At 30.6% G+C, this 120,184-nt stretch overlaps 9 protein-coding genes across 21 annotated transcripts in view; 7 read left to right on the plus strand and 2 right to left on the minus strand.

Moving 5' to 3' along the window:
- The window catches only part of LOC127261076 (F-box protein At3g07870-like), a 5,947-nt gene extending 631 nt beyond the window's left edge, over positions 1-5,316 (plus strand). Inside the window, exons 2-5 of one of the 4 annotated variants that reach the window (XR_007840842.1) lie at positions 1-15; positions 1,653-3,054; positions 3,435-3,553; positions 4,973-5,316. The exon at positions 1-15 is cut by the window's left edge and continues 75 nt beyond it. Coding sequence is in view for 3 of the 4 variants with exons in the window: in XM_051289240.1 (XP_051145197.1) it covers positions 1,673-3,054; positions 3,150-3,195 (1,428 nt within the window). In the remaining variant the exon portion in view is untranslated. Of the gene's footprint in view, positions 16-1,652; positions 3,344-3,434; positions 3,646-4,972 lie in introns of those variants that run through there. The other 3 variants (XM_051289242.1, XM_051289240.1, XM_051289241.1) reach the window with 3 other exon arrangements.
- Positions 5,317-9,553: 4,237 nt separating this feature from the next.
- LOC127260953 (protein STICHEL-like) lies at positions 9,554-14,174 on the plus strand. The gene is made up of 6 exons (XM_051289032.1): positions 9,554-10,323; positions 10,495-12,556; positions 12,633-13,098; positions 13,175-13,715; positions 13,788-13,881; positions 13,975-14,174. Exons 2-6 carry the CDS (start codon positions 10,646-10,648, stop codon positions 14,005-14,007), a joined length of 3,045 nt encoding a protein of 1,014 aa, XP_051144989.1. The 5' UTR covers positions 9,554-10,323; positions 10,495-10,645; the 3' UTR covers positions 14,008-14,174.
- A 6,279-nt stretch (positions 14,175-20,453) lies between these two features.
- Positions 20,454-24,165, minus strand: LOC127261136 (PHD finger protein Alfin1-like). The gene is made up of 5 exons (XM_051289347.1): positions 23,756-24,165; positions 23,452-23,484; positions 21,907-22,135; positions 21,119-21,236; positions 20,454-21,021 (listed from the first exon to the last, which is right to left on the minus strand). Exons 1-5 carry the CDS (start codon positions 23,850-23,852, stop codon positions 20,746-20,748), a joined length of 753 nt encoding a protein of 250 aa, XP_051145304.1. The 5' UTR covers positions 23,853-24,165; the 3' UTR covers positions 20,454-20,745.
- Positions 24,166-30,303: 6,138 nt separating this feature from the next.
- On the plus strand, positions 30,304-34,541 carry LOC127261265 (26S proteasome regulatory subunit 6A homolog). Its single transcript, XM_051289534.1, has 10 exons — positions 30,304-30,525; positions 30,717-30,833; positions 31,502-31,609; positions 31,944-32,135; positions 32,240-32,431; positions 32,639-32,757; positions 32,910-32,997; positions 33,657-33,776; positions 33,961-34,101; positions 34,304-34,541. The coding sequence occupies exons 1-10, from the start codon at positions 30,412-30,414 to the stop codon at positions 34,379-34,381; spliced, it is 1,269 nt and encodes a 422-aa protein (XP_051145491.1). The 5' UTR covers positions 30,304-30,411; the 3' UTR covers positions 34,382-34,541.
- A 19,516-nt stretch (positions 34,542-54,057) lies between these two features.
- On the plus strand, positions 54,058-58,394 carry LOC127261275 (glutamate receptor 3.2-like). The gene is made up of 6 exons (XM_051289550.1): positions 54,058-54,698; positions 55,247-56,586; positions 56,807-57,084; positions 57,212-57,243; positions 57,329-57,723; positions 57,807-58,394. The coding sequence occupies exons 1-6, from the start codon at positions 54,440-54,442 to the stop codon at positions 58,233-58,235; spliced, it is 2,733 nt and encodes a 910-aa protein (XP_051145507.1). The 5' UTR covers positions 54,058-54,439; the 3' UTR covers positions 58,236-58,394.
- Positions 58,395-69,006: 10,612 nt separating this feature from the next.
- LOC127261185 (zinc-finger homeodomain protein 5-like) lies at positions 69,007-70,260 on the plus strand. 4 transcript variants are annotated; one of them, XM_051289421.1, is made up of 2 exons: positions 69,007-69,120; positions 69,284-70,260. In XM_051289421.1, exon 2 carries the CDS (start codon positions 69,388-69,390, stop codon positions 70,165-70,167), a length of 780 nt encoding a protein of 259 aa, XP_051145378.1. In that variant the 5' UTR covers positions 69,007-69,120; positions 69,284-69,387; the 3' UTR covers positions 70,168-70,260. The 4 variants fall into 4 exon arrangements, with proteins under 4 accessions (XP_051145378.1, XP_051145377.1, XP_051145376.1 ...); XM_051289420.1 differs by having other exon boundaries at positions 69,288-70,260; XM_051289419.1 differs by having other exon boundaries at positions 69,297-70,260.
- Positions 70,261-78,029: 7,769 nt separating this feature from the next.
- LOC127261402 (protein root UVB sensitive 6-like) lies at positions 78,030-91,214 on the minus strand. Of its 3 annotated transcripts, XR_007840909.1 has the most exons (14): positions 90,485-91,214; positions 89,743-89,841; positions 89,514-89,627; positions 87,720-87,826; positions 87,513-87,618; positions 87,309-87,428; positions 86,325-86,426; positions 86,167-86,239; positions 79,660-79,743; positions 79,490-79,554; positions 79,220-79,321; positions 78,959-79,138; positions 78,375-78,665; positions 78,030-78,228 (listed from the first exon to the last, which is right to left on the minus strand). XR_007840909.1 is itself a non-coding variant. In XM_051289745.1 (13 exons), exons 1-13 carry the CDS (start codon positions 90,866-90,868, stop codon positions 78,600-78,602), a joined length of 1,602 nt encoding a protein of 533 aa, XP_051145702.1. In that variant the 5' UTR covers positions 90,869-91,214; the 3' UTR covers positions 78,031-78,599. The 3 variants fall into 3 exon arrangements, 2 of the variants coding, with proteins under 2 accessions (XP_051145702.1, XP_051145703.1); XM_051289745.1 differs by having other exon boundaries at positions 78,031-78,665; XM_051289746.1 differs by having other exon boundaries at positions 78,033-78,665; positions 87,513-87,623; positions 87,755-87,826; positions 90,485-91,212.
- Positions 91,215-94,970: 3,756 nt separating this feature from the next.
- On the plus strand, positions 94,971-101,633 carry LOC127260931 (uncharacterized). Of its 4 annotated transcripts, XM_051288996.1 has the most exons (9): positions 95,110-95,184; positions 96,446-96,514; positions 96,839-96,890; positions 97,172-97,297; positions 98,659-98,741; positions 98,863-98,938; positions 99,382-99,567; positions 99,870-99,998; positions 101,291-101,633. In XM_051288996.1, the coding sequence occupies exons 3-9, from the start codon at positions 96,852-96,854 to the stop codon at positions 101,453-101,455; spliced, it is 804 nt and encodes a 267-aa protein (XP_051144953.1). In that variant the 5' UTR covers positions 95,110-95,184; positions 96,446-96,514; positions 96,839-96,851; the 3' UTR covers positions 101,456-101,633. The 4 variants fall into 4 exon arrangements, with proteins under 4 accessions (XP_051144952.1, XP_051144953.1, XP_051144954.1 ...); XM_051288995.1 differs by lacking the exon at positions 96,839-96,890 and having other exon boundaries at positions 94,971-95,184; XM_051288997.1 differs by lacking the exons at positions 95,110-95,184; positions 96,446-96,514 and adding an exon at positions 97,015-97,050.
- A 13,557-nt stretch (positions 101,634-115,190) lies between these two features.
- LOC127261078 (auxin response factor 1-like) lies at positions 115,191-119,102 on the plus strand. Of its 2 annotated transcripts, none has more exons than XM_051289250.1 (13): positions 115,191-115,328; positions 116,116-116,186; positions 116,516-116,631; positions 116,821-116,916; positions 117,021-117,077; positions 117,182-117,334; positions 117,415-117,499; positions 117,598-117,688; positions 117,781-117,942; positions 118,032-118,151; positions 118,233-118,305; positions 118,408-118,552; positions 118,640-119,102. In XM_051289250.1, exons 2-13 carry the CDS (start codon positions 116,138-116,140, stop codon positions 119,029-119,031), a joined length of 1,539 nt encoding a protein of 512 aa, XP_051145207.1. In that variant the 5' UTR covers positions 115,191-115,328; positions 116,116-116,137; the 3' UTR covers positions 119,032-119,102. The 2 variants fall into 2 exon arrangements, with proteins under 2 accessions (XP_051145207.1, XP_051145208.1); XM_051289251.1 differs by having other exon boundaries at positions 115,191-115,326; positions 116,113-116,186.
- Positions 119,103-120,184: the final 1,082 nt, after the last annotated feature.

Consider the following 120,184-nt stretch of genomic DNA (forward strand, 5'->3'; position numbering starts at 1 on the left):
ACAGCAGAACCTTCGGTAATGTGGATATGCAGAACTTTGCTTTCTTAAGGATACAAATGAGATTTTAGTTTACCTTGATTGCTGTTCTGTTTTATCAAATATTGTTTTAGCTTGGACATTGAGCACTATAAAAATGTTTATTTGGGATTTGAGCTTCTAATTTTCGGATCATTATTTATTTTTCAAAGATGATTTTTTTTTGTTTGATTATTTAAAGATTACCTACAAAATGGCAGCTTACTTTTGTTTCTTTGTTTAATAACCTTAGGGAATCCTGTTTGCCTTATGTGATTCAAACCTGTTTAATACACCTGATATGGGAGTTGAGATAACCTTTTTTATCAGTGTTTTGGACATTGATGTTTTCTGCAGTGCCTTCATTCTGTTTTGTTAGTCCTTACATCTTCTGTTATTCTGCTGAGCAGGCTGACATATCATTTAGTGCGCGGATGTTTAACCAAGTTATTACGAATATTTTGATAAAGAAAAGAAAAATGAAAATGCCAACTTCATTTTCTGGAAACCAGAATTGCAGGGGTCACTATTATTTTTAGTCAGGTTCTGTGTACCATGAGGGTTTAGAGGATAAATTATTTTATTTACTCTTAATGAATATTTTGCTATGACTAATTGAAGCCATGGATTAAAAGAAGGTTTGATACAATTATGCTAAATTGTGTCATATATAACCCAACCCCACCATGTGGAATAAATTAACTGCTCAAATTAATTTGTGATTGTAGTGCCATCTTATTACATAGACATGCCCCTAGTAGTGATGCAAAAGTTCTTGATTTTTGTCTTGTAAAGTTTAAATGTTTTTGTTTTGAACATATACATATTTATAAGATAAGACATTTATTAGTACGAAAACAGCCATTGATATGGGTGGCTCTCACAACAGCTGGCAAAGAGAAAATATAAACTTTTATTCAAAATATCAAACTGTAGACATTAAGAGAAGTCAACAGTACATATATGTGCAGATGTATGTGTCTGTGTTGCAGGGTAATTTATTCAAACTTCAAATCACCAAATTATGCAGGAAAAACACTCTTTATCAATTAAATATTTAAATCTTATTTCTCTTAGTATTGATCTTTGGGTGGATCTGTCATCTTCTCAACAGTTTTCTTATCCTTTTTCTGCTCCTTATGGTTACTGATGTACCCAAGATCTCTATAAAAGCAAGAATGGTAGTAAAATGTGTTTTCAAACTGTGTTCCACTTCTCTTTGCTCAAAAGTTCACCCTGTGGTCAGAGTGCTACCTTCCTTTTTGTGGATCATGAGTTTGAATTCCTTTATTTTCTTATATTTTAAGAACCTTCAGATATCTGCATTTGATTTATGGCAAAAGGAGCCTATGTTCTTCTACAGGCTTCAAATGCAAATGTTAAATTTTTATGTTTCATGGAATCAATACAATTGTGTATATTTTGCTTATTAGTGTTCTTCAGTTATATTCTGACTTCAAGCTGTCTGTAAAAATATATTCATCTGTACTTATTTCAAGGTAAGTGTAACCTTGGGGATCAAACTTTTGCTCAATGCTGAGCTACATAGGTCCTATTTTCGCTATAAACTCAATATGCAGCCAGACTTATATCTCAGTTTGAACAAGTTTGGTTTCATTTCTATTTTCTTATTGCAGATTCTGCAACAATCTATAGAATGGTTCTGCATGGATGCAAAAGGCGAAGAGAACCCATTATAGTTGGTGATGGAAAAGGCGACACCTTGGTGGATAAGCAACGGCAAGGGGAATGCACTATGCTTAGTGATGGAAGAGGGGACACCTTGGTGAGAAGTAGAAAACCTCAGGCTTTGACCAGTAAATCAGAACTCCCTTTACTTGACCTGCCCTATCACATACTGTACGACATTTTTGCAAGGCTTCCGCTACTGAACATACTCCGCTGCAGATGTGTTTGCAAGACACTCCTTGGCCTTCTCAAGGATTCATATTTCTCCACAGTACATCTTACTAGAGCACCCATTGTAACAACAAACCTAATTCTTCAAGAAAATGTTGGGAAATGGGGAGCTCTACACTTCTTTACATTTGATCTTCAGGAATCCGCATTGGCCTCTTGCAGCAGTGATAATCAAAATGGTAATTGCTATTTCAGCCATGGGCTGCCCACATTAAGCAGGACAAATGCAGACTTCAGTTTCCGTACCCAAAGGCTAACTCTTGTTGGTTCCTGCAATGGACTGCTATGTTTGTATTTTGCCTCATCACCAAATCCTTTCTATGGCATCTGCAACCCTCTACTTGGTGAATGTTTAAAGCTTCCTCCGGTAACTGAATCTGCTCCAGCTTACACCTATGCCAACTATTCAGGATTCGGTTACAGTACGAAGATGAAGCAATATAAGGTCATTAGTTTCATGTACCGGACATCCAGTGACCCTCAGTTATCCACAGTCTCGAAACAAATGGTGGCTAATGTGCACACACTTGGCTCAGACTCTTGGAGAAGAATCGAGAATGTTCCATGCCCAGAACGCAGCTCTTTCGACCCTTTCCTAAATGGCGCCCTCCACTGGATCACCAACAGCGGGAAACCCTCTGAGCTTATATCTTCATTTGATTTGGAAAACGAAATGTTTAAGGCCATCCCACCGCCACCTCACTTCAATGTACAGTACATGAAAAAAGTGGTGGGGATTAACATCGGCATCCTGAGAGACTGCATGTGCATGTGCTACATATACAATGGGGTGGAATTCGAGGTTTGGGTGATGAAGGAGTACGGGGTGCAGGATTCATGGACGAAAGAGTTCAGCATCGACTTGAAATTCTACTGCAAGTTGCAAGTAGATGATCTGCGACGGCCCATCAAATTTTTCAGCAATGGGGATCTGTTGTTCATATCGAGTTATGATTCAATAGTGTGTTTCAGTCCTCAAAAGAGAACTTTCAGGGAAATGAGGTCGCTGGGGCCGTGGCTGAAAGAGGTCAGCGCTCACAGTTTGAGCTTCTTATCGCTGAAGGAAGTGGCGGGATCAAAGAAAGACAAGGTGAGGAACCTCAAAGTCGGGAGAAGGAGGTATGTATTCGGTGTATAGTATAAAAAAGCAAATTGATTCGTTAGATTGCAGCACAAATACTTACTAGTTCTAGTATTGTGGTGAAATTTTGCAGAGAGCGTCGATACAATACAATACAAGAAATACATATACATGGATAGATGCTAGTTGTAGGGGTTTTGTGTTGCAAGAACTGTAGTGTACTGTACTGTTTGTTTGTGTAGACTGGTTGGGTAACTTTACTTTGACATTGGCATTTTGCATTGGCATTGACATTGTTTTCAACCATTGATTTCTTCCTTGTGAACATTATTATTGTTTTAGAGTATGTGGATGTGTTTTGTGTTGCAGGTGAGTGCTAGAATACTTAGCTGTACAATTTTCTCTCTCTTTCTCACAGGTGTATGTATTAGCAGAGTTGAGGTTTAATATATATAGAGAGAGAGAGAGAGCAGTTGCAGAACTAATTGTGGTGTGATTCAGCAGAAGCAACAAGGGCAGGCAGCATCAATAACCAATGTAATGTACATAAATACACATATGCTTGCTATATGTTTTTTCATTTTTTTTAGTCGATCATCTTTTCCAATACCATTTTAAGAATAATTTGATCCTCGGCCGGCCGTAGTATTAGTTTGTTAAGATTATATACACTGGCACTTTCAGCCTTTTCTAGGGTAGTAGACATGCCATAATCACTGTAGGATCAACTCAAGTAGTGTCTTCACAATTCTCGCCACAAATGGCAGACTTACATCCTAAAAAATATGGGTTCCTAAGGTAATCGAACCACATAAACTTCCTTAGAGAAGATTCATGGACCGGGTAGTCCTTACATACCCCAAGGATGACCACTGTCCGATCGTTGAATGTAGTCCAACCTTCAACTCATCACTTTTACCACCTAGGGGAGTATATGAAGTCATCCGATCATGTCTTCCTTCACTAGATCCATTGGTGAAAAATCTTCAAGATCAGTCATGGGGGAGCCTAGGGACCAACCACGTCCCCATCCACCAATGGATTTAGAATCCATTGTGACTGCCTTCCGACATGTATCTGGTTATCCGACCAGGCTTTCAGACAAGTTGCTTACCTTCTGGGCTTTTAATTCGAGAAGATTGTCTTGTCGGGATAGACGTGGCAAGTGGCTCTTGTTTTAGTGACCACGCATCTGGTGGGTGTCTAAATCAGTTGGAAATTCAGTTTTTTCTTAGGTGTCTTATAGTCCTTAGCGTGGTGTCCTGTTTTATCGCAGTTAAAATAATTACTCGTAAATTTGGACTACATAGCCTTATCTTTGCTCTTGTCCGTCTAAGTTGCACATGCATGTTTCTTGGAGGGTATCCGGCCAGGTTGGCTTTGACAATATCTTTATCTTTAGTCTTGTATTGCTTTATGTTATCCTCTTTTATTCGGATTCAGACACTCAGATTTTAAAGTTCCACTTGCTTCCGTTCGTACTTGATATTGCTCTAACTTGGGAGCAATTTCTCGATCATCACACTTGTGATAAATTTTTTCGATAACAACATCTACTCGGCGATAACATAGTGGACTATATGTTGAAATTTCTCAACTTATTCAATGACGGACTTGTCATGTATCATTTTATAGTCCATAAATTAGACTACAAAAAATATTTTGAATCCGATATTTTTGAACTTGTATTTTTTCTCAAGGGCATTCTACAATCTTTTGACAATCTTTATTTTATAGTATACATTATACAAAGTATTAAAAAGACTATCTAAAATTGTAATATTTCGCCATGTTTTCTACGTGAGCCTACGTTGCATAGTTCGCATGTGTATGATAATTTGCATTGGGCTTCGGGGTCATTGGATCGTCTAGTAGCACAAACATGGCGAACCCGATCAGGATTAGGTAAAAAATTATTTTCTCTTGCCACCTCTTAAAATTCTTTCCGTTATATAGCTGTGAGACCACTACCTAAGGTATCATTCATGGGCCGAACTCAATACTGGAGGTTTGAGTTGCAAAGACAGCAAGAGGGTGCGGCCATCTAGCACTGAGAATCGGGATGAAGACAACAATAGTAGCAGGACCCGAAGTGTGGACAGGGTTGGGCTAACAGTCGGAAATAAGCCCGACGGGCATGTCGATCTTAGTTGGAGTCACCATTGGACCTCCACTAGCATCCATAACATCAACAACATTATTGTTGGATGACATTATTGCAATATTGTATTATATGCGCGATTATGGTAATTAATATCGCGAGAATAATAAAATAATCATCAAATAAATAATTCGGTCCGACCTAACATGATTTTGAATCGTGCCAGACAAATTTAGGTCCGGGTACACTCAGCTTGAAATTGGACCGGGCCGGGACCGGTCATTTTTTATTTATAAATTTTATAATCCATTGAAATTTTATTTTAACCTCGTACTATTACACAATTATATTTTGTTATATTAGTGTAAATAAATACAATTATGATAAATCTTTTTTTTTTACAATTAAAAATTTAAAAATATTTATCTTATTAATGTTATTGTTTCCCAGCTCAACTAAGTATTATGTACTATTTGACTTGGTAAACAATTTGAACATATTAAAGAATCAATGTAATAGTGCCGAAATAAATTATGCTTCATATCCCTCTCAATTTCATTGTTGTAGTAAACAACATCAACTCCAATTTTAGGGTTTTGTTTGTTTTGAAGTTCTAACCTTTAAATTCCAATTTTAAGTTTTCATTACATATTATTATATATTTAATAATAATTTGTTTTTTCGTATATTTTTAAAAATTGAATCGAGCCAGCACGATCAAGTTTTAATAGGCCCGGGCCCAGCACATTTCAATCGGCCCAATTCAGCCTAAAATTATTTTGGACTAATTTTGAGTTCATATTAACTTTTTTTTTTTTTTTTTTTTTTGGGGAATTTACTTATTTTTTTCCATGCTTTATTTGGTAGTGACTTCGGTTCATAGCATAATATTTTCAAAGATAAAATATTTCATCTCCAAATTAGGTGAAGTTCTCTTATTTTAGAGCTCCAACTAATTAAAATTTATGAGAGATAATCACGTTGTGTCAAATAGGTTGGATAGGAGATGATATGCTGGACTTGTGCCGGAAAACCCACAGAGAGGCCACCGGAAAGCAGAAAGAGCTACGATAATTTTAAAACTTTCGTTTTAGATTATAATAAATATATCCATCGAATATAATTTTATTATGATATTCTTGTAACTTGGACTATACCCCGATTTAACTTTAATATTCACAACTGGGTGACAGATAACAATAGTCAATAATTTACCAAACTCCATATATATATATATATATTTAATCCAAATGAATTTAATTAATTTGATTTGTTGGCTCGTCGCTATTTTCACTTACAGATTAATCGATTTTGAAAATTTTAAATTTAATTGTTAAAAATTTAATTTCATCGGTTCAATAATTAATTAATTATCCAATATTAGTTAACCAATTAACTAATGTTAATTACAATCAGAAAATTGAGAAGGCCACCATTATCAACTTGGGGTTCTGAATTGGATTATGCTCAATATTTTATAACGGCGACCACTACAGTATTGAATATAAAATTCAGACACTGTGCTAAATAGCACACTATGTGCTATAAGACAGTACACGGTATTACCATAAACAAAACACAAAATATTTTAACAGTGGCGGAACCATAAATATTATTTAGAGGAGGCTCAATGTTAAAATAATATAAAAAAATTATAAAGTAAAATAATTAAAATATTTTTTTTAAAATTTGAATATATATATATATATAAAAATGTATAATTTTACAATGAAAATAAAAAACTAAAATCTTTTTCTACAAATTAAAAACAAAAGAGAATTTTACTATAAAAATAAAAACAAGCTACTTTGACTTAAAAAAAAAACAAACAAAGAAGTCAATCAGAACACAAAATTGAATAATCACATACATACACTAAACATAGTTATAATCTTACATTGTATATACCAAATTAAATACTATAACTCAGTCAACCACAATTCTAAACAAATATATATATATAGCAAAAATAAATTAGAGATAAACTAAATATATAAATCTCAAATCCTACTTAAATTAAATTAAAATCTACTTACAAATCCTATTAGCCAAGCAATAAATAAAGCAGAAAATGAACATAAATAATCAACATAAAATTAAATTAATAATATTTATATATACTGATATCATATAACATAATAGTTTATTTAAAATAGAGGCAGTCAAACTCTCAGATAAAGAGAGAGGAGGACTCCAAAGATCGGTAGACCGGCAGCGGCGGCTGGCCGGCGAGCTCTGGATAGGGCAGCGGCAACAGTGGACTGGGCGATTCAAGCTAGAAGACGAGTGAGAGTAAAGACAATTTTGATAGAATTTAATTTAATTTTATCCTTTTTAAACCTAACCCTAAAATTTATATAATAAAATTTAATTTATAAATTTACTAAATTATATAAGTGGACTAGCTCAATACAGTAGAAAAACTATCAATCCAAAGCCTACTTTAGCATCCATATCTTCTATAAGAGCTCAATTTTATCACATTTTTCAATTCTTCGATTCAATCAGCCCCACTGCAACTCTTGTATATGGGAGAACATAGCCCACAGTTGCGATCCGTCGAAGGGGCTGAATAATTAATTTAACAATACATAATATAATCTCACACAGCATATACAATACTTGATTTCAACATATAACATACTCTTATACAACACATGTTATAATTATGAACTAACAACACATGCTTTTATTACAAACATCACATGCTGTATATAATAAAGACGTTTGTTGCTTTTATATTTTACGATTTAGAGAATCAGCATGGTACTTATTTTTAAATTCACCCCACTAAGCTTTCCCCTTTATAATATAGTCATCTTCAATTATTTAACTATACAATTTAAATGGATCTTTCGGGTTTTGCCGTTTTAGGTCGTTAAATTAAAGCTAAAAATTTGATTTTTTTCCCATGATTCCAATAGATTGCATTAGATGAGATTTAAATTTTGGGTCGACGACAACAAAATTGTTTGATGTTTTGAATTGTTTTGTAAATAATAAAATATTAAATATATTATTTTAAATAATTTTTATTTTTTGTCCACAAAAGTGTGCTTTTTTATTATTTTTAATCGTACAACAAAAGTACATTCATATCATATTTAGTACTCCCTCCGTTGTCCAATTGTTTGCTCATTTGATTGGGCACGGATTTTAAGAAAAATATGTAAAAATAGAAATTTTTATTTTTTTTGGTAAAGAAAAATGGTATTTTTTTACTAAAAAAAGAAAATGCGAATAAATTTGGATGACAACCAAAAAAAGAAAAGTAAGAATAGATTTGAATGACGGAGGAGTATAAAAGTTAAATTATTCTTTACATTTTTATAAAATATTTATCATATGTATTGTGATGACGATGGATTCACATGATTTTTACATTCAATCTACTATAATTTAAAAATTATACTCCCTTCGTCCCAGATAAGGTGTCTGCTACACTGTAGATACTGTATTTTAAGAGGAATGTAATTAGTAGATAATTAAGAATGTATTAGTGAAAATAATTATCCTATAATATAAATAATTATAAATTAAGATTAAGATAACTAATTAGTTTAATTAAAATTAAAAAAATTAAAAATTTAAAATGAGATTAAAGTGTGTAATCATTTTCTAAAAAAAGAAAATGATATGGTACGTGGAACGGACAAAGACGGTAACATGAAGATAATATTTGGGACGGAGGAGTATTGTATTACTGATTTTGTAAAAGTTTCTCTTAGATTTATAAAAGTTCAAAAAGCAACATTAAAATATTATTTCTTTTCATCTTCGTACTCAAAAGTTTTTATTATATATATTTTTTTGAATAAATAGAATAAAAATATTTTTATTTGCTTTTGATTTGAGTTGAAATTTTTAATTTAGATAATATTTGATATTTCATTATCCCTTAACAGTTTATCTATTTTTTATTTTAGTTTATTTTATAATAAAATGTTCATTTTTTTTTTAAGTAAACCTAACATTACAAATATCCTTCAAATTTACAATATATTTCACAAATATTAGTACATTTATATTAATATTTATAAAACTCCGTGCAAAAAAAAAAGGACGGAGGAAGTATTATATTCTACTCTCTCCGTCCAATTACAAAGTAAATATTTAATTAAATACCATTTTTTTTTCACGAATATCCTTATTTTACATTATATTATTACCCTTACACTAAAAAATAAGAATAAAAATGTAATTAGGTTACTTTTTAACTACCTACTAAAATTGTATAATACGAAAAAAATTGTGATAATATAAAAAATAATATTTTATATTGTTTAATTAATTTTTTATATATAAATAATATATGCATTATTAATATATATATATATGTATATTTATATTTTTAAAATAATATTTATAAAAAATTATTCCACAGTGTTATACAAATGGGTTCAAATAATTGCACGTTCTCAAATTTGGCCTAATTACCCGCGGCCAAACGGCTCCACATATATCTGCCTGCCATGCCCGTGCGCCAGAGATATGGCCGTAGTCCCCCTACCTACCTACCTACCTACCTACCCAATCTAAGCCTTCACGAGCACATATGGGACAGAACACTGCCCTCAACGACTCCGACTCCGACTCCGACTCCGGCACCTTTGATCACTAGCTGCTGCTGGAAACGGTCCAGAATCCCTGAATTTCGTCGAAAATGCGGGAAGGAAACCAACCGCTCCATCCAACAGCCGTGGCGATGGACGAGCTGCTCCTTGAATTTGGTAGAGATGATCGGCGTTGAAGAGCTGTCAGATTACGGCATGAGAATTTGCTCATGTGCCAATTCCAAAACCCTAATTGACTCTGTCAAGTTTCAATTTAGGGTTTAGGCTTTGATTAAGTAAGTATGAATGAAGGTAAATACAAATTAGACGAGTGGAACCCTCCCTAATAATTGAATCTTGCCCAAAGAGTTGAATTGAAAACCTTTCAGAAGAGTATGGAAGCTCTGACGAAAAAATGAATGAGATATGATCTTCGTCTTCGGGCGGGGCAGGGCGGGGCCTCCTCTCCCCTCTCTCTGTCAATGGGAAAAATTGTGCAGACAAAATTATTTATTGTACATGAAGATCAATCGACGAAAGGTCATGGTCAGGTCCATAGAATTCTCCAAACAATCGATCAGTAGTACTTGTTTCCCATTCAAGGAGAAACAGAGTCGAGACACGTCATTGAGTTAGTCATGGAAGCCTCTGCCGTATGTATCTATGTATATATGTATATAATTCTCTCATTCTACTTTTTCCTCCATTCCCTAGAACCCTAATCCCCTTTTTAGTGCTGCTAGGGATGGACGATCTTCGGCTTCTTAACTGTGCATTCTTAAATTACGCCCGCTCTCATTAACTCCGCCATGTCCTCTCTGCAGACATTGCATTTATTATGCTGAATTTCAGTGTCGCTTTTCACTTTTCGCTTTCCATGCACGAAGAATGCGTGACTGAAGCAGTGCAGGTATGTTCAGTTTCCATTGCTAATTAATTCATCCTGGTAGCGACAGATTGGGCAGGAATTGCAAAATGAAGACGTCGAGGAAGAGAAGTGGTGGCGGCGGGGGGAAGATTGATCCGAGCAGCTTACATTTGAGGAAAGAATCGACGCAGAATCGGAAGGGGGCAGCGAAAGTGGCCACACAGCGGTCTCCGATTTGTTCTGCACGGACGCTCGCCAAGCATCTCCACAACAATGGCGAGATTGATGGTATTGCCATTGCTGCTTTGTCTGTGGGATATCCATTGGAAGTGCAGAGTAATGTTGACGGCTGTAGTTGCTGCACTAATGGTGTTTGTGGAAATGCCACTGCAAAGGAGACAGATAGGAGTGTGTTTTTATGCAATCGGAGGAGCAGAAAATCCGAGAGTGAAGTGAGCAAACTCATTACTGAGGATGATGGTGAAGATAGTAAGGGCCAACCGTCATTTTCGACTCGGGATGATGACAATAGCTTCGAGAGCTACCCATCAGGAGTCTTCACCTGCAAGAATGCAAACTTTGCAGCCTCCATTTGCAGTGTTAACAAGAGCAGATTGAAGAAGAAGACTAACTATACTGGTACGGGCTTTCGATGTCATAATGGAAGACTTGGAAAGCAGAGGCGCCGAAGATCTGCTGTTGATGTCTCGCCTGGTTTTGGTATCGGAAGGGATAGCATGGTGAGTTTAACTGATCTGTCTGATGGTTCAGAGGATTTAAGAAATACAACTACAGCTTTGCGGCCACGGCTTGGGAACAAGGGTCAGCGTCATTCGCCTGTGTTTTCCAAGAGCTCTTGCAATAAATATGGCATGGAGTCATATGATGCAATCACAGGATCATCATTCAATGATGGTGATGATGAAGTGGATGAGGATCAACTTGGTTTGCCTGGGTGTGGGATTCCCTGTTATTGGTCTCGAAGGTCCACGCCAAAGTCTCGAGTATGGTATGGGAGTTGCTATTCTCCATCCCAATCCGTTCATCAAAGACATCAACATCATCATCGACGGTCCAATAAGAGGCGATTGAATTCTAGAATTACATGTCGTAGCGTTGCCAATGTTCCCCTCCTTGGCAGAGGAAGGTCATCGATTATAAGTGCAGAAACTGATGAAGACCCCTTGATAAATTTTGAAGAGCTTGACATGGAAGCGTCGAGCAGGTTGGATGGAATGAGATTGCCATTACAGTCAACGAGACAGGGTGGGTTAGAACTAGAACACAAATATAGCGTCCTGGAGATTGAGAATGTTGGAAGCATAAGTCATAAGTACAGGCCAATGTTTTCAGGAGATTTGGTTGGGCAGCACACAGTCCTAGAATCTCTTTCGAATGCAATTTCAAGAGGAAGGATTGCTCCGATTTATCTTTTCCAAGGCCCCTCCGGAACAGGAAAGACTTCAACAGCGAGGATTTTTGCTGCAGCTTTGAACTGCCTTTCCATCAATACGAATACTAAGCCTTGTGGGGTTTGCAGGGAATGTGTCGAATTTGTGTCGGGCAAGAGCAGACATTTTATAGAAGTCCATGGCTCTGATAGAAATGGAATCAAAGGTATGAAAAATGTCTTGAAAAGTGTCTCCATGGTTCATCAGTTCAAGGTATTTGCTTTGGATGAATGTGACCTGTTGCCTGCAAAGAAATGGCTTGCTGTTCTTCGAATTCTTAAGAAGCCAATGGCGAATGTCGTTATCATTCTTAGAACAACTGATACTGAATATGTGCCGCATGCTGTGCTATCGAGGTGTCAGAAACACATCTTCAACCGAATTACCTCTGGCGACATTGTCACCCGCCTTGCAAAGATTGCTGCTGCCGAGAACTTTGAAGTTGAGGTTAATGCACTTGATTTGATTGCTATGCACGCAGATGGCTCGCTCCGCGAAGCAGAAGCCATGCTGGACCAGTTGAGCTTGCTCGGGAAAAGAATTGACATCTCCATGGTGAATGAGCTCGTGAGTTTACGACAATATATCATCTTACATTCTTCTGCTAAATCAGAACTCCTTATTGTTTATCTTGGCTCCGCAGGTTGGGGTTGTTTCCGATGGAAAGCTATTGAACCTTTTGGCATCTGCCATGTCGCCAAATGCCGCAGAAACAGTGAGAAAGGCAAGGGAACTGATTGATTCAGGAGTTGATCCAATTGTTCTCATGTCCCGAATGGCAGGAATCATCGTAGACATCATTGCTGGTACTTACCCTTCCATTGAACACATTCCAGTCTCCGAAAGAGAATTAGACCAACTAAAGCATGCACTGGTGAGTCTCTCTGAGGCAGAGAAGCATCTCAGAGGTTCGAGTGATTGTTCCACATGGTTCACAGCAACTCTACTCCAGTTAGGATCCTCTGCAGCTTCACCTGAAATAACTGATGCCGCATTCGACAGAAACTTGAATGAAATCTGGCTTCAATGCCTTGAGAAATGCCATTCAAAGACACTGCAACAACTTCTTCGTGTTCATGGAAAGCTCGTCTCAATATCCGAAGCCAAAGGTAAATATAGTTTGAATATGTTGAAATGCAATGTCTAAGTTGATCCTGAACAGCTGCAACTTCTATATGGATGCAGGTAGGTTGTTAGTCCACATTGCGTTTGTCGACAAAAGCATCAAACTCCGAGCAGAAGGTTTTCTCAGCAGCATCACTAATTCATTAGAGGTTGTTTTACAACAGAGTGTAGAAGTCAGGATAGCACTACTTCCAGAACCTACGCATCGGTCACAGAGTGATAAAGATGAATCAATAGTTTCAGTTTCCGATGCTGGCGATCCGGATCCCAACACATGTCACGGGCCAATGCAGGCGAGGATCGATTCTTTTTCCATGGTCCATCAGCACCGAATGGAAACTGCATGGAAGCAGGCGGTGGCAAAGAAACCAGAAACTGATCATATCCTGTGTCGGGACCATGTGCCTCTGCAATCAAGAAATTCCACTGATGTTAGGCCCTCTCAGAACCACTGGGAAGACGAGCTGTGTCACGAACTCAATGCACTGAAACTAAACAATGGAATAGTGTCCCGTATGGCAAGGAGGCTCGACCAAGCCCCCATCCCTCCCTGCTCGTTGCACAGCAGCAGCTTTGCCAGTAATTTCCACGAAGAAAACATGTGAGTAGCCTTATGTGATCATAAACAGAGCAATTCAAGATCATCAATCCTCATCACCAATTTTGTATGCAGCAAAGGATACGAGTCGGGATCAGGTGCGCCATGTTGCAGTGGGATCTTCTGCTGGAACGATTCGAAGCAACACCAAGACCAACAGGGACGAAAGGTAATTCGTGCGACTGCCCAGGACTGAACATATTATGTATATCACTTGCTAGAGTTGGGGTGCTATGTTGTGACAGTGGTGCTTCGAAACCAGGTAAGCCGCAGGAGACGATTCCCGTGGCTTTGACAGATTACAGAACAGGCGATGGTAGCTGATGTAGCGATGATCACAGCCACAGGAAATGTTGCTTGTAAGTGTTTCTGTTGTTCATGTTTTTGGAAGGAATGTGGTTAGAAACACAAGTGTTCTTCAATAGTGTGTTATAATTTGATTGAGAATATTGATTTGAATTATGTGTGATGCTGTATTGTGTTGAAAGTTGAACTTAGATGGGAAAAGCATTAGATTAGCCTAATTTAAACTATAGGTTGACTTTAATTTGTGGAGGTCAATTCGATGAGAAGTTTCTCAAGTGTCTATTCATCAACACCAGAAATAATTTCTCTTTCTTATATATATATATATATTTATCAGAATCCGCAGCCACTATGTGAAAATACGCAACCTGCAAATTAGATTCGACAAAAAAAATCATCATAGGCAAATCATGTATGACGACTGATCTGAGACGGCTATGAACCCCTAACCTCTCCTCTAGGTTTTTTTTACATTTTATTCAATACAAAATGTGTGTGATATATTATTTAATAAATACTAGTATATTTTATATATTAATATTTTGCATTTAATAAAATGGTTTTAAATATAAATTATTATATAAAGTATTTTATAAATTCTTATATATTTATCTTATTATATAATTTTTTAATAATATATAATTTTAATTATAAAAATATAATTAATTTATAATATATATTTAATATTAATAATTTTATAATAAAAATTTTACTAATAAAACAATAAATAAATAAATAATATTACTGTAATTCTATATTATTATACTCATTCCATAGTTTAAATTTACTTTAATTTTTTTAAATTTATTTCATTACTAATTCTATAGCAAAGTTAACAAATTAATATTGAACTATTATATTCAATTCAAATACTTATTTATAACAAAGATCATTATCGTTATTATTTTATCTCTCTTTGTTTTTTTAATTTTTAACTGAATTTTCAAAAATATTCTCAATTACTTTTTTTATTTTTTTTATCATTTTTTAATTTATGTCCTGAATTCAAATGTTCTAAATTTATCGGATAGATAAAGTATTTAATACAATTTATATAGAGGCACTGCTAAATGGGTATTCCTATTAATTTATTTATCTCTACTTATTAAATATAACGGTTACATTTACATAAAATTTACTTTTTATTGAAAATATAAAAATTGTTTTCTCATTAAATGTTACTATTATATTAATGTTGAATGGTGATTTTACACTTTAATAACAATTAACTCTGTAATTTTATTTGTCATATTCTACCAAATACTTTTTTTTTTCATTTTTAACATATCAATATGGATATACAAATGCTATATATGATTTAATTGGTAGTGATTTAGAAGAAAATGATAAATATGAAGATTTTCAAGCAAATGACATCGTGAATAAAGATATTTAAGCGTAAGCTCTCTTGTTGACCTAAATCCCGAACTTGACGTTGAGTCGATTAGTAAATTTATTGATAATTATTTTTTTCAAGATAAATAAATTTTTTTGGAATATTTTTTTTCACACATACAAGTTTTTTTTTCTTATTTTATTTTTTTTTATGTACTACTTTTTAAATTTTATGGTGATTTTATATATGTTCATTTTAATTTATTGTTTATAGTATAGTTATCTATATATTATCTAATGAATTTATAATATCCGAAAATACATTATTTATTAAAAATAAAGAGATTGTTTTTAGATAAATGTTAACATTAATTATTTAATGTTACTAATATTTAGATTATTAGATCTTAGAAAAAGAAGATAGTTAGAAATTCTTTTGGAGGATTGTTAGTGAAAAGATGTAGAAAAAAAAATATGAAAAAGATTAGAGATATTTGAAAATTATTATTGATAGTTAGATATTTTTTTCTTATTTTATTTTTTTCAAATACATATATAAATATTATATTAAGATAAATAAGAACATAAAATAAAAAATATCGTGAAAATTTTCTCAAAAAATAACTAAACATATGTTTTACTTTCAATTGAGATGAAAAAAGTAAAAATTAAATTATAAAATTGAATTTTCAGTAAAAAAAAAAAATCAATATACTCCCTCTTCGTCCCATTGAAAGGTTGTCATTTTCCATTTTCGTCCGTCCCAAAATAAGATTACTATTTCCTAATTTAGTAATTGTACTACTTACCTAAAATAATAAATATCCTTCCACCTTACACTATATTACACAAATATCATTATTTTTATATTACACAATACTAATAGGAGTATTTTCGTCTTTTTCACTACAATCTATTATAATACTAGTATTAAAAAATCTACGTGCAAAAAGTAAACGGCAACCTTGCACCGGGACGGAGGGAGTATAATAGTTTTGAAAAAGATATTAGCCAACAAAAAAAAAAAAAAAAAAAACAAAACAAAAACAAAATCTACAAAAACAAACTAATTCAGAAAATATTAGATTTCATATCTTTTGGAATACTTACGGACAAAACTAATAAGGACAAAATTCGACTACAAAATTAATTTAATGGTACATAGTTTCCTAGCTAGAGAAGGGAATAAAAGCCTTTTTTTTTTTTTTTTTTATTTAGTCCATTCATTTAAACAATTTTGATAATTTTGTTTTTAATATGTATAGAATAATAATTAATTATATATTGATCAATAGTCTTCGTAAATAACATATTTTATTTTTTTAATAGCAATTTTTAATTAATTTTTTTAGTTTTATTAGTTCTAATAAGGCATTTCAGTCAATATTAACGTCACTTACCACAACAATTATTATTATTATTAAGTAGTCTTAATTTTATTTTGATACTGTTTAAAATTAAAATTAATGTATTAACATTGACGCAAATTCAGAAGAAAATCAAATTGAGTAGATTGATAGGTCATGTATAGGAATTGTATAGGATAGTTATGAAAGCATATTTCAAAACTATCAAGAGTATGCGAGAAGATCTGGATTTAACGTTTTAAAGAGATCATTAACAAAGAAAAAATATGCGTATATGACATGCGATAAATCACGAGTATCATTTACACAAAAGATTTCCAAAAGAATAGGATGTTCCGCTCGTCTCAATGCTATAAAGGAAAGAAGATGGATCATGGATTATTTCGAAAATAGTTACAACACACAATCATGATCTTGATCCAAATATGTCGATTTTAATGTTGGCTCATAGAAAAATTGGTGTACACATGAAGAGACAATTGGAGGCTAACGATATTGCGGGTATAAGACCAAGTAAGAACATTTGATTGTATTAAGTTCAAGGTGGTGGTCCTGAAAATATTGGATGTCTTCCAAAATATTGTAAGAATTTTATAGAGAGTACGAGAAGATTGAGATTGGGAGATGGAGATGCAGAAGCTATTCGAAAGCTTTTTGCGAGATTGCAATACCAAGATAGAAACTTTTTTTATATGATAGACATTAATGATGAGGGGAGGTTAAGAAATGTGTTGTGGATTCATCCGAGAAGTCGAGTTGCGTATGGAGACTTCAATGACGTAGTAAGCTTTGATACGACATATCTTGTCAATAAGTATGAAATGTCATTTAGAGCTTTTGTTAGGATTAATCATCATAGTCAATCTATATTGTTAGGGTGTGCTTTGGTGACACACGAAGACTCGACTTCATTCAAATAGCTTTTCAAAAATTGGGTTCAAGCAATGAATGGGGTATGACCTAAAGCCATATTGACTTATCAATGTGAAAGCATTAAAATAGCAATAAGGATGGTGTTGCTGAACACTATACATGATATTGTTTGTGGCATATAATGTCAAAATTGCTTTTGAATTTAAGGGTATTCAGGAGTATAATAAGGCGATAGTGTTACGGTTCCTAATTTTGAAAGAAATTGGACTGACTTTTTAGTCAAATATAGATTGGAAAACAAAGTTTGACTTCAAGATTTATATGCTGAAAAGGAAAAGTGGTTCCAGTTTATTTGAATCAGATGTTCTGGGCTAGTATGATTTCGATAGAAAGAAATTAAGGGATGCATGCATGTTTTGATGATTATATCCATTCAACATTCACACTGATAACTTTTTAAAATTATATATTTCATAGTAACTCAACACAATTATAATTAATTAATTATAATACATATATTGATGAAAATATTCATAGTATATTAAATACAACCCGTAATATATCTAAAAAGTTGTATACTCATTAAAAATCAATTTAATTTTAATTTTATTGAAATTACCGCATGAATATGAAAGGTTAATGTATTTATTTATGTATTTGTTTTAATTTAAATATTTTAACACATTTTTAATATTTCATATATATATAATATTAAACATTTTAACACATTCAATTAAATATTTTATATAATAGCATTTATTCTATCTAAAATATATAAAATATTTTGTTAAATCAAAATTTATCCATAGATTTAAAAAATAATGTCAAGATTAAAAATTAAATAGAATCTTTCAATTTTCCCAACGTTTTATGAAATTATATATAATATATTAAATGCAGCCGTGTATAGGAATTTGTACATATACTAATCTATTAAGAGATATTAAATAGTTGACATTGAAATTGAGCATAATGAAAGGTTTATATTTTTTTAAAAAATCCAAAATTAAAAATTTAAATGTCTATAATTTTATTCTTTTGTTAACAACAATAATCTATCTTATTTTCTAAAATCATGACGGATACTCGAAGCAAACAATCCATCCATCAAAAAGAATGGACAGTGCCTCCCTCTCCAAAAAGTTTAGAAACCATGTATGAGTATTCGAGGATTCAATATTCTAATTTGAAAAAAGATGGTTTAGAGTTACTGAATCGGTTCATTCATATTGTGAAAAGCTGTTTGTGAGCCAAATTCTACTTGAAAAAGAGCCACTTATTGAAATTGGAAATTATGTGGAAGTTCAATAACAATGCGAGTGAAAATCCCACGGGAAGACAATGTGAAAATCCAACATGAAAGCCAAATTTCAAGAGGTTTTGCTTCGGCCTCCACTCTTTATGAGATTGAAATTGGCACCGTAAATCATCCCTATAAAGATCCAACTTTTTCTTGTAAAATGACCAACAAAAATCCTTATTTTTATCCTTCTCAAAGCTTATATCTATTGTTGAGTTATACGGCGATACTCGCGAGTTTTGCCTAATTGTATCCAAACAATATTGATGGATGTTGAAAATGAATTTCGTGTATCAGACTTCTTGGCCAGTTGGAGGCAACTTTTTTGTCCACTTTTTAATTTCGAACTATTTTTTTTTTATCCCAAATATATTAAGGGATCGTGGAGTATCTCCACTCTGAGCTAAAATCGACGACAATGTTTACAAGTTGATCCTCCAAGATTCTCACCTTGCAATAACCTTCCATAATCACTCCAAAAATTAATCCACTGGTTAGTTGGTCCTTTGACGCATACCGGCTAAATTGGAACCGTAACTTTGGATGGAAGAATGTAAAGTCACTCGTGGAAGATGCATTCCAACCCTACATAGTACTGGAAAAATCATACTATAATGAAATATACCAACAAAAAATCAATTCAACTCGAGATAATAGAAAATATTACAATATATATATATATATAATAGTTACCAATAGAGATAATTAATTCTATTGACTATCTTTATATTAATTTTATAACATGATTATGATTACTCATTTTGTAAAGATAATTATTGAGAATAATAACTTAAGGTGAAAACATTACCACTATGAATAATCAATAAGAATAAAGGTTTCTAACAAAATTAAGGGGTTGTTCTCTTGTTATTTCAAATTGAAATCAATGATACTCATTATGTACAGTTTTTAATAAAAAATAAATAATAAAAAAAAAACATTATTTTTTTCTCAAAAACAACATATCAAAATACTTTATAAACAAAAATTCACATACATTAGATACCGTATCATACAATTCATTGAACATGACACATGATAGGTAAAAACCATTAAGTAATTATAATGCTCGAGACTTGACTCCATTTACATAACCAACTTTCAATCATTCTGACACTATTCAATTTTTTAAAGAAAATCACACCAAATATATTTTTATTTATACAAATCATCAAATCAAATACTAACCTTTTTTATTTATTCCAAACTTTCAAAATTACAAAAATCCCCAAAAATTTATGTCTAAACAGAGGTTATTACTGACTAATTTTAAACAAACCTACCAACCACAATACAATACTGCTTCCGTTCATCCTTGCTTAAGTTTGGCCTTCATCACCGCTCTTGCCAACTCCCTTAATGGGCAGGCATTCATTACTTGCACTGGAATTCCATTATTTTATTTAACACACATGTAAATAAAATCAAGGACTATATTATGTGCTATGTACAATTATGCTGAGTTATAAAATTTCTGCACTAATAACAGCCCTTACTATTAACTACGAAAATATATATATATATATATATGTGAAGAAGAAAAGTGATGATGCATGCAAATTAGGAAACATCAGATTGATTTATATAAGAAACAAACCAAACCATTTATATTCATTACCATAATTTAACAGACATATCTGCCTCTCTTTTCTAAAGTAAAATTCAGAAGCTAGTCAGTCAGTTCACAGACACTATAATATAATGACATCATATCATATATAAACTAAACACATGTGAGTTATGGTAAGCTAAGTAGATAGATCCCACCTTAGTTCAAACTTTTTTTTTTGTCTCAGATTTGGAGGGGTCTTACCTGATTTGATTTCTCCTCTTTGATCCTGTTGGATCAGTTTTAAGCTCTGGCCCTCTTGTTACTGCAATTAGGGCATTTGTATTGCTTGATGTGTTCCGCCTTTGCAGGCGTTATCTTCACGCATTTCCCATGGAACCATCTTTCGCATATATCGCAGCAGATCCAGAACTCGTCGCTCGCATAGTTGTCCCCACAAGCTCCACAGAGCGTGCCGCCTTGTTCATCATCTTCTTCTTCCTCGTCTCCACTTTCATCCTCTTCCTTCAGTGCAGATGCCTTAATTCCTTTGGCCTGCGGCTCGCTCGGACGAGAAGGCTAACAGAAGCAAATATACAGATGAAGATATACAGAATTGTAATTGCATCGTGTGACTAAATCATTTTAAGTCATGTAAATAAAATTAGCTGCTAACCACTCTGTTATTAGATTTATTCTTGCTGCTGTTGTTTTGGGTCTTCACTTGCTTAACAGCTCCGGTCACAACTTCAAATATAGTTGGTTGCTCATTGATCATTTGAAAAAGCCTCTTCCTGTTGACATATTGATTCCCGAGAAATTTTAGAATCAAGTACAGTTAAGAGACAATGCACACCAATGGCAAATTTATCCCGCCCAAAATATTATATCCAACAGCTAACAGAACAAGGAAAAAAACATGAAGACATGCCATGTTTCAACCTTAATATCCATATTGTCCAACCACAAAAACAAGTGTACCGTAGAAGCAACAAAATTAAGTGGACCAACATTTTTATCTAAAGTTCAAATAAGTCATTTAGCACCCTACTTCCACTAGTACTTGTGAGACACAAAAAGAATAATGCCATTTATCAACAAGTTCAATAAGGCAACAGACAATTGTATATAAAGGCTATAGAGCGAGGCAGAAATATATAAAGTAATACGAAGACAGCATGTTGAAGATTCACATCCTCTCTCTCAACCAACATAGATATTCTCTGGGCAGACTCAATTGTAAACTTGCATTTTCCAGCACAGAACCCTTAACCCAAATTGTGAAAATAACTGATAATAAAACACAGAAAGTTTCACCAGTGTTCGGAAAATGTGTGTTCCCAACAATAGAAATACATGAAAAATATGAGAAGTGTACCAAGACGTGTGAGAATTTGCTTCTAAGTGATTTTATAAAACCATGACATAAGCCCATCTAATAGTTATAGCTTAGAAAGCATTTACCTCTCACTTTTACCAAATCCAAATCGTGCGCCAAAGTAAAAGGAAACAGAAAGCAGCCATGAATCACTATGAACAGCAACCAGAGACAACCAGTCCTTGTCTTGCATCCCATCTCTTGCGAAGTTAATTCCAAGTGCGGGCTCAGGGAGTTCAGGAGGAACCTCTTCAACAGGTAAGTTCACTTCCCATGTCTCGTTTGGAAGCCCATAAAGACAGAGGTTCTCCTTCTCTGCAATAAATTGGCAAATGCAAACACAACATTAAGCTTATGTAAATTTTCCACAGAATATGAACAGCATATAATTTAAAATACAAAGAGCTAGCATAGACAAATAACTAAGATTCTTTTTCCATTATGATAAGGAGCTTATCATTATTAGGAAAAAATAAAGAGTTGAAATTTGACCGGCGACCGGTGAGAATGTAATGCCTTCACAATTCAGAAGTCATATCTTCATGCCACCAAAATATGCCTGTTTGCACAATAAGCTATCAAACAAGAAAACGACCAAAAAAAATGATGCCAATTTCTTGGATAATCCACAAGCAAACTTAATACAAGAATTTAATACACACTTGGTTAGGACCCAAAAAAAAAATCTATTTTAACAGGCTAAAATACACTATGGAAAACTACCACAGCACCACCATGCAAGAATATTGATTTTATCATACCATACTGCAAGATTTCTCCAATCTAGATCTATATGCAGGTACAGATTGAGCACTACTGATAGCTAATATAAACAGACATGTGACACTGTTAACAAGCTAGGAGTCTTGTTAAATATTAAAAGTGAGAAAAAAAAAAAAAAAAAGAAACAGAAACAGAGAACACATCCATAAATAACTGAGGGTGTGTTTATTTGGGGGTTTGGATTTTGGTTTGGAATTTGAATAGTGAAAATTTTTTAATTGGAATAGTTGCATGATGTGATATAAATAGGTGTTGATGTAATGTTTTGAATGTAAAATTGATTTTTAGTATAACGCAAATAATAAAAACATAGGTGTTTGATTTGATGTTTTGGAGAAAGAATTTGGTGAGTAGTAAAAACCGATGTAAAATCCTCCAAAAGAACACACCCTAGGGTATTTCCACTCTTCAATAAAGAGCATGGATTGAGATATTTACTTTTAAAACAGTACCCAAGACTGTCAACTAAAAACAAGATACAGCAATGTTGTAGACTGCCAAATGATTTTGTTGGCATTAGATAAAGCAGGACAAAAAATAAAAACTATGATTGTGATCATGTGGTTTTCTTTACACACGCAGAATCTAATGGGAAAAAACACAACACACAGAATCAACTGTAATAAATGTGAAAAGCATAATAAAGGCCATAATCTCTCCACTTTATGTACTCCCATCTATGTTCTTCACTCACAATCAATTTCACCCATCAAAAGACACAGCAGATAAAAAAACAAACACAAAAGAAAAATGCCTCAAACAGTGATGAAGTTCAAACACAACCATGGGAATTTCAAAAGAAAAGTGAGAGCAAGCTAAACTTCAAACGGGAAACGGCAAAAACTCACCGGGATCGCATTGCTGGTAAAATTTCTCCACATCTGCAAAACAAAAACAAACAAAAAATGATTAACCCCTGAATCTCGCTAAGCAATCATAGATCTTTAGTCGAACATTAGCAGACAGATTAAATCAAGCAAGCGGAACTCACAAACAATTCACGACTAAATCCGCGCATCTTACATACGTCAGCGATAGATAAAAACCTAAAATACATGCTTAACTTCTCACAGAAACAATAAAAGAAGCACGGATTTCTTCAAAAAACTGGAGCATTGGTTGCAGAAACGAAGAGTAAAAAGGAGCACGTACCGGTGGTTAGAGCTTTGATGAGGCCAGCCCTCCGGCCCTTGAAATCGTTGTAGACCTCTTCTACAGTTCTCGGTACAGGATGCGGAGTCCCCTCCATTCCAATCGTTTCCACACCAATACAACAAAACAAAAACCCTAAAATCACCTTTAAAATCAACACTCCCCCAAGCGAACGAGGATTCGCCGAAGTAGGGCTCTTACCAGAACTAGGGTTTCTATTCCACAATCCCCCCAAATATATGAAATGCTGTGCTAATTTGAAATTAACATATGTAAACAATTAGTTCAAACATGAGAAATTGGTCGCGTGCGCCTCCATTGAAATACCTTCGTACAACATTTGAAGAATCAGAGAGAGGGGGGAGGGGGAGGGGGAGCGAGTCGAGCGACAGCGGGAATGAGAAGTGAGAGAACGACTCTGAGGGTTTTTGTACTAAATTCAACATAGGGTAATTTCAAATCATTTCTGATGTCTTCTTTTAATTTTTTTTTTTAAATAATAATAATAAAAAAAATTCCAAAAATATATTTTTCAAAAATAATTAATATACTTATACTCATATTTTTATATTATTTATATAATTCCTTATATTTCATAAATATATATATATTTTTTTTTAAATAATTTTACTAAATAAATAAATTCTTCAGTTTTTATTTTTATAATTGTCAACTCAAATTCTTTTATTTTCTGACTAAAATTATATTATAAATACAAAAATATCTTTATTTTCTTATAATATTATTATTTAAAATAAATAAATAAATTATTTTTACATATATTATTTATATATTCTTCAATAAAATACTCACATATTTAAATTTGTGTGTCAAAAATAAAATAAAAAAAGATTATTAGTGAACAAATAAAGTATATACTTATGGCTAGAAAATATATGTTTTTCTATTTTTGAGTGTTTAATTATAAAATAATTATTTTATTAAATATATTATTTTTTTATAAATATTTATTTTGTAATTGGACGGAATAAATATTTTTTTTCAAAAAATGTTTGAATTCTTTTATTATACAAATTTTATATAAATAAAAATAATAAATGCTATAAAATATTTTAAATAATATTTTTAAAATAAATATAAATAAATAGTTTATCAATATTTATTGAATGATTATAAAATTTTACAAAATATTTTATATATTTTAATTCTTACCTTCCGGGTGAATATACTTATTTGGTGTTTTATAATAAATTAAAAATTATAGTAGTATTTTATTAGTTAGTTAATGTATGTAAAAAATTTAACTTTAGTATAAAATAATTGTATATGTAATAAATATATTTATAATTTAAATAAAATTAAAAAATATTTGTTATTAGTTTATAATTATTACTAAATAAGAAATAGATAAATTTGAGTGTGACAAATAAAATAATAAAATATAAACTTTAAAATTTGGACGAAAAAAAATAAAATTAAAATATAATAAAATATTATGCAATTTACTCTTTAATATATTATATTTGCTCTGTTATTTTCTTACAATGTCCATTTCGGGTGTGTTTGTTTGAGGGTTTGAATTTTGAGTTGAGATTTGAATAGTAAAAATTTTAAATTTGAATAGTTGTATGATGTGATATAAATAGGTGTTGATGTGATATTTTGAATGTAAAATTGATTTTTAGTATAATATAAAAAATAAAAAATAGGTGTTTGATTTGATATTTTTTGGGGGAAAAAATTAGATGAATAGTAGAAATCTAATTAAATCCCCCAAACAAACACACCCTTCATGTATTCATTTTATAAGTAAAAATATTGAAAGAAATTATACTAATTAATACTCCCTCCGTCCCGAACAAGGTGCAACATTTATTTTTGGGACAGGGTTTTAGGTGGGTAGTATTAAGTAGATAATTTAGAAATTAGATGATGTGATGGATAAAGAAATATATATTTTATTTTTTTATTTGGATGATGTGAGAGAATAAAGTGTGGGGTAGAGATTAAGTATAATTAATTATTTTCTATTTTGAAAATATTGCACGGTGTTTGAGACATACCAACAAGGTGCAACATTTATTTTTGGGACAGGTTTTTAGGTGGGTAGTATTAAATAGATAATTTAGAAATTAGATGATGTGATGGATAAAGAAATATATATTTTATTTTTTTATTTGGATGATGTGAGAGAATAAAGTGTGGGGTAGAGATTAAGTATAATTAATTATTTCCTATTTTGAAAATATTGCACGGTGTTTGAGACATACCAAAAAGGAAATATTGTAGGGTGTTTGAAACGGATGGAGTACAATATTAGCACTTTTTAATTTATTTAAAAAATCCAAATGATAATTGGATAGCTGAGAGAACAGATTTGATTACCAACATATTTGTTGAACACAGAAAATAGTGGGTAGAGTTTTCGAAAATGAGCCTACCAAATTAGGTTAAGATTTATTCAAAAGTTTAGTGGGCTTTCGAAAGTCCAAATATAGCTGCAATGACTTGGACGAGTCAAGCTTAAGGTCGGACGGAATAAGGTCGGGTAATGAAGCCGGACTTGGTCGGGACCTAATAAGGTCAGACACTGAAATCGGACTTGGTCGGGACCTAATAAGATCGGACATTGAAGTCGGACCTGGTCGGGACAAATCCCAAAGGTCAGGCGTAAGAAGGTCGGGCACTGAAGTCGGATCAAGTCCAAATGTCAGGCATAACAAGGTCGGACACAAAATTGAGACGGTATGAGGTCGGGTGCGATAAGGACGGGCGCTGAGGTCGAGTATTATCATGCCAAGTTCGATGGTCGGGCACAGTTAGGTCTGCTATAGAGATAAAGCAATATAAGGTCGGGTGTAACAAGGTCGGGCAGTAAAGTAGCTAATCTGCAAGCCAGGTGAGAAGGCAGTTCCTGATAGTGGATAGTAGCTTCAACTGGCGAGCGGTTTTTTAAGGTCGGACGTGGTAGGACGGTTGACACACGTGTCAATAGAAGAGAAGTTTTGGGGTGGTTAACAGCGGTTATGGTAACCGACCAGACAGCGGTTCGAACCGCATCTTCAAGGGGTTATTTAAGGATTCCGTACTGTTCGAAAAATGCATCTTCAACTGACAAAAATTCAAGAGAATTACTTTTGGGGATCACTACTTTATTTTTCAGTCTTTATTTTTATTTTTTCTATTTTATTTATGTATTCTACAGTATTTAGAGATTTATGATCTCAGGCACTCATTTATCAAATTCGAAGATATTTCTCTATTTTTGAATTTTACTTTTTATTGTTGAAAAATAGCATCAACAATATTATTTTAGCTATTTTTCATAAATATTAGTATAAAAAATAATTCTTTCATTTAAAAAGTTCTTTCGTTTTCGAATCAAATGAGTCTTTTGAAATTTTATACTAAATTAAAAAGTAATACTTATTTTATTAATTAGTAAAAATATATAAAAAAATTTGACATTTTTGTTATTTGAATTTATATACTTCCTCCGTCATTTACCAATCTATCCATTTTTCCACTTTGGTTCGTCTCATAACAAAGTATCTATTTCTTTTTTTAGTAATTGTACTATCTACCTAACATTATAAATATCCTTCCAATTTACACATATTACACAAATGACATTAACTTTTTATCATACAATACTAACGGGTTAATTTAATCATTTTACATTTTATTTCTGCTTTATCCCAATATAATACTAATATTTCTAAAACTCCTTAAAAAAGCAAATAGATATAGATATGAGACGATAAAATATAAAATAAGTGTATGTGTAATTGTACGAGAAAGAATATTTATTTACAAAAGTCAATAATATACCATTACAAACTCTATTACTTTGAAAGAAAAAATTTATTTACAAAAGTCAACAATTCAACCATATTTTTTATTAACTAAGCTAATTCGGTATTAATGGTATCGCTGAATCAAATAAAATTTGAACCGAATGACTGAACAAATAAATACTGATATATATATATGGACAAAAAATTTAATCGAATAACTGAATCGCTGAATCGAATTGAAAATTTTTATTAACTAAGCAAATTCGATTTAAATGCAAATATTGTATATTTGATATTTGTTCGATTTAAATCAATTTCAATTTATATATATATATATATTTTTTTTTTCAGTTCCTGACTAAATACATTTATATTATTATATTTCAAATTATATATTAATAATTATTTCATATTTGGTTCGTTCACTTCAATTTAAAATATTTATGTTGTATGTAAAATTTTGCTACCAAATGATCGGTGTGTATGAAGCCTATCAAAAAAAATAAAAAGGTGGATCGGCAACCAACTCAAAGAAATTGTCGAGCTAGTCTCACTTAGATAAATTATATAATCAAAATTAAAAATAATAGATAAAAACAAAATAAGTAAAGCAAAATCAATAAAATGAAGGCAGAATAAACAATAAGAAAAATAAAATTAAAAAACCAAACAAGTAAAGCTTAATTAAATCCTTTATCAATAAAGGCCATACAATCTTCCTCATAAAGTAACTTGAATGCAAGAAGTTTTTATTTTTTATTTTTTTTTTAAAAAAAGAAGCTAATAATTATGATAACTTGAATGCAAGAATTTTTTATTTTTTACTTTCTTTTTTAAAAAAAGAAGCTAATAATTATGAAGTTTTAGTTTCGGATTTTGATTTTGAATAATAAAATTTTGAATTAAAATAATTTTTTTTATGTAATATAAATATGTGTTAATATGATATTTTGAATGTGTTGATATGATTTTTCAACAATAAAAAAGTAAAAATCCGAAAATAGGAAATTATCTTCGAATTTGATATAATTAGGAATCTCTAAACACTGATAAAATAGGAAAATAAAACTACAGACTGAAAAATAAAGTGGTGATCCCAAAAGTAATTCTTCAAATCTTTAAATATTTTTTCAAGAAAACGTTTCAGAACCGTCGCCTGGTTGGTTACAGCAACCGCCCACTAATTCCTCCTTTATTGACAGTGTCTTTAACCGTCTCGCCAAACGCTTCCACCAGTTCCAGAACTCAACTGGTCCGACCGAGCGCCTCTGGGCCCCTTACTTCTTTAAATGGACGGCTAGTCCCGAACGAATGCTCCAAAACGCCCAGCATGCTTCAAACAGACCGCAGGCCGACCGACTGACCCAAACGCGTAACCCAACGATTGACCAATCCAGAGACTAACTGGTCGCTAGACCGACTCATTGGTCGCCCCATCAAGCGACCACCCTCTGGTCTTTCCAGACGATTTAATGGTCGCCCCAATCAAGCGACTGAACTACTGTTCACTTAATTAGGCGACTAATTAACATACCTTCTTCGCTTGGTCCAAACTCCATGTTGGCCGACTCAACCGATGGCGGACCAACCGACTGCGAACCAACCAACTGCAAACCATCCGATCCGACTGCAGACCATCTGACCACGGACTTTTTGACATGCCTATCCGACCGAGGACCTTTCGACTTGCCTGTCCGACTGCGGATCTTCCGACCTGCTTATTCGACTGCGGACCAACTGATCGGATCAACCGACCGTTGACCAACCGACCTGAGTGCATATTTTCTCCTTTTTCCGTCTAACTTCGTGTCCTAACTTCTTTAAAATCCTGCTACTATTATTATTATTATTATTACAATTATTTTTTGTACATAACAGAATGTAAAATTATATTTTAGTGTAATAAATTAAATAAAAATTGAGGGGGATTGATTTGACGTTTTTTAGAAAAAAAAAAAGAAAATTAAAATAATAAAATTTTACAAGTAAATATAATTATTAATACTTTTAAAAAATATTAATCGATGGTATAGAATAAATCCATGACTATGAAGTCATGAGTTTAAAATTTCAATTTCTCTATAGAATAAACAAATAAAATTGTATATAGAGAAAACACAATGACGAAAGTTAGGAATTCAAACAAATTATAATACTACTATTATTTTATAAAAAATATATACTTGTTAAAATAAATAAAATATGTATTAACAAAAGGTGTGATCATTTGAAATTATATATAATTTTTTAATTTTACTATTTTTTGCTATTTTTTATTTAAAAATATACTTTTTTTCTATTAAAATTATATATATTTTTTAAAATTGATATTTAAATATTAATTATAATATTTAAAATTTAGTACAAATAAAAAAATATTATTAATTAATATTTTATAATATTAATAAAATAATATTTACATAAAAAATTTAAAAATATTTTTAATATTAAATATAATAACATAAAAATTAAAATATTTTTTTTATCTATAAAAAAAGCATTATTTTTTTAACATATATTAAATATAAATATATAGTTATATTATTTTTTTATAATAAAATATAATACTCTTTCCTTCCAATTTAAAAGTCTCATTATAATTACAATATTTTTTTTATAAAGTAAATAAAACCCTAAGATGAAGTATAATTTTATTTAAAAAATTACCATATCCTTTTTATAATATTAAAAAAAAAAAATAGATTTAAATGGCTGAAAAAATAATAAAATTTAACAATTTATAAATACTATTTTATTAAATAAAGAAGAGCTTATTAAAGTTCGATGGTTGATGAAGGTGTCCAAACAGGCCTCGGGGTTCGGTCTTTCGTCCGCAGCTTGGTATCGTCCCTCTCTCTCTCTAGTTGCTATTTCCCTTGCACAGCAAGTTGATCGGATATGGCGACGCCGATGGCTGAGGACGACTTCGAGGACGACCAGATTGCATCCATGTCTACGGAAGACATCGTCAGGGCTTCTCGTCTTCTCGATAATGAGATCAGAATCTTAAAGGTTCGCCTGTTCTTTTAATGCCTTGCATAAATGCTCCCAGGATTCAGAGAAATACACTCAATTTGGAATCAATTTAGGTTTGCCAAAGTTGCCTAGGGTTTTCTACCGTCTCGCCGACGCCGTGTCTGTGTATGTATATATATGTATATAAGCTTTCAATACGTATTAAAGAAATTTCGATAATTTCTCAGGAAGAGTTTCAGAGATTGAATCTTGAGTTGGATTCATTCAAGGAGAAGACCAAGGAGAACAAAGAAAAAATAAAGTTGAACAAGCAGTTGCCGTACTTGGTCGGCAACATTGTTGAGGTATTATAATCGTTTAGGTTTAACATTTTACCCACATGAAAATTATTGACTTTCTGGGTTGTTCGCGCTCTAGGAAACTAGTAAGTTAATTATTGAAGTGTAATTTTGACAGTGAGCAGGATTTCTGTGTTTAAATCTTGTTGCCAGATGCTAGGGTTTATTAGCGAATTTGTTCATTGGGAAGGGCAAAGGGCTTTCTATATACTTTCAAATACTGCTGGGCTTCTCTGTTTATGGTTCAAAATGAGCGAGCGGTAATGAGAATATAAGAGCTAAGAGCTAGATTGTGCGGATACTAAACTGAATTAAATCACTATAGGGCAACAATCGAATAGCAATAATTGATAAGACACTGAAAGAAAAGCACTTAAAATGGTTGGTCATATTTAATGAGATCTGCTACCATAGATAGAGAGCAGGAATTTTCATTTTTTATTGAAAGTGAAAAGGGTAATGTTGTATTTAAATGTAGATGCATATATGTTTTTTTGAATGAATACATGGGAAAATATGATCTATAAACGAATGGTGGGATAAAGGCTTAGATGAGGATGACAATGATCAATAAAGATGTGGTGATTGTTGTTCTATGTTGATAAGATTTCTGTATATACTTTGGTCACAAAAATTGTATTGATGGGATATTTCACGATGAACTATTTTGTCAGATTTTGGAAATGAACCCTGAGGAAGATGCTGAAGAAGATGGTGCAAACATTGATCTCGACTCACAAAGGAAGGGTAAATGTGTGGTGCTCAAAACATCCACACGTCAGGTTTGTTTCCATATTGCTGTGCTGCTCTATCTCACTCTCCACATCTTCACTCGGGCTACTAATGATGCTGGAAATTCTCTAGAAAAAATCTCTAATATTTTTTGCATGCCTGTGGATTACTTTAAGTAGTTATTTTGCATATTGCTAGGAACATTTTTTTAAAAGTTTATTGATCAATTTCATTGTCATGCTTGAACATAGTGGGAAACTGTGTGTTGTGCACTTTGAATGTTTCCTTTGATTAATTTAACCAACCGGATTCTCTTGTGGGATCCGAGAGTTACCTTTCTCCATTCTAGAGAGATTCGTTAAACATAATATCTGTCAATTGCAGACAATTTTCTTGCCTGTAGTAGGCCTGGTTGATCCAGATAAATTGAAGCCTGGTGATCTGGTTGGAGTGAACAAGGACAGCTATCTCATCCTTGATACGTTGCCAGCTGAGTACGACTCCCGTGTCAAAGCTATGGAGGTTGATGAGAAGCCAACTGAAGATTACAATGATATTGGAGGTCTAGAGAAACAGGCAAGTTAATCTGCTTATGCAGACACATATATATGCACATAATTTTTCCATTGTTATTTTGGCATGTGTATATTCTTTTGTAAATTCTTTTTTGACTGCTTTAGATTCAAGAATTGGTGGAGGCAATTGTATTACCTATGACGCACAGAGAAAGATTTCAGAAATTAGGAATTCGTCCTCCAAAGGGTATCCTTCTATACGGTCCTCCAGGGACAGGGAAAACTCTAATGGCCCGTGCTTGTGCTGCTCAGACGAATGCTACTTTTTTGAAGCTAGCAGGTCCACAGCTTGTACAGGTATGACATTCGAGTAGTTTACTTAATTGGCTGGTGATGTGGTAGGATCTTGATTTTCGACATACTATATACATCTATACTTGTTCATAATCTGATATGTTGTACATTGATGCATTTCCATCTACAACAATCATTCTTCCCTTGGAATCTTGTATGGTGTTTGCCCTTTCTATTTTCTGAACTTAATAATCTTTCTGGTCTATTTAGATGTTCATTGGCGATGGAGCAAAGCTTGTTCGCGATGCTTTTCAACTTGCCAAAGAAAAGTCTCCTTGCATAATATTTATAGATGAGATTGATGCTATTGGTACAAAGCGGTTTGATAGGTGGGTAGTTGCTCCATGAATGCAATTCATTTGATTTTCACAAAACCTTTCACAATTATAATTCTTGAGGTTCTTGATGATATGAGTAGTAAGTTACAAAAATGTTCTGATTCCATGTATGTAATGAAATAATTATGTGTCCTGTTATGCAGTGAAGTTAGCGGGGATAGAGAGGTGCAGAGGACTATGTTAGAATTGCTCAATCAACTCGATGGTTTTAGCAGTGATGATCGGATTAAGGTTCTTAGCTGACTCTTCTGTTTGTGGCTTGTTACTTGTTTATTTTTTCATTAATCTTTTGTAACATGAATATTCTTCTATGTCTGCAATCTCTTGTTATGACATTTACTGGTAGAATTCATACCGGTGTGTTTGTTTGGGGGTTTGGATTTTGGTTTGGGATTCGAATTGTAAAAATTTTGAATTTGAATAGTTACATGATGTGATATAAATATGTAATTGATGTGATGTTTTGAATGTAAAATTAATTTTTAGTATAATATAAAAAGTGAAAAATAGGTGTTTTATTTGATGTGTTTTGGGGGAAATTTTTTTATAAACAGTAGAAATTTTGTAAAGTTTTATAAACGAACACACCCGTAATGTTCTTTGTGACCTGTTTGATTTTTGGTGAAAGGACTGTACTTCAGGTGCCTATGCGTAGCAAATTTGTTTTAAAATGCATACTTAGCAATGGTTGTTTGTTTTAAAATGCATACTTAGCAATGGTTGTTTCTTGAGACTTGTTGGTGTGTCCTTTTGGAGTTCTATTTTGTTTTTGGATGTGATGTTTTGTGGAGCGAATCGTGAATTTTCACAGGGAATCACAATGGTTGCATATTAAGAATCTGAAACTAAACTCTACAACTTCTTTCTGATATTCTTTTTCTGATGTCCAGGTGATAGCAGCTACAAATCGAGCTGACATCTTAGATCCTGCCTTAATGCGTTCCGGTCGCCTGGATCGTAAAATTGAATTTCCCCACCCTACCGAGGAAGCCAGGGCCCGGATTTTGCAGGTAAAACAACATTGTAATCTGAGAAATTGCAAGTTGTGTTTCAAATTAGAAGTATAACAATCCGGGTATTTTTCAGATTAACCGTAACTTTTGCATATTTTATTTCTACACACACGCCGCGCGCACACACACACACACATATATATATATATGTATTCTGAGTGATATATTAATGCTATTATAGATCCACTCGAGAAAGATGAACGTTCACCCTGACGTGAACTTTGAGGAGCTGGCTCGCTCAACGGATGACTTCAATGGAGCACAACTTAAAGCTGTTTGTGTGGAAGCCGGCATGTTAGCACTTCGCCGAGATGCCACAGAGGTAGGCCTCTACTCTTTTCTCAGAACCACTATTTTTAACAACATGGAATATGCTTTGCTCACAAATTATTACATTAATGCCGACAAGAATGAATCTATAACCAACAAGTAATACAGTCCATACTCCATAGATGTCTGAAAGTTAGTATAATTTAAATGTAGTCCAACAGCAAAGAATGATGTGGTGTGTTATGTGATTGCAGGTGAACCATGAAGATTTCAACGAAGGCATCATACAAGTTCAAGCCAAGAAGAAAGCCAGCTTAAATTACTACGCATAATCGTACAGGTCTCAGTTTCTCTCTCCCTCCCTCTCTCTCTCTCTCTCTCTCTCTCTCTCTACATTGGCCGGACTGGGTTTGTAATGTATTATGGATTCACAATCTTACATTACCACTATGATTGATTTGGATAATAATAGTATTATTTACTCTACAGAAAGCTCCGTTTATTAATTTTATTTGCAGAATTGAAAAGATGTTTGATTCAAATTAGGATGATATTGATGTTGATTTGACAAAAGTCAGCATAGGGCCAATGCTACAATATGATACTCCCTTTTGTTTCGATTCCTAAAAGTACAGTTTTATTGTGTTGGTCATGTGATTTAAGAAATATTGATATTATATTGATAACTCGGTAAAAAATAAGGATAAATAATTTTTTTTTGTTGTTCTTGTGAGTATATTAGTGTAAAAAACAGTGATAATTGTATAATAATAATAAAAAAGTAGGTATAATTTATGATTATTTATAGAAATTGGATTATTGTTTTGGATCGGACAAAAATGGTAAATAAGACTATTGTATTGGGACGGAGAGAGTAATATTTTTTTTTTTACTATGTTTGTCCGTCTCATTTAAAAATATTTACTTTCTTCGTTTTATGTAATATAGACGCATTACTGTGAATAAAATTTAAATGTGATTAAAATGTAATTATATTTTTGAAAGGAGAAAACGAAGTATTTTTTTTTACAAAAATAATTATACATTAATATTAAAATATTTTAATTTTGACTAAATTATAAATATATCATTAAAAATATAATTACTAAATACACTAATTAATGACCCTTTTGATTTGGGATTACAGTTTTGATTTGGGAGGGAGAGGGTATTATATCATATAGAAATGTGTTTAAATTATTTAGTCTTGTATTGTATAAATATTATTATTGTATTAAAATCAATAATACTATCTTGTTTAGAACAAAGTATTCAATTAATTTTTTGTATATAAATTTTTAAAATATTACTTCTTCTGTCTCGGATATTTTGTCCGCTGACATGAAAATTTAGGAGGGGCATAATTGGTAAATAATTAAAAATATATTAGTAAAAATAATTATAAATTAAAATTAAGATAACTGACTAGTATAATTAAAATTTAAAAAATTATAAATTATTTTTTTTTAAAATAAGATTAAAGTGTATAATTTTTTTAAAAAAAGAAAAGTAACATAAAAAAAATAAAATAAGTGGGATATTAAGAAAAATATAATTTTCTAATTTAATAATTGTACACTTACTAACATAATTAAAAGTCTTACAATTTTCAATATATTACACAAATGTCATTACTTTTATATCACACAATATAATAAGGATATTTTTGTCATTTTCACTATAAACTAATATAATATTAATATTAAAAAATCTACGTGAAAAGAAGTAAATGTTACCGATTTTATGGGACGGAGGCAGTATAATGATACAAATTGAAAAAAATAATGATATTTTTATAATATATTATTAATTATAAAAATGTTTTTAATATTAGATGAATAATATAATATATATTTTTTTTAAAAAATAAATATTTTGTTTCAAAACGAACAAAAATAAAAAAAATTACCAATATACTCCCTCAGTCTCTTAACAATCTATCCATTTTTTCATTTTAGTCTGTTCATAACAAAGTATCCATTTTTTTTTTAAGTAATTGTACCATCTACCTAACATTACAAATACCCTTCTAATTTACACTATATTACACAAATTTCATTACTTTATATCATACAATACTAATAGGGTTAATTTAGTTTTTTTACCTTTATTTTTACTTTATCCCAATATAATACTAATATTTCTAAAACTCCGCAAAAAGCAAATAGATATATATAGATATGAGACGGAGGGAGTATAAAAAAATGGAAAGAACATGTACTGAAATTATATTATATATTGTGATATTGCTAAAGATGTATTAGGCCCCGTTTGGATTTGGATTTAGTTATGTAAAGTGTTTTTGGTTTTTTCTTCTAAAAAGAATATTTATTTATATTTGTATTGACTTCTCTTCAAAAGTAGAAGCAACTTTTAGGCTTTAAAAGTATTTTTTTGAGAAGCACCTGAGGGGATACTTCTGAAAAAAACAGAAGCAGATTTACTATTTAAATTACAACTTTAACCATAATAATAATAATAATAACAATAATAACAAATTAAATAATAAAACAAAAATAATGTATTTATATAAAATTTAAATATAATTGTATTTTAATTATTAATTTATATATTTTATTTTAAGTAAATTTAAAATTTATGATTGAAAATATCAAATTTTAAAAATATAAATTTTAATTATATAGTAGATAATTTAATACTTTTAAATATAATTTATAAAGTTAGAATAATTTGTAGAATAGTATTATTTAAATTTAATTACAGTATATTTTTAATTTTAATTTTTATAAAAAAATACAAATATAGTTTATACAAAAAATCTAATAAATATATTTTTAATTAGTTTAGATAATTAAAAAATTTAAATATAATTTATAAAATTCTAAAATAATTTAATAAACAATATACTATTTAAATTACTATTATATTTAAACAGTTTAAAAACACTTTTAATTTTATTATATTTAAATAATTTTTTTTATAAAAATCTGTTTTTATAATTATTCATCCAAATATAAAATCGAACTACTTTCTACTTGTGCTTCCGTTTTTAACTTCTACTTATTTTTTAAATCAATTCAAACGGTAGTTTTAATCTTTAATCAAATCAGCAATATAAAGGTAAGTTACACGAAGTTGTCTATAATAAAATTGCCTGTGCAAGTCCTGTCCTGTCTCAATTTTCATGTGATGATGCAATGTAACCCACCCCCACCCCCACCCTACCCCACGCTACCCCACCCTACCCACCCATGCCTACCCAACTTAACTCGTATCTTTGAATGGGGACAGGGCAACTTCTTCCCCTCTCTTTTTTCTGGGCAGTTCCTCAATTTAAACATTTAGCCCATTTATAGACAAATTTGTACATTTAGACCCTGTTTGCTTTGTGCATTTCCTTTGTTGTTTTTTCCTCTCCTCAAATTTATTTATTTTTTCGTGTATCCGTTAAATTTACTAAAGTGAAAAGGTTAAAAATTGTCCTATTTAATTTAGCCGCAAAGCTTGAGATATTATGTAATTAGTAAATAATTAAAAAGTGTATCATTAAAAATAATTATTATATAATAAAAATAATTATAGATTAAAAGTAAGATGACTAAATAGTTTAACTAAAAAAAAATTATAAATTATGAATTTAAAAATATGATTAAAATATATAATTATATTTCCAAAATAGAAAAAATACAAATTAGGTAGGACGATCGGAAATAAAAATATGAGACAAATTGAGTGGGACAGATGATAGTATTATCTTTCATTAAATACTTATTTACCGTAAATAATATTAACTTTATTACATTCTCTCTTTATTTTTTTTAATTAGTAATTAAAATTTTTAAAAATACCCTCAATTATCGTTTTATTACTTTTTATTTTTTGATTAAATATTTATTTTTCTTAATTTCGTGTCGTACCCAGATGGATTAAATATCACAGACGGATAAAGTATTAATAGTTGGCATCTTTATTATATATATTTATTTCATTTTATTATAGTTTAGTTTAGTTTAAGTTTTTATTATTCCAAATATCTTGGTGCTATATTCTTTAATTGCAAGTTGCAACACCAGCAAATTTAAATAAATTCACATCGTTTTATTTATTTATTTATTAATTGATTTTTATTTTATTATGGGTATATAAAAATGATCAACTTGATCTTATGCGTACAAACATATTTAATTGGACTTGTTTGTTTTTTTATGCTGATGTAGCAAACTGGAATTTTGTCATTATTTGTAGCAAAATTGGTTTAGCATGAGGCCATGACAGGTTCTTTTGTAAGTTTTGATTGCAAGGGCCATTTTTCAATTATAAAATATATATATATATATATTATTTAATTTGTGGATGAATAATAACAATAGACTGTCATGAAATATAATTATATGTTATTAGTAGGGCCGACGATTTAAGGATTGATTGAGTCAAATCAACATTCAATTTGACTCAATAAGCACATATACTAAAGATAAACAATATATATTTTATATCATATACCATGCTATACAGAAGCATATATTTTAGAATTTATATATAGTATTGTATTGTATATATAGATATGTTATGCTGAAAAGTAATAATATATTGTATTATTATCTATTGCGTGAATATATGCTGAATATTATATTATTATGTAATTATTATTTATTTGTTGTCTATATACGTACTAATAGAGTCGAATCAATATAATGTTAAAGATCAAAAATCAATATTTGTCTCAATCAAATTTACTTTTTTCATTATTAGTCCCATTCAAAAAATATTATTAAAATTAGTCCTATACAATTTTTTTCCTTTTTTTTTTTACTAATTTTGGTCCCACCGTGGTTGTACCGAAAGCTGAGATGACTCTGATTCGGATCGAACACGGTTGTATTACTTAGAACATCTACATTGAAACAATCATCATATCCCTTGAGTCCGCATAACACGTCCGTGTTCATTGACAAAACACATGTGTTTGAATATTTCACATTGCGTGAAGGCGGCCATGAATTCCCCACCGTGGTTGTACCGAAAGCTGAGATGACTCTGATTCGGATCGAACACAGTTGTATTACTTAGAACATGGCTACGTTGAAACAATCATCATATCCCTTGAGTCCGCATAACACGTCTGTGTTCATTGACAAAACACATGTGTTTGAATATTTCACATTGCGTGAAGGCGGCCGTAAATTCCCCAAACTATGGTAAGCATCGCACAATCCGCATAAATTCCACAACCCTTAGTTTGCAACTAAATTTGAAACTAATAAGTAAACTCGGCTATAGGACAACAACAATTCTCATGAATTGGTAATCAAAACCCACAGGATTTGCAAAGAAAAACCATTCTCCCAAATCAGGCGGAAGAAATTCTAAGGAACTGTTACGAATCAAGGAGACCAAAATTACAAAATAAAAACCCTAACCATGAACCACGGAAATTCAATTCAATTCAAATTGATTCCAATTTACTGGACTCACAATAAATCATTTCCTTCCCATCACATCAACATAATCCAAAGTCTTTCTGCCGAAAATATCAGGATGAGTTGATTGCAGAGGCTTATGACTATCATTGCTGCAGGGAGGCTCATGTCTTCCATTCCTTCACTTACCTGCTCGGCATCTCTAAACACACATAATTGAGATTTTTTCTCCTTCCGTCAAGAAAATTAAGGGGTGTCAATCTCACTTTCTCTAACTTTTTCTCGTAGATGAATCTTAGAGAAGACAAGACAACCACCCATTTGCATTGGATTGGGAGAGAGAAGATTATGAGGAATATGTTGTATATGGCGGTTAAAGGAAAGGAAAGAAACATGTAGGCAGAAGTGAACACGCCTACCTGTACAGGATGTAGGATGTAGGATGTTGAACATGGGCGTGTTTTTGTTGAACTATGGCATGTTTCAACGCTCAGACATAAAAGAATGTGATGAATGTTTCAACACGGCCGTGTTCTAAGTAACACAGTCGTGTTTGATCCGAAGCTAAGCCACATCAGCTTTTGTTACGGCCACATCAGCGGGTTCCGTTGAAATTTCAACAGTGGGACCAAAATTGATAATTTATTTTTTAAAAGACCGGATCATAACTTTTTGATAAGTATTCTTATGAGACTAATTTTGATATTTATTTTTAAATGGGACTAATAATAAAAAAAATGAATTTGATTGGGACTAATATTGATTTTTACCCTAATGTTAATTTGACTGTCGCATTACTAGACATGTCAAATTCTAGAAAGCAATAACATACAACAAAAATATAATTAATATTATTTCAATAAAAAATACAAGAGATATTGAGATGCACACATAATAAGTAAAAACAAAAACAATACTAAATTTGTTTTCGATAAAAAAAAATGATACAATACTAAATTTATTTACTCAATTTGGTCGCCAACAGGGCCTGCATCAACAAAACTAACAAAAATGCAATGTACAACACCCTTCACAAATAGCGGGTTACAATATCTAATGTTGTATGATTTGTACTCATCTTTTGGATATTACGATCTTTTCATTCCTCTCTCATTTCTTCAATTTGGTATGCCTTATAAAAAAATCTTTAAAATACCTATTAAACTAGTGGATTTTGAACTTTCTCAGAACTAATGAAATTTTCAATAAATAAATAGTAAGAATATACCTAAGAAAATGCAAACCACTCTTGAATTTTTCTATATCAAACTATGGATTCCTAACTCGAAACAAATCTTCAATACATAAATAATTGTTTTCCTGGAAAGAGAAGACAATAACTCATCAAAGAGATATAAGAGTTTGTATGATAAATTCCTCACATCACATTTAGCATGAAAAGCTCTCATTCAAATCATATTATATGTGTATACGTAAATACTAATGACACACAATAATTAATAAAAAAATCACATGAAAAAGATATTTGAACCAATGTAGAATGTGAAGTATGAATAATAATGCCTCCAATTATTTTCAACAACAAAATATAATTTTTCACTAATTTTTTTATTGCATCGGAGATAGCTATTTTTAACAAATTATATTTATCGATATATATATATATATTTAGGTTTTTGTGGTCCCACATTTTTTTGTATTTAAATAAATGAAGAATAAAAAACATAAGTACTAATGTCTCAAATAATTTTCAGCAAAAAAATATAATCATTCACTAACTTTTTCTTTAATCAGAGTTGATTATCTTTAACAAATTATATGAACCGACACCCTTTTGGTCTCCACAATCTTTTTGTATATATTTTTGCAAAAAAAAGTTTTGCCATTCTTGAATTTGATCTACAACGTATAAAAGAACCATTCGATTTGAATTAACACTAAAACTGAATTAGCGCGTGAAGTGTCCATGTAGCTCAAAATGTTCTAAGTTCTTTATTTGGTAAATTTTGTAAACTTTATTGTTTGTATGATGAACTTGTGAAAGACGTAACAACAACCAAAATTATACCAACAATTTTAATAATTTAATACTCCTTACAGTCAAAAGCGTGTATATTTAAAGGTAATGTGATGGACACAAATGTTTCGTTCTATTATTATTATTATTATTATTATTATTATACAGTCTTACAGTTTTATATAGAAGTGATCAATGATGATGATGAAGAGTAATAATACAGTATTGTATCTTAGATTCTTAGTTTGTTGTTTTTTGTCAGAATTTGTTAGCTTATGAGTCGCTAATTACTCACATATGGAATTGGTTAGTTTGTTAAATTATATATAGTTAGTTATCTACACAAGTATAAAACACAATACAAAAATCATACTCATGACAAATATATATATATATATATAACTTTTGAGAATTCTTGAGACTATGAAGTAACATCTTAGTCCAAATTAGTTCAATTTTAATCTCTGCCAAAGGATTTGCTTAACTATATGATATATGACTTGATTTTAAAAAAGTGCTGGCCACATGTCAAGAATAAAATCTTTATATCCCTTCTCCACTTTCTTATCTTCATTTGTCTTGTTCTCAACTATAACTATTAGTTTTATTCTATGGTACCGTAAACTTAGACATGTCATTCATAAATACCTTAAAAACTTGCCTTTTAATATGTTTTTAGATATACGATCTTGTGATGTACGTCACAAAAAATAACAACACAAAAAACCATTTAACAAAAATGATTATGTGCTTGTTATTAGGTTCGACCGAGGCTTTACTCAAAACGCACCTGAAGAGTAGCGGCTGAGGGCTCCCATGTTATAAAAAAAATGACTATGTGTTGTTTGATTTAGTCTATTTGGACACTTGGAGACCTTAGAAACCAACAGTTCTTAATGGTTGTTATTATTTTTTTACCATTATTGATGATTTTGTAAGAGAAATATGGACTTATTTTGTTTCAAACAAGCAAACCATCCATCAATTTATTGTCAATTTCATAACTTATGTGCAAGCTCAATTTTGTTTCTTTAGTAAGAAAATTCATATTAATAATGGTGACGAATTCTTGAATCATCAATTCTAAGTTTTGTTCCATCAACATTACACTGACTATCACTACTCATGCCCCCATTCATTGTAACAAAATGAAAGAATAGAGATCAAGTATAAACATATCTTGCTATTTATTTGAATTCTGCTATTTCAAAACTCTTAAATTCTCAGGTATGTTAATCTAACTCATCTTCTCAATAGATTTTCTTTACATTTTCTATCTTGATCCATTCATTTCCAACGTCTACATTCTTACTCAATTACACATTCCGTAGAGTGTTTGATCATTTATGTTATTTTACAAATATTAACCCTTGTAAAGAAAAATTTGATCATAGAGCTCACAAATGCATTTTTCCTTGGCTTCCATATTAATAAAAAATGTTACAAACTTTATGATTTAGACCAAAGGAAATGAATGATTTTCCATGATGTGATCTTTTATGTGAATCACTTTTTTTTTTTGAATAAATGTTTCTATACTATATACTTACTTCAACCCCCACATTGACTTAATCATTTTAGTCTATCAAGGACATACCTCATTTACTCAATAACCATACATTACTTATACACTAGTGCAACCAATTTATACAAATACAACTCCAATTCAGACTATTCTTCATATTCCAAAGTTGTGTCCCCTACCTCTTTACCCACCCGATTCATTATCTGATGTTTTTCCATCACCTCAACCTAATCCTAAACTAATTATCAACTCACTTATCCTCCCTAAACACCAAAAAACAAAAAGAGTTGCATGGATGCAAGACTACATTTGTCATGCATCTACACTTTTATCTCAAATACTTATCACCACTTCTTGTGTGTCATAATGTCGCTTTTGTCATTGATTAGGAACTTACAACTTATGTTCGAGTAACTCCATCTGGAAAAATTCCATTGAAAAAGAACTAGTTGTATAGAAAATAATAATAATAATAACACACTTGCCCATCATAAAAACACAAAACTTGTTTATATTGTGTGCTATTTCATTCGCCAAACACTATACTTTGGATTCATTGATCTCGTTTATGTCTCTTCCTCCTAACAACGTTTTTTTCCAAGCCTCTTGCTCTTGCTGTTTTTTGTGTTAGTTCTTGTTACATATTAGATTTTTAGTTTATTATTTTTTCCAGAGTTTGTTACAACTTGTGGGCCACCAAATAGTGGTGTGTATAGTTGGTTAGTTTGTTAAATTCATTATACATATAACTATCGATACAAGTGTAAAATACAATATAAAATCATACATTTTTGATAAGTATACAAAAAAACCCTTTTAGAATTCTCGAAGCTCTACCTATATTTTGCTATTTATTGATTTTTAAAAATATATATATAAAAAAATGTCTTATAAGACATCACACTCAAAATTATAAAATAATTATATATCATACTGTTAAAATATTTTATGAAAACCTAAAAAATTACATTATTTGATTATTAAAATAAAGAGCCTATAAAGTAAATTCGATATACTCAAATCTAAATAACCCAATCTAATGGATATAATCAAATCTAAATCTAAAACTAAATATCTAAAACCTTTCAACATCCCCTAAAATTCAAGTAGGATAGCAAAAACCAACATGAATTTGACAAGAAAATTGAACACAAATTAAAAGATGCAAACGCAAATAACAGTTGCTTGGTCTGTCGTTGTCGTTGTCGCTCCCGATTGAGCTCCTATTCTCGCACATAAAAATTACTCGTCCGACGTCACCTTCTCGGCTCTCAACTAAGCTTCTGTTCTCGAACGTAGACACAAACTCTAATGCAGACGAATAATAGTTGCTTTGTCCATCATTGCACCGTCGCTCCCGACTGAGCTTTTGTTCTCACACATAACAATTGCTCATCTAACGTCGCTTCTGTCGTTCTCAACAAAGCTTTTGTTTTCAAACAGAGACTCAAACTCTAATGTAAACACAAATAACAAATGTTTTGTCCGTTGCTGCTGCCACTTACTCTCGACTAAATTTCTGTTCTCGCACATAACAGTTGCTTGTCCGACGTCACCTCTACTGCTCTCAACAAAGTTTATGTTCTTGAACGCAAACTCAAACTTTAAGGCAAAACACAAACTCCAACGCAAAATTGCAGATAGATCTCAAAATTGGAAACCTCTAGGTGCATTTCAAATTGAATGTACCTAAAAAAACGAAGGTTACTAGGCTATGTATAACTTAGGAGAAAAATAGGCTCCGATATTATGTTAGAATATTTTACGGAAACTTAAAAAAATTTATTTTTTAAATAAGGGCTAATATATAGGCAGCATAAAATAAACTCAATAAACTCAAATTTAAATAATTTAATTTAATGAATACGACCAAATCTAAATATAATTTTAAAAAATCTAAATTTAAATATCTAAAATCTCTCAAAAACATACATTATATATATATATATATTACTGCCGGGAGTTGCGGTAAAATTTGTTTCTTCAAAATTGATGGCCCCAATAATAATGCAATATAAGATTATGTTCTTTTGCAATTTGATTTTGATTTTTGATTTACAAATAAATTGTTTAGGTATAATATTTTGTAAAATAAAATAATCTAGTAAATTGTTTATTATAAAGAATTGTGATGAATACATAGTAAAATATGTATATATATCAGATTCCAAAAGAACAAAAATTAAAATTGTGGATTAATCAATTTTAAGAATTTATTGTAATTAAAAAAAGATAGGATAGATTGCTAAAAATACAGCAAAATAGTAGAAGACAGAAATGGTGGGTGGGATAGGGTGGGGTAGGGTAGGGTAGGGTAGGGTAGGGTCCCATCACTCCATGCATAGGCCACAGCCAAAAGAAACACATATACACAGTAAAGACATTATATGCATGTTTGTTTTTATGTTTTATGAATTGGTTGATCGGCACACACAAGACAATAGACATGTGGAATTAACCTGTACTAACATTTCACTGCCAAAATTGAATATATTAATTATTAATTGATTAATTTAAGGGTGTGTTTGTTCGGCCGATTGGATTGAATTTATACTATTCATCCAATTTTTTTCTCCCAAAAATATTAAATCAAACACCTATTTTTCATTTTTTATATTATATTAAAAATTAATTTTACATTCAAAACATCACATCAACACCTATTTATATCACATCGTACAACTATTCAATTCAAATTCAAAGTATTTATTATTCAAATTCCAATTCAAAATTCAAAACTCCAAACAAACAATAAAACTTGGTCAATTTTGCTTCATCATTCCCCCTCCTTATATTTAAAGTGGGAATAAAGGTCATAAAACATATTCAACAATATATATTATATATATGATATTTGTTTTATTTAATAGATTTGTAGGATTTTTAACTTATTTAGATGTTTGTAGTTATTATAAATTTAAACGAGTTTTTATGTTGAAATAAAGAATTTTAATTTTATATTTTAACATGTTATCAAAGTTAATTTCTCTCTAAATTTATGACTCGTTATATCACGTATTTGTTGATATGATTATTGATGTATATGTCTTCGTCCGCCGTTGCTGTCATTTCAATTTTGACTGACAAAGTTTTGCTTTTTAACTCTAATTTTTTTTAGAGCTTTATTTTCAATTATAATTCTATTGAGACCAAATGAATTTTGTTTTTGGCTCTAACTCCGTTATGAACGAACAAATTCTATTTTCGACTCCAAGTCTAGTAAAGTGGGCGAGTCCTATTTTTTACTGTAGCTCTGTTGTGAGCAAACAAGTCTTTTCCGACTCTAAATTCTTTGTGAACGAATGTTGTTTTCGAGTCTAACTATGTTGAGAGTGAACAATTGATTTGATTGTAATTTGAAATTGATTTGAAATAAAATATTAATTTGATTTTTTTGTTTAAATGCTATTTTGATGTTATATTTTGTGATAGAAAATAATATATTTCCTCCGTCCTATTGAAAGGTTGTCATTTTCTATTTTCGTCTGTCCCAAGACAAGGTTACCATTTCCTAATTTAGTAATTGTACTACTTACCTAACATAATAAATATCCTTCCAACTTACACTATTTTACACAAATGTCATTACTTTTATATTACACAATACTAACAGGGGTATTTTCGTCTTTTTTACTATAACCAATTATAATACTAATATTAAAAAATTTACGTGCAAAAAGTAAATAACAACTTTACACCGGAACGGGGGAAGTATTTTTTATTGAAACCGTTGATTTTGATTTGAATAATATAAATAATAAAATAAATAAATAAATTAGTGTATTATATTATTACGGTGTATAACAAGGGTTAGAGTCTAGACTGTATAATGTACTCCCTCCGTCTCAGATATCATGTCCACGTTGCCGTTTCTGTTCGTCCCACATACCATGTCACTTTTCTTTTTTGGAAAATGATTACACACTTTAATCTCATTTTAAATTTTTAATTTTTTTTAATTTTAATTAAACTAATTAGTTATCTTAATCTTAATTTATAATTATTTATATTATAGAATAATTATTTTTACTAATACATTTTTAATTATCTACTAATTATACCTCTCCTAAAATACCGTGTCTACAGTATAGCAGACACGATATTTGGGACGAATGGAGTAATATAATAATACCCATTTGGGGAGTTTCAAACGTGCTTCATTATATGGACTATTCTAATTATCACTGTTTATTACTTATAAAATTAGGATGTGTTTGGTATATTTGATGCTCAAGTACTACATAAAGATCAAATAATTCCACGTCATCCACCATACCAAACACACCCTTAATATTATTAGTAAATGTTTTAATTATTGTCTTATGTTGTGTCTCATTATTATTACCCATGGTCGTCGTCACAACCACCACCACCAACAATCATAATAATTGTTTCCAAATATTAAATTGAAACAAATGCAAAATAAGAATCATAACACAATAATAATAATAATAATAATAATAAAGGCAATCCAAGATGGTGATACTCTCTCCGTCCCATAAATATAGTTTTAATTGGATTGGACACGGAATTTAAAGAATATTTATATTATATTAATAGTCGGTAAAAAGTATGGATAAAAATTTATTTTGTCCTTGTGAGTATATTAGTGTAAAAAGTAGTGACAATTGTGTAATAAAAATGAAAAAGTATGGATAGTTTTATAGTAACAGGGTTATTTATGGAAATAAGACTATTGTTTTAGGACGGACAAGCATGGTAAACAAGACTATTGTATTGGGACGGAGGGAATATAAGAAAATTGGTAAGCCCTTATGATTATTTTTGGATTTGTTAATTTTGTATTTTTGAATAGATATATTTATTTATGTTATGTTGAAATATTTTAGATATTAAATTTTAAATTTATGGCGTGTTTGACAAACAATTTTTTCAATAGCTTTAGGTGTTTGGTAAATTAGCTTTTTAAATAATTTATTGGCCCCAAAAGCTAATTTCTAAATATTTATATAACCCATCGTTTTGGAAGAGCTTTTTTACTTTAATTTTATTATTCCTTATTTGTCCTTAAAATGTTATTATTTATTTCACATATATATAAATATATTTTCTATTGCACTAATTATTTTTAATATACTATTTATTAAATTATAATTTTATTTTTATAAATTTAAATTAATTAATTTTTATATATACATTAATTTTATTTGTAAACTATATATACTTATTAAAATAAAATAAAATAAAAATAAAAACATAAATATTATTATTTTCTTTTTATATTAAAATTAAATAAAACAGAATAAATTTATTAAAAATTATAAATATAATCAATTAATCAATAATAAATATAATAAATATATACACAAAAATTTTATTATTTTATATTTTACATCATTTTTTAATAAAAAAATATCCATATTTCTTAATAAAATATATAATATTATTTTGCTCACATCTAAAATTAATAAAAAAATATTTTATAACACATTCGTCATTTCAAATAACTAAAAAACAAAAATTTTTAAATTTTTAAAACTAAAAAAAAAAACACAATTAAAAAAATTTAAAAAAATATAAATGTCCTCAATTGTCATTTTATATATAAACAACTAATATTAAACTGTTATTTTACCAAACACTTTAATACAACTAATTAAATCAGCTAGTGAAACCAGCTAATTGAATTACTATACATTAATAGCTAATTGAATCAGCTAACAGCTGATTACCAATCACACTCTTAGTAGATCTATATTTAAATTTGATCTTATTCGTATATATTAAATTATTAGATTTGAGTCTATTTTTATATTGTCTATAGACTATTTATTTTGATAATCAATACAATGTAATTTTTCAATTTCCAGGATGTTGAAATATTTTTAGATATTCAATTTTTTATTGTGGCTGTACCGTGTTATCTTCGATCAATCCTTGCAAACTCAAGTTTGATTTATGTTATACATTTTGAGTTTGAAAGGGATGTATGGATATTTTAGATATTCCATTTTAAATTTAGTAGTTTTAGATTTAGGTTTGATCTTATCCCTATATTAATTATTTACATAATTTTGATATATTATTTTCACATGTTAGATATTAAGAATGATGTTCATAATGTAAAAATAATATTTTGTATGAAATTATTAAATTTTGATAGAGTGAATAAAATTTATATATTTTATATATTATATTAATGGGTTTGTATATTGTATATATATATTTTTTATAATAATATTGTATATTGTTAATGTCTTAAAATGCCTCCAAATTCTTAAAAAAACTGATGTGTCCAAACATTTTAAACTAAAAGTCATAGTTTTAGCTAGCACAATATACTGTGTTAAATGAAATTATGTGTTGTCTATTTATTTATGATACGCTAATCAAGGTCACCATCATACTAATTTACCTCAAATTAGAGTATTGTAATTTTTTTTAAAAAAATAATAGTCTTGTTTATCATTTTTATCTGTCACAGAACAATAGTTTTGTTTTCATAAATAACCATATCACCATAAAACTATCCCTATTTTTTCATTTCAATTACACAATTGCCACTACTTTTTACACTAATACACTCACAAAGACAAAAAAGTCTTTTATCTATACTTTTTACCAACTACCAATATAATATCAATATTTCTTAAATCTCGTGTCCAACCCAATTAAGACTATATTTATGGGACGGAGGGAGTATTATTTTGTGAAAAGAGACTTCTCAATTTCACACTGCAATAAATTTATAAATAGGATGCAAACTCTGGAATTAAAAATCAATAATTTATTCTGTAAATATCGGAATTAATTCTGATTTATTCTACTTTATACGCATTTCTTATACATTATAATTTTGAGTTTTGCTCTTGATTTTGCTGTCGAAATCAAAGAAATCGTATGGATTATCCCTATAAAGTTGATTTCGTTATACCCAACAGTAGAATCGAAATACAACTTTTAAATAGTAAATCTAAACTCGATCCGATACAAATATCCAAGTCATTATTCTTTTTTATCCCACCATTTCCCCAACATAAATACACGTAATTATTCTTCTTTTACAAATTTTCATAATAGTGTGCAAATTCGAGTAATATATGTTATGCAATTATTTCGTCGAGACTACAACAATGGATCGCTATTTAGACAATCATCAAATACTTACATATCAGCCGAAATATATTCTAACAATATATTCACCTAATTTGATTTTAAAAGTTTACATTATGAGATATTCTAATAAAAAACTATAAACTAACAAAATCATCAAACAAATCAAATATAATATAAAGACATCATATGACATCAACAAACACAATGCTTGCCCGTGAGGGATGGCCTGATGGTACGAGGGTTGGATTTGTGACAGTGAAGTTTAAAATTTACCATAGATTAAATTATATATTTTTTTTCAAAAAGATATATGATAAAACAAACAGGACAAATTAAAAGAAACGCGGATATAATAAATGAAACGAATGAAATATTATATAAAATCACTTTTTATATTAAAATTAATATTATCTTTAAAAAATTTGAAAAATAAATAAAAGGAATTAATATACAAAAGTTTAAAAAAATAAAAAAATAAACACAACACAAAAAAATGGTTAGTACAATGTAATGATTGCATTGGAGCAAATTCTTCCCACCAAACTCCATCTTTGTGTAGACAAACGATATTTTAGGTTTTTGGAATTTTGAAAATTCGAAAAAAAATTTTTTTTTTTTAGATTTTCATTTAAAAATATTTTTTATTTTTTTTAAATAAAAAATTATTTTATTTTTGTACTGTTTTTTAATATAAAAAAATTAATAATTATTACTCACTTTTATTAAAATTCGTGCATGATCAAATAAACGTATATTTACATGACTAAGAAGTATTGTTACATACTTGACCTTGTCGGCTTTAGTAACACTCAATTTGATGCTACATGTGTGTATTTTTATTTTTAAAATTTTCCTCGTGATTCAATGCACCAAATGGTCTATCATCTTTTTGTAGTACTATGACTAAATATAGTAGACGCCTTTCATTGAATTATAGCCAAAAGTAAAAGATATATACAACCAATGAATTGGGTAAGTAAATTCAATTTAATTTAATTTTCTCATATATTCGATTTAATTTCATTATTGTATATAATTTGATATCGCGAATAGTAATATTAGAGCCGTCAAAATGGGTTGAGTCCGTCGGGTTGGCCCGCTCCACCTCACTTTTAAGGAGGATTGAGTTGTGATTTTTTAAACCCGTTAAAATACGGGTCTAAATGGGCCAACCCACGTAAGCTGTGAGTTGAGAGTGGGTTAGCCTGCAGACCAACTAAATATAATAATTAATACTTCACTCGTCTCAACTAAATGTATTTTTTTTATCTTTTTTTTTTATTGTCACATTAAAAAATTATAATATAAGTAATCAAATATTAATATAGAGTTATTTTAATTTTAGTTAAATTACAAATATACCATTATAAATACAATTAATTTATAAATAACATACAAAGAGTAAAAAATATCAAAATTATTTTGTACACTTTATTTAATAAATAACATATTATTATTTTTAATATACTGAAAAAAGATATTTTTAGTTAAGACGAATAAAATAAAATTTATATTATCATTAGTTTAAATAAATTAATGAAAATATTGTCTACATGTTGTTTTTCTTCTTTATCTTATTTATTTTGATTTTTCATCATTTCGTCTTCCATTTTATTATTTTATAATTCTTTTTTTCAAATTCATAAAATTAATTATGATTTATTTTAAAAGTATTTCTTATTATTATTTTTTAAAAACATTAACTAATACTAATATTTAGAATTGAGAATTTTTATATTTGTTGTTTATTTTAAAATATTTATTAATTAAATTCTACAATAATACTATTTTTAAATATTAATTAAAAAAATATTTATAATATTAATATTTTCAAATATTTTTAAAAAGCCCTTAGGCTATTCCGCTCGCCACCTGCCGGTGGGTTGGATTAGATTGATGAAATTTTGATCCGCCACGCTGTGAGTTGGCCCGCAAACAACCCGTTTATTTGTGGGTTATGGTGGATTGTGGGCCAATCCGCCTCATTAATCCGTTTTGACAGGTTTAAGTAATATTCCTCTTTAATATTGTATATACCCACAAATTAGGTTTGTTTTGTTTTGATTTTAGATAAAATTTACTGCTATTAAGTATGCATTTTTTTAAAATAAAAATATATTATATTATCTAATAAAAATATTACTCTTTTGTTCATCCAAAATTATATTTATTTTTTATTTTTTTGAATTTTTATAAAACAATATTTTTGTTTTTTTAGCAAAAAATTACATCATTATTTTATATTTTTTACTATAAAAAAAATGATTATTATCCAATTTTATTAAAAAGTCTTGAATGATGTATGGAGTTCATCAAAATATTATTTAAAAATTAAAATTAAAATAGAAAAAACTTAACTCAAATTAAAACTTAACCAACAATTTGTGAAAGAACGACCATTTATAAATTTCCAGTAATTAATGTTGTATAACCCACAAATATTTACGAAATAACTATAATTAAAAACTAAATATTATTTTGATACTCACTTTATTTCTTATTTTTGAGTGGATATATCTTTTTTAGGTTAGACATGCAACATTGTTTAATAATATTAAAAATGATATTTTATATTAAATTATAGACTTTTATAATAAATAAAATATATAAATTGTACTCCCTCTATCCCATGTAATATGGATGTATTACCGTAGACACGGGAATTTACATAAAGTATAACTAAGTAAGTAATTAAGAAGTGTATTAGTAAAAATAATTATTATTTAGTAAAAATAATTATAGATTAAAATTAAAATAAGTAAATAGTTTAATTAAAATTAAGAAAATTATAAAATTTAAAATTTAAAATGCTGCATAATTATATTTCCAAAAATAAAAAGGACAAGTTAAATGGGACGGAAAAAAATAGAAAATAGGGACAAATTATATGCGAATGAGGAGTATATATTTGTTTTTTAATCCTTTCATGCGCATGCTACCTTCTTCTCCAATTTCTATTTTCACACGCTATCCCTTCCTATATAATTTGTATTTAATATTAAAAATATATTTATATTTATATAAATTTTTTTACAAAATTTTTTTTTTATTAATATTATAAGACACTAATTGAAGTATTTTTACAATTTTTTTTTTTAATTTTTACTACATTTTGATATAACAATTAAATTAATAGTCAAAAATCAAAAGTAATCGAAACCATCAGAGTTGGACGGAGAGAGTATTAAATTATTTATTAGAACCAATATATATATATTACTTTCTCAGTACCATTTATCATGTCTATTTTTTCGTTATGTCTGTTCCACTTATTTGGTTATTTTTTTTAATTATTTATAATTATATCACTGATAATAGTAAATTTTGGTGTCAGAGTAAAACGAATATTGGCGACTGAAGAAGTATATAAATGTGAAAGATACGAAAACAAACACATGTCCTTTTAATCTAATAAGTAATATATAAAACGAAGTGAGTGGAGTGTGGAGAATATATGCAAAGCAAAGCTTGAGAAAACAATGAGTAATTAAATCAAATCGAAGTTGCTGGTTACGTTTTCAGAGGATGCAATGCTTTTGATTTGGCAAATTCGATTCCTTCATTACACTGACTGGCTCGCACTGATGATCGACCCTTACCCTTTATTATGGATTGTTCCGTACACGTTCACGCTGTGACCGTGATCACCCACCCACCCAACCTGACCTGACCTTTCGAGTGGAGACTGGAAAATGGAGATGGAGATGGAGATGGCGATGGGATGTACTATGGAGGAGGGTTCTCTTTTTGTTATTCTTTTTGTATTGTATTTTGTGGGTCTCTCTCTCTCTCTCTCTCTCTCTTTTCTGCGTTCTCAAGTATTCTCTCCACTTCAAATATATTAAATTAAATTAAATTCTCAAGTGGGCTCTCCTCTCTCTCCTCTCCTACTCCTATCCACTCTTTCTCTCTTTCTTGTGAAAATTCTCTGAATTTTTTATGTTTACTTTTGTTTTTTTGGTGGGAATATTAATTAAACTCCATGAGAGTGTATTGTTAATTGTTTCTCAGCTTCTTCTTCTTCTGGTGATGGGTGGGGGGGGGGGGGGGGGGGTATTGTAGCATTTCTGTAGCTTAATAATCATTTTGATTGAGCTCTGCTGCTCCAGGAGGAAGAGGATAACCTAAGTTTTACTTTTGTTTCCTCATGCACTGTTTACTTTGAGGCCACATTCTTCGATTGCTCCTCCTCCTTCCAAAAGGTGTTTTCTGTACTGTTTGTTGCTGGTCTTGTTGCTTCTCAAGAATCTTCTTTTTCGCTTTACCCACAGGTCCTTGTCTCAAGATTTCTGAATCTCCCCATCAATCCTCCTCTTTTTTCAATTTCTTGTTTTGGCCCACAGGTTTTTGTGATGAATTGTGTTTCTTGAACCATTGATTTCTTGAAATGAATAGGCTTGAGGGTTTCTTGATCAATTGATTTCTTGCAATGAATCTTCTGTGGGGGTTGTTGTTTTTGGTGCTCTTGCATCTTCTGTTTGTGGGGTTTTGTGAATCAGCCTCAAGGCCAGATGTTGTCAACATTGGGGCAATTTTTGTGTTTGGAACTATTAATGGGAAAGTTGCAAATATTGCATTGAGTGCAGCTGTGGATGATGTTAATTCTGATCCCACTGTCCTTAAAGGGACCAAATTGGCCCTCTACAAACATGATTCTAATTACAATGGCTTTCTTGCCATCATTGGAGGTATTTCTACATCCATTTTTTACAAACAAACCATATATATATATATATATCTATATATGCATATATTTGCTTCTTTGAAATTGTGCTTCTTCATGTGTTTAACTCAGTTCTTAGGCATTGATGTTTTCGCATATATATAGATTGTTAGTATTGATGCATTTTGATATGCCTCAATGTCTGATTGAGTTTGCTAAGTCAATGTTTCGATTCGATTTTGTTAGAAGATATTTAAGGATCATCTCACTTAAAAGGGTAAGCTATTAGGGATCACGTGCAAGGTGTATATACTTGCAAATCTTGCATGTGAATGTCGACGAATGAGTGTAGTAGGACTCAAACAGGGGATTTTCCGACTCTGATACAATGTTAAAGATATTAAATAACCATTTACCTAAAAGTTTAAGCTATTAGGATACGCATCATTTATTAAACATCATCTATTTAATTTATATCGGAGATTTGATCCCACCTAGTAGGTTGAAGATGATAGTTTATACTCATAGTTGTGTCGTTAATACATCTTGTGATGCTGTCTGAAACACAAATAGGACTGCAGTTCATGGCGACTGACACGGTGGCGATCATTGGCCCTCAAGTCCCCGGCATGGCTCACATATTGTCACACCTCGCCAACGAACTCCACATCCCTATGCTGTCGTGTACTGCGTTGGATCCGACCCTGGCTTCGCTTCAATATCCGTACTTCATCCAGACGGCTCCCAACGATCTTTACCAAATGTCGGCCATAGCTGATACAGTGAGCCACTTTGGTTTCAGAGAGGTCATAGTGATCTACCCTGACGACGACCAGAGCCGGGGCAGTATGAGTGCGCTCGGGGACCAATTAGCATCAAAGCGTTGTCGAATCACTTACAAGGCATTGCTACCACCGGAGGCGTTGGCAACAGAGAGTAATATCACAGAACAGTTGGCGAAGATTTCGATGATGGAGTCGCGCGTCATTGTCGTTCATGCCTATGCCGTGATTGGACTCAGAGTTTTCAGATTAGCTCGGAAGCTTAACATGATGAGTAAAGGGTACGTCTGGCTCGCCACGGCTTGGCTGTCGACTGTCCTCGATTCCAGCCCGGAGCTCGTCGATGATCCTAAATCTGTTGGAGGAGTTCTAACTTTCCGGCCTCACACGCCCGAGACAGACAGGAAAAGGGCGTTCTTGGCGCGATGGAAAAGATTAAGCAACGGTTCAATCGGTCTGAATCCGTATGGACTATACGCTTACGATACTGTCTGGACTATTGCTAATGCTCTCGATGTGTTTCTTGATCGCGGCGGGATAATCTCGTTTTCGAATAACTCCGACATTTTCGGCTCCCGGGCCGGAGCGCTCAATCTCGGCGCGTTGAGCACATTCAACGGCGGGAATCAGCTGCTTCAACAGATATTGGATACCAACACGACAGGTTTAACTGGTCCGATCGCGTTCAATTCGGATAAGGCTGTAGTTCGCCCTGCTTTCGAAATTCTGAATGTTGTTGGGAAGGAGTATAGGAAAATCGGGTACTGGTCTAACTATTCAGGGCTTTCGATTGTACCTCCCGAGTTTCTTTACTCCAAGAAACCTAACCGTTCGTCTGCGAGTCAGAAATTGGGGAATGTTGTCTGGCCGGGACAGACGACTGTCAAGCCACGAGGATGGGTTTTCCCGCGTAACGGAAGAGAGCTGAGAATCGGGGTTCCGGACAGGGTAAGCTTCCGCTCGTTCGTTGCGAAGGATAACAACACGAACGAGATTCACGGATACTCGATCGACGTATTCCTCGCTGCCGTAAACTTGCTGCCTTACGCCGTACCCCACAAGTTCATCCTGTTCGGAGACGGCCGGAAGAATCCGCACTACTCGGATCTTGTCAACATGGTCGCCTCGAATGTAAGCGCACACATTTGTTGATATTGTTACGATTATTATTATGAATTTGGAAACAAGTTTGAACGAGTACTGAGTAATGATCAGTGTTGGCTGACTGCCGTTTATAGATAAATAAGTTTATAGATAAATAAATAAATGATGCGTATCCTTATCAACTTAAATTTTTAGGTGAGACGGTTATTTATATAATATAACAATCAGTATGATTTGGTTCATGTAGGTCTTCGACGCAGTCGTCGGCGATATTGCTATAGTAACGAACCGCACGAGGATCGCTGATTTCACGCAGCCGTACATAGAATCAGGGCTCGTTGTGGTGGCGCCGATCCGAAAGGTGAAATACAGCTCATGGTCTTTCATGGCGCCGTTTACGCCCTTAATGTGGGTGACGACCGCCGCATTCTTCCTCGTCATTGGATTTGTGATTTGGATCCTTGAGCACCGCATAAATGATGAATTCCGAGGCCCTCCGAAGAAGCAACTGATAACGATGTTATGGTGAATCATCTCAGCTCTGTTCTTGCTTCATTTCTCATACGAAAATCGTGTAAAGTTACAATTTTTTCGAGCTTTTTGTGTCTTTTGATCGACTCATGCTTCTAAAACCGTTTAAAATTGTTCTCAGGTTTGGCTTCTCGACAATGTTCTTCTCACACAGTAAGTACACGGTGCCAAGATTGTTTCGAGAGCAGCATATTTCATTTCGTTTCATTGATTTGTGTCGATTCGTAATTTTATTCAGGAGAAAATACCGTGAGCACGCTTGGCCGATTGGTTCTAATAATCTGGCTTTTCGTTGTATTAATCGTCACGTCGAGCTACACCGCCAGCTTGACATCGATCCTCACCGTCCAGCAGTTAACTCCGACTATCAGAGGGATCGACTCCTTGATCTCGACTAACGATCGTATCGGTTTCCAAGAAGGCTCTTTCGCCGAAAGCTATTTAAATAATGAACTCAACATTGCGAAATCAAGACTTGTCGCTCTCGGCTCCCCGGAAGAATACGCAGATGCCTTAACCACAGGCAGAGTCACGGCAATCGTCGACGAACGCCCATACGTCGACATCTTCCTCGCCAGCTACTGCAAGTTCCAAACCGTCGGGCAAGAATTCACGAAAAGCGGATGGGGATTCGTGAGTTCAATTTCGTAAATTCGACTCGCAATTCCGTAAATATATTTACGACGTACTTAAATGAAGATTCTTGAAATTTGCAGGCGTTTCCGAGGGACTCGCCGCTAGCGTTGGACATGTCGACGGCGATCCTGAACTTATCGGAAAACGGGGAGCTCGAGAAGATACACGACAAGTGGCTGAAGACGCGGACGTGCGGGCAGGCGAGCTCCGACGACTCGCAACTTCAGCTGAGGACCTTTTCGGGGCTTTTCATCATATGCGGGATTGCGTGCTTACTCGCACTCGTCGTGTATCTCGGGGTGACGGTGCACAAGTTCAGGCGATACTTTCCTCACCTGTCGGAACGCTCTCGGGCGAGCAGCTCGCTGTCGATGCCCATCCAACGGTTCCTATCGTTCGCCGACGAGAAGGAGGAGGAGTTGAAGAATAGGCTGAAAAGAAAAAGGAATTCAAACACAGACAGAAACACAATGTCAAGGAGCAACACATCTAATGGATTCCAAGAATAGATCTGTTATAGTATACGTAGAAAATTGAAAGATTGGTTCAGTTTCAACGTGAGATATGTAGATTTCATGTTGTCTTTAAGTTGTAGCAGGATGGATGATGACGATGATATATATATATATATATATACACGAATTTATATACATAATTTGATTAGTGATTCCTGCATCTGCTGTTTTTGATTGGTAGATTTATGTGTTTTTTTTGTCAAATGTTTTGAAATTTTATTATTTGAACTTTTGGTGTTTTTTTGAAACACTAATTTTCTTTTTAGGCATTTCTGCCCTTAGTATTTCGTGTTTGGGCATAAGTTGAAATCTGAATGATGTGTTTTGGGTTGTTCGTTGTGGTTCATTTGAGGGTCGGCGTGATACTGTAGAGCTTTCAATTATTACCCTAAGCTCTCGACTATGATTTTTTTGGGACCATGAACAAAAATAAACTATAGGCCCTATAAACATATGATTAAAATATATTTTACTATTGACGTCGATTGGACAAAATGTGACCGTCTGGACAATGGTAATTTGAGAAAAGAAGATGAGAGACGTCTGTCCGGAAGTTCAAAAAATGAGAAGGACTGAAGGACGGTGAAAGAGATAAGAAAGAATGTGAGGCGGGTTTGGTTTGAGTCGGTGGAGGCAATGCTACAGGATGTGAAGTAAATAAGTGTAGACGATGATTAAATTTTAAAAAAATATAGTGACGTGGCTAGGAAAAAAGAGATAGAAAAAAATATATGATTAGAGTTTTAAAATTTAATTTTAAAATTAAATAAGATAATTATGAAAAAAAAATATAAAATAAAAGTTAAAATTTAATAATAATAATAATAATAATAATAATAATAATAATAATAATAATAATAGACAATATTTTAAAATATGAGCCTTTATTAATCAGGAACTCATTCTACTCAGCCTTCAAATTAAGCTTAACAAAGGTAAGTCACACTCGGCAAATCATATGTAACATGCATAACCTCAAAGCTTATGGATTTGAATCCGTAACCTCAAGATCACGAGTCGCACCCTGGAGTAAAAAATACCTTACAAGACTTGTTCTCTTAAATAATTGTAAAAAAAAGATACTCCTTCAGTTTGTTTATTGATTTATAATTTTTTCTTTTTCATGGGGCATGCTCAATAAATTAATTGTGTTCTTACAAAATTGTGTTCTTACATGTAAACTAGTTTGTTTACTTGTGGGGTTTTTATCCTAATTTTATTATTTCAATTTTTTATTTTTTTTCTAAAAATATCAAATCAAACACCTACTATTTATTTATTATATTACATAAAAATTTTATTTTACATTTAAAATATCACATCAAATAACTATTTCAATTCAAAATTTTACTATTTAAAACCAAAACTCAAATTCAAAATCTTACGTATAAACACACTTGACCTCTTCTCACACGTGCTTTTTGTTGATAATCTCAAAATAGAATAGAAATGAATGGCTAACTGAACAATCCTGCATCTTCATCTGATAGCTTTGGCTTTGTCCACGATTTGTTTGATTGTAATTTGAAATTGATTTGAAATAAAGTGTTGACTTGAGTTTTTATTTAAATAATACTTCATATGTCATATATATATATATATATGGTGAAATATAAATTTTCGACACGAGAATTTATGTAGGTAGTATTAAACATAATAAATAAAAAATTATATGATGTGACAAAAGAAAAATGTATATTTATTTTTAATTTGAGTTGTGTTATGAGATAAAATATAGTTATGAGAAGGTTACCCGTGCTGATATTGTTTGTAATAAAAACATGTATTATTTCTTCATAATTAGAGTATGTGTTATATTACATGTACTAAAATCAAGCTCAGCATGTGTTGTGTGAAACTATTTCATGTGCTATTAATTAATATGTTGTATTTATATTATATTAATATAAATTGTTAATTTGTGTGTTGTTCATCATAGTGCTAAAATTAAAATTCAGCAATGTAATTGTTACCATGTAGTTAATTATTTCTTATTTTAAAAATATTGTAGACTACGTGGCACAGACCAAAATAGAAAATGTTGCAGAGTATGTGAGAGGGGTGAAATATTTTTTATTTTTTATTATAATATGGGAACCCGCAACCGCTACCATTTGGGTGTGCTCGGGGTAAACCTCCGACCGAACATAATAGCCTGCAAATTAGGTCCAAAAAGACAAGTCATACTAAGCTAATCATGTGTGACAGACAAAACCTGAAAGTGTTGAAATTTGAACTCATGATCTCAAAGTTACAAATATTTTGATATAATATTTTATGAAATAAAAAAAAAAATAATACTATTTTTCTTTAAAAAATATACATGATGAATATTATTGATTTAGATTTATGATAAAAATAATAATAATAATAAATACCGTAAATATTTTGGTGTTGTGCTAGGCAAAGATGCATGGCAACTTTAAGCATCTTCAATCCACTTTGTATAAATACTAAAAATGTCATTTATGCTGAATAAATTATTTCAATTTACTCGTGCAAGTCACATTAGGCGAACTCATGACCTAGGCGAACTCATAACCTCACGGTCAGAAGTGTAACCTATTGTTTACTTCAATATACTCTTGTAAATTTGCGGGCACCCTCTTACAGGAGAGAGGGTGGTACAATTTTTTTAAGCAAGCTGTAGCAACTTTTTTTTTTTTTTTTTTTTTAAGGGAGTGCTACTTTTGTTATTATTATTATTGTTTTATTTTAATTATAAATAAAAATTTTTAAGATCAATTTATAAATTTATTTTTAGGGTGTGTTTGGGTAGTTTTTTTGGTCAAGTTGGCATTATACTTCTATTTTTTAAAAATATTATATTATATTTTATGTGATTCACTCAAAATTTATTTATAAGTTTTATTTTTCTTTTAATAAAAAACATTATTTATATACATTCAAAAAATTTTATTTGTTTGTCAATAAATTTATAGTAAACATAAATAAATATTTATATTATTTATTTATTTGTATTATATAGAATTTTATTCTAAACAAAATAATATTTCTACTGTATATATTTTATTATAATTATTAAAATAATTAAATACATATATTCAATTTTTTTAATCTTAAATATATATTATATCATAAATCAAATACTAATTAAATAAATCATTCATAACCCAACTTTCAACTCAATAATTCAATCTTGGGTGAGTACGTGTGTGCATGTATTGGGTAAAATTCACGTCGAATGTGTGAGTGTATGCATGTGTAGGTAAATATTTTATAATTGTTTTATGATAAATCATATTTTTTATTTTTTATGTTTATATTTTAATAATAGTGATAATAAAGTAAATATTTGTTAATATATTTACATGTTCATTTTAATATTTATAGTTAATATTATACAAAATTATGATAAATTGATATAAGTTATTTAATTATTATATTTAAAATATTATAATACTTATTAATTCATTATATACAATATAATAACTCTAATTATTAATTATTTATTCAAAATAATTAAAAAAATTAATTTACTATGAATATTTAAAGATTTTTATTATATATTTTTTAATAACAAATAATTATAATTATAATTATAATATTTAAAATATTAATATAGTTTATTAATTATTGTTAAACAAATATGTAAAGTAATAGTATTATATTATTAATCAAAATTATAGAGTTTATTGTTTTGAGATCTTAACTTGTGAATACTATTCAAAAGTATTCACTATATACATTTTCAATAAAAATATAATATTTTTCTTAATATCACATTAAAATACTAATAAAAAATAAAAAATTATATCAATCCTTCGGTTCAAATCAATTTCAACCATAACCAATAGTGTTGGAGATTCAAAACTATAGTATTCAATATAAATATCAAAATACAGTACAATATCATATATCGTATCAAATTTTTTATTTTTGATAATGTGGGAACCGCAGCTGCTACCCGAAAATGCGTACGGTCTAAACCATGTGTGGCAGGTGGATCTTGAGGTGTCGGAGTTTGAACCCATGACCTCATGGTCACAAGTTCACTTCCCACATATGCCGGGGCGGAGCCAGGATGCTCGACTTGGGGGCGAAAAACTATGTGCAAAAAACATCCATTTTTGTTTTAACAGAATTTTCAATTTTCATTAAGTTAATTATATATATTAGACAATATTTTTTTAAATTTAAATCTGAAATTTTATTTAAATATAATATTTTTTTCGTCCCAACACAAAGATTGTGTCTTTTGTTCGGACACCAAAATATGTAGTATAAATTAGTTATTAGATAGGAGATTGGGGGGTTTGGGAGGGCAGCGGGCTCCGCCCTGCACATGTGACACCTCGGCCAATAAGCCATACAAAGCCGGGCGTGTTGGGATGTCGTGGATTAGCCCATAGGTCAACACGAGTCCTTCTAGCACGCTTCTGTCCTCACTCGTTGGCATCCTGATAGACTTTCCAGAGGGTCATCCATCCTCAAATTACTTTAGGGCAAGCGCTTAACTCTAAAGCTCTTTCAGTAGGGATCCCAAAAAGAAATATACATATTGTTGACATAACTAGTCTATTCAAATCATTTAACCTCTAATCAACTTTAGATGACCTAATACCGGTTCATCCACACACGAGAGTTGGCCAAACAATGACCCAACTTCGAAGGTATTACACCACACCACCAAGTCACCCCTTACGGGACCCATATCAAACTTTTTGATATGTAAGAAAATATGTTGATACCATAGAGAAAGTTTTGATACACATAGACGAGAAAGTACATATATAAATATAGGTAAGTTATGTTGACACACTTTAACCCATAAAAATGATCTATTATAATAATAAATACGTCTAGTAAGGGGTGATTTGGTGGTACGAGGGTGAACTCGTGATTGTGAGGTCATGGGTTTAAATCCTGACGCCTCTAGATTCACCTGACACACATGGTTTGTGATTTGCCTTGTTACATCTAATTTGCATGATATTATGTTAGGCCGGGAGTTTATCCCAAATGCAATTAACGAGTTACGGTAGCATATTTCCATGTTATCAACAAAATAAAATAATACAATAATAATAATAATAATAATAATAATAATAATAATAACAATAATTTACTATATTGTTATCTCGTCACCACTCACACAAATTATTAGTGTCAAATTTATGTTAGTTCCAAATAATTAAAAGTATAGAATGCTAGAATTTCTAAATACATGTTGAGAATAAGTTAAGTTTGTTGGCATAAATTTATATGAATAAGAGGAAGTATTGTTCTAAAGTGTGTCAAATATTGAATAAGTAATGTATGCCAAGCAATGGAGGTTGATCTCTATTGTTTTTGGGCCAACCTTGTTGTTATATGTATTTATGTTGCTCTAAAAGCTTTAGTTAGACTTATTTTCTTTAACCCTTATTTTTTGTGTCTTTGTTAGTATGTTAGGATAGATTCTGTAGATTCTTTTACATATATTAATTTTACCTTCATTTTCTTTATTGAGAATAATAGATTACTTATGTTCTCCATTCTTTAATTTCTTCGTGCTACCAAAGCTGATATCAAACCTAATGTATGGTATTGCATTTAGATATTTCGTACGTTTAACAACGTATGAAAAAACTTGATATGCATTAGATGGATATCATATTTGCTTAATTTTTGCTAAAGAATTCAATATACCTGAAGTATACAAATTAAATTCCAAAAAACAATATTTTACCAAAGTATTAAAATCTTTGTACGAATTTAAATAGTCTAGGCCTATATTGTATGATGGCTTTAGTGAGTGTTTAGGTAGATAATATTTTACTAATAACTCATTAAAAAAGAAAAACACGAGTTCAAAACTAAAATTATTATAATTATAAATGTATATTGATGATCTCAATTTGATTAAAATTTTATAAATGCTCTAAGTAGATGGGGAGTATTTGAAGGGGAAAAAAAAAATGAGATCAAATATTTTTAAAAGATAAAAACACTATTTTGGTCTATAAATTGAATACATAAGAAATAAAATAAATTATCCAGTAAACTTATTATACTTTGAAGACATTAAACTGATTCTATTTAGATAAATCGCATCCAATATTCATTGAATATATTCAATAGTTGTTCGATCATTTTATTATACCAATGATCTATTTAGATTTAAAGAGCAAAATGAAGAAATAACTGTCTTGAAGTACTTTTCCAGTACAACAGGTGCACCTCATGTATCTACAAAATTGAACAATGCTAAAGATTGTATTTGATATCAATAGATCAACCCCTACTAAATTAAACTAGAATGGAGTTAAATATAATTTGTGCTATCTCCAATTGACTAATTATTTAGGCCCCCATTTTATTCAAATAATTTTTTACATAAACTATTAGATTATGCCGACGTTGGATACACGTTTGACCCATATATAGCTAAAAATCTAAAAAACTTGTGGGTTTGTTTGTGGGTTTTGGGCTAAATTTTACTATTTTTTATATATAAAATAAAAAAAAAAAAATCTTCAAAAATAATCAAATCAAACATTTTTTTTCTATTCAAATCATTACATCAATAACATATCAAACAACTCTTTTAATTCAAAATTTTACTGTTCAAAATTTAAAATCAAAATCAAAACTTCACAAACAAGCACAAGTTTCTTGAAAAATCACTAAATAATCATTAACTTGCTACACAATCAAATTATATCAAATAATTTGTTATTAGTGAAGCTAGCCGAGAATGTGTAGTGACTAGTTAGCTAGGTTAGTGTTTGATAGTAAAAGGCTAGTAACAATTATACATAAAGATAATGTTTCTTGCATTATTCAATTAAAGAGATAGTGTATCAAATAAGATAGAACAAAGTATACTTCACCAATTAATCCGATCAAATTATAATTTTTTGGATTATATAACCAAATTCCTATTGGCTGCAATGTTCAATAAATTGGTGAAATAAATTAAAATATATCAGCTATAAATTCTAAAATAAAATCCAAAACAAGATGAATGAATCAATACAAGAATGAATTACCTTTTTTCTTTAATATGATTTTTTTTTCCTAATAGAATTCTTTTTTTTTTTTCTAGTGAGATTTCCATTAGTTACGTTCTTTGCCTAAAAATATCCAATCAATATTAAACAAGGCCTAATATAGGATACACATATATTTTTATTTTTTTTATGACGTAAAAATTCATAACTTTTACTCTTTGAGTACAGTTTGAGTAAACTCCAGTCGAACCTAATATCTTATAAATTAGGCCTGAGGCTTATTTGGGCCAAACCATGCATGTGTAGCAGACAAGACCCTTTGAATATTTGAACCCGTAAATCCATAACTATGATCATGAGTTTATCCTTACACCACCAGGTCATTCTTTACGTTGCAAAATACTAATATTTTTATCCATACATGTGGTCGGTCTTTCATTCACCTATAGCTGTGTATGTATCATTAATTGAATGTAAGTGAAGAAATCTCTTTTCACTCCCTCCTCTATCAACTCTCATTCTTTGATATCTTTTAGTTATTGTATAGATATGTCTATTGCATTCTTAAACGAGATATTCAAACAATTATATCAATTTAATTCTAGTATTTTTGGATTTTTATTTAATTTTAAAAAGAAATTAAATTTTTAAATTATAATTAAAAAAACTATTGTGTAATTTTTTTAAATATTTTTATCTATAGTGATTTATGTGATGTTGATTTAGAAGACTTTATTACTAATTAAAAGTTTTACAAATTATTTTACCAGATAATTTAAATTAACCCATTGAATATTTTTAATATGTTAGAGCAACTTATTGTTATTGATACGTGCTATATATGATAATATTTTGCTATATTTTGAGCAACTTTTTGTTGCAGAATTTTGTATATATGCTGTTATGGTGTGTTTTTTATTATGTAATAGGTTTCATGAAGTTGACAAGTTTTTGGGCATATTTGGAAGAAAATGAGTATAATACATAAAGGTCTTAGGCGTGATCACGCAACACAATGTGGGAAATATGAAATTTACAAAAAGGCCTATGGGGTAAATTGGCAATATAAAAAGTATTTGAGATTTAATTACAAATGGGATCTTGGGATGGAGAATAAAAGAAACGATTTGCAATTGAAGAGGGGAAGAAAATGAGACTACCAAGTTATACCACAACATCATTTTTTTTAAAGGGAAGAAAGGAGAAAGAAGAGCTCGGAAGATATGAGAACTTGGAGAATGAGTGCAGATGATTTTTTTGGGCGTTCTTCTTCTATCCTCATATTGTTCTTCTTTGTCGATTTCAAAATTGAAGGCACGAAGAACTTCTTTATTTGTTTGTGTTTTCAATTTCTACGAATTCCGAGTAATTTCATTTCTAGCGTAAATGTGAATTGATGTTTGGGATTGAATTTGTGATACTTGGTTTTGTTTAATTGGGTGTTCATCGATATTGGGTATTTCTAATTCTTCTAATTTATAAGTTTAGAAATCTTAAATTGATTATTGCACACATATTGATTTGAGATTTCGTAGCTAAATTGGAGATTGACACCCGTAATTGTGTAATTTTCCAATTGGTGTAGGAACCTAGAGGAATACTCTAGGGAAGAATTAGAATCAATTTTAAACAAATCCGAGTAGGAATTTTGTTAAATTGAACTGGACATTTCTAGCACTTAAAGCCGTCGAGTCAGTAAAATTACGGTCGTACCTAGGATTCTCACTCGATTAGGAAAATAGCTAACGGTCATACCTTAGCTATCGACAAAGTTATGAAAGGTTGGTTGTGAACGCGTGTGGATTAAATATAATCAATTTATCCAACTAGTCAATGAACTTGATTTTTAGTCGATGAACAGAATTTATATCCCGAACAAAAAATGCATACCTATGCTAGAGTTTAATCATCTTTAGTAATCCGCCTTGCATTTTATTTTATTTTATTTTATTTAGTTGAGCCAATTTATTTTCTCCTTATTTAGTGTGATAATCAACCCTCCCCTTATTATATATATGTGTATTAGTATAATTATATTCAACCGAATGTTCAAATTATTTTTGTTCCCTGCGGAGACAACCCTACTCACCGAACTATTGCATTTTGCAAATTTTTTGTGGCATAGGAACTGATACTTTATTTTGCAGTTGTGCGACGCGCGTGCAGTTATTCAAATGTTTCAATTGCGTATCGAATTTTATGAACATTTTATTTAAAGGTAACATCGGCTAAAAGAATTTTTTCTAAATTAACATTATTGAAAATTTATTTGAAGTTAACTATGTCTCAAAAAAGATTGAATGGTTTACATATGCTATCTATTAAAAAAGAAATGTTAGAAACTATTGTAGTTGATAATATTATTAATGATTTTGCATCTAAAAATGTTAGGAAGAATAATTTTATGTAATATATTATGTATTTTTATTTATATTTTGTAAGTATGCGGGAAGTAGCTCTTGTGATAAAGTTTAGTAATAAAAGTGGTGATTAAGCTAAATATGAAATAATTGTATAATACCAATGAATTTGATGAGATGATATCACATATTGAGTTGATGTAAATTTTTTAGAGTTGTGTTGTTTATTGTTTAATTTTCTTTTTAATTAAGTTTGTTCCAAAATCGGTACAAAACTTTTAACCAAATAAATATTTGTTAAGGCTCTTGTTTTAGGTTTTTCCCCGGGCCCACGACATGTTAGGAACGAGCCTGATTTAAACTAGTGCTCCACATAAGTATATATGGTGTTTTATAAGAGTATGTGTGGTGGTATATAAAAGTGCTCTATAGATTATATATTGTGCTCTTATACAAATATACTTGGTGCTATCTGAACTTTAAATTTGTGCTATTGTAATCACTGAACGGTGTTTTCTAAAAGTTTAAACGGTGCTATATGAGAAAATTGATACAATACCGATTTTTCTAAATCAGCACTGTAACAGCCGTCATTATTATTACATGAAGTTGTCGGTTTATATTTTACATGTGTGTGTTGTGTTAACATATCGTTTGTGCTGAAATCAGTCGTAGTATTTATTGCATGTTATTGTAATATTGTATTCTCAGCCAACATCTTATATTGTTGATTTATACTTCATATATTATCGGCCTATATTTCATGTATTGTCTCAATTAGCATCCTAATATTAGTTTCATTTAATTTTGAGTTCTAATATAATTCGATGTGTTAAGCTGCTTATGGATTGAACGTTGTTCCATGCATGTGTGTAATTCAAAAACAAAAACTTATATATATATATGTATATATTTGTATGTATGTGTAAATGTTGCTGTTGTTGTCGTTGCTTTGTCTTTTTATTGATATTTAATTTTGGATCTGACACACACTCTAACGTTCCTCTCCAGCCTGCAGCTATCACTAACACTACACTACACTACACTACACTACAGTATAAGCCAAGCAAAGTAATTAATTCCATTCAATTTCTATATATATATATATATATATATTTCCATTTAATTCTACACCCCACTTTTTTTTTCAAATTTCAATTATTATTATTTATCATTATTTTTTCCTTTTTTTCTTGTTTGTTTCGCATGCAACTATTACATACATACATGGGGTTCTTTTAAATGATGATTATAATTGATTTCTGGATTATTCCTTCCTATTTCTTTGTATAAGCCAAGACACTTTTCTTGCATTGGTCCCCTCACTTCACTCTAGTTTAGTCCCTTCATTTAATCTACCAAATTTAATTCTCTCTCTCTCTCTCTCTCTCTCTCTCTCTATATATATATATATATATATACCTCTCTTATTGTATTCAAAATGGCTAGTTTAATTTCTCATATATTAATTTGAGGCAGGAATAGGATATACCTCAATGCAGTAGCAGATTGGCATAGCTAAAATTCAATAAAGTGGAGCTTTGCATATATGGCATCATCAAGGTAATATATATATATATATATATATTTTCGAGTATGCATATTCTCTTTTTATTTATTTAGTTCATTTCCTAGAATGGTATGTACAAAGGTTTGCATATTAGGGTATATATGATAGATATTTATGTGTATATATATTGTCACTCACAATTTTAATTAAAAATAGATAGATACTACAGGTATTTCAATTAGGGTTTTTCACAGGTAAACTGATCGATCGATCGCTACAAAAACAAATTAAATTTGAAAAGGATCCGATCTGGAGAGAGAATGGAAGGGCTAACCAGTGATCATCCAGCAGCATCAGCCATGGAAATGAATATGATCATGTTCAATCAGCAGCAGCAGCAGCAGGATCCAATAAATATGTCCTCCAAAAATGATCATCATCAGCAACACAAAATCAAGAAAGCATTAATGGTGGAGGCTGAGTCTCAGGCAATAATTAGGTACAAAGAATGCCTGAAGAACCATGCTGCAGCCATGGGAGTGACCGCCACAGATGGCTGCGGCGAGTTCATGCCGAGCGGCCGAGACGACACCCCAGAAGCCCTCATCTGCTCCGCCTGCGCCTGTCACCGCAACTTTCACCGGCAGCAAGAAGAGATACTAACACAGCAACAGCAGCAGCAGACCGCTTTTTGTCCAAGAATTGTTGTTGATCAGATCAGAATTAATAATGGTGTAGGGAACAAGAAGGGATTATTAATGTCGCCGGATGATCGTCGCAACAAGAGGTTTCGAACGAAGTTCAGCAAGGAGCAGAAGGAGAGGATGGTGGGATTTGCAGAGAGGATTGGGTGGAGAATGCAGAAGCAAGATGAGGGTTTGGTGCAGCAATTCTGTCAGGAGATTGGGGTCAGAATTAGGGTTTTCAAGGTCTGGATGCACAACAACAAGAAAATTAATCTTCATAATAATAATAATACTCATAATCATGTTAATGGCAATGGCAATGGGAAGACAGTAGTCGTCAACCACGACTGTCGACTTGATCATCGCTTCAATTCATGCCATGGAAGTGATGACGATGATTTGATGATTAATTAGGGATATTAATTAATTATTCCATGCTTGAGCTACCTAGCTAAGCTAAGTTCAGTTCTGTATGTCCTTTTAATTTGGGATTATCTTATATATATATACATATACGTGTGTTTTGGAATTGTTCATTGATATATTATTAGTATTATTATTATTTTGTACGTGGTCGTGTGGAAATTAATCATCTTCTAGTAATACTCGCTCCTTCATTTTCTATTTCCGTCTATTCACTTATTTTGTCGCTTTAAAAATAATAATAATAATAATAATAAATTATACACTTTAATTTTATTTTAAAATTTTTAATTTAATTATCTTAATTTTAATTTTAATTTTTAATTATTTTTATTATATCATAATTATTTTCACTAATAAATTTTTAATTATTTACTAATTCTACTCTTCTTAAATTCTCTTGTCTACAATAAAATGAACACCATAACCGAGACGGAGAGAGTAATATTTTCATATAAAAGTAGAATAGATAAAAATATATATATATATATAAATATACATTCGAACAAACTCCACACGCTCAACCTTTTACTATTTATAAAATTTATCATTTAAAAAAAAAAAAAAAAAAAAAAAAAAAAAACCCTTGCCCAAATGATAATAAATTCAATATAGTCCATTCATTCAATGACAATATCTTCCTATATTTAATGCTTTAGTCTTTAATTTATAGATTATTTATTTTAAAAAATTAATGATTGTTTTGTTGTGATTTAATCTCTTTATATTTTATTTCAATTTCTTTTATTATGCATCTCTCGATTTTTTTATATATATAAAAAAATCACAAAATATTCAACTAAAATATTATTTAAATCAAAATGTAAATTATTATTGAATGTGATTTTATTTTACATTTTAAAAAAAAATAGGTATTGTAAGTGACATTTTTTTAAAAGAAAATGATGAGATTGACTATTAGAAAAAAGGAAAAGGCCTCAAAAGAAAACAAATTAAACCCTTGCTATTGAAAGTTCTTCTTTTTGTTTGATTTTGATTTAAAATCAATTTTTTATTTTAAAATTTATGCCATTAAATAATATTTCCTCCGTCCACAAACTAATATCCTATTTTCCTATTACTTTTAATCTTTATTATACAATTAAGGACAAATTTGTCAATTCATAACAAAAAGATAATCACCTAAAAAATCGTGCAAATATACTTTAGGATAATAGAAAATAGACGGAGGGTTTAGTATATTTTTATCATAAGTTATGCGAAGTTAATATGTGTTAGGAATAAAAACCAAACAACTTCACTTAGTTTTATTTATTAATTGTAATCATTTGTTGATAAGTTATGGAGTATAATTTCATTGGTTGACCATGCAATTTCAATGAGAAGTTATTCATTTGGTTGTGGTTTAAAATTTATTTAAAATTAAATGTTGATTTGAGTTTTGTTTAAAATGTATTTTGATGTGATATTTATGAAAAAATATATATATATATTTTTTATTATAAACCTTATCGATTATATAACATTAATTTCAGTATGAAATCACAAAAAATGGAATTCAAATATATTATACTATTTTTGTTGAGAAATATTATACTACCTCCCTCCGTCCCTTAACAATCTATCCATTTTTCGGTATGTTTCGTAACATAGTATTCATTTTCTTTTTTTAGTAATTGTATTTTCTACTAACCTTAAAAATACTCTTATAACTTACAATATATTACATAAATATCATTACATTTATATCACACAATACATTTTAATCTTTTTGTACTTTATTCATACTACATCCAATATAATAATAATATTTTTAAAACTTTGTGAAAAAACAGACGGATAGATATATAAGGGATAGAGGGGAGTATTTGTTTTGTTAGAATAAAAAATTAAAAAAAATTAAAAAAAAAATCTTCTTTTTATTTTGTTGGCTAATGTTGTAATATTGGTAAGTAGCATTATAATTTTATTTTATATTCAGTATATTAGTGAAACAAAGGTTTTGTTCTTTTGAACCATATATAATTTCAATTTATTTTTTTTACTATTGTTATGTAATTTGGTTTTTTCTTAAAAAAAAATAATACTCCCTTTGTAAGTAAAATTATGTTCATTTGACAAGAGACGAGTTTTTAAAAAAGTAGATAAAAATATAAATTTTTTTCTTTTAGGGTAAAAAAAATAAATAGTATTTGCTATTAAAAACTGAAATAAGAATAAATTTAAGTGACAAGAGTAAATAATAATTTGATTGTGAAATTTTATAAAATAAAATACTATTTTTATATAAAATTATGATGATTATATAGTAAAAAAGCAAAATCTAAGTTTAAAATAACAAATACCTTATATATGGTTTTTAATTATTAGGATTATCATAATTGGTCTAATTGTTTGAATTCAGTCCTTTATTAATTTTAACAAACTCAAAATTTCAACATTTAACTATTTCCCGCAATTATTGCCACTTTGTTTATTAGATTTTATTTTTTTATTATCTTTAATTACTAACTAAATTTTTAAAAATATCTCCAATTATTTTTTTATTTTATTTTTTCATTTTTTTAGTAAAATATTCATTTTTTTAATCTTAATGAGCTATTTTTACCGGACCGATGAAGTATTTTTATAAGATAAAATAATATATTTTTATATATATATATATAAAATATGATATTGCATAGTAATTTGTTTTAAAATAAAATAAAAATAAAGAGAATCAACATAGACTAGTTAAACTAATTTCTAACATTTTTCAAATAAGTGACCAAAAAAAAACATATACACTACTAAAATTGTAAATTTTCAAACTCATGCTCATACATATACATATATGTGTATATATATATATATATTAAATTAAGATGAAATGTCATTTTCATAATAAAGTTTTTAAGTGCTTTTGTATCTACCAAAAAAAAAGTATTAGAAGGTTATGGAAAGAAGAATGCTCTCACTCTAATAAATATTTTTGAATTGCATTTGTGGTCCCAAAAATGGGTCTTTTTTTTTTTTTCCAATTAAATTAAACTCATTTTTTTTCAATATTAATTTGAAGCAACCTTTTAGTATAAAGTTCACACTATGTGTGAGAATTTCTTAACTTAGACGATTGCCAATTGTTGGAATTAATTATAAATTTACAACACCAATTCCTTGGGATGTTAGGTATTTGAATTTAAATTAAATAATACTAAAAATTAATACCACATATATTATATATATATATATATATATTAATTATGCATGTTACCATGACATTACATGTTAAATCATCCTTTGTTTTTATATTATTCTTTGTTTTGTTTTCGATATGAAAGAATTAAAATAAAAATAAGTAAATTTAATTGTGCCAAATATTATTGTATTATGAAGCTTTTGCTTCAAATAATGCATTTCTCCTCGTTATACTTGTAAGTTTCTAAGTCGAACTAAAAAAATTTTAAGTCTGGATTATATTCTTAAAGAAGTTGCATTTTAAGTTAAGTGAAAATAAAGAAAAAAAGTTGAGTTGATTATCCATTTCTATATACTAAGTGAGGAATTTAAAATATAAAAAACAGTAAGTGAAGTCTAGCAAAGTGAATATTGCATGTTGTAGTGGAGTGAAACATCTGAGACATAAGGTGAGTAAAGTAGAAGATTGATGGTCAATGAATAATACAAACAAACGCAAGTATCTTTCTCGTCGGACCTGGTTTGCAGGGTATTAGGTTCGGTCGGGAGTTGTGTTTGTTTGGAGAATTGGATTTAAATTCAACTATTCATCCAATTTTTTTCACCAAAAAACATCAAATCAAACACCTATTTTTCATTTTTTATATTATACTAAAAATTAATTTTACATTCAAAACATCACATCAACACCTATTTATATCACATCATACAACTATTCAAATTCAAAATTTTTACTATTCAAATCATAATCTAAAATCCAAACTCCCAAACAAACACACCTTTGGCTTGGCTGCTGATTCCCACATCATCCAAAAAAAAAAAAAAAATGGTAGTAATCAGAGAAATATGTACAAGTATATCAAACTTTCTCATTTATGGACCAGTTGGTAAAAGTGATACTACTTGTGAATGACATATATATTGGATTGAATAATGGGGGAAATAGTGATAAACTTTCTTATGTATGGCCAATAAAATTGAAGTGCTTCCACTACCAAAAAAAAAAGTTTAAAGTTTAGCTACAAAAAATTTCATAGCAAAATGTAATGAATTCATAGTAAAAAAGTTTTTGCGACAAAACTCATTATGTTATCTATACTGCGTTAGTAAAGGTCTTTGGTGATAAAAATATGACTTTCGTAACTAAAAATAACTTTTTTGCAATGAAAGTTAAGAAAACATATATAACTATGAAAATATTATTTCGTAGCTCAAGTTCTTTCGCTATATAAATAAAATTTATAACAAATGAGTTTTAGCAACAAAATATGCATGAGTTTTTTAAAACAAATGGTTTTAGCTATCGAAAATAATTTTTTAGCTAAAACTTTTTTGCTGTGAAAATAGAATTTTCTAGCAAAAAAAAAAAAAAAATTGGCGACGAAATTAATTTTATAGGTCATAATTTCTTTTAACGATAAAATTGTTTTGTTATTAAATGACACATTTTAACTACAAAAATATTTCGTAGTTAAAAATATTGCAGCTAATTAGATACGTTTTTTATAGTGTCCGTCTTCTTTAGTGATATAGGAGAACGAATTAAGTGAACTATATGTATAAGGACGAATCGAATGAACAAGTCATTGTGATCATACTTAGCTATTTAAGCAAGACTTTGTTAGGTCTCTTGTTGTTTTTGTCCTAAAGGACATGTGAATCTCATAATTTACAATGAAGTTATTATCAGCTAGTAATGCTTCTGTCACCAACGATTATTGCGATTTGAAAATCGGTTTTCTACTATCTAATTAATTGGTCTTAAATTATATTTCATATTGTCTATCACTTGTGTTGTCTCTCTTTAGTTTAAGCCAAATTATGACTATGTGTTTGGTTAAGTTCTCATCGCTACAATTGTTTCTTCCCTAGAAACTACTTAGAAACTGTTTGGTGCATGTAAAGACATGAATAGATGGCTTATACATGTTATTCCACATATATTCAACGAAAAAATCTAAGTGTAAGTATAAAGATAGTAGATGCTAGAGAGGTGGATAATAAATAATTTTATTTTTTGAAAAAAGAAAACACAACTACATTAATCTATCTTTCAAAGAAGTAATGCTAGTGTTACAAAGTGAGATTTGATGAAGAATAAACAACCACAATTATATGAATGAGAAAACCATACACTTATGAAATCTTACTTTCTCCGTCTATTAAAATTAGCTTATTTGGATCTGGTACGAGAATTTTAAAAAAAAATGAACATTTTATTAAAAATGTGATAGGTAGTTTGGGGTATTTTTGAAAATTTAGTTAAAAAGTAAAGTAAATGAAAGAGAGAATGTAATAAAGTTAGTAGTATTTGTTGTAAATAAATGTTAAATTGCGGTATGCCTATGACAAAGCACGATCCATCAAACTAAACAACAAAGACTAGTAATGCATTGGTCCCGTAGGAGATGGCCTGGTGGTGTAGGAGTTGGACTTGTAACCGTGAGATTATAGGTTCAAACCTGCCACATATGGTTCGATCCCAAGTACCTGCCTGAATAAGTAATAAAATTTGTGTTGATCTTATGGATAGAATTTGTATTGATCTTTAAGGACGGTCCATACTCCTTGTGTGGTTAGCAAGGTGAAGTGTTGCAAACATATTTAACACAAACTAAAAAACACTAAACAAACATGTACATACAAAATTTTCTCTTCTTTTATTCAAAGTATTCCATCGTTTCAATATATTTTGCCATTTGTTATTTTTAATTGGAATGTTCTAAAATATTTACCATTTTCTATATTTATATGTGAATTTTCCATGTTTATTCTTTTGAATATAATTTATAAGTTTGTTTAAAATAACAATAGTTATTAGGTTAGTTAGCAGGTCTTCGGCCAAAAGTTTACCAAAAGCACATCCGAAGATAACCGCCGTAAATTTCCACATTATTAAAAAAAATAATAATAATAGTTATAAATAAAAATATATATATATAAATCATGTAAAAAATAAACAGGATAAAAATGATGAAACATATAGAATATAGATGTAAAATATACATATTTGTTAAATAATACTGCTCCATAAATTTATTCTCACTTATATTTTTTTTTTGTTCATCCGTTAAATTTATCTATTACTATATTTGAAAAAAAAAAAATCTATATTTAATTATTACTCTCTTATTTACCATAAATGTCACTTGCTTTATTACATTATATCTTTTATTCTTTTTAATCACCAACTAAATTTCTAAAATAATCCCAATTATCTTTTTACTTTATCCATAAAACATTTATTTTTTAAAATTTTCTTGCCGAACATAAATTGGCTAAATAAGGTAAATATGGAAGGATTAGAGTATTAGTAAAACCTATACTTCATCCTTTATTTTTTGCAAGTAATTCTTTTAATTTTAATATTTCATATATATTTGATACAAAAGAAATACTATAAATAATTAATTTTATCCCTAGAAAAAGGTATTGATGGTAGAAAATCTTTTTAAAATCTATACAATTACTAAAATAAAAATATATAAATAAATTGATTTCATATGCACTAAAATAACAAAATTAAGAAATTAATTTGGACGAGGGAAGGAGTATTAAAGGAAGCAAATGTTGTTATAGCGGTACGCTTTTCTTTCTGATTATTATACAAACCAATGTAACATGTTTTTTTAAATATCCAAATTCCCTCCAATATTAAATGTTGATAGGTTAAACCTGAAAACCACATTTATTATTTGACATTGAAATAAACTAATATTGGGACCATATCTGCATCTAATAATAATAATAATAATAATAATAATAAATCCTATTAAAAATGATCTGGTGGTATAAGATTAGATTTGTTCTCAGATCACCTGCCACTAGTGTGACTTTCCGGCCTGGTTTGACTGAGGGTTGCTGCGGTTCCAACTAGTGACTTTCCGGCCTGGTTCGACCGAGGGTTGCTGCGGTTCCAACTAAACTATCCTAGGACATTGGGCCATTTTACAATTTGAATTTGCATTTATTAGCGGGGCAGTCATATCTTGAATGCAATGTAACCCACACCATTTAAGCTTAATTTTTCTTGCTTAATAGTTTTTCATATATGTCTCTTTCAAACGTAACACTCCTGTAAATAATGAAATCAAATTTTAAAAACAATATATTGATTTTATTTTTCGATTTTTTATTTTTCATGAACCACTCATGCTCTACTCCACTATTTAACATTTTCTAGTTCAAATGAACTTCAACAGAGTAACCCTTGAATAAAATCGAAATTTGGAACTGAGTTTATATTCAAACTCATAACATATATTTTTTCTCAAAAAAATATAATATTCAACACCTATATTTTCACACAAAAAATACATCAAACTATTATTTTCATTTAAAAAATACAAATACAACCACACACACAAGACAAATATGTTTGTAACTCATATATGATTTAGAAAATCAATACCATGCTCCTTCAAGATTTCGATATTCCAAGACACTCAGTATTTTAAGAAACACATTACAGAATTCGCTAAAAATTACATAAGGTTATCTCTTATTTAAAAAAAAAAAACATTAGTATTTGTAACATTATAATTTGTGCAATATCTTCAAAAGAGCAAAAAAAAAAAAAAAAAAAATCATGCAAATTTATAGATCACTAGAAAAAATATATATATATATATAGTAATAAATAATAACCTACAGTTATAATAAGCAATTTTGCCAAACAAAACATAAAAACACACAATAGCATGCACTAAAAGGTAATAAACTCAAGTAAGTGATGATTTCTTCCAAGTTCTAAACAAAATCATTCATATCTATGTGTTTTATGTCACAGTAAACTAGTGAAAGAAACTCTGCTTTTAGAAATGACAGCATACAATTCCACAGAAACAGCATAATACACTCACGGCACAATACACGCATAGGAACTTCGAATCCAAAGCCTTCTCTGTTAGTAGTCTAATAAAGCAAAAATATGCAGTCGAAAATTGGTAACAATTTCAATCAAAGTTAAAGAAGTTAAGATTAGGGGCTAAAACATGTGAAATCCTCAAGGATATACGCTAAAAAGAACAAGCACGAGCAGAGACAAGTGAGGAAAGCACCTGGCCTTTGAAATACCCAAGAGGCCCTTCGCACGGTGAATCGATTTGTATAGATAAAAATGATTGTATTCATTGTAAGTTCCGATCCCGTGGTTCTGCACTACGTGCTTCAGGTCCCTTTGTCTTTAATCAAATGAAAAGTTGCAAAACAGCTTGCACTTTGGGAGGTGTTCACAAAATTAGTAGAACGTTAGAAACCCAGGTTTATGTATGAACGAACGAACCTCACTTGGCCAGTCCACACAGCCGAGCTCTTCCAGGATTAAGCAATGCATCCGACATAGCCCACCCCTAAAAGAACAAAATTACATCATCCATAGATGCAAGTGCAGTCACAGTGGTCACTGCCATGATTTATTCAATGGAAATTATGCAAAAAATGTCATAAATTCAACTACTAGAAAGTCGGGTAAAATAAATGGTAGGTATACAATATGGAACTCAGTGTCTGATTGGAAGTTAGCTAGGAATCCTACATGATATAAGAGTCATACACAGTGAACATATCGATGCATGCATGCAAATAATTAACCTAATTGCCAACAAATAATTAACCAAATGGAAAATCGCCAAGAACGTCATACCTGTTCTTTGGCTTTGCTTTTAAAAGGCTCGTATAAAGCTGATACCAACTTGTAGGACTCCGTAATATGAGATTCAATATCAGATGATGTTGGTTGTGAAGCTGGTATATTATGATCTAGTCTTCTAAAAGAAGAAGTGTTCTGATTCAATGGTTGAATGATATGAAGGAGCACATGTGCCTGTGATAATAGATAGTGAATCCATCAAGTGATATTGGCAATGTACGTAACTATATGAGATCAATAGCTCCATTGTCTTACATGAAATGCAGCTTTCAGAATATCATCAGACTTCGCTTGATCCTTGAACAATGCATATATGTTACCCTTGGCTGGATTATACGTAACAATATATTTTTCTTTCTGTAGTTGGAAAAATTCAATAGACAGCTCAGTCAGACAGGAAGATGAGAGCAGGTGCATATGAACACAGCAAGCTTGCGAAGGAATATTAACAGAAACTCGCAAGAAGAATTGAGTAGAAACATTGTCCAATTATAATTTCACCCCGTGAAAAGGTAGTATATATACCTCAAAAATAGACTCAGCATAAAGATATGAATTGGGGTTTTGGAATGCTTCTTTAAATCTTGGGCCTACAAAAAATCATCACACATAATCTTGGTTAATCATCGGACAGAAGAAAGAGGTTCATTGTGCAGTGTATTGAGTGGAAGGAGAGATGGATGTCATGAAGTTACCAAGAACAATAGGTCGGGGCTTTATCCAAGGGAGATTGACGATATTTTCCATAAAATTTCCCTCTTGCAAAGTTGGAACGCGCCCTGAAATAATACTCTCATATATAAGAAAAATAGACATTTCCTTTCTCTTTAGGATGAAGCTCTAATAATAAGAACATGCTTTAATCCGTTGCATTTGCATTGTGATGCAAGTTGCATTGTTTGTGTTAGATAATAGTTGTTGTTAGATAGTTATTGGTTGATGCCCATTGGAGAGAATGGATCAGTTCTTAATTTTTGGACAAAAAAATTCACAGCTATAATGGTATCAGAGGCAACAGGTAATGCCAAGGTTTAGAACTGATCCATTCTCTCCAAACACATCAACCTGCCATTGCCTCTACATGGTGATGCCAGTGCAGCCGCCCTCATAGCTGTTGACGTTGTTTCCTCTATGTGGTGCAGATGTTATCCTCTCTATGCGCCCTCCGCCACTGCTTCACTCCTATCTATGCACTGCCACCAATGTCATCCTTTCACACAGCACCACCGCCACCTTCGTGCTATTGTGTACCATCATCACCAAAGTTGAGATCTTTTCCATCACCATACAAAACAGAACACACTCTCAACTCTCTTCACTTTGTATCAATCTACCGCCTAAATTATGTTGTTATTATTATTTATACCTTTTCTTTTTAGCAATGTTCTATGACTTCTTCATCTTCAACTATTACTAATCCAACCCCCGCAATCGCTACCAAAAAAAAAAAAGAAAAATGATTGGCCATGCTAATTATTCCTCACGGTCTAAAGTTGTTGACATGTGGTGCAAAGCAAAGCCTATTTGATCATCTGATTACACTGTTGGAGTTTATTGATTCTATCTGAGAATCTATTGATCCTTTGTTGCATCTTATTTTACTGCATTCACTGTGTCATATGTTGAGCAGACAGGATGCCCTTTTACATACAAATGATATTCATTGTTTACACGCAGTAGTTTCCAATTTGTAACATCTTTATGAGGATTCGTGTTTTATGTCAGACCTTTTAGGATGAACGTCATCAAGCAAAGTCGACTTCATTAGTCTTCTTCCACAAGGCAAGTATGTCGTTGAGGAACTTAAACAAGGTAACACCTTCTTCACGGTTTTTATTATTGCCCGTCATAAATTATCTTCAATTTGTGACCACATCTTGTCAAGCTCCCTTCTATCATCATATGATGATGTCTATAATCGTCTCTCTCGTGTTGCCTCTATGTCTTCTCTGGACTCCACTACAAATAATGGAAGCTTTACCTTGGTATCTACCTTTGTACCTATGGAGATGGCCATCGTAGTACTTAGGGTGGTAGCCCTTATTCCTGTTGTGTTTAGTGCTAGGTGAGGACACAGCAAGAAGCGATGCTACAAGTTACATAGTGGCCCTGCTGAGGCTAATGTAGCTCAAATTGATCCATCTCCAACTCTGTCTCCGCTTCGTGCAAATTCCTCTCCTTCTATGGTAACAATGGCCAAGCATCCAAGTAGTCTATTCCACCTGACAATCCTATCGGTTATGTCATTCACACTTGTCCACCGGGTTCTGGAATCTTTGATTTCGGTGTTCGGTCATACCTCTGGTAAGCCTCTTATTTTCTTTTTATCTTCATCCATCTAATCTTTACCGCCCCTTACTTTGGCTAATGAACCTTCAGCCATTGCTACAACAATCCAAGTAGTCTATTCCACCTGACAATCCTATCGGTTATGTCATTCACACTTGTCCACCGGGTTCTGGAATCTTTGATTTCGGTGTTCGGTTATACCTCTGGTAAGCCTCTTATTTTCTTTTTATCTTCATCCATCTAATCTTTACCGCCCCTTACTTTGGCTAATGAACCTTCAGCCATTGCTACAACAATTAGTATTGTTCGTCCTCTTCCTCATGTGTTCGAGTTCATCTTATATATTCCTATAAACCCTTCTAGTAGTGTTTTGTCAATAGATTAACTCAATATTTAGACTTATTTCACTTTGAATGATGATTCTTTTTTTATCCAGAATTGTCAAACGGGACAGTTGGTTGGCTGTCATGAGTAATGAGATTTACAATTCCTCCATATCCATTTTCATCTTCAACGCCTACCTGCGTTGCCACCACTGAGAACCCTTATTCATTAGGTCTTTGATCATCCCCCTTATGTCTAAGTTGAAGTGCACATCTTCTCATTTGTCTCCGTTGACATCTTTCTAGTGTAAGTTGTGTTAGCTTGGAAAACAACCCTATGCTTCATTTCCCAAGCAAGTTTGTAATCGGGCTTCTGCACCCTTCGATTTAGTCCACTTTAGTATATGAGATTCAGTCCACTCTAATATTTTGAGGTCCTAGTCATAGCATGTTTGTTTTTGGCTTTCAACATTGTGGATAATTTTCACATTGCACTTGGCTTTACCAAATGAGAAGCCATTCAGAGTTATTCTCTTTATTTTCCTTCCGTTGTGCTAAAATTCAAACTTAATTAGGGTTATATATCAAAGTCTGATGCTGTGATAGTGCTACTGAATCTTTTTTCTCTGACTTCATATATTTTATCTCACAGTATCATTCATTAGTCTTCTTGTCCTTATTGAAACAACTCAGAATCCTCTCGTATATCACAATGTTCTTTAACAATTTTGTGTTAATGTGGTACTTGCTGCTTGTTACTTCATCAATCACATACCTTCTTTTATCCTTCAGAGTGGGGTTCTTCATCAATATCCATTTCCAATTGCAAATTGTTTTCTTTGCCTCGCGTTATTTGGTGTACTTAATTTTGTACATGAACTTTCTTGGCCTTGATAAACTCTCCCGCACAAAATGGATTTTTCTAGGTTACTATCAGGTTCAAGAAGGGTACAAGTCTTACCTACCTACATGTTGTCAATATTTCTTTTCTACCAATGGCATATTCTTTTGACTCTCACTGATCTATTGCCCTTCCTCTTTTTCTCGTCACTTTTTGATGGTTATTCCTCTCCTTTGCTCAGAACCCCTTATTCTCTTTCCTCCTCCTTTTCAGTCTAAATTTGTAATCCTCGCCTTTCACATTCCAATTCTACTTATTCCTCTATGGTCCCTGACTCACCACTAGTCCCGTCTCCTTCGCATCCGATGACTCTCCTCTATTGGCCCTTCAACGATTCTAACAAATAAAAAGCCAACCTTATATTTCAACAAAAAGAATAAACAAGTGAACATATGTCATTTTGGCCACCGAGTAGAAGATGTCAATATTATTCTGACCATGCGAATCATTTGGCAACCATGAGACCCTTAAGGTGATCAAATTTTCCATCCACACCAACTTTAATGGCTTAAACCCAAGGACATGCAACGGCAGACTAACCCAGAGGTAATCAAACGGGCTTCCATGTACCACTCAGATCCAAGATAGCCATTTCATCGACCGTTTCTTGCCTTCAACCGGGATGAGAGAAAGCCTTAGAGATAGACTTGGGGCTAGAAACAGACTCTTGTAACTATTGGAAAAAAAGAAGATAAACAGGTGTAACTTAAAAACTTATAAATAGAATAGGGATTATGTGTGCTCTATGGTAATCTTCAAGAGTTATATAAGCAACCACCTCATTTTGTTGCTTAAGGGGAATCTAGTCTTTTGTGTAAGCTTTGTCATTCTCTATATGGCTTAAAACAATCTCTTCATGTTTGGTTTGGGTAGTTTAGTGCTACTATACAAGAATTTGGAATGACTAGACGTGCATCAGATCATTCTCTCTTTGACATACATACTACTGCCAGCACATGTTTATATCTTATTCTCTATGTTGATGATATTGTCATTACTGACAGTGGTCAAGGTGGAATACATGCTCTCGAACATCTTACTGATATTTTCTTGGCATTGATGTCACTTCATCACATGACAGCATTGTGATATCGCTACAAAAGTATGATTTGGATATGCTAGAGCCTGTACACTCTCATACAGATGTTAACTCTATAAACAACTAAATTATTACTGCCACTCGTCCTAATATGTCTTATGTTCTTAATGTTGTCAGTCAATTTCTTCAATCTCCATGTACTACTCATTGGGATATTGTTCGATTCTATGGTATATTAAAGGATCTCTTGGACATTCTGATGCTGACCGGGCAAGATCCCTATCTAAGAAACATCTAGATGTCATATATTTGTTTGAGGTAATCTTGTTTCTTGGAAAAGTATAAAGTAAAATGCAGTTGCCCAATAGAGTGCTGAACCTGAGTACGAGTCATGGCTTTGGTCACCTATGAGCTTATTTAGAACAAGAAGTTCTTCTCAGAACAAAGTTTATTATAATGTGATAACCAAACTGCAAAACATATTGCTTCCAACCTAGAGATGAAGTTATAACCAAACTGCAAAACATATTGCTTCCAATGAGTATTTCACGTGCAAACAGAACATATATGGGTTGACTGCCAATTCATTCATGAAAAGGTATTATCTGGTCCATTAGACTAACTATGTACCCTCTATCGATCAATTTGCTAATATCTTCACATCAAGTATTTGTGTGATAAGCTTGGCGCCCTCGATCTATATGTTCTAGCTTGAAGAATGTGCTAGATAGCTGTTGTTGTTAGATGGTTTATTAAACCCATGTGGCTTATTTATATGCATATATACAGTTTGTACATTATGTAAAATTTCTTAACTTAGGGAGAATACAATTTACAATTATGTAAATATTCTAATTAGAGAGAAATTTCTGAGATTTTGATTAACAATAAAATTAAGATTATTTATAGTCCTTATAAAAGACAAAGAATAACCTAATCTAAGTTGGTATATCTAAATAATATCAACCTAATATAGTAGATATATCTAAATATTAACATAATGTACTAGACATAATTACATAATAACTAATAAATTTAATCATATCAATAAAAAATATTTATCTAAAATATATTTCAATATCCCACCTCATATAGAAGCCAATTCGAGTTTGACAAAAGAAATAGGAGGTGGATTTGAACATAGATGGACTTCATAAGTAGATATCAGCATTTAATTCGATGGTTTTGGCCAAATTAAGGTTTTTGGAAGTGTCAATCCTCTGTTGCGGAACTACGCTGACGATCCTCAATCGCAATGGTGAACTCTAATAAATTAAAATTTTGACTAAATTAGAATTTTTTTAAATGACGTTCTTTAGTCGTGACCACAACAACAATGATCCTCTACCACTACGGCGGCATCAAAATAGGGTTTCTGATAACGGCGATCTTCTGTTGTGGTGCGGCAGCACTAATAACCCTAATACAGAAACTCCAGACACATAATTAAATACTAAAGCAAAAGCTTTAATCACAACTAAAAATTTAATAGATAGGTTGAAAATATTCCAGTATGTTATTGTCGCAAAAGTTTTAACAATCAGACACTAGGTCGTCTTTGAACGTGGCTAAAGTCAGCGGCCGCAAAACTCTTAAACGAGTTTAACAGTGTTGACCACATCAGTCAACTCACGCATAGTTTATTACGATAATATTTGGTGGCAAGAGTAGTCAGAATTAGGAATACGTGTCAGTGAATATGGTGGCAGTTAAGATATAGGTCAAATGCATTGAAAAAGTGATAAATAGGTGGAATTAGAATGGCATATATATTTTCGAAGTGGTAGGGATCTCTGATTCAAAAGGCAATCCTCCAGGTGTACACTACAGGAATATATCCAAAGAAAACATGGATCTAATACCATATTACATTTTGGAAGAAAATTTATGGGACGTTCAATTAAGGTCGATTTATAGACCTTATACAAAAAGATCAAGGTCAAATCATAAGAACCACCTAATCTAGTAGATATATATAAATAATACCTAATTTAATAGATATATCAAAATAATAACACTCTAATCTACTAGACGGGATTAAATACAAACTAACAAATCTAATAATATGAATAAAAAATATCTATCTAAAATTTATAAATGGAACTCCAAGTTCATTAAAACTGAGAACTTCAAAGCCGAATGCAAAATCAGCAAGCCTTCTAGGATGCCATGGTGTAGAATTCTATCACCATTCAACCAAACTACTCAGATATTCAGAATTTAATCATTCTACAACACTTGTGAGCAACCCATTCTTCTACAGTAAGTACAAAATCTATCATAACAGCAAGTGCATCAAGGTCATGGTCTCAATATGCCCGTTTCATCAATGCATGAAAAATCAAGCACCTTGACAAAATTCATAACAACTCAACATTATATTTCTTTAGTAACTGCAATTTAATATTCACACTCATAATGAACACACTAGGTGAAGCCTTCATTAAAACCTCCTTGTTCATAATCAATTACCACATTCACCAAGGAGTTGCACATGATAGGTACCAAGATCCATCCAGTGTTTTCTCACCAAGGTGAATCTTATGACAAACCTTATTAGGTCCTCATGATCTAAACTTAATATAGAATGCAAAAGGTTTAAAAGGGAAGAAAAAGCATGCAGTAGAAGAAATACGTCAGATGTACGTACCTGTTTTAAGGAAGGATTCAACAGCCACTGTAAATCTTGCAGGATTTAGTGTATGCAAAATAATAGATTTCACCTGAAAATAAGTAGATCATGGCCACAGTCAACAAAAACACAGAATTCGAGGACACAGTTGACTTTGGATATTCATCTTATCTAACCTCTTGATAGGAGCCCAACATATATCCACATGAGAGTAAAGCGAATGTAGGAACCAAGGGAGGGTTTCTTTTAGCAACCATTATACCCAGTCCAGTCCCAAGCTTCAGAAGTAGAACTTTCAGTTAGTTCCAACTTCCAACTCAACAACCAAGTGAAAATCAATCATAAGAAATGAGACTAAAAGATCTGAAAATCTTGAGCTAATAGTCAATTCATTAGACGTTCAAAGTTTCATATTATGCTCTCTTCCCTCCACGAGAATTTAACAATTTCAGGAGTATCATTGATCCTCTTCCTTTTGACCTTTTGGAAAGTTATGCAGTGTGGCAAATTTCTCGGTACGTTTTCGTAATCAGGTCCTAAATGTGAATTAAATGACACTGTGAATGTGTATGCATCATAAAGATGAAAGTAGTGATAACAACTATCACCGAGAATTTTGATATGTTTGGTACAAAAAAATGAAATGAAAACAGCTTCATTTCTCTTCTTCGGTTGAACCAAGGAATTGAGACTTGAAATTTAATTTATTTCTCATTCGAAATAATTCTCTGTTATATACAGAGAAATATAGAGAACTGAAAACTGAAATATGAGACTATTCATTTTAATTTCTCTCTTTTTTTAGAAAAAATTTACTAATTAAATTTTCAAATTTTTTATATAAATAAAATTATTTTATTTTATAAAACATGACATTTAAATTACTATTCAAATAAAAAATTCAAAATCAAAATTAAATTAAATAAATAAATAAATCACTAATTAAATATACAAATATTTATTTATCACTTATTTGATTCATCATATCATTTTTATAAATCATTTTGCCAATGTATTCGATTCATCATCTCATTTTTATAAACCATTTTGCCAAACTCACCCTTAGGGTTGAGAACCATGCAGCTCCAAGTTCCAAACTAGGATTCAACATAATTAATTAAGACTATATGCAGTGATATATTCTTTTTCAAAAAGCATACCAAATCAGCAATAGTTCCGACACATTCTCCTTTTGCAGTAATGTCTCCAATGTTTTCTCCTTTAGCAAAGGCTTTGTAGATTGGAGCTCGGGTTGAGGTTGATGCCACAATAGCAACGTTCTACAACCAAACAGAGATAATATAAAGTTACAGTCTCCCCCATTGCATCAAAGAAGCAAATGAACAGAAAAGTTAGAGAAAAACCTTAACCACATTGGCAACACAAGCCAATGGAAGGAATAGATTAGGAAATGCAGCAGTTGCCAACTCTAAACCAGCTCCCAACTCCAGCAGGAGATCCCCAGTAAATCTAAGCTGGATGAATTTTGAATTATGATAAGGGAGTGGTCATAGTTTTATATTATATATATATATATATATTGTGTGTGTTTGTGGAAATAGATGATTCACCTCCTTTGATCACCAAGTTTACAATTAGCATGTACCTGCTTTAGGTCATAATCAAATTTCTTTCCTTGCCGTGCAAAAAGCATTCTACCAACCCGTCCAGCACCTTCCTACATTAAGGATATCCCAATGTTCAAACATCATTCTAGATAAAGTAAAAAATATTATCTCAACTGGAATTATTAAATTGACATGAGGAAAGAATTTGCTATTTACGTTATAAACCAGTATGTTTTATCTTCATTAAAGCTCTGACTCAATCCTATGACATTCCTGCTTTTAAATTGAACTATCATACAAAATGAAATATATATATATATACTACAAAGTCAACCTGCCCATGTCAGAATATTTCTAGTATAAATTAGAATAATTGCATCTTAAAATAAAATATTCGATTCATTGAGTGTGCTCACTTAGGGTGTGTTTATTTTTGTTGATTAAGATAGATAGTATTATTTTATCCCACATAATCACATGTTAACTATAATTTATTAGAATTTGGTATTGATTAAAGCCTACTACAATAATACACTAATTAAGAATAATTAATCCCATCTAGAAGGGTAATGATTTATCCCAAGTTATACTTATATTAAAATTTATATTAATTTATATTTAATCAAGCAAAGTAATTATAATATTAATTAATCTTATTACTATATAATCTATTGAAATATCATTAGGGATCATAATCCCATCCTACAAGGCGCACCCTTAGTTTACTAATGTTTTCAACATTGTTTTTGCATTACTCATCAAAGTTTATCTAACTAGAAGATATCACATTTAAAGCAATTTTTCATTTACAAATATTACATCTAGAACTTATTTTTCATTCAAAATATCACATCCAACATCATTTGCATCACATCAAAACACTTATATTCAATCTTTTACTTCCCAAAATAACCCGAAACACCAAAACACTTGATGGAATATACCTATACACAAACTAGTGGCTATATGGCTCAGTTTCCATAATACTAACAATGATGCAATGTTTAAAGTATGCATAAGCATTTACCTCTTGATAGGAAAATTCTTTCAACAATTATTCTGGGTGATTATAAGCATACAAGACGAGTAATCAGAAGACTGAAACTTAAATCCTGCAAATTTCTATCTTACAAAATCCAAAACCCAGCACCCAATAGGTTAAAGTAGAAAATTTTGGGGGTAAATAACCAAGACTCCGCAAAATAGTTAAGAAATCAAGACCAGGGGGGCACCATATATAAATATTTGAGATAGATGAAATGGAAGATCCTCAGTTTCTATATGTACGTTGTATTATTATTTATCATGGTGAAAGATCAAACCAGAAAGCTCTCACGAAAACAGCCAATTCTTCAGTTGTACAGCATAATCCATTTTTTCTAGTTAACTTTCTGGTGTGCTCTTTATGCCAATGGCACCAAAACTTAAAACTGATCTTGAAATCATTAGTAAAGTTTCAGGTTATCCTCTGGAATTTATAAACATGAAACACCAAGCCTCTCCTATCAAGCATTACAGCAAAGATCAACACCAATATTGCTCTTGCTACCGAATCCTGAACAAAATTAACAATTGAACATTCCCAGGATATAAGAGCATACCAAGTTCTCAAGTAGGTCACCACATACTAAAGAGATCCTGAAGATGGATGTGAAACATAAAGCGGCACTTAATGATCAAGTTTAACCAACCAGTTTCAACACATCCAACCATTTCAAGTGAGAAACCTTCCCTAGCATTCAACTAAAATTTATAAAACAAAAATAATATTAAGATGAATAAAATGGTGCAGCATACCTTAAGAACCCAATTAACAGCCACTGCATTCATAGTAGATCTGCTTCTTGACACTCCTATAGAATTTAAAAGTGTTTGTGTTGTAAAAACACCCATTGCCCCACCAAAGAAGTGCTACAACCAAAACAACATAAGTACAGCAGTATTCAAACAGAATAACTTTTTTCGAAAAGCATCTGATGTTGTGCAGCATGGCAATCTTGGTAGCATGAACACATGAAAAGTTTACCTGCAAAGCTCTCCACGTCATATATGGAACATAAGATGGTGTGACGCTATTGGGAAAACCATCTGGTACAACATAGGACCTTATAAATGAAATCAACTCCTGGAAAATACAAAAACATTATTCAAGTATTTATAGAATGAAAATAAAATATCTAACTGGTGTCCAACTGTCCATGATTCATTTTCCTTCTTGGAATATCCACTACTTTTCCTTCAATTTTTTATATTTCAATATTTTTAACCTTCTCATTCTGTCAATGGTCTTTAGTTTATTTTATGTAGGGATAGATGCATACAAAACGACCCCCGAATCCTCTCATGCATTCTCCATTTGCATTGATTATATTTGCAATTCTCTAACTTTGTTCCACTAGCCTGATTTAATTCTACAAAACAAGTGATTCCCTGATCACTTCCTGCATTATTTTAGGACAATATTGTTTCATGTCATGTGATGCTGATATTCAATCATTATTAACAAAGCAGAGAAGTTTTCATTAGTTTATCCTTTTTCTCTTCAAAGAAACTGAGCTTTCAAAGAAAAAACATGAATTGTTTATGAGAAGTCAAAACAAAATCTCAAGTTGATCAAACATAATGCACCAAAACTTCTAATATCCATGTTATCAATGAAATAACAGAATCATAACATTGGTCTATAGATGCTAAGACAACAAATTATGTACTTATATCTCATGCTCCCGCATAACATGATAGAAAATTAAGGTAGAAAAGTTACGTACTTCAGAAGGGGCACGGGGAGCTTGTAAGCTGACTGCGCGAATTGAATTCCTCTTCAATTGCTTAGAGCTGCTCTTCTTCAATTGCTTGAAGCCACGATTCCCATCGCCATCGTCATGGGCAAAGTAATTCCACCTCCTGCCATCAATCTCCTCGCAGCAGATCAATCTCAAGCTCGAGTCCAAAAATTGATCGGCAACTGCTCCGCCGAAGCTCGAGTCCTGTAACGCCGGTCGCTCCTTCGCCTCTGTCGTGCATGGAGGCGCGGATGCCAGGTTAGCGCTGATTCGAAGCGTCTCGCGAACGAGGCGACGCGAGTCGGAGGACGCTAATGTTTGCGAGGCAGAATTTGACGAGTCCTTTAGCTTCATTCCTCGGTTGTCCATAATCGCCCAAAACGATACACATATATTTTATATGTAGCGAAATGTTGAGGATCAAAATACCTACACCATGGATTTACAAATAGAAGAAATTCAGGATATAGAGGAGAAACTCCGGCGATGGGAGAATGGCACCGTTTCTTGTTGGCTGGGTTGGTTTGATACGCCGCGTCTTCTTCGTCTCGCTCTCGCTCTCTCTCTCTCTCTCTATACGTATCAGAATATTTATATATATGGGAGGGGGTAATGGTAAAGTGACAAGTGGGTGACGGAAGTAAGGTTACAAGACACACGTGGCATTCTAGTGGACGAGACGACGGACATAACGAAGCACGGTGACCGACCGACCGACTACCGCGCCTCTGTTTCTGTTCCGGAATAGAAATAGCGGTATGGTGCACCAATTGTTGGAGAAATAGTTTAACCGGAGTTTATCTAATGCACATTTTCGGTAGCTGTTTTTCATATTATAAAAGACTTTAGTAAGGGATAACCTAATGGTGTTGAAGTTGGATTTGTGTCGGTGGGTCATGAGTTCAATCGAATCTTATTACTTTGTTGTCGAATCATTATATTTATATTAAAAAAATAAATGTAAAATAAATATTGTTGTGCCTAGATCAAAATGATAGTAATCTAGTCGTATTATTGTGCCTAAATTATTGTTTGTTTGTGGTGTTTAACATTGACACACAAGGTTAACAATAGATTTTTTCTAATTTCTCTATATATACTCTCGAAAGAAAATACGTCTCAAAATCAATATAATATGTTTTCATTCTCCCGTCAAATCCAAAATATGTTTGTAATCATATTATTTTTATCCACTTTAATATAATACGTGGCACTTGAATCTCTACTTTGCATCTTTGCAAATATTATTATAGCACTATCTAATGTTTCTCCCTCCATCTTTGACTTGAACCTGACTCATTTAATTAAATGGGTTGATATTTGCAATCTTAACATAATCTTTTATTAATCGGGTCAACTGAATATGACTCATATAACCCGTTTAAATCTAAAATTTTTAAATTTTAATTTAAAATTACAATTTATACTACCAAAATTAAATATATATACATATTAAAGCAAAAAATTATTTATTCATAACATGAAACCGATATTCAAGAATTGAATTAACAAACACTACATAACAGTACACAACACAATCCTTTATTTTTTATTGTTTATTTTTATAAAATTGGCCATAAATATTGAATTGTATTGATAAAATTTAAAAAATATATTTAAATTTAAAATAATATTAATTAAACAGGTTAGACGAGTTATTTCCAGGTCGAAAATGTAGACCTTAACCTGACCCATTTAATTAAATGGGTTAAACGGGTTTGACCCAATTATTAATTGGGTCGAAAATCTCAACCCAAACCCAACTATTTCAGGTCAGGTTCGGGTCGGGTTATCAGGTCGGGTTAATTTTTGCCAGCCCTACCTCCATGTACTTTGTCCTCTTTGATCGCAAGTACTTTTTAATAACTCGACTTTAAAATTATAAGCTATCCTAACTATCGGCTTTCTTAACTATTAAATCATATGAGATTTTTTAAGCAAGTCTCAAGTGTTCGACTATACTAATTTTGGCAGCATTGATGCGATGAAAAAAATGAATCTTTTGAAGATAAGTAAGCTGATTAATGTGTTCAAAAATAAACTTAAATATTTTGTATTTCTCATATCTTTCAATCGAATTTTCATCATTGTCTTGCATCCAAATCTTGTTATTGCTTGTGAAGTCTTACACTGATATTTCTTTTATCTTCTCCGTTTGTAGATTCGATACTATAAGAAAATATTCTAAATTTTTATCTTTCATGTGTTGATCTCTATGTATTTTGTGTATTTTCATGTTAAAATATGTTTTCCTAACATAAAATAAGTAAAATTGTCAAGTGTCTTTTTTTATTGTCAAACTCCTTTTCAATTTAAGGTATTTTTTCAGAAGAAATGTAGTAATTATAGGATTGACCATCATTTTTAATATTCGTAAAATTTAACATACGTGAAGACGAAGACTTATTCATAATTAACTCATCAATCTCTATTACCCTTAATATATTTACATTAACTATAATAGTCAAGAACCCAAAATGCAAAACAATAGAATAACAAAATAATTGAACCTAGTGATTACCAGCAAGTAAACGTTCAATGAATCGAACCTGGACCCAATACAAGAGTACAAAAAAAATGTAATGGGTGATACAACTGGCTACCCAAGAGAATAACTAATCAAATTGAACCCAATGCAAGAGTTGAGTCTAAAATACGATAAATTATAAACTTAGATTTCAATGAATAAAAAAGAACAAAAAAATATTTTGGAGAGAGTCTTTACCTCCCGGTTGAACGCGTTAGCAATGAGAATAGCTGGACAGAAGGTCGGTTGAAATGGGGGGATTTTAGTTCACAAAGGGAAAATTTAAAAATAGAAGAGAGAGACTAAATTACAATTTGGTTAAAATATTAAAAAATTGATTTAAATTAAAAAAATAAATAAACATTACCGACTGGACATGCATCGCTTGTGTAGAGGCTCGACCGAGTAGACTAAATATATATTCGACCGAGGATTCCATACCCAATTTATGGTGTTTAGTGTTAGAACTTATTAGATATTAAACAATAAGCTAAGATCTACCATGTAAAATAATTCAGATGATAAAAACAAATAATTTTAATCTGTTTCAATAGTAATAATCAAATTCGAATCTACGAGTCGATTGAAAGAATTACATTCTTAAAGTCTTTGACGCAACACTCCTAAAAATTTAAATTTCTTAGCCATTCTTTTCGATGATGAGATATGAAAATGTAAAATATGACATCTAGATTTGACATCACAACCTTAGTATATTGTTCATTATTATTAATTGGCTCTATTATTTAATTAATTTAATAATTTTTGCACATAGACAACTCGCATTTATTAATTAATTTACATTTAGTTAAATTTTCTTACTCAAGTAAATGTAAATTGTATAACTTTATAGCTCAAGAGAATTTTGCTATAAGATCTTTAGGGTGTCTTTGTTTGTGGGTTTGAATTTGGATTTTTGAATACTAAAAATTTAAATTTGATAGTTGTTTAATATAATATAAATAAATATTGATAATAGGTTTTGAATATAAAATAAATTTTTAGTATAATATATAAAAAATAATAATTATTTGATTTTATATTTTTGAAGAAAAAAAGAATATGAATAATATTACCCAAGTCCGGGCTCTAAGGCTCTTATTTAATTTTCTTGCGTGTTGATCTTTGAATATTAATTATTATATCAAAACGTAAGCAAATTAAAAAAAATTACAAAAATATTTTCATTAATGTCTTATAATATTATAATAACACGAAACGTAAATGAGATCAAGTTGGACGAATGAAGTAAAAATGTGTTAAAATCGCCAAAAAACACTGTTTGTTTTTCTACACAATTCTTAATATATGTAATAGTATATTATATTTTATTATATCACAAAAAATTAACATTACAACATAAAATATTATTCTTTATATTAAGATAATTTCATATACTCCATCTGTTCCATTGAAATGTTGTCATTTTCTACTTTCGTGTTCGTTCCAAAACAAAGTTATTATTTCCTAATTTAGTAATTGTACTACCTACCTAATATATTTCATCTGTACAATTGAAAGGTTGTCATTTTCCATTTTCGTGTTCGTCCTAAAACAAGGTTACTATTTTCTAATTTAGTAATTGTACTATCTATCTAATATAATAAATATTCTTCCAATTTAGACTATAATACACAAATATAGTTACTTTTATATTACACAATTCTAATAGAGGGTATTTTCGTCTTTTTCATTACAATCCATTGTAATATTAATATTAAAAAATTTAAGTGCAAAACATAAATGACAACCTTTCACCGAAACGGAGAGTATCTCACATTAAAAAATATACATCAAATCAAAACTCTAAACAAATATATTGCCAAAATTTTTAAATATTGTCAATTTAGACATAGCTTACATGTATAAAATTAGTTAATTAAAGAAATAGTATTCACACGATTCACACGCGTGACACTATAAAAGGAGGACGATGTTCGCTTAGGAAATATCCTAATTCCCTTTCCTCGACGTCGACGAGGGTTTCGTTTTTCTCTGCGGAAAAATTCGATTGGGAGTAGCCGAATTCTTCCTTCTGATTTGCAGGGTTTTTGTTGTTAGAATTTATACAGAAACAATGGAGGCCGGCGAAGGTGAAGAGGTGAACATTCAGGAACTCGCGGCGAATCTTTCTACTTACAAGGACCAGCTTCAACAGGTGCTTTTCCCGGGGTTTAAGTGTTTGTTTACTCCCTTGATAGTGTTTTGATGTTTGTATAGTTAACTTACTGGATGCAAAAAAATTGGGCGTTTTGATTTTTTATTCGCGCCGGTCGGTGGGTTCGATCGATGTGTTTTTATTGATAAAGGATGTTGAGAATTGGAGCGTTTTGATGCCTTTTTATCAGTTGGCTGGTGTGGAATTGTGATAGTTTTGTTGGGGAATAGATAAGGAAGGTGTGTGCGTTAGGATTTTATGAAGTTCCGTTTGATTATTTTCATAAATTTGGAGAGAGCATCTCACAAAAATCAAAACCTAAATGAGATTATATATAAACAAGCTCTGATCTCCCCCCCTGAGCCTTGATTGCAGTTTTTACTGAGGTTTATTTATTGATTGAGAAGAATCTGTCTTCCTAAAGAACAAGAAGGCTGATGGGAGAACAAAAACAAATCTAAAGTTGAAGTAGAAATAGAATAACTGAAATTAGGGCAAGACGTTTGTGTTGGAAATTATCTTCTAATATTTAGATCCAGGGTTTCTATACATCTCCTTCCCTCCTATTATAAAGTCATCTTCTTTAACAAGCATGTTTGAGCTTGTTTGGTGTTCTTAGTAATCTTTTGGGTATTTTCTCTTGGTAAACCCAAAACCCTGGACATACAAGTTAAATTGCTTCTTGGATGGTTGTAAAACCCCCTCAATGCAATTCTTTTCTGCTTGTTTGCTAATTTTTCTGTTATCAGCTGGAAAATAAGATTTGGTTTTTAATATTTAGGCTATGTTTAGATACTTACTGAAATTGTATTATAATGGTACAATGATTAAATTGAACCCTGTAAGAAAAAACTAACTTGACAAATGCTTAAATTCAATTAACTTGACAAAGTGAACCTATTGCTTGCGGAAAGAATTATGAAATTGTTTTAACATCAGTGAACTTAGTTGTATGTAGTAAAAATAAAATGGAAGGTGACTAATTTCTCTTATGGTGTTGATTATTGGGTGTTTGTTTGGTTGGTAATTTTTTATATATGCCTGATTTGGGGGTGGGGGGGGTACATATAGGTATGATCTTTTACTATGTCTATCATTCATAGGATATTTGTGTCTTGTTTTGAAGAGCTTTTAACTTATTTCTTTATTCCATTTCAAGTTGTGATTTGTTAGTCTTGTTCTTAGGGTTGTGCAGAATTTCTGGAAAATCGTAATATTTATATGTTATTCTTCAATGACATTTTGTTTTATGTGAGCGCAGGTCCGTGGCCTATTGAACGATGATCCAAAGAATTCTGAATTTTTGGACATGGAAAAGGAACTCACTGAGGTATTGTATTCATTATAGGGTATATCTTACTTTTCTTTTCCATAGAAATTTTGTTTTCATTGTATTTCTTTATTTTATATTTAACACTGAGGTAGGAGCTTCGTAGTGTTGTAGCTCTCTTTATCTACAGAACTTTAAAAAATTCTTACCTGTTTGGCATCAGGTTAACACTTTATTAATAGGATGACCATCTTTCTGTTCAAAAGTCAATAAGATATATATATAATTTTTATAATATCATAAAATCTGATTATAAGTTTACATTGAAGTTTAATTGTAATCTCTTATGTCTTTCTCAACTATTATTATTGCTCGAACAAGCAGTTGAAGGAACTACATGACTGAAGAAAGGGTTTATAACCTTGTGTTTGTCAAGGTGAGGATGTTTTTTCTTGTTAAAAGAAATATGCATGTATGGTGTATAAAAATGGGGAATTTTCTAATAAAGGAGCATAGGAGTCTGCCAAGTGCCCATCACTTGTGTCTTGGTTCAATTGCAGGTATGCTAGTTGGTGATGGCCCGCCTGCAGTGTCTCGTAATTTTCAGATTTTACTGTGACTTGAAGTATAATTTCTCTGGTTGACTGTGGTGAAATAAGTTGCTCTATTAATTCTGACATTGTCTCTTCCTATCTCTCCATCACTCTGGTGCTGCAGGTTATTGCTCTGACAGAAGAACTTCTGGCAACAGCAAAACACAGTGATGCAATTTCTGAACTTGGTACTGGGACTGGTGGTGAACTATCTGCTAGTCAACATTCTCCGGAAAGCTCCTATCATATGGTATGTAATATCAAACCTCTGGAAAGGTTACTTTCAATTTTTTTAGATGGTTTGTGAGGTTTAATATGGTTTTGAAACAATATGATTTACACGAAATAGTTTTAGGGTTTAAGGAATGTATTATACACAAGTGATTATTGAGATTGCCTGAGTTGATGCCATTCATCCTGCAATTCCGTGTCTGTGGAGAGCCTATTGAACATGATCGTTTATAATTGATCAACTCCTCTTTTGCTATTCAAAATTTCACATATATCAAGTGAGAAATCACACTGTTATTTCTATTTCTGATAGTAGAAGCTGCATGAGATTTTGGTTTCCATATGCCAGTATTATTAACTTTTCTAACAGAGGCTAAAGGAATAGTCTGATCTTCTAGAGTAAAATATCCATGAGTAAAGATGTGTAAGGTTGCAAACCAGTTGAAGAACGTAGTTCCTTATCTCTTTATTTCTTACACAATCACCTGTTTAAGTTTGTGGTACTACTCGTCTGTTTATATGTTATACATGTTGCGGACTAATAAGTAATGAGTAGATGCTGGTCATGATATGCTAAATAGTGAAAAAATCAGGCTCTAAAAGAAAATGGACCAACAATATCTATTAATTGAGCGAAGGAAAGAACCACATAGCTAGAGAAGTATCAATGTCTTCTCAGCTTCTCTACTCCTGGTCTCGCTGTGTAGTTGATTGGTGCAATGCTAACTTTGTATTGAGTGGCATTGGCTTTCTCTAATGAGCTGTTACACGGTTAAGCAGTAATATCTGAGTGGTGGTTCATTTAAACAAGCACCCCCATTCAACTTATTTATAATTATTTATGTCATATTAAGAGACTTATTTTGGAAGATTGAGCATGAACATCCTGTGTGGAAAGATACTGAGGTATGAAGCTGAGGGAAAAAGAGTTCGACAGTGCTTAAACAACCCTATCCCTGCTTATGAGAAAAAAAGACCTGACGTTAGAAAAAATTTACTAGTGAAGTTTGGCTCCTGGACTGTTGTCATAACTCAAAACTAGGGAGGATGGAACTGCTGATTGCAGTTATGTACTTATTAGGGGTATTAAACTCTGTGAGATGGAAGCATACTTGTGATGCCTAGATTGCTTGTTCCTTTAATAGTCACTTGGTCATTGGCTTCATATGCACAGCTCTTTCTTTGATTTTGAGCCTCTGTGAAGCAGTTAATCATGCTCCCATCTTTCCAAGTCTCTCCTAGCCTCGACTATGAATCTTCATTGAATTTTGCTCAATTCAGCTAATGCGTATCCATCATTTACTCCTTGACTAAAGCTGATCATGATTGCCTAATCTTGTGTTTCTGTTAATGGGTTAATCTTTCTCCGTCTCTGGGCAGAATTTGAAACCTACTGCTGATTATGGCCACAAATTTACTGTTGGCACCAAAGTTCAAGCAGTTTGGAGTGAAGATGGAGAGTGGTATGTACAATACTTGAATGATTTCCTTGGAATTTATGATTTTTTCAACTTCTTTCCTCTTCCTCTCTCTCTCTCTCACACACACACACACATTTGTGGTTTGATTTATTTGAATATTCAGGTACAATGGGACGGTCGAGTCACTCACTCCCAATGGCTATATTGTTTGCTACGATGAATGGGGTAACAAGGAAGAGGTATGATTTAATATTCTAAATTTAAATGATTATTAGCTTGGTTTATGTACACACCCACCCTGGCACCCTTTCCCTGGATTCTTGTTCTACTGAAACCTAATCTTATGTTGATTGTTTATTTCTCACACGTGCATACTCACTGATATATGTTTTTAAGCCGCCCACCCTTCAAAAAATAGTCTCCCTACTTTTATATGATCTCTTGTTGTATTTATCTTGTTTGTAATTCTTAAATTTAGCAATAGGAGAAGATGGTAGATGAAACTGCTATATTAATATGCAAGAAAAAGAAAAAGACCATTTGGTGTCTAATATAAAGACATAACTATGAATTTATTTGAAATGAACAATTTTAATTTCATAAAAGGTTTTTAGTGAAATAAAAGAATTTCATTCAGGCTTCTGTTAGGTCTTTCTGCTTATGCTTGTTTGATATTGTGTAGGTGGATCATGATAATGTTAGACCAATCGAAGAAGACTCTGCTGATCCTCTGGTAGAAGCTGAAAAGATTGCTGTGGCCACAAAAGAAGCCCTTAAACGTAAGATTGCCCAAGCTGCTGTTAAGGACTTTGAATCCTGGACTGTGCCACAAAAACTTAAAATTGATCCCAATGATCCTGAAGATGTGGTATGTTGAAAATTATTTTTTTTACTTATGATTATTTATACTATTCTTTCATGAAGTGGTTGCTCTTTTTTGTGCACAAAAGTTGAGCTTGTATCGAACGTTATCAAACTCTGCAAATAAACTAAAATTATGGTTGAGTTGCTCGTAATCTTTGTATTGCTGTATTATTATGTTTTCATTTCTTGCTATGAATGGTTAAGTATCTTTTGGCAAATGAGTATTTTTTTTAGATGGCTTGCAGTATTTTAGTGTACTATTTCTGTTTCTGCTGCTATTGTAATTATGCATATCTTTGTTTTCAGAAAGCTGCCAAACGGAAAAAGTTACATGCTTACAAGTCGAAGATGCGAATGGAAGCAAAAGAAGTTGCCCAAAATAAGAGGCAGAATGATTGGCAGCAATTCCAGACTACCAAAGGGCGAGCCAAGAAGGTTTGCTTACCTGTTTCTTTAAATTCTTTTTTGACATCTATTACTACAGTGGTGTTTGTCTCCTGTGTAACATTTGAACATTCCCTTATATGGGAAATTATAGGAAAATTTTAAACTACATTAGGGAAGTAGCTGGAACCCATCTATTTCTGGCTGAGTTGAATGCCTCTACTCATATGAATCGTTTCTAAGCTATATCAGTAAATCACTGACAGGGATATATACAAACTCTCATCTTTCAGAAGCTACCAGTGTTTTGAGTTTATGCTACTTTTTTTGGTCAGGCATGTCATATTGTTATTTAAAGGAAAATTTTATCCACACTTGTAAATGGCATGGAGCAGCCACTGCACCATATGCTATGGTGAGGCGTACCACATCTAGATGCGCATCCAAGGTCCAGCCAGAGGCGCCATTGCCACAGTGCAAGGCACAATTTTAATATTATTTATTAGAGTTAATTAGGACATGTTAGGGCTTATATATATTTATCTAATTAAGTGAGGATATGAAAAGTTTTAGACTTGTGTGAGTTCTGGAATTTATTTGCATTAGGGAGGGTTTTTGGTTTTGCAATTTTTTGAAATAAGTTGAATAAGATGATGCTTGGATGGGTTTTGGGGTATTATGTAATATATTTGATTAAAAATAAGTTTAATATGTATGTTGAAGTGATGTGAGAACTGTATTTCATTAAGTATACATAATATTTGTCATCTTGTAAATAGTGAAATTTTATCATTATTACTAAGTTTCTTGGGCTCGGCCACTGTCCTCTATCCTATTTCTCATCTCACCACTTTGCTTGTCACGCTCCCTTCTGTCTCCCACTGTGCTGCTGGTCCTTTGCTGGGTAACATGGCCTGCAGCCACTATTTCAAAATTCCCGTATAAACTACTTTTCTCTATTACTTATTTTATTAGTTTTATATTCTAATTTCTTTGTAAGATACTTGAATGATCATTTTTTTTATTGTTGAAATGTATCATTAATTGTATGTACATGTGTTATGTATAATAAGAATATATTAATACTTATGTGCACCCCATGTGCTGTGCTGTGAGATCGTTTACTACTATGTTTTTATTTTCTCCCAATTCTCTTGAAGGCCTTTGAATGGGGCATCATAAAACCAAATCGTCTATATATCGACAGACTGAGATGTCAACTTTTCCCCAACTTGTAATATGGAAGTCTTGTCATAAGTATTATTCTGTATGATGTTTATACAGCTTCTCAGTTTTCTTTCTTTTCATCCTCTATTGATTTTGTTGTTGTATGTTTCTCTCAGGTTGGTTTCTTCTCCGGGCGAAAGAGAGAAAGCATATTTAAATCTCCGGATGATCCATTTGGAAAGGTGGGGGTAACTGGAAGTGGAAAGGGTTTGACTGAGTTTCAGAAAAGAGAAAAGCACCTGCATCTCAAAGGAGCTAATATTGAATCTGCAGATGATTAAACCCTAAACAGTTCTCGAGTATCTCTGTTATGTAGATTGGTTTCAAGTTTGTCCAATCAAAAGTATGTGGTGAGAATTTAAGAAGTTTGTCTTTGGACAGTTATTTTCATTGAAATGTTTATGTCCACAACTGAACAATATTGGTATTTAGTTCTAATTCAACCACATGCTTGCACTACGACTTTTCTCTGGTTGTGTGGAGTGGGTGCAAGTGTAAGGTAAATTATACATGTCCTTCAGCATTCTGGTGATTAACAGATTTTGAAGGAAAGAAGTACGAAAATTCTATATTTCTCTTCTTTTCCCTTTGGGCCCTTTTCACCGACTTTTTCAGTGCCTCGTTGAGTTGCTTTATTGGAAATTTGTTGTTTTGTTTAAATAGTCCTGCATATGTTGTTTCTTAGGTTTTGCAGGTTGGATCTGAGTTTTCTTGGGTAACATTAAATATCAATACCCTTACTCCTGTCCCTACCGAACGTCTCAATTGGATCGTGGAATTACCAGTTGGATTGAAGGCATCTGGCAGGTGGTTAGTGGTGGCTTCTGGTTTTTGTTGTATGAATTCCGACTAAATATTCTCTGTTACATTTTCTCTGCATAGGGGACATTTAAAGGAAAACTGGGTTGTGCCAGATTTCAGCCTGAGAAAGCACAACACCAGGTGATGTAATTTATAATTGCAGTTTTAGTTATCGCTGTTCCTTTTTTTTCTTCATCTCGTTTACATGGTACATTTTCCTTTGAATTTATACTTCAATTTTTACTGAATAATTGATGGATGGTTGAGATGGCGTTTGGATTGGCTTTTTTTATGCGTCTTATGTGCTTAGCAGTATTAGCTTGCAATCTCTAGTTATTATTTAATATATTTACACTTTGTTTACAAATATTTTCTAAAAATCCGACAATATTCATCTACAGTATTTTTATAAAAAAAACATGAATGTTACTTCAAAAACTTATTTTCTATTTTTACCGGAACTATCTGATGAAGATGGGGGGCATAGGATTACCATTTTGCACATATTAGATAGTTGTGGAAGCTCGGAACTGGTAGCATCCAGCAGAACAGATTCGACCGATACTTGGTAAGATTGTTGTTGCTCAGTCGTTCTACATTAGATTTGTTACAGCAGTGAAAAACAATTGGATCCCTTCTAAAGAAAAACTTTATCAAACCAACTTCCGGGAACTTTTCTGATATCTGGACAGAATTATCAGAAACTGTGGGGTGACCCAAAACATCGATACTCTTATTGTCATCAACTTCATCGTGCTCTCTTTTCTTGTTTTACATTATCAGGGCAGCTGAGAATTCCGACAATAACAGATTGGTGTGTGATCCCTGAATCTTGCCCTCTGGCTGATTCTGCTGGCAAGGAACAAAGAATGTGTCTCCATCATCACCATGGTATGGCTTCCAGTGAAGCTGGAGGTAGGTGTGTAAGTGTAATGATATAAATTTTTTTGAAAAACTGTTTTTAGTTCCCGGTAAGTGACCCTTTAACCATTCTAGAATTATAATTAGATCATGTATTGAATTAGTCCCACGACTAAAAATTTTTTGGTAGAAATAGTCTTCAGATGCTGGAGTTGCCGACGTGGTAGTATTGTGGCACGTCTGAGATTGTGTCAGTGACACATGAAAATTATTTGAGCATCGATTATAACTAGACTAGATTAGTTCCATAACTAAAAATTTTGGCAAAAATGATAATCATATATTCTACTGTGTTCTCCACATGTCTATGATGCTACACGTTAGCAACTGTGGCCTCTGAGAAGTAAAAGATAGTTTCTCAAAAAAAATTTACATTTTTTTATTAATATTATGAAAAATATAGTATATACATACATAATATGTATTTTATTTACTTAAAATTTAATAATTTTATATAAAATATTATTTTTTTATATACCCTCTCAGTCTCCAAATAATAGAGACATTTGGGTTGAGTATGAGAATTAAGAAATAATAGAATTATATTAATAGTTGATATAAAAATGTTTTTAAATTATCAAAAATATCTTTATTTTATATAATTATTGTGAAAAAATAGAGATAATTTTGTAAAAAAGTGGGATCTAGTTCCTAAAAATGGAAATGAGCCTATAAAAAAAAATAAACGCACTCATTATACTTAAGAGTGATGATGATTTTATTTTATCCAATCTATTCAATCTTTCGACTAAAACTCGAGTCCGGTAACAATACTATAATTAATAAGGCAAAATTGTCCATAACTCTCTTATGGTTTTGAAACTCAGCGTAAATTTTTCCTCTACTTTAAAAATTGCATGGTACTCCCTTGTACTTTAAAAAATATTGCATGAAATCACTTTGTGGTTTTGAAACTCAACATAAATTTTCATTTTATTTTAAAAAATTGTATGACGTTTACTTATACTTTTAAAAATATTGCATAAAGTCCCCATGTCATGCAAAACATTATCTTCTTATCACACGAGGAAAGTTTTATGGTGGTGGGGTTTCATGCAACGTTTTTTAAAGTATAAGGGGTACTATGCAATTTTTAAAGTAAATGGGAAATTTACGTTGAGTTTCGAAATTATAAGGGAATTATAGACAATTTTGCCTGATTAATAATTTAATCCTTTCAATAAATTATTCTAGACTAATAGTTGTACTAACTGTTTTATTTACCCCTTATTACTACTTAATTTAACAATTTTTTTTTTTTTTTTTCCGAATCCAAACCAAATTTCAAAGCAGGTGTTCGTGTTCTTCATGGAAAGCAACAATTTTGTCATTTCAACCCAAAATTAGATATATATCCTATAACATACATATATCTTAAAAATTTTTTGCTAAATAAAATTACATTAATATCCTTTATCCAATAATTTATTTTCTTTCTCACCCTTTTCCAAAAAACTATATTAATATAATTATTTATTTTGTTACAAATATTTCATTCAACATTATTAACTTTATTAATTCTATTATATAACAATATTAATTTTTTTAAGTAGAATTTATTTTATTATTATAGTACAATAAAAATTAATGATAGAGATTTTTCTTAATTATTTTTTATTTTTAACAAATTTTTTTTATTATATGAAAAATTATTCTTTGTTTTATTCGATAGATTCATTTCGGTCATTACGTTTTTTATTGACTATTATTGAGCTAATACAAAATAAAAGTAATTAATACATATGAACATTCACTTTTATTTATTTATTTTACTCATTCGTGACCGTATTATTGAAATAATAATCAACTAGCATAGTAAAAGAATAAAATACTTTACTATTTGTGTAAAGAATACTACTAATATATATTGGAATGCAATTGTATTAATAATGATATAAGTTCCTGTATTTTTTGAAATTAATTTATACTCCCTTCGTCCTATTTATTATGCATACTTTTCTATTTTCATTTGTTCCACATATTTTGTCATTTCAAAAAAAAAAAAATTATACACTTTAATCTTAATTTAAATATTATATTTTTTAATTTTTTTAAATTTTAATTAAACTAATTAATTATTTAATCTTAATTTATAATTACTTATATTATACAATAATTATTTTTATTAATACATTCTTAATTATTTACTAATCATACCCTTCATAAATTCTTGTGTCTACAGTAAAGAAGACATAACAGCGGCGTAGCGCAACAAACGAGCGACTAGTGTATATATATATATATATATATATATGATCCACAAAAATGCCATAGTAAATCAAATTAATTTTCATGAAGATCAAATCTTGCAAATTTCTGTAGAAAAATCATTTCATGCCAAGTTAAAGATCAAAGTTGACCTGAAGTAAAAATAAAAAAATCCCAGGAGACAATGTGACTATAATAATTTGATTATAATTATATCGAACTGTGTTCTTTTATTATTATTATTATTATACAATTCTAAAAATTCCTTATAACAATATACATTATTTTTATTTTTTACAAAAATATCATATTCAATTGCTAGTTATACGAAAAAAAAAAAAAAGTAGAAAAATACAGATTAATTATAAAACCATATACAAACCGAAGAAATATGAAAAATTATTATGCATAGGCTGCCAATTTGGAAAAAAATATCTAGCAAATGAAATTATGAGAAAGATGAATTGATACGCAAACATATCCGACCTAGTATGTAATAATTGTACTAAATCAATTTATATATACACTAAACACACATAAAACATGTGTCGATAAATGCTTATTATATTTTCAATGCATTTTTAATTACGTCAATTTCGTATAATTATCATTCCAAAATAATTTTTATATCATTCAAGTTATCATCTCCAGCCTCTAAAATACTAAGTTAATTCTATATATCTAATCTAATCTAATCTAACACCACAATTTTTTAGGATAAAAAAGTTTCAAAAAATAATTTTTTGGGTAAGTTTTAGGTTTTATGGAAAAATATATTAATTTACGAATTTAGGAATTTGTTTGGTTGTGTTTTGAAATTGATTTGAAATTTGGTATTGATTTAAATTTTATTTTTTTTAAAAATAATATTTTGATACGATATTGTTGAGTATAGAAAAAAAAGAAAAAAAAAAAAAGATTTGGGTTTAAGCCTGATGAATGGATTAGCCCAATGCCGATCTAGGCCAGAGTCATTCGGTCGGATGGTTGTTGGGGCTAGGCCGGTCGGACGGTTGGCTCTACGGACAATTTTCATCTAAGTGTGGGCCTTAAGACGGTTGGTCGGTTGGTCACAAAGGTTACCGACTAAGAAGCGATTTCGAACGGTTCAAATCGGTAATTGACAAGGAAGCAAGTTCGGATGCTTCAGATCGGTAATCGATGTGGAAATAGTTTTTGGACGGTTCAAATTGGTAACCGACGTGAAAACAGTTTCTGACGGTTATCAACATATAAGCAGTTTTTAACGATTACTGACATGGAAGTGATTTTTTAGACGATTCAACGGTAATCGACATGAAAGTGGTTTCGGACGCTTTGGTTCGATAGCATATGTAAACGACCTCAGTCGTAGATATGGAAATTTTCAATCAAACAAAATTCCAAGAAATCTGATTGGGATCACAATATTTTTAGTTTTCTTTTTTTTTTTTCTTAACAATATTATGTACAGCAGTTTAAGATGGTAATCTCAGACACTTGTTCAGGTGAGAAATATATTTTCGAATTTTATATTTTTTATTTTACTGTTGAATTTTACCGTCAACAAATATATTATAAATTAAAATAATATTAAAAATGGTGTCAAATGAATAGTGATACTTTTTATTTAAAATGATAAATGACAAACCCTAGGTTTAATAAAAAATTACTATGCAAAACTATACTAATTTAATAATTTTATATTTAAAAAAAATAAAAAATAAGTAATTTTTGTATTTTAAAAATATTTAATAAATTTTTGTAGAAAATATTATTGTATATATATTAAAAAATAAAATATTTATAGAAATTATTGTCATTTTAGAATTTTGAAAATATTTAATACTCCCTCCTTTCTATTGGAAGGGTGATATTTGTTTTTTTATGTAGATTTTTAAATATTAGTATTATATTGGATTATAGTAAAAAAAGACAAAAATACCTATGGTATAATATAAAAGTAATAGTATTTGTGTAATATATTGTAAGTTGAAAGAGTATTTTTTATATTAGGTATGTAGTATAATTACTAAATTAAAAAATGATAACTTTATTTTGGAACGGATAAAAATAAAAAATGGTAACCCTACCTTTGGAAGGAGGGAGTAATATTTTTATAATATATTATAAAAATAAAATTATTTATAAAAGTACATTAATATTTGGATTTTAAAAACATTATATAATTTTTTTATATTGAGAAGAATGTAAATTTCATTTCTTATTATTAGTATTATTTTTTTATATTTTTTAATATTTATTTTTTATTTTTTATTTTTTTTCACCTTTTAACCTTTTTTTTCCGCTTACTATCTATATAAATATATATAATAATTTAGTTTGTATTTATTTATTATTAAAGTAAAGATGACGAGGGAATTTGGCAAAGATGAAACCGAAACCGAAATCGAAGGAAAATAAAATAAAATTGAAAAAAAAAGAAGAGAAAAAAAGAGAAAAATAATGAAAACAATAAGTATATTATTATATATATATTTTTAATTTTTTTAAATAAATTATCTTTTGGTTTAATATGTACAAAAATTTATGTTAATTAGAATTATGGAAGGATTCAAATTTCATTTCACAATTTTAATTAAAAACATTATATTTAAACATATTTATGTTAAAATTATTTTTTTATGATAGATATAATATATTGTATTAAATTTATTTATTCCAACAATTTGTATTAAATTATTGTTTTTTCTTTTGATTTAAAAATTTGATCTTTCTATGATTTCTTCTCATATTTTTTCAAAAAAATAATTAATATATTCCACGTATTAATTATTTTTATATTTTCTACACAGTTCTTTATATTTTATATATATATATAAAAAAAATTAACAATCTTACAAAACAAATACACCTAATTACATAAATGATTAACTATTAGTATAAATTATCTTATTTTCAATTTAAATATATATTTTTAATAGATACAGTAATATTTAGATATTTATTGTATTAGTACAAAAATTCATTTCTAAGTAATTTAGAATGATTTTATCTTATACATCATCCGTCCAAGTGGAATTGAACCATTTGATTAGGGACACGGTATTTAAGGCGATAATGTTTAATTAGTTAATAATAATTAATTATGATATCATTATATTATTTTTTTACATAATTAATAATATTTATAATTTTAAAGTAAATTTAATATATATGATTAAAAAAATTAAAATATATGTTTAATTATTTAAAAATTATATGGCAATTAAAAAATATATACAATATGGATTTCATATAAAATCTTCTGTAATACAAGTAAATAAAAAAATATTTTTGCTTATTTATAATTAACATAAATCAATGTTATAAAAGATATGTAGTTTTAAATATAGATAAAATATTTATTTTTTTGAGGAGAGATGTAGAAACAAAAGGGGTTTTGAGTGGATCCTACGTCATTTATGATGTTGTATGGTATGTAGTTAATTAAGTTGATTTATATTTGTTAAATATATTTTGGTGTAATAATTTTTACCAAAAATAAAAAGATGTCAATTGTTACTGGACAGAAAAAAAATGGAAATAATACCAATTGTAGTAGGACGGAGGGAGTATATATTTGAAAAAAATCTTTAAAAGAAAAAACCAAAAATAGGTAATAATTATAATTGTTTTATTTATTACTATATTTTATCAAATTTTCATGATTAAAGAAGTTCTATTATTTATTATTCCATTTGAATATATAACCCACCGAGATATAAATACTAAATTTATATATTATTTTTTAATTTAATTTTTATTTATAAATGATATTAAGTTTTTATAACAAATATTTGATATATATATTTTTATATATATAAAAAATTCAATTGTGATATAATATTGTATTAAGTATACTCCATGAAATTATGAGTGTATTAGTTTTGTAAAATTATTTTTTATATATTAAATAAAAAATTATGTCGATAATTGTTACCATCAAATATATTTTAGTATTACTATATTTTAAATATTTTATTTGTAGATATTATTCTTTCATGTAATGTTTTATAATTAATTTATACTTTTTAGATATATAGTAATTTGATAAATTATTGTAAAAAAAAAAAATCAAAGTCAGTGTGTTCTTTCACAATTTCTAAAAACACATTTTTTTTTAAAAAAAAATTAATATAATACACATTCTTTATTTGTATACAATTTACATAATTCTCTATATTTTTCACATAAAAAATATATTTTTAAACAATTTTACTAAATAAATACACTCATAAAACATTCTAAATATTATTTATAAATAAAAATTAATTTAATGATATATAATTTAGTATTGATACTCGTGCATGGAACGTACCCGCTAATATATATATATATATATATAATATACTCTTTATTTTTATTCATCCCAAAATAAGAGTATTATTTTCCTAATTAAATAATTGCATTACCTACAACTTCTAACATACTATATATATGTCATTAATTTTGTATGATACAATTTAATAAGAGTATTTTTATTTTTTTCACTATAAATTCATATAATACTAATAATAAAAAATATATATGAAAAAAAAAATGATGGTTACTTTATGTGACAACCTAGTATCACTTGAACACTATTTTTATTTGAAAATCATCAAATATATATATATATATATATATAAATTACCACATTCAGATTGCAATTCAAACAAAATAAAATCAAAACATAGATATAAAAACGAACTTCAAAGAACACAAACACTTATAGGCTTACTTGAGATGATGAACTTTCATCCACCATGATTATTTTAACACTCTCAAAGAGTATAAAAAGAAAAATAATTTTGTTTATGTTGGATTGTATTTTTACTTAATTGTCTAATGTTTTGTGAAAAAATAATACTCCCTCCGTCCTTGATACCATGTTCACGTTGCCGTTTCTGTCCGTCCCACGTATCATATCATTTTCCTTTTTTTGGAAAATGATTACACACTTTAATCTTATTTTAAATTTTTTAATTTTTTTTAAAAAATTTTAATTAAACTAATTAGTTATTTTAATCTTAATTTACAATTATTTATATTATAGGATAATTATTTTCACTAATATATTCTTAATTATCTACTAATTACACCCCTCGTAAAATACTGTATCTACAGTGTAGCAGACACAGACACAGTATCTGAGACGGAGGGAGTATTAGTAATCATGATAATATCACAGGTGCCTTTCTTCAAATTTGAATTGAAATGATTTGATTTAGATTATTTTATTTAAATAATTATTGATTTAATATTTTAATGGTAGAAAAATGTACTTAAACACAAATTTAAAAAATAAAAATTTTAAAAGAGAAAATTGAAGGAACATAATTTATATTTTATATCAATTACTGATGGTTATATGAAAAAATAAAATTGAAAAGAAAATTTATGTAACTTTTTTTTGCACATTATCGTTTTGTCCAGAAAGCATAATTGTATCTGGTTCGAAGATAACACAAAACTGCACCTTATCCACTTGTATTAGACATGCCAACTTGGTAATAATCAAGTAATGACATCCTCCTATAAGAAGACTTATGATCCTGGTTCGAATTTGGACAGTTCTTAGAAATATAAGTAAATTGCAAAAAATATCCCACACTTATACCCTATTATCACTTTTGTCTTGTATTTATATTCCTGGTAAAATATATCCCACATGTTTGCATGTTTAACGCAATCACGCGCGGCCACACGCGGTCAAAAGATAGAAATAACGATTTTTGAAAACATATGGGATATATTTTGCCAGAGAAATAAATACATGACAAAAGTGATAATGAGGTATAAGTGTGGGATACTTTTTGCAATTTTCCCATAGGGTGTGTGCATGTATTTTACATTTGTTACAATTTAATATTTGCGAGATTATTTGGACAAATGATGAAATTTTGAGCATAATTTTCTAATTATTTATTCTTTCCGTCCTACTTAATTTGTTTTATATTTCTATTTTCGTTCGTCCTACCTGACTTGTAAAATATAAATGTAATACTATTATATATATTTGAGAGTGAATAACTTGTAATTATGTATGATTTTTATATTTTTTTCAACAAATTTTATGGACCACCACTTATAAAATATATTATACTATTATATACGATAAGTAATAAATAATATTCATCACTGAGTAATCATTACGTGCATTTGATGATTATCAAATTTCAAAGTTTAGAGAAATTTTGCGTGAAAGAAATTGATGAAAGTGGCAATGATACAATAAAAGACATGCTTGTTGGTCATAAAAATATGAGAAAATTAATTTTATTTGTTAAGAAGTATAGATAAAATAATTTTACAAATATAATTGAAGTTGTCAAAAAATTGCAATTGAAATAGATATTGATCAATTTTATTATTATTATTATTATTTTCTCAAAAACGTCAAATTAAGAGTAAAACAATTTGACGATGACAGTCCACAGAGTGCAAAACAAATGTTCAAAATTATTTTTTTTGATTGCATCATTGATCAAACAATTGTTTAACTTAACATGAAGTTTGAACAATATGATTAATATAAAAATGTATTTGGTATTTTGGTTTGTTCTGAAAAATAGCATTCATTAGATGATATTAAAATGTTGCCTATAGGATATTGTTAACCACAGCCGTTGACAGTTGCAACCATTGAAAGAAGTTTTTTAAAATTAAAGTTGAAGAAAGACTAACTTTGGCAGCAATTGAGAATGAAATTTTGGACAAACAAAGTTACGAAGATTTGATTGTAGAATATGTCTTTTATAAGTATTTTCAATTTCTATTTTACAATTTTTTTTTATTACGTCGTTAAGTTCATTGAATTTTAATTATTTTTGCAGATTTTAATCGGAATATCTATTCCTATTTTGATAGCATATCAAGTTTGCTCTATAATTATAGAGAAGCTTGTTTAAATCTGATCTTAGTTATAGTATTATACCATATAAATTTATAATTTGATAAAATCATTATAATTTAACTAATTTTATTTTTTTTAGTTTATTTGTGCAAAGATTTTGTAATGAATGGTGCATTTAGAGTTCGTAATTGTTATTGTTATTGTTATTATTATTATTATTATTATTATTATTATTTTGTTGTTGTTGCTATTGTTGGTGATGGTGGTTATTATTATTGATGATGATACACTTTATCGTTTATTGGATATATAATTAAAATAATTTTTACTCTTGTGTGGTTTATTATTATATTTTTCGGTGATATTATTTTGAAAATAAATTTAATTGTGTATTTATAGGATCTAAAATTTATTTTTTGTTTAGGTTTTCAAAAAATTCGAGACGACCTTGATGACAATAATTTTGATACATCCACAACACGGACTTACTAGATGATATGCATTGCGGTTTCGAGGATAAATCGACATAGTATAATTTCTCAATAGTCATGTTACTAGGATGAAGAACTTGTTGTGGGTGTTAAAAGGGCACTTTTATCAATTTATGTAATTTGCTAATGGAACATGAGTTTTTAAAATACGAGCCTCGTAAGCGGATGCATCCGCAAGAGTTAGGGATGATAATGAGTTCGGATAAATTTAAGATCTGACCCGATCTGGACCGACTTATTTATTTGGAGTAAGGTCCAATTATTTGGATATACAAAATTTCAAATTTATTAATCGAGTGTTTTCAGACTTTCAATTGTATTACACAAAGTGCCGAAGTAAAATCTTTGGCCCTAGCTCTATTGTCTGTCGATCTTTTCGCTGCACTCACCGTTGCAAGCGTGTAATACTCTCAATTGACTCATACTAAAAATGTTACCATCATACTACATTGTGAGGTTGTCACCTTCTACTACGGGTCTTACAATACGATGTTAATGATAAAAGTAATTATAAAACATTTTATTAGCTTACACACAAATTAATTTCCGAATACTTGCAAAAACCCACTCCTAAATAGTAGATTTTTCCGATTAATAATTTGAATATAATACATAATAACAAGTTCACTCACTTAGTCCCCCTTTCTCAAAAAGCATCGTGCATACTTATGAATCATTTTTTTTTAATTAAAAAGGGCCTAGAGTTAAATTTATTTAAGAATTAAATATAAAAAACTATATTAAAAATATTTATATAAATAAATAAATAATGCGTGTTTTTTATATTAATATTAAAAATTTTAATTTACTATTTATATTATAATTGTGTATAGTAAGAGGTGTAGGTCAGCCAATCTTAGTAGTTGGAAGAAAAAAAAATATATATAATTAAAGAATAGATAAAATATGTGTAAATTAATCTGAAATATTATTGATTTGACAATACTTGATTTAACATATTGTTTGAAAATGCATAAATGCTGATCAAATCAACATTATGGTTAATTTGATCTGATTAACATATCACTTAAAAATATATATTTTTTTTTTCTTTTTTTTGCATAATATATCATATATTTTGTAATGTTATAAAATATTATATATTGAGTTATAACATAACATAGATAGTATTGTAAATATGCTATAATACTATATAATATATATTGATTAGAAATCAAAATCAGGTTGATTTAATTGAATTAGTAATCCACAACCTATTTGAAAAAGTTTAGAAATTTATACTCACACTTAAATTGAATATGTATGGACACATTTGCAATTGTAATTATGACCTTTTTTTTATGTAAAAATGAAATAAATAGAGCAAAAATTATTTTTGATCTCATTCAATATCATAACGATCAATTTTGGTCATATTAAATTTTTGTTATAAATTTTGATCTTATCAAATAAAAATTTATCAATTTTAGTCGCACAATGGTTGACTATGACTGAACATGATCATATTAGATGACTCATAAAGGTGACTGAGCGTTCTAGAACGCCAACACGGCCCGTTGATTACACACTGAACATTGCCGTGTTCATACTCATGATCACGGCCATGTTCTGAACACGGTTGTGTTCCTGCCCGTGTTTATGCTCATGTTTCGAATATAGTCATGTTTCTGCCCATATTCACGATTATGCTTTCAATACAGTCATATTTTAGGCCATGTTTTCATTAAATCATATTTATTATTATCTTCACTTTTTTGTTAAAATTATTTGATATATATTTATAATTCAACAAAACTATTTTTTACTGTATCAAATAATTACCATATTAAAAACATGGGTAGGAACACAACCCTAAACACGCGTGTGTTTAGTCTTAGTCTTACAATCTTAGTCTAACTATCATTCTTTTTTAGTATATATATTTTTTTCATATTGATTTACAATTTTATTTTATCATTCATGCAATTTTCAATAAATTCTAACTTTATGTATTCCGCATTCAATTTTCCGCCGCTCCATTCTTTCTCAAAGAGGTTGAAAATTCTTAAAAATAATTAATTCTAATTTTTAAGGTAGATTGTCTGTGACAATTTTTTAAGATAATAATATGTCTAATACAATTTTTTATTTAAAATACCTTTATATTTACAAAACACAATTTCATTAATTTAATACTATTTATTTTTCAAAAAATATCACAACAAATATATTTTTTATCTCACAAAATATCAAATCAAATACTAATTTTTTATTTTATTTTATTTTATTTTTCCAAACTTAAAATTTCCAAAAACTCGTATATGAACAAACCCCAAGTATATCTCACATGTATGTACATACATACATACATGCATACATACATACATACATATATATGTAAACGCAACAAAAACAAGACTACCGTTTGATATGATTTGTGTTTCGTTTCAACAGAGAAGAGAACGCATGAATCTGGGGGGTTCGACAGCTGCAGTGTATATCAAATGTAGGGTTTCGAGAGACCAGATCGATCCTGAGGAGAGTACAACCGTAATTATGGTTTTGTTGTGATTTAATGCTCGGGATTGTAGCTTCGATTTTTCAACGCACGCGAAAGCAGTGGCCATGGAACTATTCTTCTTTGCTTTGACTCGATTCAGTTAATCTGAGGCTGGGTATTTTACATGCGCGCACAGTAATGGGGGTAACAGTGCGAGGTTCGGGACCCTTTTCAATCATGCCTTCCTATATTCGTCCATTACCTGGAAATGAAATGTAGGACCAAAGCGATGGGGCTATGTATGTACATATGCTGTTTACGTATGTATTGAGTCTATAGATGTCCATTTCCTAGAAATGTAGGGCCAGGAAATATGTGTGAATGTGTCTATATATACACACACACGATTAGATCCAGGAGAAGACAGAATCTACGCTACCATCGTGTCTGCTTTGGCCAGAGAAAGACAATTTTCAGTTATGATGCTCTTATTTGAGATTTTTCATTTCCTTTTGTTATTGTGGTTTTACTAAATTGTTTGAATTAGTTCGTTGTGTGATCTGTTTTCAATGTAATGTTTTAGCTGAAAGGGTAGTGATTGTGTGATTGTTTCTGCTATTCTATGAGATGTTTGTTTGGTGTTGTTGAAAGCAGTGCATGAGGTTATAGGCTTTTGAAGGGTGTCAGTTTGTCGAATTTGTTTCCTGCTTTGCCTTCGGTAATATAAGAATGTAGTTCGATTTGCAATATTATAAAAACAAGGAAACAACAGAATATTAATTGGCTTCTTGACGATTAAATTTTCATTGTACACATTTTTTATAAGGGAGAATTAAACCTAAGTACTTTGGAGCTATCGTGCAATTTAATTTATGAACATGCAGGTGAATCAAATGAGCTATACTAGAAGTCATAAAACAATTTAGTATAAATGAGTTGTAGTGCAATGGTTCTTGATTTTGAATGGTTTATGCCTTAATGCATGTATCATGTGTAGTTGATGAATTGGAACTGACATGAGAGTGATTTCGAATAGTTGTTGGTTTTGATCTTTAGAGAAAGATAACCAAAGCAAGGTTTTATTAAGCTAACTGCCCTTTGTGTGTAAGAAATGTATATTTGGATCAACTTTTTAATATGTGGGATTGATTCCTAGCCAATTTATCTTTGGTTACCAAAATTTAACACAATGGAAGGATTAGTGTTGTGCCTTTGTTTGAATGAAAAGAACTATCAACTTACCATAGCTGTTTTGCTCTACAGACGATTTTGAGTGAAGTTTCTCATGGTAGATCTCATGGACGGAAGTCAAGCCACTGACATGTTTCTCCCGGGTGCGAATTTCCAATTTGATAGTGTTCATAATGTTTGTGAAAGTAAATCATTTATACCGATTTTGCTTTGCACCGGAAGGTCCGCATGGAGTTGTGTTAGATCATTTTACCTGTCCTCTAAAACATATCTCTATGCAGTCAAGTTCTCTAGATTGCATTTCATTCTGCCATTTGGTGATTTACAGCCCCAATCCATTTGGTTTTATTGTCTTTGTCATGCAAATTATCGCATGGCCAATTGAGGCTGTAGGCTGTAACTTGCTGCTTATTTTATGGATAGTTCACAACATATCATTCATTCCCTCAATTTGTTCTAATTTTCATCACAGCCTTTTCAAATGATGCCCTGCACAAAGAACTTTGGCATGCCTGTGCTGGTCCCTTTGTTTCAGTACCACAAGAAGGGGAACGTGTTTATTACTTCCCTCAAGGCCACATAGAACAGGTTGGTTTGCTTTCTAATATATTTGCTAGATCATAAAACCTTCTATAGCTCATCTTTTGAGCTTTATTCCATGGATAATCAGATACATCTTTTATTTTTTCATACAATATGTTTCTTTGGGCTGTCAATTAGTTCTATATAATATTTTTTACCCACTATAAGTTATTTTGAATGTGTGTTTTTGTATAGCTTGAGGCATCTATGAGTCAGGGATTAGATCAGCAACTTCCTGATTTCAACTTACCCAGTAAAATCCTATGTAAAGTGATCCATGTTCGACTCCGGGTATGTATGGCTTCTTGAGATCAATCTAGTGAATTCACCTTCTTAGATTACTTATGACAAAATTCCAATTTTATTTGATGATGTTAACCTGTTCGTTCACGTAGGCTGAAGTGGATACCGACGAGGTGTATGCTCAAATAACTCTTCTTCCTGAACAAGATGTAAATTATTCCATTACCCCAACTTGATCTGAAATTTATCAACATATATATATATATGCATATATGTTAATGCATCATTCATTCTGTTGTATTAACTGTATCAGCAAAATGAGATTACAACTCCAGATCCCGCGGTACCTGAACCCCAACGATGCTCCGTCAATTCATTTTGCAAGACTCTTACTGCATCTGATAGCAGCACCCATGGGGGCCTTTCTGTTTTACGAAGACATGCTATTGATTGTTTGCCGCCATTGGTATGACATAAGATCTTAGTGTATCTACCTGTATTTCATGTCTATCTCTAATATCTAATATGAACTTCCTTGACTTGCAGGATATGACTCAACATCCACCCTGGCAGGACTTGGTAGCCACAGATCTCCATAACAATAAATGGGTGTTCCGCCATATTTTCCGAGGTCATGATCTTACTGTACTTGGATCTGTATAGTGTGTAATGATTTAGTTCTAGTTTTCTTTCAGTCCTTTAAACTGACATCGGTTGATCACATTTAAGGTCACCCAAGGCGCCACTTACTAACTACTGGATGGAGTGCTTTTGTTAATACAAAAAATTTAGTTGCAGGAGATGCTGTAATCTTCATAAGGTATTTCTTTCTTGTGTGGATCATATACATATATGTATGTTTTCTGTTGCTATATCAAAAGCTGTTTAAAAATCACGATTAAATCATTGCAGAGGAAATGGCGAACTTCGAGTTGGAGTTAGGAGGCTTGCAAAACAGCTCAAGTCTATGCCATGTTCTGATATATCGAATCAGACTATGCTTTTGGGGGTTCTTGCAACCGCAAAACATGCTGTCTCCACCAAAACCATCTTTTCAGTTTTTTATAAACCAAGGTTGCCTTTGCCTGCCCATCTTCCTGTCTTCGTAACCGAGATTTTTGCAATACTAGACTTATTTTGATATCTTCTTTATGTGTCTGCAGGATGAGTAGATCAGAATTCATAGTAAGTTTGAACAAGTATCTCCAAACTCAAAATAGGCGGCTTCCTGTCGGCACAAGGTTTAAGATGAGATTTGAGGGCAAAGAGTTTCTTCAAAGAAGGTATCAATACAATCATACTTGATTTTTGTCATTTTCGGATTTGAAATATTGATCATAACCGGTGCCACTTAATTTGTCCAGGTTCAGAGGGACAATCATTGGCGTCGGGGATACATCTTCCCTGTGGCCTGATTCAGAGTGGAGATCATTAAAGGTGGTTACTTACTACTTACTAGTTGAATATAAATCGAGCATTTTTCACTTGCAATGTAATGAATCTTCCTACTTGCTCGATTTGATTCTTGGTTGCATCCAGGTCCTGTGGGACACACCTTGCGCAGCACTGCATCCATACAGTGTATCGCCATGGGAGATAGAGCCGCTTGCAGCTGGAGCTCCTCCAAACTCATGGACTCAACAAGGAAAGAAGCGTGCATCACCGGACGAACAATCTTTGCACAGTAAGCATATCCTTTTAGCAATAAAATGAAATGGAAGAGTCGAGGTGAGGTGATTTATAAAGCTGTTATTTGGATGGGGTCCAACAGGTTCCGGGTATCCTTCAGTCCAATCACCACCACCATTTTTGTACAACGATTCTTCTTCAATCAGTCGCAACCACCTCCATCAAACGCCAGAGATATGTTTGAGCACTACGAATTTGCTTCTGGATTCGAGCAATCGTGCATTGGAAGCTGCTTCCGAGTCTACTTCTCCTGTTAGTAAAAAAAGGCGGGTGAATCGCTGCAGGCTGTTCGGTGTTGATTTAGTTAACTGCCAAACAGAGGAAGGTGAGGAATCTCTAGCTTCCCAAGATTCTGACTCTGGAGAACATTACGAGTCATCGTTGGATTATTACAATGTTTCGAATATTCCTTCCCAGAGTGATACTGAGCAGGGCCGTCTCTGGGCCCGGGCGACCGTCCAGGGCCTAATTTAAATTGTAGCCCATTATTTATTTATGTTATATATAAATTATTTGACATTAATATATTAATACAAAAGTATTGCTTAGTGGTTAAATTCTATAAATATTTTTTTATGCATTAAAAGGAATCAGACAAAGTTAATATTAATAGTATTATTGATATTTTGCATATAAAAATATTAAAAACTTTATTTTATTTAATTATTTATATTTTATTATAGATTAAAAAAGATATATTATTTATACTGGCCCTAATTTTTGTTTTAACATTGTTAATATTAATACTATTATTGATATTTTATCTAAAACTTCTGAAAAATTATTTTATTTAATAAATTATATTCTATTATAGGTAAAAAAAATCGAAGTAGATCATTTATATATATTTAGGGGTCTTTTATTTTTGTTTTAATTATTTTTTTGCACTAAAAAGATAATAAATATTAGACAAAATTATTATTATTATTAGAAAAAATTATCAATAACTCGTTTATGATTTTAAAATTTGTAAATCCTTATATACTTTAAAAATGATATGAACTACTTATACTTTAAAAAATATTAAATGAAACTCATTTTTATATTTTTTTGGTGATGAGAAGATGACTTTTCATCTATATTTTTTGCGACGATTTAATATAGCGTTTGTTAAAATATAAGGAGCGTTACGCAATTGTTAAAAATTATGCTAGAAAAAATATATATTTTTTATTATATTTTATTATAAGTAAAAATATTATATATATATATATTTAAGGGTCTTTAATTCTTATTTCGCCCTGGCCTTCGAAAGTCAAGAACGACCCTAATCCTGAGAGTCATGACTCCATGATTCAGACTAGCAGCAAAAAGCCAAGGATGTAGCAAGGTATGTATGTACGCTGTACACACACATTTGTATTGATCCAATCGAATCTGTCGAATCTGTATCTGTTGTGTGCACATAAAGGGTCTTTCACTACTGATCCTACAGGTTGTTCTTGGAAGACAACTTGATTGGTCGAGCAGTATCGAGTTTCGGACATGGCGGCCTGTGAGAGCAGATGAAGCCATGAAGCTTCCCAACAAGACAATTTTGTTCTGTCATGCTGCTGATGGATCACTCATTCTTCTGTCAAATGTGTCAATATATATATATATAATCAGAAAATAAAAAATGTTTAGG

The sequence above is a fragment of the Andrographis paniculata genome, unplaced genomic scaffold, assembly GCF_009805555.1.
Source record: "Andrographis paniculata isolate CXL003 unplaced genomic scaffold, ASM980555v1 Contig62END, whole genome shotgun sequence".
NCBI classification, from domain to species: Eukaryota; Viridiplantae; Streptophyta; class Magnoliopsida; order Lamiales; family Acanthaceae; genus Andrographis; species Andrographis paniculata.

Excerpts from the sequence above, each read along its gene's own strand:
- LOC127261402 (XM_051289745.1), bottom strand. The coding sequence starts at position 90,868 with ATGGACAACCGAGGAATGAAGCTAAAGGACTCGTCAAATTCTGCCTCG. Across the intron at positions 87,827-89,513 it reads CTGTTAATTGGGTTCTTAAG|GAAGGTGCTGGACGGGTTGG; the intron begins GTATGCTGCACC and ends TCCTTAATGTAG. Across the intron at positions 87,429-87,512 it reads GTGTTGCCAATGTGGTTAAG|AACGTTGCTATTGTGGCATC; the intron begins GTTTTTCTCTAA and ends GTTTGGTTGTAG.
- LOC127261275 (XM_051289550.1), top strand. The coding sequence starts at position 54,440 with ATGAATCTTCTGTGGGGGTTGTTGTTTTTGGTGCTCTTGCATCTTCTG. Across the intron at positions 56,587-56,806 it reads TCAACATGGTCGCCTCGAAT|GTCTTCGACGCAGTCGTCGG; the intron begins GTAAGCGCACAC and ends TGGTTCATGTAG. Across the intron at positions 57,244-57,328 it reads GACAATGTTCTTCTCACACA|GAGAAAATACCGTGAGCACG; the intron begins GTAAGTACACGG and ends AATTTTATTCAG.
- LOC127261136 (XM_051289347.1), bottom strand. The coding sequence starts at position 23,852 with ATGGAGGGGACTCCGCATCCTGTACCGAGAACTGTAGAAGAGGTCTAC. Across the intron at positions 23,485-23,755 it reads CATCAAAGCTCTAACCACCG|ATGTGGAGAAATTTTACCAG; the intron begins GTACGTGCTCCT and ends TTTGTTTTGCAG. Across the intron at positions 22,136-23,451 it reads TTACCAGCAATGCGATCCCG|AGAAGGAGAACCTCTGTCTT; the intron begins GTGAGTTTTTGC and ends AATTTATTGCAG.
- LOC127261078 (XM_051289250.1), top strand. The coding sequence starts at position 116,138 with ATGGTAGATCTCATGGACGGAAGTCAAGCCACTGACATGTTTCTCCCG. Across the intron at positions 116,187-116,515 it reads CACTGACATGTTTCTCCCGG|CCTTTTCAAATGATGCCCTG; the intron begins GTGCGAATTTCC and ends TTTTCATCACAG. Across the intron at positions 118,152-118,232 it reads AAAGAGTTTCTTCAAAGAAG|GTTCAGAGGGACAATCATTG; the intron begins GTATCAATACAA and ends TAATTTGTCCAG.
- LOC127261265 (XM_051289534.1), top strand. The coding sequence starts at position 30,412 with ATGGCGACGCCGATGGCTGAGGACGACTTCGAGGACGACCAGATTGCA. Across the intron at positions 30,526-30,716 it reads ATGAGATCAGAATCTTAAAG|GAAGAGTTTCAGAGATTGAA; the intron begins GTTCGCCTGTTC and ends ATAATTTCTCAG. Across the intron at positions 32,432-32,638 it reads CAGGTCCACAGCTTGTACAG|ATGTTCATTGGCGATGGAGC; the intron begins GTATGACATTCG and ends TGGTCTATTTAG.
- LOC127261185 (XM_051289421.1), top strand. The coding sequence starts at position 69,388 with ATGGAAGGGCTAACCAGTGATCATCCAGCAGCATCAGCCATGGAAATG.
- LOC127260953 (XM_051289032.1), top strand. The coding sequence starts at position 10,646 with ATGAAGACGTCGAGGAAGAGAAGTGGTGGCGGCGGGGGGAAGATTGAT. Across the intron at positions 13,099-13,174 it reads CTCAATATCCGAAGCCAAAG|GTAGGTTGTTAGTCCACATT; the intron begins GTAAATATAGTT and ends ATATGGATGCAG. Across the intron at positions 13,882-13,974 it reads AAGACCAACAGGGACGAAAG|GTAAGCCGCAGGAGACGATT; the intron begins GTAATTCGTGCG and ends CTTCGAAACCAG.
- LOC127260931 (XM_051288995.1), top strand. The coding sequence starts at position 95,104 with ATGGAGGCCGGCGAAGGTGAAGAGGTGAACATTCAGGAACTCGCGGCG. Across the intron at positions 98,939-99,381 it reads AATGGGGTAACAAGGAAGAG|GTGGATCATGATAATGTTAG; the intron begins GTATGATTTAAT and ends GATATTGTGTAG. Across the intron at positions 99,999-101,290 it reads CCAAAGGGCGAGCCAAGAAG|GTTGGTTTCTTCTCCGGGCG; the intron begins GTTTGCTTACCT and ends TGTTTCTCTCAG.